The sequence below is a fragment of the Tetrao urogallus genome (assembly GCF_951394365.1).
Source record: "Tetrao urogallus genome assembly, chromosome: 19".
Lineage (NCBI taxonomy): Eukaryota > Metazoa > Chordata > Aves > Galliformes > Phasianidae > Tetrao > Tetrao urogallus.
This window is the reverse complement of record NC_136832.1, coordinates 10,393,750-10,537,928: the sequence shown is the minus strand read 5'-3', so window position 1 is coordinate 10,537,928 and position 144,179 is coordinate 10,393,750. Positions and strand designations below refer to the sequence as shown.

The 144,179-nt window shown below is 37.2% G+C and overlaps 7 protein-coding genes across 12 annotated transcripts in view; 3 read left to right on the top strand and 4 right to left on the bottom strand.

The window, feature by feature from the left end:
- The window catches only part of GARNL3 (GTPase activating Rap/RanGAP domain like 3), a gene marked incomplete at both ends in the record, with an annotated part of 40,109 nt that extends 39,764 nt beyond the window's left edge, over positions 1 to 345 (top strand). For both annotated transcript variants that reach the window (XM_079544842.1, XM_079544843.1), the window contains one exon: positions 189 to 345. In XM_079544842.1, the coding sequence (XP_079400968.1) occupies positions 189 to 345 (157 nt within the window). The remainder of the gene's footprint in view (positions 1 to 188) is intronic.
- Positions 346 to 7,046: 6,701 nt separating this feature from the next.
- Positions 7,047 to 14,606, bottom strand: SLC2A8 (solute carrier family 2 member 8; the record flags this gene model as incomplete). Its single annotated transcript, XM_079544854.1, has 10 exons — positions 7,047 to 7,184; positions 7,353 to 7,498; positions 8,059 to 8,232; positions 8,733 to 8,841; positions 9,418 to 9,561; positions 10,232 to 10,443; positions 10,617 to 10,716; positions 12,530 to 12,736; positions 14,166 to 14,325; positions 14,548 to 14,606. 10 exons carry the CDS (start codon positions 14,604 to 14,606, stop codon positions 7,047 to 7,049), a joined length of 1,449 nt encoding a protein of 482 aa, XP_079400980.1.
- Positions 14,607 to 15,999: 1,393 nt separating this feature from the next.
- On the top strand, positions 16,000 to 21,348 carry FBXW2 (F-box and WD repeat domain containing 2; the record flags this gene model as incomplete). Its single annotated transcript, XM_079544526.1, has 7 exons — positions 16,000 to 16,057; positions 16,519 to 17,028; positions 18,087 to 18,281; positions 19,022 to 19,155; positions 19,776 to 19,862; positions 20,374 to 20,543; positions 21,060 to 21,348. The coding sequence occupies 7 exons, from the start codon at positions 16,000 to 16,002 to the stop codon at positions 21,346 to 21,348; spliced, it is 1,443 nt and encodes a 480-aa protein (XP_079400652.1).
- Positions 21,349 to 26,692: 5,344 nt separating this feature from the next.
- Positions 26,693 to 27,925, bottom strand: LOC306953748 (beta-1,4-galactosyltransferase galt-1-like; the record flags this gene model as incomplete). Its single annotated transcript, XM_079544719.1, has 1 exon — positions 26,693 to 27,925. One exon carries the CDS (start codon positions 27,923 to 27,925, stop codon positions 26,693 to 26,695), a length of 1,233 nt encoding a protein of 410 aa, XP_079400845.1.
- Positions 27,926 to 36,407: 8,482 nt separating this feature from the next.
- Positions 36,408 to 37,727, bottom strand: LOC306953765 (uncharacterized protein; the record flags this gene model as incomplete). Its single annotated transcript, XM_079544738.1, has 1 exon — positions 36,408 to 37,727. The coding sequence occupies one exon, from the start codon at positions 37,725 to 37,727 to the stop codon at positions 36,408 to 36,410; it is 1,320 nt and encodes a 439-aa protein (XP_079400864.1).
- A 13,681-nt stretch (positions 37,728 to 51,408) lies between these two features.
- On the bottom strand, positions 51,409 to 127,226 carry RALGPS1 (Ral GEF with PH domain and SH3 binding motif 1; the record flags this gene model as incomplete). Of its 5 annotated transcripts, none has more annotated exons than XM_079544914.1 (19): positions 51,409 to 51,438; positions 52,466 to 52,557; positions 53,582 to 53,687; positions 53,866 to 53,958; positions 54,675 to 54,780; positions 56,722 to 56,814; positions 57,105 to 57,156; positions 57,810 to 57,961; positions 58,462 to 58,588; positions 70,257 to 70,324; positions 78,347 to 78,440; positions 80,009 to 80,146; positions 118,350 to 118,476; positions 119,450 to 119,542; positions 120,086 to 120,175; positions 120,612 to 120,695; positions 122,605 to 122,655; positions 125,157 to 125,264; positions 127,164 to 127,226. In XM_079544914.1, the coding sequence occupies 19 exons, from the start codon at positions 127,218 to 127,220 to the stop codon at positions 51,409 to 51,411; spliced, it is 1,761 nt and encodes a 586-aa protein (XP_079401040.1). The 5 variants fall into 5 exon arrangements, with proteins under 5 accessions (XP_079401040.1, XP_079401036.1, XP_079401037.1 ...); XM_079544910.1 differs by having other exon boundaries at positions 56,734 to 56,814; positions 127,164 to 127,220; XM_079544911.1 differs by having other exon boundaries at positions 53,582 to 53,663; positions 56,734 to 56,814; positions 127,164 to 127,220.
- Positions 105,845 to 114,555, top strand: ANGPTL2 (angiopoietin like 2; the record flags this gene model as incomplete). Its single annotated transcript, XM_079544598.1, has 4 exons — positions 105,845 to 106,652; positions 113,244 to 113,437; positions 113,626 to 113,896; positions 114,356 to 114,555. 4 exons carry the CDS (start codon positions 105,845 to 105,847, stop codon positions 114,553 to 114,555), a joined length of 1,473 nt encoding a protein of 490 aa, XP_079400724.1.
- Positions 127,227 to 144,179: the final 16,953 nt, after the last annotated feature.

Genomic DNA, 144,179 nt, shown 5'->3' with positions numbered 1-144,179 from the left:
TTTGATATTTGTAATCTTTGTTTTAATAAGAATTGTTATGGAAGCAGAGTTAAACAGAGAGAAACTCAGTTTTAATGATCTGTCTTTAGGATGACTTGATTGTATGTAGAAATAGCCACTGACCCTACCTGCCCCTTTTCTGTGTATTTTTTTTTTTTTTTTAGTGACTTTTGTCTTCATCTTTGCAGAATAATCTCAGCCTCTTTCGAAAGCTATTCTGAGGGTCGTCATCTTTCCACTAGTTCAGATCCTGATTCTGTAGCAAACAGGGAGGAGAGCTCACCATTTAGCTATCCATTTCATCTGACTTCTTTATCTGATGAAGACATCATTGACTTGAAGTGAAGACAGACAAGACTGTTCCTTACTTCACCTTTTCTTACAACTCTGTGAGCTCTGTAGGAATGTCACAAACAGTGCTTCTAGTGGTAAAATGTGGCTGGAAGTATTGGTGATTAATCTTTATAGGTCTCATGTTGTTCTGGCTTGCTTAGCCTGGTTTGGTGATGCTTGCATCTTTGATGTCTGTTTGTTTTCTTATTTTAGTTAATGAACTATTACTTTTCTGTGGTATTTTAAAGGTAGGTTATCAATGAGAGCTTCAGGCTGAAATTGAAGTAAATAAAAAGTATTTCTTATTCTGAGCTACCTGAAGTAGCATTCTGCGAAGTTAATTGCTCTTACTAATGTTGTGTGTTGTTTTACAGCAGTGTGTGCAATGTAGGAAGAATTTTGTAATGAAAATCACTCCTTTTGTTGTTTTTTTTTAATCTTAAAAAAGCTTAAAAAAAAAAAAAAAAAAAAAAAAAAGCTTCTAGGCAAGATCTTCTCAAACAGTGCAGTCTGTCCTGGAACTGATGCAGCTGTTTTTTGTTCAATGAAGAATCAAGAATATTCTAAAAAGATCAGGTGACATATGAACATGCTTTTTTCTCTGACCTGTCTGTGTACATATTTTTAGAGGAACTTGAAAACTGTTTTGGCATTAAGAATCTTTGAGTAGAGGGAGTTTTATTTAAAAACAAACAAACAAACAAAAAAAAACAAAAAAAAAAAACCACATAGATCTTCCTTAAAAATTTAAAATCAAAATTATACTATATTTCTCCATCTAGTGGAACAACATTTCTGTAATGCACCTTGAGATTTCCTCATTACAGGCAGAAGCCACCCCCTAATTCTGATTATGGAAGGATTCCTGTGCAGGCATCAAAATTTGTTGTTTGCTCTCGTATCAACAATAGAAGTCACTGCTTCAGATAAACATTTTTCTAAGTGGACCAGACTAAAATTTTACTGCTAGGAAGCTAGTTTGCTATGATGAAATAGCCATAGAAAATCTTTTGTCTTGTTAAAGGACAAAATTTCATCATTAAGCTTGATTATTTTTTTTTAACCCTTCTATCTATGCCAAAAAGTCAATTTTAAACAATATTTTGAAAGAGTTTGCTGTCTTTCATGAAAATGTGATGCTTCCAGGCTTTTTATATAGAAAGATGTGGGCTTTATTAGCAGGTATTTCTTGCTGCTTATGTAGACATAATTCTGTATCCTTGATTTTTTTTTTTTTTTTTTTTTTTTTTTTTTAATATGTAGTATATGTAAGCATGACCATGTGATGATTTCTGCCTTTTGCTTCTGCCTGTCTGAATGTGAAACTTTTTGGAAAATTTTTCATGCCCTGTTTATTGTATTATGATAGATTAATATCTCCACCTAAGAAAATATGCAAGGCCATAACTTAAAAGAATAACTTCTTTTTCTTGAGCAAGAAAAGAAGCAATAATTTAATCAGTACTTTGTTCAGGAGCAGAAGCAGTATTAACCAGTGACTGCTTCTTTTTTTTTATTATTTTTTTTATTCTTTGGGCAACCATGGATGTGTGGGGTGAGCCTTAATAAACTTCTGAAAGGAAGTGCCACCTTAAAGTCTTTGCAGGAGCTTGTAATTCTGTTCAGAATGTTTTCAGAGGCCATAGTCATTTATCCCAACCTATCTGTCTTGTCAGTTGAGGTTTGAGAAGAATTGGTCTGGAAGTATCATATGGTCCTTATCCTGCTGGAAGTTGTGAACACTTTCGTGGACTTAATGAATCCACTTTAGGAAGCACTGTTGGCACTTAGATATTTTTAGAAAGCAGAAGCATCGCCGTTTTCAGTACACAAATTTCAGAGCGTAGTACTTAATTTCTTTTGTGTGGGTGTTTTTGAAGTCTGTACCAGTTTGTTTTGCTGCAAAACTCAGGCTTGATTTAAAATAATATTTTAACTGGAAACTTTGCTTAGTGATTTTGGAATATCACATCGTAAATGTACTGCAGAAGTTCACTTCTGTTATTCTAGCATAATTTAACATAAGTGAAGAACCTGAACAAACGTGTTAAAAGGCATGGAAAGACCCTTATAGACGGAGCACTGTAGAAGAATAGAGAAAGTCTGACAGTACCTGATCCCTGCCTATGGTGGTAGGCAGAATGATAAAAGATTGGTATTTGTGTCAAACCAATATGTGACAATACATAGATGGGGTATAAGGCAAGAATTACTTTGTTTAAGCAGAACCACAACACTGCCAACAGAGAGAAGCTTTGTAGTTCTACCCGTAATAGCAACATTGATGACATCTAGCCAATACTAAAAGTGGCAAAAGGATTGTAAGGAATACGGCATTTACATTTTATGTGAGACAAAAAAATAAAGACTAGCTTCATGGTGTTTATCTGGAACAAAACATTGGCATAGTTTGAAGATGGAAACATAGTTGCTGTGTCAACTCACTTGTCTTAACCCTGCCTCTTCTGACCCACCAGCTGAATTTTATGATATAGCTTGACTTAATGGGTCAACTGTTATGTTAGTCACATTGGAAACTACCAGACCTAAAAGAATTAATACTCACGTAGGACAGGCAAGATCTGAACAGTGGAAAAATTACCTGTATCCATTCCTAATGTATGTAGTGCCTTAACAATAACATTTTTCCTTCTGTAATTAATCAGTATGCCATATAGGCATGCAACAATAATATTAGACCTAGTAAAAGGAGATGAAGAGGTCAGGCAATGCTGATTTTTAATATTACTCCTAGATGTGGTAACTAAGGCTTTATGGTCACATTCATGTCATTTATTATCTACTTACTGTCAGAGAATATCCTGGAGTGTGGGTAGAAGACAGGGAATGTGGTAGTTTTGCTTGGATTTTGTTTGATGCAAGCCACAAGAACCAAACTGTGAAATTCTTTATGACATTTGTCTTACCTAAAAGACAAAATAACACAAAATGTGAAGCTGCTAGGGCAACTGACAAATAGCCACTGTACAAGGATGTGGTTTCTGTTGGCTTAAAACTGTCATCAGACTCTCACATACTATGTGCATCTTTGTGTGATGAAATGTTGTCCTCAGAACTAGCAGTCTCAAAATAGGACAAAGTTTTAATACATCTGCGTAATCTCTTCTTCAGACCAATGTCAAGTGACCAGGGAAAATGAAATGGCTTCCTGGAAGGCTACTTGGATGGACTGCTATGCTGTTGTTCACTCCAGTCCCTCGAAGCCGTGTTATTTCCTCTCCTGTCTGCAATGTGCATGCTTCTATTCAATTAGCTTGGAAAGTAGCCTTGGGCACAAAAAGCATAGCCCTTTCTATCTCAAGTACAGCCGTTCTGATTTTCACATCTTGTGTTAAAACTGCCATTTACCGGTGTTCTTGGTGTTGGCTGACCAACATATATTTGAGAGAGAATATTTGGAACTGCAGCAAGGATGGGTAGTAGCTTCATCTAATGGAGAACACTGGAAAATAAGCTTGCTACCACCACATCCAGTAGAAGTGTGGAAAAGTCTTTCTGTGAAGGATGAGCTGTTACCAGCTTGAATGCTTGCTTTTAAACTAAAGCTTTTAAACTAAAAGTCAATTCTGGACTCTTAACACAGATAAGGTGCTGCTAGAAGTGTTTTGTGTCCTAGTTTGCTGGATTTGTTGGAGGAGGAGGGCTTTTAACTTCTCCTGGATAATGGAATTGTCATCACTTCTGCACAGTACCTTAGTCTGACTAAATTACAGGAATTTAGTTTACTCTGGTTCAAGAAGCAGGACTGAACAGACAGCTAATTTAGAATGGACTTGTGCCTTCTCAATAGCATCAGTGATACATATAGAATCACAGGATGGATAAAGTTGGAAGAGACCAGAGGAGATCATCTAGCCCAAAACTCACCCCCACATATCTCCATTCAAAACTACATAAACTAGAGCAGCTTGTTCAGTATCATGTTATTGAATTTTGATTCAGTTCAAGAATGAATAAGCAGCATTTTCAGCAACTCATCATCCTTTTATTACATTTACTTTGTAACATGCCTATGAACCATCACAACTTTGAATAGGACTCAAGAGCCCTGGGACACATTAGTTTATTCCTTCCCACATGCATAATATGTGGCTCTTAAGGCTGAAGCTTGATGAGTCCTTCCCAAGGTCTTTACAGCTTGGCATTTAGGAACTCCAGAACAGAGATTAAACCTACTTGGGATCCAGACTAACTGTCCTTTCTTTCTAGTCTCAGAAATGGAAAGTAATGAAATGTTTCCTTCTGAGGAGAGAGAGAGACTGAAGTGTACGATGAGGAAGGGCTAAGTGCTCCTAAGATGGTAAAGGATAGGTTCTAGATTGAATGAACAAATATGATTAATAACTTCAGTTGCTTGGTTTGCAAAGGACAGGTTGACCTGTCCTGGTTACAATTGTTTCCTAGTTTGGAGCTATTTTTTTTGATTTGTTCTGGCTTTTTTGTGTTGGTTGTTTGTTTGTTATGTTTGTTTTTGAAATGCATGACTGGATGTCAGCTGGCACCCAGAATGAGTCGCAATTCTGCTGTCTGCTTTCATGTGACTTTCTATACATATGCAAGTATGCAAGCATTTGTGATTGACTGATAGATTCAAATTTCAAAGTATTTCTTGATTCAAATTATTTTTGGATGGTCAACTGAATAAACGTTAAAACATTTCTTAGTAAGGCAAATAACAGGTTAGATTGCACCCACAAGAAGCATAGCACTGTTATGTACACCTAAGGTTGCTGTGCCTGCCCTTTCCTCTCTGTTGTTATAGGTGTCTTTAGATAAGCCACAAACTCCTGCAGGCCTTTCTGAAAATGTGCATTTATGACTTGCGTTTGCAGATGCAAGAGCTTCCCCAGAGCTTTTGGCTTAATCTGCATTTGAGACATAGTCTTTTCAGTTTGGATGTTTTAACATGTGTATATACATGTGTGTGTCATACTCAATAGTGTCATTATTAACAACTTTGATGTCATGTGCCCAGTGCTTGCTAATTCTGTAAAAGCACTTTTCTCAGAAATCCAAGCATAGCCTGATTTTGTGGGGAAACAGGTTATACTCTGAGAACTAAATACACTGCATTAACAATATGAGGAAGCTTCTGTGACAGTATGCAGCAAGCACACAGGATAAAAAGTACGGATACTGTTACTATAATTGATCACAGCCATTTCACCAGTCTGCTTAATGTCTAGATGCTTCACTTTGTTGTTGCACACCTGCAACTGACTGACTACTTCTTTGTTACTGAAAATTATATTAGATTAATGATCTGATGGAAAAAACTGAGATTATTTTTCTCTTATTTATAGCTCTATTACATATTTAACTGGTTGGATGGAAATGTTGTCTCTAAAGGTTTTTGCAAGAAAGTGTAATCAACGTGCAATGTCAGTTTTAACAGAGACTTTGAATGTTAGTGGGCTGTTTTGTAATTTAGTAACTGCCGTGTTAAGACAGATGCTGAGTCTGTGATCAAAACCTCTTTACTACCACTTGTCTTAAATGCCAGTGTATTACCATTGTGTTTAATGTCATGTGATAGTGCATATGCTTTGTGTTTTAGATGTAGCATCTAAATAGAAACATTCCTGTCGCAGCTGGAAATGTTTTAAGTGCGATTTATTGTTATTGTGGAGGAGGAAGAAGTGATTTACTACTTCATATGTAATAAATTTTACATCAGTTCTTTCTTTCAAACTTGCAGGGCTTTTCTAAATTTGGTTCAGGGATTACTATAGTTCTCTAGAAATGTTTTAAACCTGTTGTTCATTTAAGGACTCTTAGACTCATGAGATTGGCCATAAGCTCTATTCCTCTTTGCCAAGAACAGTCTAGGATTGGTTTGTTTCTGGGTGTTGTTAAGACTCAGACCTTCTCCAGTGGTTGATTTTTACCCCTCAAGTTAACACTATAAAAGAGAATTTCTTCTTTTTTTGTGGCAAAGGGTATAGTTTCTCAGTCTACGCAATCTGTTCTTTCCTTCTGAAAATGAAATGCTAAAATACATCCTGCTGAGAGCAATAACCTGTCCTGTGATTTAAATGCAGTCCTAGATACTGGACCTCTGTAGGAGAAATAATGCCATCTTAACACTAGCACCCAGCCTTTGTCTATTTACACTTTGGATCAAGACTTATTCTATTGGCAGGTTTCCCAGATGCAGAAGCAGTAACACACGTAAAGGAAAAGTTACAGCAATCCAAAATTAAAGTCCTGACTGTAGCATAAATTTCTTCATTGTAACATATGTAGGGAAATGCGAAGGGGGACAATAAATTTTTTCATTATTTTTAAAATTATATCTTAATTTACTTATTAGCAAAAAAGACAGTAGACAATACATTTAACATTTTTTCCTGGCCACTGCTGTCCGTCTGCACCAGGTCAGGAAAAACAAACAAACCCAATGAACAGTAATTTAAAAAAAACTTACATGTCCAAGACCTACACAACTAAGTTACAGTAAAACGAGTATACAGTGATAATCAAGTGTATGCAAATACCTATAGATTTCTGGATGGGGGGGGGGGGGGTAAAAAAAAAAAAAAAAAAAAGTAGATTTTTACAAAATTAGTTAAAACAATTGTAGAGGAAGTTGTGTGACTGTTGTGTGACTGTCTACCATGTGACACAGTTAGTTTTAGCAACAGCACCACAAATAATGATGTAAAGGTTTCACATCAGCAAAAGCCTGAGATTTAAGATTTTCTGAAGTAGGCCTCAATCTGTTCCAGGGTCCGTCCTTTTGTTTCAGGAACATAAAAGGCTGCAAATATCACACTGAGGCAGCAGAAGGCAGAGAAGAGCCAGAATGTCCCATAGGATGTTAAGAAACCCTAAGGCAGTGAGAAAACAACAAAAAAAGTGTAAGTCATTAACTATACAACCACAACCCATATATACTGCTGAAGAAGACTGGCCCAAGGCTTTAATGGGAGCATCTTTGATAGATTTTTTTATATTTAAAAAAAAAAAAAAGTTGAATTTTGATTTATGGTGCTTACTATAAAATCGTGAAATTCCTTGGTCACCAAAAAGGCCATAGCCCAGTTTGTTAACACACAGGCACCACTTGATATGCCCCTTGCTTTAAGGGGGAAGATTTCAGACATTACCAGCCATGGAACTGGACCCCAGCCAAGGGCAAAACCTGTAAATACAAAAAAAACCAAAAGATAAATGCAACTTAGGTATATTTCAAAGGGGAGAGTGTCAGGCAAATAATGCTATGAGAGTATGTTATTTTAGGGGAGCATGCTAAACACTAGCACACTCTAAATCAAATTAAGTACAAGGATTCTTAACAAGCAAAACATCTTAAAAAGTTTCAGAAGTGGTCAACATAGAAACAAAATTAATTTTTAACTTGCTGCTGTCTTGATCTATCACAGAATTCATTTTGGCTCAGATACTACCAGGGACCTTTTTCCCCCATTAATGGCTGCAAGTTATTGAGCCTGAGCAATTACTATTTAGTATCAGCACAAGGAGGTGCAAATTTATTTTGCAGAACACTGGCTTAACTGTTTAGCTTCTACCTTGATCACAGAGGTTGTGAATTAATCAGCATCACTTTGTCTAATACACTAAAAAACTGTGTCAAACACAGCTCCATTTTTCAACAATGTGAAGAAAATGGAAGAAGTCTGTCACATTCACCAGAAAGTTCAAATATCATGTAATATTTATTTAGAAGCCAGTTTTACTTACCAGCAACAAAGAGTCCTAAGCTTACTACTGCAAGCCAGGATAGTCTAGTTTCTGTTCCTGGAGATACTGAGTTGAAAGTGAACAACAGATCAGCATTTGATGAGTTGTTCCCATTTGGAAGGACCATTTTAAAGTAAAACCCAAACAATGCAGTACTGAGAGCCATGATTATCCCTGAAAAGTAAGCAATAACTAAGTTGGCAATGACAGTTGCTTAGGTACTCTTCTTTCTGAGAGCTAAATGCAAGATATGTTGGCTCTAGCTCTAGCAGAAGTGTTTCTGAAAAGATAACGCTATTGGAAATAAACATTAGCCTAAACAAGAATGAAAAAATGTCAATCATTGCACACACAAATTAAACCAGTCTTTACAGCAGTCATTACTATTGAGTGTGCAGTGTGACAACTATCAACAATTTGTCCAAAGTAAAAATAGGCCTGGTAAAGACAAAAAGATAGCTATAAGTAATTTCAAGGAGTTCAGCCAACAGAGTATATATATCATGACAATTTCCTCTTATGAAGCAGCGCTTATTACATCAGTTGTAATCCACTTATAAAACAAAGCACTTGAAATAAATAAATTGTAACACTCAATTCCCCCAGTAGTTCCAACACTTTCTGGTACTCTACATGTTTCTTCTCGGGGAACAAAAGTCAGTAAGTTAATTTACCAGACACATAAAGCAGCACTTTTCTTCCTGTTTTATCTATGATAAGTGCAGCCACAGCAGTGAAACATACTTGTATGGAACCCACAACAACAGAAGCCATTCTGCTGTCCTGAAATAAAATAGGAAACAGGGAGAAGAATTTGCTATTTCAGGCTGATAACAGGATCGCTTATCAGGCATTAGAGATGCATTTGTTTCTTAACTCTGGAACAAGGAAAACTGTACAAAGAAAATTAACTAGGAGAAGAAATACATAAAAATAAAATAAAGACATCCACATTAATTAACATAACATATTGATCTCTTAGTAAGTTGTTTAATAAGTCACAACTTCCCCCTAGCATCTGACTTTTTCTGAAGCACTAAATTTGTAATTGCATTTTTTTTAAAAGTTATGTTATGTGGATGAGATGACTATAATAAAGATTTCTATCCATATCAAAGTTTTAGACAAAACATGCTTCCCCACAAAAAAAAAAAAAACAAAAACCCAGTAACATCCAGTTATGCCAGAGTAACACAGTTAAGAGGGTATCTGTAATTTAAAATAAAAGGTGACCGTTAACACTCAAACTCTGTTACTTATGATGCAGATAAGATAAATATCAAGTCAGTTAGTTACATGTTCTGTACTTATTCAGCACCAAGCTGAAACTATAGACATTTGACAGCACACTCTGATTACCTGGAAGTTTGCATCTTCAAAGATTGTTTCTGCATAAAACATAACTGCATTAATGCCTGTTACTTGCTGGAGAAACATCAGACTCACACCAATAAGAAGTGGCCTGTAGATTGAAGGATTCTTAAATTCAAAGAGGCTTAGTCCCTGTTAAAAAAGATGATGCAACAGTTCCACGAAAAAACGGTATTTTAAATGAAGAGAAAATAAAAATCCTCAGAACATTTCACTATGTTCAAAGAGTAAGTTTTCCACCCCTCTTCAGCAAAATTAAATTTCTTAGTAGTAAAAGTGTTTACGTTTGAAGTACGAGAAATCCAGGAAAATATTTTTAGCATTTCCTCAGTTTCTAGAGACAAAAATCAACAGTACTTTGCAGAGAAAGTTAACATGAAAGAATCAATAGTTTGCAGAAATAAGACTTCAATTACTGGACATGTCTGTCTAAGCTAGTATCTCATTACAAGAGGTTAAAGATTGCTTTTGAAGTGGTGCAATAGCAAGTAAGTTTTTGAGGTGCTGAACAATCCTATAAAACTGCCAGTTACAATAAGAAAACATAGCTATCTATCGTCACAGTAAGATCATGAGCCCAACTGCTACTCATGCATACCAGTGGCATCCAACACTGCTGGCAGTTGCAGTTGGAAAGCAGAAGAAAAAAGATTATTTGAATGTCACTGCTTTTTAAGTTCATTTGTGATTGAACAGGTTCACACTGTAAAAAAGGCTATTAACTAAGCTATGATAAAAATCCTTAAACTACACTGTATACTTTCAGACTTTTTGTCTTTAGTGTAAATCAGATTCTCATCACCTCCTCCTCAACATTAGCTTCAATTTGCCTGCATTCCCATTCATGGTCCACAAATGGTCCTCGCAGAAACTGTAAAGCAGCTATCGCTTCTGTGTGTTTCTTCTGATCCAGCAGAAATCTTGGTGTTTCAGGCATGAACAACATAAACAAAAGCATTACGCATGGTGGAAAAGAACATAATACTGCCAGCCAGTGCCATTTTAGTATCATTCCTGCACAACAAAAAGGAAAAAAAAAAAAAAAAATCAGTTCCAGAAGAATTAACATTTGTACAACAAAATTAACGGTTGTAGAAATGAATTGACATTTGCTTTCAATTCCTTAGTGTAGTTCTTTCATTACGTGTACTAATTCTTTTTTATAGAGACCTAACCCCAATCAATACCTGCAGTGTAGGCTCCAAGTATGCCAGTCACCACCATCAACTGGACAAAAGAGCCAAGCATACCACGAACATTTGTATGAGATATTTCCGATATATATACCTAAAACAGGGAGAAAATGTCTAATAATTACCTCAATCCATCGTAGGATCAAGAAGTAGAGAAATAATTTGTTTCTGAAAACCGGATGTATTTCCTAGAAACCCTCCTCAAAAAAAGACACAGCAAAATGGAAAGGGTAGAACAGTATCATCTCATAAATACATATTAGCATTACAAAAAAAAAAAACAGAAAAAGGGAGACCCTAAGAAGAATGTTTATGCTGTCAGTTAAGGATCTGACAGATAAATAAACTTGTGTTAGTAAGGGCTTCCTTTGCTAGCCATATTCAACAACAAATGCATCACTGCAGAACACTCTGGTGCTTGGGATAGTCTGCAGGAATGCAAACTCCGAGCCACACGTAAAAGTCTTTGCAAATCTTAAGTTGTAACTTTTTAATTCACTGTAAAGACTGGGTTTTATTTCATTCTCCAGAAAATCCAAAATTAATGGTTTTTATCTTAACATGTATGAACAGCAGGCATCACATAGGTCAAATCACCTAATAGGTCAAATAATACCAGAAAAGAAAGACAAGCACAAATTATTTCGGTTATACTGCTGCAAGGATATTTCTGAATACATGAGAAAAGTTAATATTCTGAAGACAACAGTTCAATGGAAGCAGAAGTCACTACAGAGTAGACACCAGGGAGACCAGATAGCAACCTTTCACTATCGAAAGGAGGGCTGTAAGAAAGAATGGGACAGATTCTTCAGCAGGGTCTGCTGTGACAGGACAAGGAGAAATGGTTTCAAACTAAAAGAGGAGAGATTTAAACTAGATATAAGAAAAAAAAAATTTAAGGGCAGTGAAGCACAGACACTGCTCAGAGGTTGCTCATAAGAGTTAGTGGATGCTCTGTCCCTGGAGACATTCAAAGTCAGGTTAGAGCAGGCTCTGAGTACCCTGATCTAGCAGTAGGTGTCCTGGTTCACTGCAGGAGAACTGGGTTAGATGACCTTTAAAGATCCAATTCAAACGATTCTGTTCTATGATTCTACTTGGCATTGCACTAGGATTTATAAGTGATAATAGTTTAATTGCAAACCTTAAGCCTTTACCATTATTTATACAAAACGTAAAGAGATAAATATGATTTGACCATTGCAGAATATAAGCAGAAGTAATCACAGAATCACAGAAAGGTTTGGGTTGGAAGGGATCTTTAAGATCATCTAGTTCCAACCCCCCTGCTATAGGCAGGGACACCTCCCTCTAGACCAGGTTGCTCACAATCCCATCCAGCCTGGCCTTGAATACTTCCTGGGAAGGGGCATCCACAACCTCACTAGGCAACCTGTTCCAGTGTCTCACCACCACACATGAAGAGTTTCTTCCTGATATCTAGTCTAAATCTACCCTCTTCCAACTATTTCCCCTTGTCCTCTTGCTACTGGCTGTTACAGAAAAGTCCCTCCCGCAGCTTTCCTGTAGGCCCCCTTCAGGTACTGGAAGGCCACTGTAAGGTCTCCTTGGAGCCTTCTGTTCTCCAGGCTGAACAGCCCCAGATCTCTCAGCCTGGCTCCTTAGGGGAGGTTCTCCAGCCCTCTGATCATCTTTGTGGCCCTCCTCTATCAATGAATAGACAAAAGAAAAATTGGAACAAGCATATCACTGTAATAATGCATAGTACAGAAGCGCTACTAGAATAAGCAAAGCTTTTTTTTTACTTATATTTTCATCATTATTAAAAGCATGCAAAATATGAGTCTATAACAATCAGTTTATTCTAAATCTGCTTCCTTTGCTAGAATTACTGAGTTACTACACCCAAGCCACCTCGCGACCAGAAATGATGCTCTACTTACTGGAACAACAAGCGAAGTAATTCCACTGGCTAAGCCAGTTAGTATTCGTCCAAAATAAAGCATCCATATGTTCTGAGCGGAAATAATGACAATATATCCACAGACGTATGGTATTGAACACAGCATCAGACTCAGCTTTCTTCCAATTTTATCCACAAGGTAGCCTCCCAGTATTCCTCCAGCAGCAGCTCCTAATGTCACTAGAGACTTCAAAAAACAAGTTAAAAAATACATATCATAGAATCATAGAATGCTTAGATTTGGAAGGGACCTCTGAAGGCCATCCAGTCCAACTCCCCTACAATGAACAGAGACACCCAGCTAGATCAGGTTGCCCAGGGCTTTATCCAGCCTCGCCTTGAAATCTCTAGGGATAGGGCATCAACCACAACACTAGGCAACCTGTTCCGCTGCTCCACCACCCTCACTGCAAAATATCTTTTCCTTATATCTAACCTAAATTTCCCCTTGTTCTGTCACCACAGACCCTGTTAAAGAATCTGTCCCCTTCCCTCCTGTAGCTCCCTTTTGTATACTGACAGGCCACCATCAGGTCACCTCGCAGCCTTCTCTTCTCCAGGCTGAAGAGCATCAGCTCTCTCAGCCTGTTCTCACAGATAAAGGTGTTCCATTCCATGGATCAGTTTTGTGGCCCTTCTCTGCAGACGGTCCAACAGATCTACATCTCTCCTGTACTGAGGACTCCACATCTGGACACAGGAATCTGGATGCAGCATTCCATCTGGAATGGACGATGCCCCATCCCTGGAGACTAGCTGTGATGTCCCTGTTCACTTTAGAAGAGTTGGAATAGATGGCTTTCAGAGGTCCCTTCCAAATCCAAGGATTCCATGATTCTATGATTCCGTGGATATATATACATACACATCTATCTATATAGATATATAAATAACACACTAAAAATTCTTTTAAATAAATAGCTTCCAAAAAATATATGCATGCAGTTCTTTTGAAAAAACAAAATAAATATTAACTTCTTATCAAATCACAATCAAGAAGTACAGTCCACCACAATTGGACAGCTAGCAATTCTCAGGTCACATACAAAGCCCTTTCAGTGGAGAAAGAAATGCAACAGTATGTTTTTTTAATCTGTTCATTCACAAACTGGCTTTCCAATCTGTTTTAAAGCCCTGAAGACTGAAAGATTATCATGAATAAACTGAAGTCCAGCCTGTACCCCAAAAGTTGATATTCCCTATGTCAATGGATTGCACCCAATTTATTCACAAGTTGATTTTCTGTGGTCCCTTGACAGGTTCAATTAAGGAGATTAAAAGTTGACATAAAACATTATAGTATCAAAAAAGTTACAAAAATAACGGCATTTATTTATATGTGCGAAGTTAGCAGAGTATAACAGTAGTATTACTTAGGAAAAAACGGAATCAATTACTGAGGTCACAACAAAAAATCATTATCAAAATCCTCATTTATATTCATTCTTAAGAGGAGTTAGACTGCCTTAAGATGCAGCACTGAGGAACATGCATGAGGGTGACGGACTTGATGATCTCTGCAGTCTTTTCCAAACTTAATGATTTTATGTAAACAGCATCTTCTTCACACCACGACGGAAAATCACAAGAGAGTAATGTATCATACAGAAACTTACCCCAAACCATGATGCCTGATTGCTGTCCAACCGTAATTTCGGATTGCCAATTTTCCTCAGCTCTGGAATAGCAGGTGAGCTATAGCCTAGCACGAAGCCAAAGCTAAGCGGTCCCAGGACAGCAGCGAACGTGGCCAGGTACAGCTTCTTGTTTTGCACTCTGAGGCGGAAGATACCGACAAAGATCGTGCCGCCGCCCCCTCGCGGCTCCGGCCCCTCATGGGGCCGTTAACGCGCGGATGGACCCGACGAAGGCTCTGACCCAGACGTCACATTTTCCGCGTTCCCCTCCCGCGCCATCGAAATCCGCAGCAGCCGAGCTCCAGCGCAGCGGGGCGGCCCCTAAGCCCGCCAGAGGAAGAGACGCAGCACCAATCCTCACCTCAGGTAAGCGTCCGTAGTAGGATGAGCCAGCAGGTACTGAGACTCCTCTGCCGCCATGTCCCAGCCGCGGGAGGGCGCCTCGGCGCCAATAATCTCAGCAGCTTCTGCACGGCCGGCGGCAGCCACCCCAAAGGGCAGGCTCCAACCCGCGCACGGCGCCGAACGCAGAGAACTAACGCAGCGCTTTACGGCTCCAGTTCAGACGGAAACGGCTAAAGTGAGACAGCGGGGCGTAGTGACGTTTAGAGGATGCGCCGGAAGCTGCCTGAGTACGGAGCGCCGTGGGCTTTGGTGGAGTGCCTCACCTCGGGGTGACGGCTGGTTCACTCGGTGCAGGGGCCCCGCCCCTCCTCCGGGACTGGAGGTGACCGAGGCTTCCATCGCTGTCCGAGGGCGGCAGCCTTCCATGGGTGTCCACAGGCCGCGGCGCGGACCGCGGAAGTAGCGGGAGACTGTCCCGCTGTGGGAGCGATGGCCGCGGGGAAGCCTCAGCCCCTGCCGGGCCACGGAGGACCGTTCGAGGTGTGGCGGCTGCCTGCTGAGGGACGCTGCGCGCCCTGCCGCTACCTGAGGTGAGCGCCGCGGCCCACTGGAGCAGTGTGGGCGGTGCCGATGGTTCTACTGTGCGTGGGCGGAAGGCGCTGAAAGTGTCCGGGCTGCGCCGTGCTCTGTGTGAGCGGAGCAGGGCGGGAGTGGCCGTGAGTGGAGCGGTTGCGGATAACGCATAACGCGTAGAGCAGTGTGCACATGGCACTGGCTGCAGTTAGAGATTGCTGGTTCTTAAGAAAACACGTGCCTATTAGAGTGGCAAACACAGTTTGCCGAATGTGCTGAAGAAAGCCCTTAAGTTTTGTCAGTAGTAAAAGTTACTTATGAACTTCTAACTCGATAGGAGCAGCTGTTTCTGTGTAATTAAGAAGGCCTTAAGATTATTATCTTTAAGATATAATCCTTACAAAATTATCAAGAAGTAATATGTCTTTACGTTTGTGACCTTTCATAGTGAAGACTCTACTTTTCTATACTTTTCTGTGTCACATTTAGAGATGTACTTCAAGGTTTTATTCTACAAAGGTAAAAGCATATGTATTGTGAGCTGCCATTTACATTCCTCAATTCATTTGATTTGGGAGCTTCTATGAATTAAATTCAATTAGATATCTAATGCATTGAATGAGATCTCCCACAGAAAATAAATCTAGCTTTTTAGTTGTTTGCCCCATGCTCATCTTTTTAATCATTTGCTCAAATCTATTGTAGGAACTTGAAATGCCACAGCATACAAAAATAAATACAGGTCACATAGATTGAGAATTAGCATTTCGAGCTGTCAGTTTCACAGGCCTGTTTATTGGAAATAAACTGAGAAAACAAGGTGGGTGAGGAGGAGGGGAAGTTTGTTTTATAAGGAAAAAAAAAAAAGACATCAAGGAGGTACAAAAGAGGTTACATGTCCTTCAACACGATTCTCCAGACATCTCTTTGTATCTTCTTTAAGTGCAAACCAGGTAATTTTTTATGAAGTAGTTATGACAAGAGTCTGAGTTAATTCAGTCAGTAATTAGCCTCTTATTATTCTGTTTTGATGCTTTGTTTTCTTCCTTTTTTCAACTAAATGATAAGTAAACTGTAAAACTGCATTTATTCACTAAAGTAGATTTAAAACTTGATCAACTCTTACTAGATTCAGAATGTGAAAATGTTAACTCATTACATGAAATATGTAAACATTCATAGTGAATGCTAGCATGCATTGTCTTGTACAACTCACTTCTAAGTCTTAAGTAAGACAGTAGGTCGAAGTATGTGCAAATGCTTCATACTAACCTAATGAATATTTTGTGCTGTGATTGGTTACTTCAGTCTGTGCTTTAACATGCCATTTGAAGTACTGATGTACCAGTAATAATGATGTGATGCTTACCTTGTTTTCTGAACAGAACTAATACAGTGTTTTGATGTACCACAGGTAAATTTTTCCATAACCTTATGGAGAAAAAGGACTTTGAAGCATGGCTTGATAACATTTCTATTACATTTCTTTCTCTGACGGACTTGCAGAAAAATGAAACTCTGGATCACCTGATTAGCTTGAGTGGAGCAGTCCAGCTCAGGCACCTCTCCAATAATCTAGAGATTCTTCTCAAGAGGGACTTCCTCAAACTTCTTCCATTGGAACTTAGTTTTTATCTGTTAAAATGGCTTGATCCTCACACCTTACTCACATGTTGCCTCGTCTCTAAGCAGTGGAATAAGGTTATAAGTGCCTGTACAGAGGTGTGGCAAACCGCATGTAAGAATTTGGGTTGGCAAATAGATGACTCTGTTCAGGATCCTCTGCATTGGAAGAAGGTTTACCTAAAGGCTATTTTAAGGATGAAGCAACTGAAGGACCACGAAGCCTTTGAGACATCCTCTTTAATTGGACACAGTGCCAGAGTGTATGCACTTTACTATAAAGATGGTCTTCTGTGCACAGGTAGGAAATTCAGAAAACTTGGAGTCTTACTCTTCTTTGTTATCTGTACCGCCCAGCTCCCCCACTTGATTAATGATAAGTTGATTTTTCTTGAGGAGACAGATTATTTTCATAGGGCAAACTCAGTTTAGGGCAATTCACTTTTTTTTTTTTTTTTTCTCCAATTTCTGAAATATATGGTGTGCTATCAAGCTCGCTAAACATTTAATAGGAAAAACAAAACAAATAAAAAAAAACCAAAACCAGGAGACCAATTTATTTATTTGTTAAAAAAAGAAATGGTTACAGTACTGTTTTTTTTTTTCAGATTTTCAATTTCAGATTAGCAGTCTCACTGGAGAAGTACATTTGTGTTAGGTATCCTCTTAGGGGTTATCTGCGATCTCATTCAGGTTAAATGGAGTTTGCTCTCACAGTGTGGTCACTGTAGTCTCAAGGTGTGTCAGGAAAAGTCTGGCTTCCTGGCAATAAGATTATTTCTCTTTTACATCCTTAAGCACTTTCAGTTCTTAACATGACTAGTTTCTTGTATGAATACCTTTAACTAGACTTAACCTTGCTACTAATCCGATATGCATATTGCAGTGATGATTTCTCGTGAAGACTGCAGATTTCAAGATTTCAGTGTGAACTCAGAAATACACATCCCTCCACATCTTCAGGTACACTAGGGTGGTTACTAGAAACCTGTGACTAGACTGTAGACAGTCTTTTCACTTTACTAGTAACCAGGGAAGGAAAATACAAAGGAATAGGTCAGACCTTACTGGGAAGCTGCATACTTCTGTGCTGAAACCAAAAGGGAAAAAGGAGGTGGAAGTATCTAGGATTTTTGTCCAGTCTCCAAAACCAGCAAACTTGAGTACTGTTACAAGTTTTGGTGGAGAAAGCAAATGCAGGTGAAAGCATTAGGTGGAGCACTGGCATAGGTTGCTCAGAGAGGTTGTGAGTTTATCTCTTCAGAGATTTGGTGAAAATTCCATAACTAAGACATACATGGAAGACTAGTAATTTTATTTAGTATTTGTTTCCAATTATCCTATTGTTTTATATTCCAGGATCAGATGACTTGTCTGCAAAACTGTGGGATGTAAGCACAGGTCAATGCATCTATGGTATCCAGACACACACTTGTGCCACAGTGAAGTTTGATGAACAAAAACTTGTAACGGGCTCTTTTGATAACACAGTAGCCTGCTGGGAATGGAGCTCTGGGGCAAAAACACAGCATTTCAGAGGACACACTGGTGCAGGTATGTTGAACATCTCAGATTTTATTTTCGTCAGTCAAGTAACATATGTCATCACAGAACAGATTATAATTTAAGTTAGCTTTGTCCACAGTTTTTTAAGGCTCTGTCTCAAATCACACTGTGGGAGGGAAGTGGCCAGAATAGATCTAGATCTGTCTGCCCCTGAATAACACCAAAGCATAGTCATATATTGTTTTATAGGTGTAGAAACAGTACTAGCTGTCATGGTGATTTAGTGCTTTAGAGTCTAGAGTAAAAGATGCAAGCCTTGTTTATCACCTGTTAGCAGGGAGCACATGACAGTGGGAGTTCTTTAAATTCCCACACTGGAGATAGTCTTATAGGAAAGAGCACAATCAAGCCTGGGGATCTGTGTTTGCATTTCTGTCTTAATTCTGTCCTCTACCAGAGAATATCCTCCACTCAACTGTAGGTCTGTTCTCCACGAGAAATGAGATGTATCAATTTAATAATTCTGTTGGAGTTGATTTCTTAGAACTATTAGGATAGGAACCTCAACATAATCCAGCCTTAATGGAACCAATGATCTTCATGCTTTTAATTTGAACAAACAGCTGGAAATTTTGCAGTGTAAACTCAGGAATAGAGTAATAATTTACGTGTACAGTTCAAGAGCAACAGTTAAAGCTGTAGTAGTGAATTTTGACCTAGTTACAGTATCACAGGAAAAAGCATACATGGAGACTGTTGCTGCTTTTGAGAACCCTCTTTGCTTGTAGTTTTTAGTGTGGACTACAACGATGAACTTGATGTTCTTGTCAGTGGCTCTGCAGACTTCACTGTGAAAGTGTGGGCCTTATCAACAGGAATGTGCCTGAATACCCTTACTGGACATACAGAATGGGTCACTAAGGTGGGAATATTATTTTTGTATTAATCTTGGTGAATATTTGCATGAAGTTTGCAAGTTGTTCTAACTTTCTGTTTCTAATACCTGTCTTCCCCCTAGGTATAGAATATGAAGAAGATCAGGACATGTAGATATTGCAAAATAATGTTTAAACAGAAAGAAAAGATGTAACTAAACTTTTCAGGGGATTGAAGAGATTTCTGTTCTGAAGTAGCTGGAATAATGTTAGGAATCAGCATTTGAAAGATCAAATGAATGCAGTGGTTCAGAAAGAAAGCTACTTTTAAAATTATACAGAAAACTAATGAATGTGATAACCAAAATCTAAGCATAAAGTGTTCTGAGGTTTAGAAAAGGTATTTCACTTACAAGCATTTCAGAAATTGGAATGTGCATTGAGAGCAGAATTGTGGAGAAGTACATGTGTTAGCATATATATACAAAAAGTTCTTACTATTAGGAGCAAGCAAGTGTAAATGGTAGTTTCCCTTTACGTGCTATAAGCATCTGTATGTCTTTTGACCATGTGTGTGGTGTATTGTTTTGTAACAAAATGGACAATGCAAATGAATGCTTGGTTAGTTAACAGCATCAAAATAAGTCATTAAATCCTTCAATTACAGGTAGTTTTGCAGAAGTGCAAAGTCAAATCTCTTATGCATAGTCCTGGGGATTATATTCTTTTAAGTGCAGATAAGTATGAAATCAAGGTATGTACCATATATTGTACGTGTATCATTGCAATATCCAAGGAAGCAGAATACTTGAGTGCTTCTGTGATTCAAACATAATACGGGTTTTTTTTCTCTCATAGTCCTCGCTTTTGAAGACATGTACAAGACAAAAAACTCTTCGGAAGCTAACTATTCACTGATTTCCTTCATGCTTACAAACAAATAGTAGATCAATACATATAATAAAAGTCAAAATATAAGTGTTTTTTACTGTATGCCTAGTACGCTAACTTGTCAGTGAGACACTTACTGCAAATACTGCTATTGCTGCAAACTATTGGGTTGGAGGATGCTGTATGTAAATAGTTCATGGCTATGTGTTACAAGTCAGTTATAGAGCTGATGTTCCCATTAAAGAAGATAAATATTTTTGAAAAACAGGCACACATTTACCTCCTGCTTTACATGAGACTGTAAGCCTTGTTTAATTTGTGTAAAAGTTTATAATTTGAATGTTTTATGGTCTTAAACTGTTTTCTAACTCTAGATTTGGCCTATTGGAAGGGAAATAAACTGCAAGTGTTTAAAAACACTGTCTGTTTCTGAAGATCGCAGCATCTCTCTACAGCCCAGATTGCACTTTGATGGTAAATACATAGTGTGCAGTTCAGCACTAGGATTATACCAGTGGGATTTTGCCAGCTATGATATTGTCAGGTAAGTGTTTCAGCTTAAGATGTGCAGAATTTATTCTCAAGGCATGCTTTTAAAAAAAATAAGAACTGTAGCATGTTAGCTTTAATGCTTTAAATGTCATTCAAAAGGATCTCGATTAAAAAATCTTTAAACATCATTCTTCACAAATATTGCCAGGTTTCACTCTAATTTATCTCTAATTGTACCAACCATTTGATTGCTGTTTTGATTTCTGGTCACAAGCCAAACCTCTTTCATATTTTCAGTATGTGAGTTTTAGATTTTTTTAAATAGACTTAAATCAGGCTGCATTGCTATAGTTTTGAACACAAAGCTGTAGTGACAAGAAGCTAATGTTGCTATGGGAATCGATCTGCAGTGAAGCAGAAGATCTTTTCTGGGAGTCATTTGATGGGAAACGATATTTAAAAGACCATTTCCTTATAGCACTGCTGAACTGAGATCTGTCATTCTCAGTAACTGGGTGGAATGTTAGTGAAATCTATCAGTTTCTAACAATACTGCCTTATCTTCTAGGGTTATCAAGACTCCTGACTTCTCAAATGTGTCCTTGCTGGGCTTTGGAGAGATATTTGCTCTACTGTTTGATAATAGATACCTGTATATAATAGACTTGAGGACAGAAGAACTGATAAGCCGCTGGCCTCTACCAGAGTATAGAAAATCAAAGAGAGGCTCAAGTTTTTTGGCTGGTGAAATGTCTTGGTTAAATGGACTAAATGGTCAAAATGATACAGGCTTGGTTTTTGCCACCAGTATGCCAGACCACAGTATCCATTTGGTGTTATGGAAAGAACATGGATGAAAAGATTACATATGCAGAATCTTCAGGATTATATGGACTATCAGCAATGTGTCTATCAAATGAAACTTTGCATGAACCAAAGTTGCACATCTAATGGTATCATCATGCAATGCACAATCATTTGATTTTATTTGGGCATTTGGGAAAGGATTGTTTTTGACATAATACAACAGAGCATGCTAACAGTATTCACCATTAAATTTGTCTTTATTCATGTTTAAGTGTACCTGTTTGGGCTCTGAAGCATAGCTTGTGAAGTTAAAACTATTCAGATCCACCATTAAGTCTAAAATGAAGTAGTGCTTGACCACATTTCTGCCTTTTTCTTTTTTCTTTTTTTTTTTGTTGTTGTTGTTGTTGAAACAGAAGGTGGAGCTACTGTTTTAGAATAGGCTTTTGTGCTTTTGTACGTACAATACCAAATACCGGTTACAGTGCATGACTCCTTGCTCAACTTGAATGAGAACATAGTTGATCTTTTCTCTCCCCAGTGCTGATCTCCTAAAAAAGTTTTTTTCTTTATGATAGCTTTAAATACTTAACCTTTGAAACTGAGCAATCAACAGAGTTCTTTAACTAGAATTGGATGCTAACAAAAATGATTTGTTTAAGCTCAGGAATGTGCCAATACAGGCTCTCCTCAGTCAGTGAGCCAACTTTTCATCTATCTTACAGAGCTTGCCAAAGCAATTAACCTTAGAGGTCCTCTGACGGTATTCCGTCATATTTTCTGATGGTTACCCCACTCAGAATGGTTTGATCGATATTTTTATAGTCCACATTTCTGATTATGTGACTTCATTCACAGCTAGATAGAAATGAAATGAATTGGGTGATGTTCAATCCCTACAGCAAAAATAATTACGTTAAATGATGCCTGCCAGCCATACACTTCTTCAAAAAAGTTAAAATTACTTTAAGTGCATTATTATATTAATTGCTACAGCTACATTTGAAAAATGGGCAAATGTGAATGGCACATCTTTAAAAATAAAGAATAAGAAATAAAATCGAAAATTTGAAGAAAAGACAAGAATAGGAAAACATCTTTTATTTTGATCAGCTGTAGGAGATAAGACATATAGATGAATTAACTATTGAGTAGCAATACTCCACATACTTCTGTGGTTTTTGACATGTACTTAAAAGATGTATCTATAAAATTTCAACTTCTATGCTTTAGAAATATTTAGGAGCTTTGTTTTACTTTTTCTTTACAATAAAATCTCCCCTTCGTACACACCTTGAAAATTAGATTTTTCAGAAGGATTGGCTGTTGTCCTTGAAAAGATAAATGCTAGTGCTGCAGAATTTTATTTGTGATTTTTGTCATGGTTTTTGTGGCTCCCAACACTTGTGGAAACCTAGTTCCTCATGTAGTAATGAACAGAGGTCATGTTTTCCAAATGTAGGTAGTATGAATAACATACTACTGATAGAAGTTCTTATATCATTATATATCACCTTATATACATTATATATATATCACCTTATATTCTTACACATATCAGTGTAAGAAGTTATGGTATGCAAGAATCAATACTGGAGTAGTGTGGTAGGAATTATATGAGGTCACAGTGGAGCTGTTCTCTTGAAAACAAGGCCAAAGTGTTAAGTACCCAGTTTTCCACCTTTATTCACACCAACTTACTTTGAAAATATGTTTTAGTAAAGGAATTTTATCAAGTAGAAGCCACCAGTTGGGGCATGCATGGTAATCTCTTTTGCTATCTGACTCAGAAGTGAAGAAAAGCTATGTGAAACAGAAAACTTGAAGTTCTTAAGGTGAGTGTAATTATACTGTGTGTAGTAGGTGCAGTAACTCATCTTAAAAGAGTCACATGAAGACAGACCACCTATAAAACATGGAATTTGTCACCTCCTTCTCAGGAGCAGTTGAGACAGGAACATGCAAAAAAAAAAAAAATGTTATGCTCAAATTGATGAAATTAGAATCATAGAATCACATGGTTGGAAACAACCTACAAGATCATCTTGGAGCACTGGAGCACTGGAACAGGCTACCCAGGGAGGTGGTGGAGTCTCCTTCTCTGGAGATGTTCAAGACCTGCCTGGATGCCGACCTGTGCGACCTGCTGTAGGGAACTGCTTTGGCGGGGGTTGGACTGGATGATCTCTGGAGGTCCCTTCCAACCCCTACAATTCTGTGATTCTGTGATTCTGTGATCTAGTCCAACCATCTCCTCATCACCTTTGCCACCACTAGCACTGAACCATATCACGCAGCGCGTCATCCAGAGGCCTCTTGAACACTGCCAGGGACAGCGACTCCACCACCTCTCTGGGCAGGCCATTCCAGTGCCTGACCACTCTCTGAGAGAAAAAGTTCTTCCTTATGTCTAACCCTAAGCCCCCTCTGATACAGCTTGCGGCCATTATCCCGTGTCCTGCTAATAGTCAATTAGGATTGACTATTTGGACTGAGATTAATGGAAATTGGGCAGGACTTCCAATAATGGTCATTATTGATAAGAAATCTATCTGGAAACAAGTAGTGTTGTTCAGAGACCAGAACTGGTTAACTGTTTTGTTTGTAACCTTGATGATATAAAATGCACTCTCAGCTTGTTTACAACAATACTAAATTGGAGGTGCAGGAAGAACCCATAGGAAGGGAAAGAGTCATTACGCAAAGGAAGAGGGGATGCTGTTCTGAGGGACTTCAGAATACTGGAAAAATTAACTGGCAGTACTCTTACAAGTTTAAGCTGGAGCAAATGCACCATCCAGCACCTAAGACAATCATCCTACTCGGGCTGGTTATAGTCATCTAGATGGTTAGAACAAACAGGATGGAATACTATTGCACAGCAAATTGTATAGGATTCAGTACTATTCTCTTGTGACAAAGGCAGCCAACTGTTTACTGAGCTGTTCTTACAAATACATAGCTGGTGGTTCAAGGGAAGGATTCTTAACCTTTGTTCAGCACTCAAGGCCACACTTGCAACCACATCCAGCATTGAGTTACCCAGCACAAAGCAAACACTGAAACACTGAAGCAAGTCTAATGACAGGTTGCAGATGTGAACAGGCGGCTGAAGCACAGGATGTCTCAAAAGATGTGAAAGTTGAATTCAGTCTTCCACAGAGAATAACAGGAGTGGAAACAGTGATATACATTACTGAAGTCACCAGCTACCTATTAAGAATGTAAAGGGGAAACAAAGTCACTCAACCCAGCATACTACAGCATACAGTACAGGCTAACTAATGAAAGCAAGCTGTCCAGGGTGAGGGCAGTACAGTACTGCAGCAGGTTGCCCAAAGAGGTTGCGTGTTCAGCTAAGCTAGGCATAGAACTGATCAAGCCATGCTACCTTACACTGCTTTGAGCAGAAAGTTAGACTGGGGACTTCCAGCTATTTCTTCAAAGTTCATAAGCCTGTAATCTTAAATGGACCTCTGGCCAAGCTCTACATTCTCCTCTTTTGGCATTATGCCAAAGCATGATGTGAATCATCCAATACATACTGTACTGCTCTTCTACACTTTCATAAAAAATGAAGTTCAACACTTTCCATAACAGCTAATTATTATTTTAAATGCCAATAACAAGCAATTACAAAGTGCATTTGCTAACTAATTCGAAGCTACTCATAATAGAGCTGGAACATAGCAATGCCTTTCAAACACAAAACGGATGAAAGAATTAAAACATTACATTAACACAGAAGTTAAATAAATGAAAGCCTACTCCCACAAGCATCTCCATTCCACATCAGATTACTACTACTGCCCCAGCTATCACTTCATTGGAAGGTTACACTATATTGCTACATCAGCCCTGTCCCTCCCCATTGTGGGAGTGTAGAAGACATTAAAAATGACTGAAACTGTAAAACTACAGGGTTTTTTTGCTTTTTTAATTCCCACATAACTGTTCAAAAGAAAATCAATAAATACATTGCAGGAGGGTTGTTTCTCTCCTGTACTTTTACACCTACCTAAGGAAAGGAATACAATATAACGTACCATACAAAATAGTAAAAATGGCTTATTTTGATGAACAAAGAAACATTTTGTTATCAGGCCATATAGTTCTAGAAAAACAAGAATTTATTATGTTTATGTATCATAGAGTCATTCTTCAGCTTTTCCACCTCAAAATAATCTTCAGTTCAGTAATCTATATACTTCAACATCAGTCTGTAACCCATGCCTCTGGTTTAAAGCTTCCCACCAAAAGGCAGCATTTTCAATTATCTAATAAACAAGAGCTGTGAGTAGCAAAAATACACCACATTTCTTAAAGGTACAGGACTCAAAAACACAGTCAAAGAGTTCTTTATATTAGCATAAATACAGCAGCTGTTACAATATATTAACATTTTAAAAACTCTATTTCCAATAATACCTGGGATACTTTTTTTTTTTTTTTCAGTTGAAACCGGTACATTTTTCCTCAGATATTTTCAGAGTGCATTTGTTTGTTTATTGAAATAGTTACATGAAAAATTTGTACCCAAATCACGACATATGAACAGCAATCATTAATTTTACCACTATTCATTGTATGTTTTTTTAATAAATAGATTCAAAAAATGCAGATAGATCACAGCATTACATAAATCAGTTAAAATACAAAATTTAATTTAAAACTCACTGAAGAGGCAAAATCATCTACATTGAACTTTGCTATCATTAATTGGCTAATGGCTCTGCCATTAACTCCAGTTTCTCTTACAAAGCAGTATCTTCAGTAAGGGACAGTTCTAGTGATGTCTGGTCTGTTTTCTTATGTTGTCTCTGTGATTATAATGAATTGCCATGTTAATTCCAAAGTAGCTCTTCATCTGGCACATATTATCACAAGCCATCTGTCAATGACAACGCTAAACACAGCTGTATTTCCACATACACAAAAATAGATTCATTTCTTCTTCAGGCAGTTTACAGGTTTGTTACACAAAGTAAAGCAAATAAGAATGTAGGAAAATAAAAAGCAAGCTGTAAGTTCTAAGAAATTCTAATCAGTGCATGGTCACTACCTGCGTCTTTAATAATGCATTCTCTTAGCTAGAGAAAGGTAAAAGTTTGATCTCCACACTAGGCCTTAACTCTTCCACATAAAAAAAGTTACACAAGCGTTTATCAGAGGCACGCACCTCCATCACAGCCTCTATTTCAGTACAGATTGCTAAATGGTACCATAGTTCACAGACAGAATGCATGTACATTTGGTCTGTACATAAAGGGATTGTTCTCCCAAAACACACAAGCAAGAGATTTTAATGTGATCTTTGAATGATATCCTATGCCTCCCTGGGGCACAGGCAACTCCCCAACTTTGATTTTTGTGGACAAAGTTTCACTTTTGAGCTTACAGTACTGTTTGATAGAGAACTTTGTTAACATTCATGATTAATGATGAGTTATATATCCACAATGTCGTATCCCTAATGAGAGATTCTCTGGGAAGGTTACTTTGAAGGGGCATGCGACAGTGATAAACGAGGGCAACATCCATTGGAACATTCACACTCATCCCATAAGCACGTAGGACAGAGTGGACTGAAGTCTGAATCACCTTTCTTGGATCAACTATCATTTTCTTAGGATTGATTACCTTTTTCCTGTCAGGCTCTCTGTGAACATGCTGTAGTATGTTAATACCTGGCACAGTGTTCCAAGATGAAATGTTGAACATGGGAGTGGTAATTGTTTCTGGAAAGATATGGTTCTCAAAGAGAAAAACACCAGTTCCAGGATTTTGCTCCTGAAGACTGCTCATCATTGTTTTCCAGTCTGAGTGCTTAAGGGGAAGAATTATTTCATCAGCATCATTAAGAACCACAAACCTGCTCCTCCGCATGTTGCGGTATATACAGTCATTTAGAGCTGTGATTTGTCCATAGTAGCCAATGTGTGTTTCATCTTGCATGAAGCGCCATTTAGGAGAAACCTTGAGATATGAGTTTATTGGCCACGGAATTACCTCTACTGTTCCTTCTTCCAAATAAAACTTCAGGACTTTCTCCATCATCTGGCTGCAGTTGTTCTTGTAGATCACCACTTTCTGTGCCCCAAGAATCTTGTACATTTCCATACTCTGTATAAACTGTAAGACATTGTTGTAATTTCCAAACATGGCAGAGATGCATACTGTAAAGTCAGCAGAGAAGGGCTCTGCTTTGCGGTTTTTTATTTCAAACCTCGATAGCTGGTCAATATCTCCATGTGGAGACTGATGAATTGATACGTGTGTTGGATCACAGTTTCCGGGTTCCAAGCAAACTATATCTGCAGCACCATAGGGGAATCCAAATCTGTCCGAGTGAACATCTATTTCTGCCTTTGATACATATATCTTTCCAAGGGGCTGACAACAAAACCAGCAGTATAGTTCTTTGACATCTTCATGGTGAACAATCCCAATCACACGTGTGACTTTGCCTTCTCTATCATCAAAGTATGGGGAGATAATAAAAGTTCTGTTATCTTTTAATGGTGTTATTGTGCTATTTGCAGTTTCCCCTCTACACCTACTACCTTCTTGTACTATTTTTGGCAGGTGAATAAGTCTCTGTAATCTAAGATAAGAAAACGTGACCATTGATGTTAGTGTTATAATGCACACAGCACCAGCGAAGTAGGATTTTTTTCTGCCACACAACATTTTGAATGTATCTAAATATGGATGCAAATGTCTTTGTCCTCGCAGTTTGCGCTGCTGCATCTGTAGGAAAGAACATGTTGAATAAGAGATATTATAGACTTGAAAAAAAGCTATGGGAAACATCTCTGTCACTCTGAAGTGACTTAATCAAAGATCCAGCTACTGCGCTTTCATGAAAAAATAATAATGATGTACATAGTGTTTGTAATGGGATGGATGACACTGTCTGCGACACTGAATATGCCAGATGTGTGTAATAATTTCTGCAACTTGAGGGTTCTTTAAGTACTGTAAGAGAATATTACAGAGATTGATATCAAATAGAATAAGAATACATATATATATGTTTTATAACAAATATTTTAGGACATTCAATCAAATAATCAGGGAGCAATTTTTAAACCAAAATTAATAACGTTTTTTTCAAATAGAGTTTATGTAAATTATATACAAACAAAAGTGAACCAGACTTACTACAAACGTGGGGCAGACAAATAAATGGAATGCATGCAGAATTAGTTCATCAGCTCTTGGACTTCCACTGCTATGGGAACAGAGGCATTTCTGAGCACCTGTAAGGCCAAAGTTCTTGGCAGCGCTCATTTGTTAACAGCTGTTAACATCTGACAGGTAGCCCATAGCACTATCAACTAGTAATTTCTGCCAAAGAAGCTGAAACAAAAGTTTCCTTTACAAATTCATCATTAGTAATTCAGATGTGATCCATAAAAGTTAAGGTGGCAGCAGTCTCTTTAAAGACCTGCATGTACCACAATGATTCTTGGAAGAATCATGCCCCATATTAATTCAAATTGAAGTTAGATCAGAAAACAGGTGGAAGAAAGTTATCCCTGACTTCCAGCAGGAAGATTAGGGTAAATTACGAAGATGGAATAAATTGATTCTGTTGCGCAAGATGAAGAGAATGTTTCTAACGGGCATGAAAAAGAAACAGCTGCTGAGAAAAACAAACAACAAAATGCACCATTAAAAGACCCAGATTTCCATGGGGAAAAAAAGTAGCATTGCCACCGGTATAGTAGATTTTGGAAGATTCTCTTATTTTTTTTTAATCCCTCCTCCATTCTTTTCCAAGGCATCATAATAAAAACCACTTACATTTTTTGCACTCCTGTATTTTCTGACTGTATGTACGTTAGATCTCTAACAGTACTTTTTTTCCAAAGCACATTGCTCAGGCAATTGTAAAATAATAATTAAACCTAATAATTCATATCTTTTTTTCCCCCCCCCCACATTCCACACATCGCCTAATGCTGTTTTGAGAGCATCTATCTCAATACTGCTTTGTAATGGAACAGAATACTAACACATTTAAAGAAAAGTAAGAAAAAGAACAATAAAGTACCTAAACACCTTAATCCATAGTTTTGATTAAGTTATCATACTCAGCAGCTTCACACCTTTGGAAGTGCCTGCAATCACTGGCAACTTAACTGTTTGGCTTGAAAAAAAATCTCATAGAGTCTGGTTTCCTGCTTCAGTAGTTTTCAACCAGAAAAAAAAAAAAATAATAATCTCACTTCTAAATATTGCAATCTAGATTCTGAATTTCCTAAATAGGAAAACAATATTTGACCAAGTCTTTAGAATGATGTGAAATATTTCCCCAGTTGTTCTTTCCTCAAAAATCAAAGCAAAGAGAACTATGCTTACAATGTAACACTTAAAAAGCCTCATTTGCCAAGGATGATATTATTTCTAGCATCCTTTAATATATGCAGAGAAAGTTCAGATAAGAACTGTCAGAAGCATCAGAAATCATACTTAACATTTAACATTTTTCTTGACTATGTCATTACTTAACATACTGATCAGTCTTACATGCTAATTAGTTTTTACTAAATAAATATCACAACATATCTCCAATAAAAATACGTAACTAATTTATTACCTGTTATTTCTCTTGCATTTGGTGGCTATAAATAATGAACAACAGAAAGGCATCTTTTCAACTGTGCTTCAAAAAGTGAACATGTGAAAGAGAAAGCATCTTTTAAAGCAGACAGACAAGTTTTTTGTTTTTTTTTTTCCTCTAAGATAAAGAGCAAGAATTGTTCAAAATAGTACAATATTGAGGGAAAAACAATCCTAGTACAATACCTAAGACACTTGCCAGTACCTTCTATTTCAAATGGTTGGTGTTCTGTAATGTGCGTAATAGTAACCACACCTACCTGAGAAACAAGTTTTACTTCTCTTACGCAAAGAACACAGCTGCCTCCCAAGAATTTCATTTACATTACAAACTTGAATATGGAGTTGTTCAAGCAAATCAAACTAGGCACTTGGGGGGGGTATTTTAGTGCTACTTTGGTAAGTTTTCTTCTGGAAATTTAATCCTGCAGTTCACATGCATATTTGAAAATAACTTTTAAATATATGCTTGTGCTTTTTTGTTTGTTTGTTTTCAGTAATGCATGTTTCTCTTTCTGTAACATTCTATCAGCTCAATTAAGGTAGGTAATTACATGTTCTGATGAGGAAGTGTGAGAGACATCTCAAAACAACAACAGATTCCAAAAGCAAAGACAAAGAACTGAACAAAGAACTCAAGACACCCCAGAAAACTGAATGCTGAAGAAAATAAATACCTAACTATTTTGTAAATGACATTAATAGTCCTCCTGACACGCGATTCATGAATTTGCGTCTCCTGAGATTAACAGCAGAGAAATCTAGTCAGGAAATATATAATGTCAGATTAACAAGGAACAGTACATTTATACTTCCTCAGTATAGAGAGTACTTGGTACCTCAAAACCTCAAAAATATGCTGCCAGCATATTTGAAAGAGTTTATTTTGTTTTAATAATTCATTCAGGCTTAGTGCTTTAATTCCAGTTACAATTCAAATAGAATATGATTCAGATTTGCTTTAATACTAAATCAATCTAATGATATCATTATAACTGCTTTGCACCAGTTAGTTCTTTTTCAGTATTGCTACTAAGAGTAAAATGCCTTTCTTCCTCCCTCCTGCATTAATGGACTGCAGTCATATCTCCTTTCAGTCTTCATTTTTATTACTTTTTCATCAAGCAATACAGGATGTTCCAATATCTTACAAGAAACACTCCTGACCAATTGCTTTTGTGCAAATGGCCAAGTTTCAGTTAGTCTCTAGCACAGGTGATCAGAAATATTTGCAAATGACAGTGAAAAAACTTTACAGTTACTGGAAATGTTCTTTTTAAATATATGCTAAGATTTATACTTTTTGCATATGCATAACATTGGTCAGATGCATTTGAGCTTGTCCTTTGTTGCAAGCTCATAATAAAGATTTCTTGTCAATTGAGTTAATGTTTTTTTGTTGTTGTTGTTTGTTTGTTTTTTGTTTGTTTTTTGTAGTCCTTCTAAAAATTTCTAAAGCCCTGTATGTGGCTTTAGAATTCCCATACATCTCAATCTTTTTTTTTTTTTTTCCTTTCATAAACAAATGAATTACTCATATGCTTTCTATCACACGCTGTACCACTACTATCACAACACACTTATTAAACATCTGTCATTGGTCCTTCGCTATCTCATCTTAAAATTTTGGGATGGGAATTATTCAGCATTGGCCTTCAAATGGAGTGCTGTTTTTACCTTTGCAGTACAACTTCTACTTTCAGATCTACTCTTCCATCATCTTTCCTATATATCCCACAATTAACAAGCAAAGCGCTAATTTAGTTCAAGAGCCATTCATTCACAGGTCATTATTCATTTCTCTCCACATCTCCTTGGCATTGTATCTTTCCATTGTAGTTTGTTCAATACAGTGTTGAGACAGCTGAAGACAGTTTATGCTGCTCATCTCAGTATTTTCACAACGTCTACATTGTTTGTTTATATATACACTAATTGTTTATATATACACTAATATATACATGCTATATACATGTTTATATATATATTCTAATAAATTTCACCTTATTCCTCTACCTTCCAGCCTTAGGGTGGGTCAGGGCAAAACAAATGCATTCCAAAGGGTCAGTTGATAGAGGTGATTACAAAACTTCAGACTCCAAAAAGTAGCAGTAGAATTAACAGAACAGCAACACTACACATGCTAACATTTGGTTTATCTGGGATCTACCTAAAACAAGTCCACCATTAGTGAAAAGCCTTATTAATTTATTATTCGTCATAAATAGCATTCTCTCTTCTCTGCTTTATAGCTTTGCCAAAAGCAATGGCACAAAACATTGGTGTTTAAATTGAAATAAGTTTCAAAGATTGACAAACATTTCATCATCTTGAACAAGTTTTTGTTTTTTTTTTAAACTATCTGATGATAGTTTAAATTCTTCTCTTTGAAATGCCAGTGTTCTCCCTCTTTTACATGAATCAAAGGCAGAAGCATAATTTTTGAAGGTTTAAATTATTTAATTACTGGTGTTTAATTGCTGGTAAAATATTGTTCTATAACAATTAAACTGGTTATTTCTTTTCTAAATACAAAGAAGCCAATATCATCTACTTAGTTTGCAACATGACCTTTCCCTAGCCACACCTTTCTTGGAACACACATAAACACTCTGCTGTAAAACAAAAAAAACACCAATTTCTCGTTTTGTAAACAAATAGGCTTTGCAATCTTGGACAGAAACAGACCAGCAAAAGTTTCACAACAACATTTAATATTGTCACTTCAAATTATAATCTGTATCAGTATTGGCTGGGAGAGATTTAATTTTCTTCATTGTAGCAAATAAGATTTGTGACTGGAACAGTGTTAGTAACAAAATGTTTTAGTTACTCATGAACAGCACTGACACAGAGCTGAGGCCTTTCCTGATTCTCACCTTGGGCATCTGTGAGCAGTCAGTTGGAGGTGTACAAGAAATGTGGAGTAAAGGCAGCTGGGATGGCTGCCCCAAAGCAGACCAGAGGGGAGAACACAGTTATAGCGTTTGTTTTCCCAAGTAACTGTTACTCATGATGAAGCCCTGCTTTCCTGCAAATGGCTAAACAGTAGCTTTATGATGGGAAGTAGCAAATGAATTCCTTATTGGTTATTCAGGAAGTTTTGCTTTATCCGTAACACTGCCTTTAACATGGCTAAGCCCATGTTTTCTCATTTTTACCTTTCCACTTCTGCATCCTCTGCCGAGGGAGGGTGGAGATGTGGTAACAGTGCATCTGCGGGGGGCTTTGCTGCCTATCAGGGTTAACCACAACACACTGAAACTGTTCTCTCAATAAGTTATGCATTCTCTAAATGTAAAATTACACTCCCACACTTGGAGTTTCTTCGAACAGAGATATATATATTAGAAATTTGTCTTTTATGATTATCAAATATTTAAAACATACCGTTCAGATGTTAGCAACAGTATCCCCAAAACAGGACTATCATCTTTCTTATTTGCTGTTTCTTTAACTAAAACAATAGCCTTGCTCCTGGTGAACGAGTCCCTTTTCCAAGTGGTGCACATTATAGAATCCCGTACAGGAACCTAAAGACAGAAGCCCTTACCGCGCGGCAGAACCAACTGACGAACGTCTCGGCAGCAGCGCACCCTTCTCCGCGCCCCACGTTCACCGCTCCGCGACTTCGCCTTTCCCACTGCAGCGGCGCTGCTGCCGTCGGAGCCTCGTGCGGATACGAGAGCAGAAGGGGAGCCCTCGCGCCCCTCCCGAGCTAACTCTGCATCACCAACAGCAGCAGCTACACCGAGTACCTCTGTGCCGGCTCCGCCACGGCCTCCGCTGCCGCAGAGGGAGGAAAGTCGGGGCCGCCCACTCCTGCCACCTGCCGCTGGGGAAGGCGGTGGCGGCCGTAGTTGGGATTCGAGTGCCTTGGGCAGCGCTACGGCCGCGGGACGCCCTGCGAGCGGCTGCGGAACCACGTGCTCCGCCCTGCGGGGCCCAGAAGGACCCGCGCTGCTCTCGCTCCTGCGCGCTCACCCCCGCCGGTCCGGGTGGAGCCGTTCTCCCGTACTCATGCACCCCTCGCCCGGGGCTGAGTCATAGCGTGACGGCGCGGCCTGGCGTAGCCCCCCGCGAGAGCCAGCCGGGCCGCGGCGAGGAACTCGCTCGCGCCTCTGGGACGCCGCAAAGCGAAGCGTCTTCGCTGCAGCCGCCCGCGCAGGTTCCCGATGCAGCCGTCGGGGAGATCCTAGGCAGGAGCGCGAGGCGGAGTGACGTCTCTCGTGTCTCGGCCCAAAACCGATCCGGAAGCAGAACGGGACCACCGAACTGCCGTACGGCAGAGCCCTTCGTGCAATGCACGAGCCCGCTCACATCGATCCAGCAGCCGTGCAAGGGGACATGCTCACTCATCAGCACACAGAGATGACGAGCAAATAGCACACGAAGTACTGTAGAGATCACAGTGGAGCCAAGTTGTGTCGGAGAAAACTGTGGACTTCACCCCAGAGACAGTCAGATATGTAATTATCTTGTGTAAAATAGAGAAATATAAAAAACAACAACAAACAAACAAAAAAAAACCAAACTGCCAAAACAAACACTAATAAATTTTAAGTGAAGGGAAATTTGATCATTACATAATGATGAAGTCTAGTAATTTGCACCAGTAAATTACACAGCAGTTGCTAGCTGAATCATTCCTGTAGTAAAATTGTGCTGGTATCTTACATTCATGCTGGATCTGCAACACTAACTTGTAATGTTGAGTTCCATACATTTTAGTTTTCTTCTTCTGGTAGACAGATTACCTTCATGATTGCATGTTACAGAGAACATAGCATTAAATGTCTCTTGCAAGAACTCTAAATTTCATTGCTGCACTTAAAACTCTTAACTTACTTAGTAAGTTTCACTTTCACAGCCAAAGATGTATATTACATCACCAAAATGATACATCCCTGTTGAGAATTATATTATGAATTTGATTTGTAAGCTTTTCTGCAATGTTATGTAACAATATCATTGGGCTCTTCCCAGCCACATGCAAACATCTCTAGAATACAGTGGATGGAGCCTTCAATCACCCTTCTTGGATCAATTATAATTTTTTTTTCAATTTTGAAAATTGCTCCCTTGGGCATCAAGCCAAGTGCTGTGGTTGACACAGATGGAAGGGACACCATCCAGGACCTCAACAAACTTCAAAGGTGAGCCTGCATGAACTTAATGAGGTTCAACGTAGCAAAGTGCAAAGTTTCACACTTGGGTTGGAGTAGTCCCAGATACATATACAGACTGGGAGAAGAACTCCTTGAGGGTAGCCCTGCAGAGAAGGACTTCGGGATCCTGGTGGATGAAAAACTGATCATGAACCAGAGGTGTGCTCTTGCAGCACAGAAGGCCAATAGTATCCTGAGATCCTTCAGAAGAGGGGTGGCAGGCAGGGATGGGGAGGTGACTGTCCCTCTGTACTCTGCCCTCATGATGCTCCATCTGGAATACTGCAACCAAGTGTGGGGCCCTGTATAATCAATCAATATACTGACATTATAATTAAGAAACATACAAAAAAGTTAGGCTAAACAGGTGACCATCCTAAAGAAGAATGGATGGAAAGCTTACCCTTATCCTAGGCTTGCTGAGAAGACTCCAAAAGAAACAATCTCCAAAAGAGATCCTTCCCCAGTGATAGTCAGCATTTAAATGGGATCTAGAAGAGGTGGAGCAAGGCTCCCCTTCCCATAGCACAGGTGAATTGCCTTCACCTGTGCTCCCAGGGATGACTCATTGCTCGCCTCAGGTGGTCAATCAGAGGTTCAGGCCATGATTCAGTAGTTCCCATATAGGCCTCCAGTACAGGGAAGATGTGGAGCTGTTGGAGAGGGTCCAGAGGAGGGCTGTGAAGATGACTGGAGGAATGGAGCACTTCCCATATGAAGACATACTGAGAGAGCTGGGCTCATTCAGCCTGGAGAAGGCTGCAAGGAGACAATTGTTGCAGACTTCCAGTATTTAAAAGAGGATTATAAAAAATGAGGGGGATCAAGTTTTTACTTGGGTAGATAGTGATAGGACAAGGGGGAATGCTTTTAAGCTCAAAGAGGAAAGTTATAGATTGGATGTAGGGGTAAGTTCTTTACCAAGAGAGTGGTGAGGTACTGGAACAGGCTGCCAAAAGAGGCTTTGGATGCTCAGTCCCTGGAAGTGTTCAAGACCAGGTTGGATGGAGCTCCAGGCAACCTGGTCTACTACCAGATATAGAAGTTGTTAGCACAGCCTGCGGCAGGAGGGTTGGAACTTGACCCTTGGAATCCCTTACAGCTGAAGCCACTCTATGATTCTATGATCCTGATACCTTCCTACAATTCACAGACAGAATGCATGTACATTTGGTCTGTACATAAAGGGATTGTTCTCCCAAAACACACAAGCAAGAGATTTTAATGTGATCTTTGAATGATATCCTATGCCTCCCTGGGGCACAGGCAACTCCCCAACTTTGATTTTTGTGGACAAAGTTTCACTTTTGAGCTTACAGTACTGTTTGATAGAGAACTTTGTTAACATTCATGATTAATGATGAGTTATATATCCACAATGTCGTATCCCTGATGAGAGATTCTCTGGGAAGGTTACTTTGAAGGGGCACGCGACAGTGATAAACGAGGGCAACATCCATTGGAACATTCACACTCATCCCATAAGCACGTAGGACAGAGTGGACTGAAGTCTGAATCACCTTTCTTGGATCAACTATCATTTTCTTAGGATTGAAAACCTCTTTCCTGTCAGGCTCTCTGTGAACATGCTGTAGTATGTTAATACCTGGCACAGTGTTCCAAGATGAAATGTTGAACATGGGAGTGGTAATTGTTTCTGGAAAGATATGGTTCTCAAAGAGAAAAACACCAGTTCCAGGATTTTGCTCCTGAAGACTGCTCATCATTGTTTTCCAGTCTGAGTGCTTAAGGGGAAGAATTATTTCATCAGCATCATTAAGAACCACAAACCTGCTCCTCCGCATGTTGCGGTATATACAGTCATTTAGAGCTGTGATTTGTCCATAGTAGCCAATGTCTTTTGCATCCATAGAAAAGTGCCATTTAGGAGAAACCTTGAGATATGAGTTTATTGGCCACGGAATTACCTCTACTGTTCCTTCTTCCAAATAAAACTTCAGGACTTTCTCCATCATCTGGCTGCAGTTGTTCTTGTAGATCACCACTTTCTGTGCCCCAAGAATCTTGTACATTTCCATACTCTGTATAAACTGTAAGACATTGTTGTAATTTCCAAACATGGCAGAGATGCATACTGTAAAGTCAGCAGAGAAGGGCTCTGCTTTGCGGTTTTTTATTTCAAACCTCGATAGCTGGTCAATATCTCCATGTGGAGACTGATGAATTGATACGTGTGTTGGATCACAGTTTCCGGGTTCCAAGCAAACTATATCTGCAGCACCATAGGGGAATCCAAATCTGTCCGAGTGAACATCTATTTCTGCCTTTGATACATATATCTTTCCAAGGGGCTGACAACAAAACCAGCAGTATAGTTCTTTGACATCTTCATGGTGAACAATCCCAATCACACGTGTGACTTTGCCTTCTCTATCATCAAAGTATGGGGAGATAATAAAAGTTCTGTTATCTTTTAATGGTGTTATTACATTTTTTGAAGCTTTTCCCCTGCAGAATTGACCAACTGGAATGACATTTTTTCCCTGGGGGAAGATTTTTCTTTTTATATTGTCTTGTAGCTGAGGACCTTTCCAGGAGCAGATTAAAATACTTCCAAAAATTACAATACACGCAACAATAGCATACACGTGCCTTTTTCCACAGTGTATCATTGCTGAATTTCACAATTTGGGACTCAGACCTTAACAACTCAATCTTCTATTCACATTCTCTAAAACAAAACAAAATCAGACTTTCATTAACTGTATTCTCCTAAACACAATAGTTATGTTTTTCATACCTCAATATGAAGACCTGACTTTTCATGCTGGCTTTGCATTTTGAAAAAATGAATCAATCTACATTCTGTTTTAGTCAGAATTGGTCCCACGGACAGTTTTGGCTGTTTTGCTATACAAGATAATGAATTGACTGTAATTTGCATTATTTTGAGGAAAAAGTTTTGCATTAGTGAAGACTAATATCCTCTATCTTTTGGTATTTAGAGATGTAAAACCATTTTTTCCCCTTTCCTTAAAAGCAATGCTGTGAAACACAAAATCCAACTGAATTCTTTTGAATTGATTAAGGATAATCTTGCTCTGTTTGGGTCCTGATTCCCAAATCAAAAATAAAATATTTTTAGAGCCCTGTGTTCAAAATCTTGTGGAATGGTATTTAACAATATCTAGGAAAAGAGCTTCAAAAAGAATGACCTTTACCGTTATTCCAGAGGCCATGATTACATTAAAGGTAAATTCCTTTCATCACTAAAGACGAAAACTCAGATTGCAATTCTAAATTGGTAGCTGATTTCAAAAGGACTTTGACTGGATTTTGTGACCTTTGCTGGGACTACATACTGTACAGAACTTTTTAACCTTGCCGTTGAAACATAAGTTCTCTACAGTATTCCAAAGTCACACTACAGAGTAAAGATTTTCCAGTATATGTTCACAGCTTGGCATTCATACCTGCTTATACCATCATGCAGATGGAAAGCAAACTGAAAGAAAACAAAACCCTGACTTATTCTATGAGTGGCCGTGAGAGAGTGATAATGTGACACATCACAAGAACACATCAGTACAGTTATCAGAGGCCCGTAATTTGTATGTATTCTGTCCTCTTGTACAGATTCAATTTCAAATGAATATATAAATGACTACTTTCCAATGAACTCACAGTATTGCCACTTTACTTGCAACTCTATTCTAACTTCAGAATTCTTTGAAGAATATGATGAAAGCATTGCTGTCTGGTGGAATTTGCAAATCCAAGATGCTGTTCACCTGCTATTTTTCATTTGTTTGCTTTAATTTTCCTCCCCAAAAGTAAGAATTATTTTAAAATACATACAATAAACCTATTCTCTAAAGTTACAATTAATCTCTGTTTCTCCTTTCATGCAATGGTATTTATCAATTTTAAGATTACATTACAAATACAGAATACATTTTTCTAATATACTAAGTTAAAATTACTTGGTTATGCGCAATTTTTTCTTAGTCTGCTGTAATTTGCATTAAGAAGATGACAACATATAGGAAAGTAGGGCTGCATCAATTGCTAATGAATTTGTGTCAAAGTTCTTCAAATACTGCTACTGTTTTACTGTAAACCATATATAATTACTAACATGCTGTCTATTAAAAAACAATGAGAATATTTGGATCAAAGCTTTTTTCCATAAATGTGAAGTGAGACTGAAAAAAAATGGTCACAGAAAATTTCAAAAAAATAAGAAAACTCTAAAGAAAAATACGCCAACAGTGACATGGAAAAAAAGATTTTTCAATCAAGAGCTTTTTGCAGAGAATGGAGTTAGTCTGAAGGCTGAGATGCATGTAGCAACAATAAAGGACAGGAACTTCAATTAAACTCTAAAAGTAGAGCAGGTTATGATTCCAAACTTTTCTTTCCATCCAAGAGAATGATAAAGTGATAAAGTGATTAAGGAAAGTAAAAATCAGAGAACACTGATCTGGATTTCATTACTCTTCTGGGGAGACAATTTACTTACTATGAGATGAGATGAAACAAAACCCTGATAACATTCCTCACCTTTAATGTCTGTCATGTTTATTTATAGAAATAGTGTCAAGATTTATTTATATATATATTTTTTTGGCTACAGATGTTCAGTACAAAAATCATACGTTGTTCTGGTGACATGTTTTCAACTGTTATTCTCACATCAGGCAGATCCATGCCTTAAAAATTTCCTGTTAAGTAAGTCTTGGGAAATTTACGCAGAAATTTCATTACTAAATAAATAAATAAATTACTAGTATCTTCCTGCAATACCCAAATGTTAAAATCTACTACAGGCAAGCACTCTCATTTACTCTCTCTTACATTTGGAATGCTGCTACTTTCTAGTGGTTAGTAGTCTAATCATCATTCTATTAAAAATACATAATTCTAGTAAAAATAGAATAATTCCTGTACATCTCCTGTACGACTCTGCACAAAAGTTGCCATTTTAGTTTTTACATGCAAGTTACACAAAACAGGAAATTACAGAATACATACATTCCCCTGCACCTCATGTCTTCTTGGCAAGGTGATCTTTTGTGCATTTTCAACTCCACACAATCAAAATTTTGATATGCTTTCTCTTTACATAATTTGTATGCATGTATCACTAATTTGAGCAAGTTAAAATTCATCCCAACAGCCTATTTTTAGAACAAGGAGCCTACAAGAAACAGCAGAAGTCAGTCTCCACTTCGAATTAGTAGTTCTAGCATATCAAAAGTATTACCATCCACTTATTTCAGAAAACAAAACTAAACAATTCAAAACTAGTCCTCCTACTAGAAACCACAGGACTACTAGGGCATGAATAGTGACTGAATAAAACGTAACAGATAGGGAATATAAAGAAACAAATAAGTTCCTTCTCTTACATGAAGGGATCAGATATATTAAAGAACTGTATAAACAACCTATTGCAACCTGCTCAAATAATTCTTTTGTGTCTGGAAATTGCCAGTGATTGCCAATACTGTTTATATTTGTCTTTAATTTTGTTCTGTTCTCAGAAAGATTAACTACTACACAAATTCTCCAAGAAGTGGAAAGTATCAATTCTTTGAGTACGAAATATGGGTTTGGGTTCAAACATTTGCCAGCTTTTTTGGAATCCACAGGTTTTCTAACTAATGATAATTAATTTTACTTTTTTTTCTCAGCTGTTGCCAGAGCAATCATTTCTGAACAGGAACAGCCTCTGTCATTCTGAAAAAAGACTCAGCACACAAAGCATTTAAGATATACTTGCTGTTGCGCTTTGTACTATCTTTTCTTTCGAATGAGTATGTGTTGCTAAAGTCTCAGTTCATGAGAGTTCATATAAGATTACACTCCCGTGTTGAAAAAATGGTCACTATTTCTTTGCATCTGATTTCACTGCAGTCTCCTTTAGTTACCGAAAAAAATATTGTTTGTTCGGAAGCTGAAGAATATCCCACCTGCTTAAAAGATGAGTTTTAAATACATTATCAACTCCGAATCCTCTCTGCCTGTTTTGATTAATACCAGCTGTGGTGCTAAAACGAAACTGAAGGGCAACATTTCATTACAACATTTCACAGAATTGCAGGGTTTCGAAAGGACCTCAAGAGATCATCAAGTCAACTTTAAACAAAACAGTATGATCCTTGATTTTATAGCTGTTTTACTTAAGCTTCCTAAAACACAAACACTTATTTGTCCTGAAATAATTAGAATAAGCCTCAGCATTTTTTAGTTGTTACGTAAGTAGGAGAATTGTTAATGGAGTCTATGGTTGTCAGGTGCAGTCTTGGTGGTATTTCGCCAGCACAAAATTGCCCTCCTGAACATATGAGAAATCAGACAATAATAGGGTACTTACAATTTCATGCCTCTTTGTCTGGCATCTCACACTTTCCAGCGCTCCAGCCTAATTTTTGCCTCATGATCCCTTTGAAATGAGAGACCTTACAACTTGCTTGTCACTTAACATCTGCTTCCTCTGCAATTATGCTTCTGATAGTCTGTGGGAAGTCCCATGACTTGGTAACTTCCTGTGCTGCAAAATAGTTTGCTTTCTGCTCTGTTATTTTCTCAGTTTAACAGCTTTGACTTTGATGTGTTCTTCAGCTAATGCTTATAGCTCTTAGCCTCCCAAACAGTCATATTAACTGGAAAAATGAAAGATGATAGTTTTTTTCGATTTCCAATATTTATGTATATATTCTTGTACATTTATCTAGATCAGGATTTAAATGGTTTCCATGACATCAAACATAATCTAGAGCGTTTCAGCAGTTAATCTTAAATAATCTATTGCACTTCACAGAGAACTTCCAGGTAAACTTAGTTTTCTGTTAATAATGATCTTCAACACTTAATAATGACATAAAATCAAGCACAGAAATTGTGTGCATAGTTGCTAGACCAGGAAATAAAACTTAGTATTTAATCATACCATACTTCAAACTATTATAGGTGTCTGAAAGAGAGGGTGGATGTAACTTTGAATGAACACTTGATTGCCTAATGGAGCTAACATAAATACTTATTTCAGTGGGAGGAGTAGTCTAGGTGGGATAATGTGAGTTTAGAACAAAATGGATTAGCCTACTTGACTAACTATTGTGAGATAAAATATCTCATTTTCACTTTTTAGGAATGTATTTCTTGCAATTTTTATTTTAAATACATTTATTTCTATGAAAATACATGCCTTCTCATTTTATTGGAAAAACCTGCAGGAGTGGTTTGATTGCATTTGAAATATTTTTACTATTATTTATACTTGTACCCTCACATGCCTGACAAAGTAAGATCAACAGAAAATCTACACAGCTTTCATCTACCTGATAATTTCTTCAGCACTGTCCAGAAGTAAAACAACCAGAAACACCCACTGCTATTTCTGTTCTAAGCAAATCTTGTGTTATACAGTTGTACCTATTTTGTAATTAGTCTCTGTCAAACAGTAATGCTAACAAAATCTTTTTACACACTTGCCCTCCCCCCGCCCAAAGTAAAACAAGGTAAATCAGGAAGAACTAAGCTAACCCAGAACTCCATCAGTCATCAGTATCAATTAGTATCAACTGATACTAAGCCAAACTGACTAGCTAATATCCATTTCCATTTGTCACTTAGCTCAGTTCAATATTAGAAACTTTGTTACCCTTGATCAGCACATTTTGTCAGCTAAACTGCTAGATCAAATTTTTGAAAATGTATGTTGTTAAAGTTCCTTGACTCCTTATCAATCTTATTTATTAATTTGTTATTGGAGATATTTCCAAAAGGAGTCCCTGAATTTGCAATTACCTTCCACTTCAAAAGAAGTCACTGAACGGAGGGGAGTAACAAACAGGTGTTTCTGACTTGCTTCTTTCTCCTTACCAATGCTCTTTATAATGATATGAGCTAAAAAAAATGAAAAGTGATTGCCAGCTGACACTTCTCAGAAGGCAATTTTAAAAATATCCTAGATCACACCATTTAGGTTAAGAGTGACTCATACTACAGCTATCTGTAATATTCAGTAGATTAATTCAGAAGGGACTTCACCCTAGAAGTGCTGTAGCCTTGTTTTTTTCCTTTTGGAGTAGATTCAGTTTCCAAAGCAGCTGGGCACCAAGGGTTGTAGTGTATATTCACTCATTTCTGGAGAACATTTAGGCAAACACTCTAGCCACTTCACTGGAAGTCTTAAAATCTCAACAGTTCCCTTTGTTTTCACTTGAGAACTGGAAAAAATCTGGACTAAACTAATTTTAACTAGATGTCTGCAAATTTCCTGTGCACAGGACTTGTATTTAAAAGAACTATCAGTTAAATTTAGCTGCAAATTCTGTTCTACTGATAATTAAGTTTTAGTAATTTTCCCTACTCCAATTTGCATTTCCATAATTCAAAGGGAAATAGAACACTCTGTGTTATCTTATCCATTCTGTTTTGGTTTAGATCATCCTACACTTCTTGTGTATTTTATTTAACTGTACTAAGTTCTTCAAGTAAAAAGTACTTATGTCAATGAAACATCTTTCAAGAATGATATTAGAATGTGTAACAATAGCAACACATTCTCCTTTAGTGACCACAACCAGTACATGTGAACTGGAGAGAAAGCAGAGCACGTACATGCTACAGCAGAGCTCTGGCAGAGACTGAAGGTGCAGAACTGTAATTAAATGTTCTCTGGTGCCTTGGACAAGAGTTTAGGATTGTCCTCAGGTGGGACTGATCAAGGCCATGAAGGCCTATTAGAGCTTTCAGGGCCTTGACAGAATGCTTTAAATAACTATTTCCTTTTTAACTGAGCTGCAAGACCTCATTATATAGGCCAGATACTTAAAAATCAGCAACAATGCCAAACAAACAAACAAACAAACCCCCACCAACACACACACACACACACAAAAAAAAAAAAATTGCAGAAATCTATATTTTGCCTTTAAGATATCACACTTTCATAAAACTGAACTACAACATCAGCCCTGCATGAATTTGCCCAGGTCACCATGGATTTTCCTGATAGCTTGTACTCAAGCCTAAAGTCCTTTTCTCCTTCTCTAAAGGAACTATGTCACCTAATACAAGTGACTCCAAACTCCCACACCTACCTTTCACTTCTGGTTTCTTCAGTAAATTCTCCATTCTAGGAGGTCTTTTTTCCTGGCCCCTATCCTGTTGCCAGGTTATTAATAACATGAAGGAAGAACAGGAGCCAGCAAGAGGAATGTTTCATTTTGATCAGCTGAGGCTTTGTGTAAATGGCAGAAGGAATGAGCTCATTGTGAACTAGACTTTGGTACAAATGTGTTCCTCTTCCCTGGCACAGCTTTCCTTGGTGGCTACATTTTCTAAATAGGCTGGCTGTCCTTTCTCTTGCTTTCCATTTTTAGTCTTCCTTTGCCCTGTGAAAGACTATGAAGTTGTGGCTGATGGCATTACATGTCACTCCTAAAAGAGAAGCAGCAATATATTTATTGATATAAAATAGTGATTTAACAACACTTAATTAAATAAGATAGTAACTTAACAAGACTTGAGATGACTGGATACAGTCGATCATTTACTGTATAGAGGATAAGGCTGAATACACTTATTGAGACCCTCCTGCTGATTCATGAGGTACAGAGTGGGCCCTCTTCTTTTCTAAACTCCTTAAACCATGGAGGTAAGGAGCCTAGGTGTGACTGGATCCATTCCTAGTCTCAGATGCTGGTCAATGGTTTATGTCTAAGTGACCATAAGTGTACAGTCAACCTAAGATAGAATCCTAGTGAAGCTCACAAAGCTTAACAAAGAGTCACTGAGGATGTGTATCAGTAAGGTGTCTCGATGTCAATATGTGAGGGATCTCTGTGCAAGCATAACCTTGGAGAGACATCCTTTCTCCAGGGGAGATCCTATTGTGCTAGCTGATGTGCAGGAGAGCTTAAGAAGCTCCTGAGCTGCTTGCTATTCATAGGGTAAGATAATTGACCTGTAGTCATGATTTCCGGCACATACTCCATTGTACCTCAGCTGTTGAACAAGATGCCCGTCCATCAGTTCCTCCAGCAACCACTTTTTTATCCAGTACTGCAGTCACCATCTGCCTGAGCAAGGCCTGAGGTGAACCAATACTACCATCATTATGCTCCAGAGCAAGGCCTTGGGTGCATTGTTCAGCCTGAGTAAAGCAATGGAAAGGTGGCAAAGGTGGCAGGTAGCACGATCACAGACATCACAAAGCATCCATTCATTGTATTAATTTGTGTCAGACAAGTTTACATAAGTATTTTGTATTATTTCAGGAAAATTCATCTCACTACAGCTAGATGCTAGTGTTTCCAGAGCTCTAGTGTGTTCCCATGTGTCAAGAATTAAGGTGATCATTTTATTGAAGTAATGTTGATTAATAAAACATGGGTAAAATAACATCTCTAGCCATTGTCTGCTTTCTTCTTCTTCTGCAAAATTGCACAGACTTTTATCTATATAAACACTAGAATTCATTTGTTTGTTTCCTGACCTTGTTTGCTTCATGTTCAGCTATAGTATACTTTCAAACCTGAGGCATGAATCACTGGAAGTAAGTAACCACTCAGAACAATGTCTACTCTTCCTTGAAGCTGAAAAACTGATTTCTGGCAGTAAGAGCAAGGCTACTTCCTCCAATTCATTACTATATGCACTTTCCTCTTGCACAATTATGTTTTGGTTGATGTAAAATAATTTTCATCCTTCCTAATATGCTTATCTGGCTTTCTTTCACATCTGAGGTCTGCTGAGACATGAAACTTTAACTAACTTTCATTTTTCTTTGCATTCTAAGGAAATGTCCAACATACTTTCAGAATTTGATGAACAGATGTTATTAATAGATCACAGCTATAGAAATACCATGTTACTGACTTCAAAAAAACAAAAAACACAATTTAACACTTACGCACCACCTTTTGATACCAGACATTTGCAGTAGGAACAAATTTACTAATGACCATTTTGCTTTTTCTCTCAGTCTACAAAATAAGAGGCTTGGAAATGATGAGCATTTTATGAGCACATCAGTACTCATCTTTGTTTTTTTCTAGGGCAGAAGTACGTAGCATTACAGTGAAATACTCCAACACAGAATGTAGTCCTCACCCCTGAAATTTGCCTCTGTAACAATAATAATGACACTCTGGAATGTAATGAGGGTTGCTCTTTCTTCCCAATGTGATCATTCATTCTCCATCCTGTTGTCTATTAGGAGGAGAATTCCAACCAATTTCCTTTCACCATTTTAACCAATGCAATCAGTGAAATTGACCATTTGGTAGATGTAAAAAGAGTAATCCGTGCTTACTTTATAAAACATTTATAATATGGATAATGGCCTGGAGGAAAATTGCACAGATCCAAGTGATTTTGAGAACTGCAATGTAGTGAAGTTTTGAAAAAGTCTTCCTGTTTCTGGGAGAGAACAGGAAAATTAGTCAGCCTCAGGAAAGGGATGTGTGCTTTCTTTTTCAGCTCTGAAAGCAGCTATCTTTTTTGCATTTTGCATTTTGTTTTGCTCTCACCTTCATTTGGTAATGTCATTTATCTCTCAATTTCTCAGGCAATAAAACCATTATTCTGCAGAAGATAAAGCCCCCCTACTTGTCAGTTTTAATGTGAAGCTTATTAACCTCAAATGGGTAAAAATGGTGCTTGTAATAAGATACATTATTGAAAAAGAATGGGTATTGACAACCATTTCCATTTTAATCTTTTCTTCCAAGAGAAAGTTCTGTTGAATATTTTATTGCTTGGCTTTCCTTATTAGAGCTCTGTGTGTAAAGGTTCTGAGAGGGCATTGCTTTCATCACTGAGAAAGGAACAAACAGATTTAAGATCAGAAGATATTATTATGTTTATTAGTATATCTAAGCTGATACAGTGTAATGTAGAGCAGATAGTTTTATCAGTGAATGAAATGTATTTCCCCATTGGCAGGCAGGAGAAAAGAAACCAAGAGTCCAAATAACATTTAAATTTAGATGCAAAGGAATTTATTTTGCTATCCAAATCAATATGCATATTTGGTTGTGATTAAATGCTTTTCTTTGAAAAAAAAAAACCAACACAGTAGGTTGGCCTCTACTTTGGACTTTCCAAATCTTACTTACTTAAAACAGAAGTAAACTTGGAGGAATTTTCAATTTTCTGTCAGAATTATCCGAATTTATATATATTGAATGGCTACATACTGCGCACTATAGTCTGTTTGACTGTATTACTGTATTATAAAATGTGCTTGCTGCCTTTGAGCTGAAAAGTTCCTTCTGTACCTCCACTGTTCTTTTTCAAAATATTTTATTGGTAATGGCATACATACTTTGCACATCTTAAAATTTACAACCAATTGCAATTGCTTTCAAAGTAAACAATTTTTTTTTTTTTTTTTTTACATTATTTAATTAATGAAACAAACATTATCAATGTAACAAGCTGAAAAATACAGCATATTGATACTAGACTGAGGTAACAAAATACTTTGCCAAAAACCTAGATTCCAATGCTAGATTTTAGTGGTTATTGCAGGTGAGACATTTCACAAGAATTATAGAAATAATTCTTACACAAACAGCATGCAGTGGACTGCTGGAAAATATGGCCAAAAATAGTGCAACAGTTTTCACACAAAACAAACTAAAATGTTGAAATTTGTTTAGACTATAATATGACAAGTAAGTTGCAATTTGAAAACTACTGCCTTTGCCTCATTTTAGTGCTATTTGGACAAACGTATTTTGGCACTTACTAACATTGAAATTGTAGATAAGTAAGGGAATAATATTGCCTAAACACATTTTATATCTTCACAAGTTTGGGAACAGTCAATCTGAGATAATATGTATTTCTCTACAACTGTTGCAGCTTTTCTTTGGATGGAAACTTGCACGGTTTGTGATATTTCTGAGAAAATGCTGTATTAATCAGTACTTATTTGCAATACACTGTGTGCCAACAGCAGCTTTCAATTAACATTAAAAGTGGCCGATGAGATGAAATGGTATCAAATGACAACAGAGTACCCTTATCCAGTAGCTACAAGCTATTTAATACTCATAAACTCATCTAATATTGGATCAAGATATTTTAACAATACTATTATACTGCTTCATTACTCTCATTTATTTATATTGTAGGGCCATTTCATAACTGTGCTATACTGAAAAGGTGACTATCATGTATTATCTATCTATTATGTTCACCTCCCTTCTATAAGCTTTTATACTTTCAAATGATAATAACGTGAAGGAGTTCACACTCTTCTGACACACTTCCAAATTCCGAAGTTTTGAGTAGTATTATTTGAAGGGTTATGTTTCTCCACATATATTTCTCTGATAAATAAATGGGTGTAATAATAATTCATAAGTGTTTCCATCCATTCATGGCACACTATTTTTGAACCTTTCTGTCAAAGGCACGATGTTTTTATTTAGGAATCTGCTTTAAAAGAAATGAAAATTGATCCTTTTCTAAATTGTCCAAAAAGCTCTATGGCACATAATTTTGAGTAAAAGCATATTTTTGAGGAATTTTACAGTAACATATACAACACTTTTGAGACACTTAAAACCTAAAACACTATTAAGTTCTGAATATGTACAGGCAATCATTCCTCTTTCCAAGGGAAGGCGTGTCAGATGTAATTGCAAGTTGTTGTGACGTTTAGTAGTTTATCTCACTCCAGTACACTGTACAATTTGTCAGTGGTGTTGTCTTCCACAACATCACATCAGAAATGAGTGGCTGTTGACATGCTTCTAATGCATATTCATTATGCCAGTAAGTGTTCCATTTGGAATTTAACATACATTTAAGACAGATCAGGTTATTCCCTTTTAAGGAGAAAGGTTTACCAATAAAGTAACTTAATAAAACTTAACACGCACAGTTGTTTTTTGGTCACCGTTCTCGAAGTTTGCAGCTAAGATTTCATTTGGGTAGACAATACCTTCTTTACTAGGTATTTATTTGTTAGACCACCAGAAAGTATAATGGGCAGTATTTTAACTGTTCTTTCAGTAAACTTTCTGTGACTTTTTTGACATGATCTCAGACAAGTTCTTCTTTGCTCATGATGGCCAAATGCATACTGATGCAGAACAGAAACATTTGTTTATTTTGCTATTTTACAAGAATTTTAGAGTTTTCCATAGTTAGAGAAATAAATAAGTCTTACTTTGCAACAAGAAGAGATAATTCATTTAAAAATGATTTAAAAGAAAGAACCAATTTCCTCTGGGGTAGTTTTTGGTAGCTCACATTTAAAGCAGTAATGCAGGGATGTTTCTGCTATGGCAGTCTTCCAGTAGCCCTTTTAACACAAACTATGTTTCTACAGAAGGATTTAGAAGTTTTCCCTAGCCTTAAGGGTTTAAGTGTAATCTAAAGTAGTGACAAAACTGCATATGGTTCAAACCATATTGATGCCAAAAACACAGAATACACATGGCTATAGGTGGCATACTCAGTAAAATGGCGATCCATGTAACCTGTGTCCTTACGAATAATCTTGCTGATAACTAATCACTGAAGTAACAAGTGCAGAATAATTCCAATGATGTATTCTAACAGTTTTAATTGACTTACTGATTCACTACATTCAAAAGCTTTATATTTTACATTAATAGTCCTGGATGTTCTGCCTTTGCAAGGAGAAAAAAAGTATAAATATATTTCACTTTTTTTTTTTTTTTTTCCCCACACAACTTGTGTCATCAAAGAATACCTGTCAACTCCACATAAACTTTCATGTCTCAGGACCTACACACAGGAGCTGTCAGGACCACTCAAAATAACACAAAAATTACAGTCAATCTACATACAACAGTACAGATTGTTGTTAGAGAAGTTTCAAAATCAAAATTCAGAAAATTACAAAAGGCCACAGAACAAATACCACTAATATGAGCAAAACTGATCTAATATAGGCTCTGTTTATTGAAATTGACTTTCAGTTTTTCATGGTCTGTAATCTAGATCTTGGCTTGCAAATCTCTCCTCCATGCAGTCTTAGGAAACACAGACGAGATTTTCCTCTTCCTACAATTAACAAGGTTTAATTAGTAATGCCTTACAGCAGAAGAGTTTTTAACCAAAAAAGCACTGAACTTATCGTGGGAATAGAAAAGAGCTGTGACTACACTGGTGCTACGGCACAGCAAGGATACAGCTATGGGTGTAGGAAGAGTTCCTTTACAGGAACATGCTCAGATAATGAGAAGGCTGGTTGTTGCTGTTTTTACCTTTTAAATTCTGTGGGCGTAAATGTAGAGGCTTCTGCATAACTGCAGCACTAACACACAGTCTTGCCTAGCTTTCATTGCCATCATGATTTTAGAAATGCAGTACCATGACTGTATGCCACAAAAGTTCATCACGTACTGGAATTAAGTGAGGCTGAGTCACCAACAGAAAGACAGAACAGCAAATAATGTTATGGAGTCATTCTGAGGAGTCAGCACAATGTGTATCATACAACCTGATTATCTGCTACCCTGTATCAAGGAATAGCAGTTCCCTTTACGATGAACAATATTCAGATTTAAAAAACAAACAGACAAACAAACAAAAAACAAACTGTAACAGTTATATGGCTAGTAAGAAAACAAAAAAAGACATTTAACACAACATTAAATTTAAAACTATACACCTTAAATTCATTGTCAAGGTATTCCAGAATAATGTAACCAAATAAAAATGACTGCTCTGTGCCAAAATACATTTTTACCACATAGCTCAAATTTGAACAAAAGAATTGTCCAGAGATTTTATATAAAATCTGAGGCAGCCACATTGCAAAGCAACTCAGTGCACTTACGTTATAAAAAAGTTGTCCCACAATTTTCTATCCTAACTGACACTTTGCAGCAAGTTAACACTGTCAATTATTTTGTGCATTAGAAAGAACTGAAACCCAACATGGGCCAAATGTTCTTCAGTCACATAAAGCAGCTTAACAATAAAAACAGCAATTTAAAAAAGGATAGGCAGAAGATATGATGCTCACTTTGTGGTCAAACATCAGTTCAGAGGCAGTCTGCGACCATAGAAAGTTGAAAACTCTAGAATCCTGCAGGAGTCAGGATTAATCTTCTGTCCATCTAACTGGTCTACTTCCACTCAGTGCATGAGACTATATCTGGTTCTAAGGACAACATTCACTTTCTGCTTTTAAAAGCTGTGTCAGAATCACTTTCAAGTAGCACACGAAAGTGCTGAAGTAGTTGTGGCTGGCTTACATCAGGAAAACTATTATTTTCTCCTCTTCCTCAGAGAACAATAGCTTGTTTCTTCAGTTTGGCACTTGAAGTCACATCAGGTAAGAGCAAATTATTCAAATGACATTAGATTAGCAGGTGCCTGGAAGAGAATGTACATTATTCAGCAGCATATTGCTCCTCAGCATATTACAGCATTGGGAAGCTGCAAAGTTACAAAATCATAGAATAATAGAATGGCTTGGATTGCAAGGGACCTCAAAGATTATCTAGTTCCAACACTCCTGCCGTGGGGAGAGAGTTGCCAACCACTAAATCAGGCACCAGGTCATGTTGTCCAGGGCTACATACAACCTGGCCTTGAACACTCCAGGGATGGGGCATCCACAACCTCTCTGGGCAGCCTGTTCCTGTGCGTCACCACCCTCTGAGTGAAAATTTTCCCTGCTATATAATATAAATCCAGTGGGCCAACAACACGTTATTCAATGAGAAAGTGTCATCAGTCTCAAAAAGGTACAAAAGACAGCTAACACCGTAAATGAAAGAAAACATAAAAACTTCAAATGATTTTTATCCTTGTGGACCAAATCCAGTCCAAGAAGTTACTAGTATGCATGGGATGTGCAGGTATGTGTAAATAAGATTCTTGAGCTGTGCCCTGTTACGTGTCCTGAGTAATTGAGCATCCTATTAATATAAGCCCCTGGAAACTTTTCAAGAATTAACTTTTTTTTTTTTTTTTTCCCCTGAAAAATGAAGCTGCTATATAAAGGACATTATGAAGCATTTTATAGGACACTCTCTTCAATGGTAGTTATGAACCCAGTCATCAGTTTAATTGCTAGTATGTTGGCTACTTTCTTCATTCATGACTAAGTCCCTTACGAAGTAAAGACAGGGTTATATTACTACTTGAAGATGCAATTACAGAGGTTGTATGCTGTTAATGTCACCAAACTTATAGGTAGACTGGTACTAATCTTGATTTCTGGTGGGTACTCTGCAGTTTTAAACACTTTTTATTCCTCCTATTGAAAAACTGGATCAGCGTGCAATGACTTGTCCACACAGGACTGTATTTGCATGCAGATTTAAAAGAAGTGTCTCCTATTCAGGGTTTTCTGCAAAATATGTAAAAGCAGGTAGAGGCGGTTTCCCAGTCTTACCTGAGGCTTGTTGCTTTTGCACGCATCATCCAAATGCTTATGCCATAATATTGCATGAAACCTTGAACCAGTCTGGAACTTGTAAACATTACCTATAAAAATAAGAGAATCAAGGGCTCTCAATTTGCAAACAGACATACTGCTTCAGTGGGTTCTGATTCCTATACAGAAGCAGAAGTCCTGAAGCAAATTGTTGAATTCACATTTGAGGAGTATGGTGCTCATATAAAAAAGCCCATGTGAGCCATGTCATTTAATAATCCCTGGGTGAAGGCAGCATGAGAACATACGTGTTCTGCAAAGCTAAGAGCAGTGTATAGGAAAAGAGGAAAAACTGCAGCTACAGAAAAGACCAGTTAGGACCAGTGAGTGGATCTGATTTATTTCTGTGCCTATTCTCATTAAGACTGTCGTAGTAACTGCCCAACTTCTTATTTTGATATTTGTGATCAAAGTTTTCTTCAGTGTCCTACTGTGTGCCTCCTCCATGCTTTGACATCCTGTAAATTGCTTCTTGCTATCAAATAAACCATGCATTTCGTTCAACAACCAAGAGATGCACTTGTCCAGTACTGAAGCTGATCACATGAGAAGTGAAAGAAGGCTCAAAAATCTTTATATAACTTTTCAAAAAACAAAATATTTTGCATCTTTCTGATCTTTTTTTTTAAAGTTTGGTCAAGTTGGAAGAATTATGGCACTTCAAAATTAATTTTTAAAAAGTAATGAAGAATAAAAGGCTTTTTAGGTAAACGGCTTGATGTTTGAAGAATTTTCATAATATTGTAATTTTCCCCACTGTAAGTCAAGATTTGGTATTGTCCAATTCAAAGAAAGCTATTCAGAAACTCAGAGATTAGGGTCTCATTAGTCAGGCAATATCCACAAATCTTACAGTAACTGTCAAGATGCAGCAATACGTGTGTGGGCACCAGAGAGGTAGGCAGTGCAGAATATCGCAGATGTTCAACTTAATTTGTATCCTCCCTTGAAAATATCTCTTCATGCTTTCAAATGAGTATCACTGTAAGTCCTATAACTGACAAACTCATCAAATAGCTATAGCTCTACTTTCTATCACAGAAATTCAGGGAATGTCCATCCTGCAATATTTACCTTTGTCAGGGTTATTTAGCTGAAAAATATCAGGATGTTCAGGGTCATCAGGCAGTGCCACCATCCAGCCCACAATGGATATCTTTTTACTAGGTGTAGATTTATACTGCAAGAGACAGAAAAGTACGTCATACCTAAGAACATTTTGGAGATTAGTTTTTTGTTGTAGAAGTTGTGCAGACATATTGCTTACCCTAGAAGAATAGCAAGTACACTAAAAATACACTTTTCAGATCTGTCTACGAATATGCAGATTGTGCTTTTAGAACAAATTTAAATCTTACATGTTTTCTTTCATTGCCTCTTAAAGATTTTGCTCCAAAGTACAGAAGATTTGATCCTGAAAGCATAATCCAGTATCTAGTCCATGAAGAAAGCTAAATCAGAAGGGAAAAAGATAATGGAAATTTAATATTTTGGACATTAAAAAAAAACAACTATTCACTAGCAAGTCCCAGTGCTAAAAAAGTTAAGTTCAGATGCAAAGAATGAGGATCTGAATAGAGTGTTTTCTAGTATAAATCATACCAGATATCTAAACTTGGGTGGCTGGCTGTGAATGCAAGCCATCTTACTTTGTATCCCACAAAAACATCAGGACTGATTTGTACAGTGTGCTGCCTTCTACTTAGACTTCTGCCTCTGATCAACAACATTTATTGAGATGACACTCCTGTGTTCTTCAAATCTTCTAGGATTGAACAGTAGGGATCTACATAAAAGCTATCAAGTGAACTCAGAAGAAAACAAAAAAAATACCAATTCACTGGAAACCTGCGAATATAGGGTAATTATGAATATCCATGGCTTTGGTGCTAAAGGTGGATGCCCTGCAGCCTTCTCAGTTCACCATGATACTAAATTTCTGCCCTGACATAAAGGCATGTCAAGTGAGAGAGATGCTTGTGTCTTGCTTTGCTGCCACGACCTAGAGAAATTAGTTTCAAGTGAAGGGAGAAGCAAAGCTGCTGCAGATCAAATGATATGCAAGGATTACAAACTTGTTATAAAACAGTTAAAACTGAATCTAATCCTGAAAATTTAAAACAATTGCTATTGAATTAGAATCCCAAGGAGAATTAGAATCACTTACAGTGGGTCTCTTGCCTTCTTTGAGCAATGTTTTCCTTCTTAAGGGGCCTTCCATGGTAACTACTCCCATGGAACTACCTAATGTGCAGCTGCAGGCTCCTGTTGGGCTACAGAATCATAACATTATCATATGCTTTGAAAAAAATACAAGCAAGAAATAAATAATATAATTTAAATCTATTTTTCCTGCATTGCTTTGAATATAGTGTAGCATTAGATACAACTCTGCAAATATCTATTTTTCAGACCTATACACCAAAAAAGAATCAGGGCTTTTTAAACACAGTACATTAAGAAAAGATTCTATTCTCAGAACTCAGACATTAAAAACAAAACAAAAGAAATACAGAGACCTGAAGTCAAAGGAAAAATCAGCAATTTTCTATTTTATTTGGGTAAATTCAAGACATTATCTAAATGTATGAAAGTAGCTTAAAATTTTAGCAATTGGAGCCTGTAATTTAGCTATCAAAAAAGGAATGCTACCTTGGCTATTTGGAAAAAAGTTGGGATAACTAAATAACAATGCCAAGTTACTTACTGTACAGTGATTAAGATATTTTTTTCCTTGCCCAATACAACCACAGAACTTCCCATATATTACAGTGAAAAAGTGCTACAACTGAAAGAACTTATGTACAGTTAGAAATGTACGCTGTCACTAAGAACATGACAACCAAAGATCGATTCATAAGTGATATCTTCTAGAATTACCTGCTGCTAACCTCTTCTAATTGTGATCACAGCTCTGATAGTTCTATAAAGATAAGGGATACTACAGTTCACCTGATACAATTAAATCATGTCTGATAACAAATACAAGAAAAAGGACATGCATATGACCTACCCGTCATCTGCGAAAGGAGAATGAGTCTGTTTAAGAACAATTATGATGGTACTACAAAGAACAGGCTGGTGAACGTGATATACAAAGCAACGACACCTATACAAGACCTTCACTTCAAAGTGGCAACTGTGACTTCTATAATCAAATAGATTGCCCTATCTATGCTAATGTATGTTCTTTCCAGTCCTAATTTTCTAATATAATAAATAGAAGACTCCAGAAAACGAAGAATGAATACAAGCAATAGAAATACTTGATCGTGGATAAATGTAAGAAATGTATTTTAGGGAACAGTTCTTTGTGGATTTAATATGTATATCTCATTTTTATCTTCTTACATTTTACATTTATTGTGTACATAAAATTTTGAAACAAATCTGCCATAGGCATGTATAAGAGAATATTTTCCAGAAGCAGGTTTAGTTGAAATATTGTTAAAATATGTATTCTTTTACTTATTTTTAATGTATACATCTACATTCCTGCATAACTTCTAACTTGGGCTGCTGTCAAATGTCACTAGCTCAGCCAAAATGACTATTCTTACATTTACAACATTTTGACAAAGCAAACTAATTTAGACAAAACAAAACTGACTGGATTTAAACTCCAATTAAATGTCAGTATTTGCAGAATACCATGTTTGGGGCCTGTTGTTTATATATACTTCTTATATATACTTACTACTTACACATACCTCACTTGCAACTATCACAGAATTTATCTGGAAGTTTAGTCAGGCATGGATACAGTGAATGTTTTTTATCACTTTAACTATACACAGTTTTCCACATCACCTCTCTTTGGGCTGTAAACTAATTATCCGTTAATAAAAAGTGCACGTTTTAGCAGCAAGCACATTGGAAGTACCTGCTACATAAGCAGTGCAGATGTTCCCTCTTCTACTCAGGGTCCAATGCCACACCTCTATGCTGTACAAAAATAACATATCCTATATGCTTTCTGACACAAGCAGATGCTATGGGTAGCTATCCTATAACTCAGGAAATAAATTCTGAGAAAGAGTTAAAAAGGCATCTTTCTAATAACATTACTTGTCACAGATAGTTTTATTAAAAACAAGTTTATCAAAAATGCTAATGTATAGTAGTGCAAGGATACCCTTGGACACAAACACCTTAGGCTAGGAAAATGTAGATGCCCAAGTGAAAGTTTATCACTGTAAACTGAGCAAGAGACGCCTGAACTGTACCTGTAGATACAGCTTCGACTCCTGGGAGAATTCCGGATTGGCACCCTCCAATTCGGCCCCAGTGTGGCATATAAACGGCCCCTGTTTGCACATGTAGATATTCAGTGAATGAAAATCTAGTCTGAGATTTCAACAATTATGGTCTGGTAAACATGAAAGAGATCTTTTCATGTCCATGAAAAGAAAACACAATATTACAGTGTTTTATTCTAGAGTTCTCCATTTTTAAAATTTAAGTGATAATAACAAAAACATAAAAATAACCACTGTTTTAGGACTTATCTATGGTACAGATCATTCAGGAATTTCTCTAAATCTGTTAGTATTAAATCAGGTTAATGCTCAGTGAGAGGAAATGAAAATTAACTCACCTTTCAAGCCCTGACGGCAGCTCCTCACTAAATTCTGAGCTTTCACTGCTATCTAGAAAAAATGGTGAACAGAGAAGGAGTAAGAAAACCATCTAAAATCAGAGGAGGCTTATATCAGCCCCTCTCTTTTGTAATGTATCACTGATGAATGAAGTCACTGTTGCTGTTGTATTTAAATACCAGAAATCTGCAGACTGCTTTTATTTTCATTACGCTGTCTTTCAGTTAAAAGCTGAATACTTCAGAAACACAAAATCAAATTACTCTGTAAGACAATATTTCTAGCATAACATCTGCAAGTCAATTAAAATTATTAGACATGATATGACTGTTTGTTTGTTACAAGCACACACACCTGCAACAGATGGCATGCCAGCTGTTGCTAGGAGTCATAGCAAATCAGTGAAATGGAATTCACACTGGTAGCCCCTATTTCTCATCCAAGCCCTTGACCCATCTGTCTGTCCTTCCCTGGCATAGCTATTTAACTACATTTTCATTTGCCCAAGAGTGATAAAAGAAAGTTGAAATACAGTCAATTAAGTAAGTGAGAAGTAACACCGATCTCCTTTCTTCTATACAGTAGCACAGTCTTTGCCCAGGAGCTACTAAGCTTCCTAATTCCTTGATTTTGTATTGTTCTATGACTTCACAAGAGAACTGTGAGGGAAAACCAGGTAAGTCAGTCCCCCACTCAGTCTCTACCTATGGAAATGCCATTGGTGAAAAGCGAGTTCAGTATGTGGCTGCGGGTCGGGCTCTGTGACTCCAGGACGCTGTCATCCAGAAGGTGGCGTGGCCTCTCTGTCGGGAAAGTGGCGCTTTTGCTCTCCACCACACTGAACTGACACATCATGCTGGAAATTTGGAAAGAGAAAAATGCAAGAACCCTCTTATGTCATCTGATAACAACCATTTCCATCTGATATTTCTACTCAGGCTCTACATTATCATACCATGAACACAAAATATAGTCTGTAGGTTATTAGGTAGCAAGCAGATAACTGGGCACTAAGTTGAACAAACACATCAATCATGAACTATGATGGGTTTCCTTAACCCATTAAATGTGAAATTCGGTATATGCTCGCCTTAACTGGAGAGCAGGTGCTCGTACTTAGCTAGCAAAGTGTCTCATTTGTAGAACAGTGCAAAAGGTCACAGCTTTCAAGAATGACAAGCAAATACTGCCAGCAAAAACACAAATGTCAAAAGAAAACTTAGAGAATACATAGCAAAGCCTGAAGCACTCTGGCAGTACAGGAAAGGGAAGAAGCAAATACCGAGGTGTTCTGCTGCCAGATTAAACCTCGGTGATGCATGAAACTGCCTGAGTGAGGGAACCTGCAGTACCCACTTGTTTCCCAGGCTGTGGCTCTTCCTATGCCTTGGTATAGGAGGTGTAGACAGACTTGCTGCTACTGAGGTATCGGGACATGTTGGTCTCCTGCTGAATTTCATAACTGCTGACACTTCAGCTGGACCTGAAAGACAGAGATTATTTAACACTGAACTGTGGTAAAGCCCAGAAATTAATGGGTTTGTGTGTTTAGCAGCTGATTAAAATTAATTCTTGGAGATATCCTGAAGACATGATTTCTGATGAGTATAGCATCCATAGCATTCATTTCTGCTATGAATTAGTCTCTATATACTTGAAGTGCCTGGAAGTAATCTTTAAAACATCTTTGTACATACTTTCAACAGTGAACTCCTACAAAAAGTCTTGGCACCCTTACAATAGTTGTATGTGCCAAAGTGCAACATGCAGAGCCATAAAGTCAGTCTGTATCTCGGGTGTGAGTAGGAATGTTCACACATGTTTAGAGTTTCACTTACAACTCCATGTTGCGAATAAACTGTAAACAGTCTGCTCATACTGACTCACAATTTGAGCATGTAAGAGAAAGCAAGGGTTTTTCATTTGTCTTACAGCCAGACAGATGTACTGCTTCTCACTATGAGGCTTAGGGATGTCTCACTACAATTATTCTTCCTCTCATTTTACAGATTTTACGAGGCCCCATAGAAAACACGGACAAGCTGTTCTAGCTTCAGTTCCTTGATGCAGTCTACAAAAGACTGGCAGTGAATTCTGCAATACAGTGGAGAACAAGGCCTATTATCTTCAGTGAATATATGGCTACTCTTGGCTTCACAATAAACAGTTAAGATTTCACTGTTAAACATTTAGTTGTGATGTTAGTACTCTTGACAGAAATTGAAATGGTGGTCATGAATGTGGCTGTCTGTCCCACACCTACTTATCTCCAGACTTGGTACAGCTTAAGTAATAGCAAGAGAGACCTCCTGCATTTACAGAAATTACTTCTTGTACACTCCAGTGACTGCAGCTTATTCAGTTCTTATTCTAACCTCTAATCACCTGTTAAGAGTTCAGTAGAGACACGAACTTTTTGATGTGAAAAACACAGACAGCTATCATTAGAACCCTTACAAAAGTGTCTGAACTCAAATTACAGATAAAGAGAAATAGGAAATAACCACCATTCTAGGGCACAGACTAAAAATGAGACGTGAAGACATGCTAGTAACAGAAATGATTCTGCATTTGCCCTATAGCCTACTTCAACACCTCCCAAGCATAGAAGTAGTTCATCAGTTTCTTCAAGGGAGAAGTGAAAATGCATGGGATGGAAAAAGGAACAGGACAACAAGTAATGAGTTTGTCCTAATAATGGGCAAAAAAATAATATGAACAGATGCAAAGATCTTTTACTGTCTTTATCCACTCTGCAGTATAGATTTGAATGCAGATGCATGAAATAAAGGAATTAATTCCAAATTACTTGTATTTTTATTTCCACATAGCTTAAGCTCTGGAATTTCACTTTGAACTGGGTTATCATTATGAAGAATTACAAAGAGTCTTCAAGAGCAGAAAAGGGGAAATCTTCATCCAAACAGTGTTCTGCAACATTTGAGCAAAATGCTTGTTATGCAGTTTAAATAACAATTAACGGATCCTCAAAAAAAGGAGAAAGAGGAGACAGTTTCCAGCATCTGACAGAGGGGAAACAAGTTCATTGCAAGAATCTTCATTAATACTATTCATCAGATCATAATTTAGTAGGAGAAGAAAAGGAAAACACTTTGTAATGCTGTTTTCTGCTTTCTTTCTGCATACCATCATACATGCAAACAGACTTCTGCCCACTTGGCTTTGCTATCATTTGTTTATTGCAATTGAGAATTTGTGAAGCATGACACTATTGTAGCATGAGTCATTAGCATATGTGGCTTCAGAGAAGGTCTTATGCTTAAAGGTCACACGTAATTCTAAAAAAATGCATTTTAAATCATTTCTTGATCCAGAAATTCAACAAGAACCATATGCCTGGGAGGTGGGAAGAAAAAGACTTAGTACAATGTTCTGCTGTATTTTCAATTAAAATGTTGTGTCTGGGTTGTAAGAAGACAGTGGAGGCTTTTTCCCCAGGGTGAATAGGATTAACCCTCCTCTTCTGGAGGCTGAGCAAAAATTTGAATATAAAAATAATTAATCTGAGCATGATTAGTTGGTGACTAATAGATTGTAAAAACTCTTTGAATTAATATTTCACCAACAGGCAGGAATTTCAGACCCAGAGTCTTACTAGCAAGAATGTACATTTCTCTGTTGTCCTTAACGACATTTCATCATGAATTCTTAACATATGAATGAAGACCACTTAAATGCATGCAGAAGATTCAGCAAAACTTTTTTTGTCTGAAACTTTTTGTCTGAAAATGTCCAGCTCTTCTGACAAACTGAGTTCAGAAGAAACAGAGCTCAGCAAGCTCAGTTTATAATGTCTTTCCATCAGGTATTTTCAACTTGTGAAACATTATCATACTTAGAAATACTATCGTGTTTACTACCTGGTTAGAAGCTCAAAATATTTGAGAGCTGAGATCTAGCATGAAGATTGTGACAGAGGAAAATTTTCCTGAAAATTAGGAGGATATATATTAAGCAAGAGTGCAGTACAAAATTCAGCTAAAACTTCAGTGTTAATGTAGCCACTCAGGGGTTACTGTTGCTGTTAATACCTTGTAAGATATTAATTGTGCCACTCCTTAATCTGGCTACATAATTAGTTCTGCCTCGCCTTCTGTTGTGTTGTTCAGATCTTTCTGGTGCTACTGTCAGTTCTAAATCACAATTTACAGTACATCCTTGCAAATGGATGACACAGTTCAGTGACACACCGTTCAATAATTTGAAACACACCATTCAATAATTTGTTGCAAATTCAGTCTGTGAAAGAGTTGCAGATATAAGGGCAAACCCTTAAGTGTGTTTCAGCATGATTTCCACAGACACTGCACCATCAAAAAAATTAATAAAGTTGCTTAGACATAATACATGACAGTCTAACAGATTAAGTATCTCACTGTGAAGAGCCACTGAGTTCAAAGCAGTAAGACTACTTGATTAATTTGGTTGTAAGACAGTGGTCATTGGCACAAAGTATCAAAAATTTTGTCCAGAGAAAGAACAGCAAAGTATCAGGTATTGTGCTAACACAGTCAAGCCATAACAAAATCAAAGTCAGATGGATTTGTCTCCTAGTATTTTAAGTATTTATATATCTAAATATTATCTCTACCCAGGCCTCCAAAAAAATAAAGAGATGATGTCTACCAACAAAAACAGCTCTTTCTGAATTTTCACTTTACAAGTCTACTTTAATTTAAAAAAAAAATCCCCCTTTAGAAAACCTGGGGTGAAATTTACATTAATGTGAATTTAATAAAAAGAAAAATATTTGAGTGATCATTATAACTTAATTATAACAAGAGCTTTTATTACTTGGACAATTTCAGAACAGAAAAAAAGTTTATTAAAATGAACCGAAACAAATCACGTAATATGATTAGGGATTGTTTATTTCAGATTGAAGACTGACAAAAACTATTCTATCTGTTTTCAGGTTAAAATACTGCCTAACTATGGTGAGATGCCCCAATGGTGACAGAATTTGTCAGAACAGGTGTAGGAACCTTACAATTTAAGCCAACAGTTCCAGTCTGGCTTCCTTGCTATTCAATAAGGTAATCACAATCTCTTTGACCAGTCCTGAGAAAAGAGATAAAGGACTTGAATTCCTGGTTAGATGTCTTTAGGGAAGATCTTGATAATAGAGAAAAGAATGATTTGTGGGGAAAAAGTGCAGACAGAAGTATCGGCTGTGCTGATATAGCACTGTCTGAAGAAGTTATTTTCTGTGTATTTCTGCTTCTTCCTCATCCCCAAGTCAAGAGAAAGAAACAAACATCATCTGGATCTACTGAGTTTGTGTTAAGGCAAAAAGAATCTTTTACAGAATCTTACATCTGCTCTTCTGTCAAATGTCTACGAAGAAGAACTGCAAAGTTTGGAGCTCTCATTAGGCTGGAATTCTGTTGCAGGGTACACTCAGTTCAGTAAGAAGTCAGTGGTGTAAAGAGTGTCGTACGAGTTATAAAGCACAAGAGAGATGACCTCATTTCTGTTAAGGAGTAAAAGACAAGTGAGATTGTGCCAAGAAGGATGCCAAAGAGGGTAAATGGTGAGATATTGATGAATGCTGCACAGCCAAGGGATGTTTATGGACATACCAGACTGCTGAGGAATTATCTCGGCAACCTATGCCTGATAGTGCTTATAACAAAATTCCAAAACTTCAATTCATTTGAGATTACGTTGCCCATTTTTTTCCTCCAGTAACTGAAGTCATCTGCTACTGCTAACTCTCCTTACTCTCCTGGCTCCACTCCTAGTGCATACTGTTACCATGATTGCTATTCTGTTATTTTGCCTTTCATGGAGACAAAGCACTCTTAGTAGGATTTTCCAGTCAGCTGGCATAAACAGGGGTTAGTTTGGTTCTCATTATTTCTCAGAATCATTTTCAAGGTTATGCTGACATGCACAAAAAATACTGCATAAAAATATTAAAACATTATTAAAAATTGTTTGCATTAGAGAACATAAGACAACTTCATCAGAATGAGCTGAGTGCTGTTTAGTGGTCTGTGGCAAGAACATTTGGAAAAGTTTACACATATCCCAGAGGATCTCACTGTTTTTTTCCTTTGCATAATTTTTCCATGAATAATCCTTCAAATGTTATAAATGAATGTTACTTTCGCAATCTTTCAGTAGAACATGTGAACATTTACAGTCTCCAGAACTCTTAAAAAAGTAACAGGGTGAAGAAGTTATAGTTCACAATTTTTCCCTGCTAAACATCTATCAATAAACCAATACCAGACAACTAAACAGAAAACTGAAAATGAGTTCTGTATTATACACTGAAAAATAGTGATAGGATTCTTCTACAATGTAAAATATCTTCAATTACTAAGTATTTTTTTGTTGAGAAGCTAGAAAATAAAATTGATCAGCCCTGTTTCCAAAATTTAATAGACACTCCAAGACGCAGACTCCCTAGTTCAATCTTTGAGGCGAATTTTTACGCTTTTGCTGCCACTGTTAACTGAAGTCAGTGGATGACAATTAAAACTTTCAAATATCAAGGGCTACTTACAAAACACACAATAAGGAACTTAAGAACAATGTCATGCACAGAATCAAGATGTAAAAATAAATAAATCTAGAATGATAGCTATTGTCAAAGCATAGTTTACACTTTCAAAACATTGCTTCAAAATCCAGCAAGACTCAGTGCATACAGCACATAGAAACATATATGTTACACCCGCTTCTCAGACAAGAACAAGGTAAGGACAAGATTCTGGCAGCACTTCTTTGTGCTTTCTCAACTTCCCCCCTCAATTTCAACTGCTACTTCTATAGATTCACTAATTTCATAGAATCATAGAAAGGCCTGAGTTGAAAAGGACCACAATGATCATCTAGTTTCAACCACCCTGCTGTGTGCAGGGTTGCCAACCAGCAGACAAGCATTTGTGTTATTTACAGTGCACCAATAGAAGGTACAAAACCCCGACCTACTGAATATCTTGCAGCTGCATCAGTAAGGTAGTACACGTGCCTAGCTGACATCTGTAGTGAAAACATATCCACTGTGAGGGCATAGATACAGAGAAACTCTGAAATCCGAGTTCCAAAAAATACAGTAAACAGTTCATCAAAAAAACTTTTTGTAGAAATTAATTCCTGTGGTTGTGAAAAAAGATACAAAAAACAGTAGAAAAATCCCTTTTCTTCTTTCTATTTTATGTGTTCCTAAGATTCCTATGAACTAACAGCATGACAGTTAAAATAAATATCATTTTATAAAAAATGGTAATAAATAAATAAATAATAAATATTATTTCATATGAATATAAAATAAACTAGGATAGCAAAGAGACTTGTTTGGTAAGGAAGACACAGAGAAGTAATAAGTCATATAATTAAAACCTGAGTGTGATCATATTCTCTTGATGACTCTGACATATTATTCTACAATTTTTGGAATTACTTGGTCTGTTAAGAAAAAATATGCACTACTTCTGTCTCAATTTGGTGGATAATTTTAGATAATTACATGTGAATCACACGATTTGTTTGGTATTAATTTCTTTCACAAATACCCAAATGACTTTTAAAAATGTGTAGGGAAAGTATCACAGAGGAAGAGTTGGAAATGAGCATAGGTTTAAAACTAAGGAGAAAAGCTTTCTGGATGGCCTGTAAACTTTTGTAAAGAAAGTAATGTTTGCCATTTCTAGTTTAAAAAAAGCAGATGTTATGCATATGAAGCAGTAATCAAGCAGTTGTGTGAGGATTAGACAAATCTAATTTCCACAGAATGACTGGCTGCTAAAGCACTTAGCACAAACTATTTATTAGTTACCAAAGCAACTAGTAAAACAAATGGCAAAACTAAACGTCAGACTCAGTGTTTACATGGAAAATCTTGGGTTTTTTTCAGTGTTTTTTTTTTTTTTTTTTTTTTTTTTTTAATAATTCTAAATGCCTGGAGTGCTGTAGAGACATCACTAGTGTAGTACACCTACATCCAGACGATTACAAATGTGCAAACATTCCAGTCTCTCTTTCTTCTTTGTTCTACACTTAACTCCTGCATATCATAAAGTTTACATTTGATGAATTTGCTGCTTCTAATTAATTATTAGATATATATAAGAAGTTCTTCAACAACTCTCAAAGACGAATGAACTCAATGCAATGGGCTGAATTCCACCCCAAAAACAAAAAATTAAAATACAGTGGTTTCAGATTAATTGCTCCATATTCTGCTAGGGCAGTAAGGTAAAACTCTGGTCTGCTTAATCTCCTCTAAAGAATTATACTGTGGTATCCTTAGGAAAAAATAACAACAACAAAAAAAAAAAGAAATCAAACTAAAACACACACACACACACACGCAAAGAAGGAAAAAAAAAAAAAAAAAAAAAAAAGGAAGGGGTGAGAAGCTGGACCTGACTAAGACATAACAAAAAAAATAAAGATGCCCACTGCTGAGGCCTAGCTGTTGCCTTCTATATGCTAACATTAATGAAGCGGTTAGTTAAAGCACACGGAAATATCAAGTCACTCACTTAAAATTTGAGAGATAATTTCCTGGACATGGTAATTAACATTATTTTATCTTTCCATAGTTGTATTCCAGGACAGGATAATGTGGTTTATTTCAGACAGCAAGTAACCACTTTCTATATTCTGATTACTACGTGAGCTCTGAGCTTTTCAAAATAACATTAATCATAGAAATCATAGAATGGCTTGGGTTGGAACCAAGAATCATCAAGTTCCAATCCAGGGTTGCCAACAGCTAGATTAAGTACTAGATCAGATTGTCCAGGGCCCCATCCAATCTGGCCTTAAACATCTACAGGGATGGGGCATCCACGGCCTCTCTGAGCAACCTGTTCCAGTCCTTCACCACTCTCACAGTAAAAAACTACCACCTGATGTCTAATACAAATCTTCCCTCCTTTGTTTAAAACCACTCCCCCTTGTCCTATCACTATCTACCCTCACGTTTATAAACTCCCTTTAAATATTGGAAAGGGGTGCTCCAGCTCTTTGACCATCTTTGTGGCCATCTGCTGGACCCTCTCCAAAAGTTCCACATCTTTCCTGTGTTGGGGGACCCAGACTTGGACACCATACTCCAGCTGTGTCTCATGAGGGCAGAGCAGAGTGGGACAATCACCTCCCTTGCCCTGCTGGTCACCCCTCTTCTGATAGAACCCAGAATACTATTGGCTTCCAGGCTGCAACCACACACTGCTGGCTCATATTAAGTTTTCCATCAACCAGGACCCCTAAGTCCTTCTCAGTCCTTCAATTAAGTTGATAAAGAACATAAATAAAGCTTTCTATACTCATCTACTCTTCAATATACACATTCTAAGAAACATCAGTTGCTTAGAAAGATAGCTTATTTGTATTTCATTAGATCCTTTCTTCAGTTCTAGGAAAATATATTGAGTTATACTGTCTAAAATAATCTGTTTAATAGTTGTACCATAAATGCTTAGCAAGTCCTAGCCAACACTGCAGGAACACAGATGTCTTTTACAGCTAATTCAACTGGAAACTTTGAACAGTTTGCATGCTGTAGCCCTCCTCCTTCCCCCCTTCCTCCCCACCTTCTCTCCCCCTGTTCCCTCCTGCGTCCCTCTCTCCCTCCTTCTCCCCACTGCCTCTCTCCACAGCAAGGCAGAACGAACAGACTTAAGTCACTGCCAAGGAAGTTGTGTGAATCACACTGTTCCTCAAAATATACAATTGAACTGTTTAAAGCTCCTTTTAAAATGCTACTTGCAAATAACAAGAATCTCTACAGTGTTATGGTAGGCATGAAATCATTCTGTGAAAGCGCTATTCACAGTTACACATACATTTGGCAATTAAGTGAGACCATCGTAGCCACTAATACACAAAACATAGCCTGTTGTGAGACATTCATTTTAATCAGATGTTTGCCTCCTGTTCAAAATTTACTGGAAAACCAGTTGGCAACCAACATGGAAAAGGAACACATGGTTTTCTCCAGTACTTTGCAAACAGAAATACAGATGGATATAACTGCTTTTACTGAGCTTCACACTCCTTTAGATACTTCAACAGGAAGAAAGAAACCCACAATGTTTCTGGATAGAATAAACTCCTTATCTTCTTTTGAAAGAGAGGTTAGGTAAAAGATTAAGACACAGTGCTGAGAAGGAAAACATTTCTATAATCAATACAAGTTATGCTTCAGGACATGAAGAAGATACTACTTCCTGCCACTTAATTCATTATAAACTTAGTACTCGTTACTACAGTACTTAGCTTTTCTCCTTCCTTGGAAATATACGGCAGCCTGTATGAAGTATTTCACACATAGAACTCAACCACAGAATTGGAGTATTAATAGTGGGTTAACTTTTTCCACTATCAGAAAGACTGAACTAATGACTGAACTTCAAAGGTCATGAATCTTTATTTTACCTCAAAATGACTACATTCAGAGTCCTATGCTTTTGATTAGCACATTGGACTACTGCATGAACTTTTTTCAGATCATCTCCCACAGTTATAACTTGTTGATTGGAAAGAGTTTACTGTTCATGTACAATAGTTGAAGTGGAAATAATCTTAAACTATAACTTGAACAAAATTCATATCCAAATAATGTTGATTTGAATATCTTAGAATGTGCTATTTCTAATTCTATGTTGTCAAATAACTCATTACAAACATTTCCATATTTTATATGATTAACAAGATTAACATTTAGCTATCTAATTATTAATGTTGTGAAGTAAAAAATACACCACTGTCTTAACGCTTAATTACATTTCAATTTGAATTCATCTTATTTCACTGAGGTAATCTTCCTTGGAAATCAGCTTGATTTCTTCTTTTCAAGTGCATTGGATTTTAGCATCTTTGCTCGCAGGTGAAAAAAAAACATTTAAGTATTACAAAATATTGGTGGCACTCAATGTCTAAATGACAGTAAATGAGAACTCTCTAGCTAAGCAAGAAACAGAAGTGCATAAGCCCGTCAAGCTTTTGAAGGAAACACTAACAGAAGAACTAACCAACAGGAATGATTCAAGATTTGGTTTCTAGTCACTACTCTGAACAGAGCAACAGGGCATGAAGGGGCAATGTAGATTGAGAAGAAAAAGTTAACTCTCTCCTAATACTCCTAGACAGATATGATTACCTATTCAATCCAATTCTCTCCCTCATACAAACTCTTCCTCAGCCAAACTCTCTCTTCCCTGCCCCTCTGCTCTTCTCTCCCCTCTTATCTGCTATGAAAAATGACGTTTGGAATGCAAAATTAAATTGCTTGTCAGATGTAGTATAGTCTTCTCTCTCTCTCTCTCTTTTTTTTTTTTTTTTTTTTTTTTTTTTTTAAATACATTCACACATGGTTTAGCACAGTGAGGCAGAAAACAGGCCTCTCGGGTTAAGGGATTAAAACTGAACAGCTTTTGTGATACTGGTTCCCATAGTAATAACTATATTTTACATATTTTCATGTTTGTTTAACTCTTAGAAATTTATGCTCCTCTTCATCTGTACATTAATTTTTCGAACAGTTTACAGAAAACTCAGAAGATGATGACCCACTAGAACAGGTTGCTCAAGGAGGCTGTGGATGCCCCATCCCTGGAGGCATTCAAGGCAAGGCTAGATGTGGATCTGGGCAGGCTGGTCTACTGGTTGGTGACCCTGCCCATGGCAAGGGGATTGAAACTCGATGATCTTTGAGGTCCTTTTCAACCCAGGCCATTCTACGATTCTATGAGAACTAGTCCCAGCATTATTTATTCAATGTTCCATCCAATTGGAAATTCTAAGAATTGTATGTGCGTGGATGCACACAGCAGTAATAAGTATGAAAAGGAGCCTTGCATAAATGTTTAGGAGCAAGAGTTCAGATTATGGAAATACCTAATTTTATACTTCTACTTCCCTATATTCTGATTAGAGAGGATGTCCACAGCCAAAGCATTATTGACTACTGTCTAAAATTTTCAAAAAGACACCAGAGTTGTACACACAGCCACTAGAAGAAATCTTTCTTAGAGATGCATTTCTCATCATGATTTACTTTTTCAGTTAAGAGCTAAAGTAACCTATTCAACAGATCATATTATTCATATAAATCTTTCAACTGTGTGTCTTCCCCATTTACACAATGTAATTGTTTCAGATTGATGTGTCATTTTATACAGAAACCAGAAAGAATTTCCTATGTTATTCACTACACTTGTCTCTACTGAAAGAGACTTCTTCCTTCTTCACTTATTAAATACTAATGAAAATGCAAACATTTTAAAAAACAAACAAAAGAAAACCAGCCAATAAACAACCAATCAAACCTCTGTTCTAGTGCTAACAAGCACTCTGAGTTCCCCTCAGATGCCAGTTGTTAATATACAAGTCAAGAATCCCTATCTCAGAGTACTATTACTGGGAATGATTGTCCTGCAGTAGACTCCTCTATGGTAATAAGGTTAGTGGGAAACCTCAGTATGAATATGGGCCACCTTGGTCACTTGCACAGGTCAGCTCTAGGGATTAATTCTATGTGTGCTGTGATGTAATAGGGCTTTTATCAAAGTAAAAAAAAATCTGTAAGATTTTATGTTTCCTATTAAAAAATGTGATGCTTATTTAAAAATAATCTCAAAAATGCTGCTTCTCTGCCATTTCTATTTGCAGAAATGCAAATAACCCTTAAGAATGCTCCTCATTTGCTGTTATATCTTACTTCTGAAATCAAACATTTTTCACTCATTCAAGATCAACGAATTTGTTTTGTCTAGTCATATGAAAGTTGATATGCGCAAAATCAATCCCAACATGTGGGGTAACATTTGTCACTGTTAAGAACATCCAAGAGCAAATATAACAAACGAAGGACAATTATTTAAGACAAAGGACAATGCTAACTCAAGTACAGGCTGGCAGTGTAAAAACTTGCAGTGAAAATCAGATCCTTAACTATTATAAGAGGAATGGTGTTCTGGTCTGATGACATTCTGAAACTTGTCAAATGCATGGAACGAGATCAATTTTCTAGCAGTCCCTACAAGATAATTCTGTATTTGCAACAAAAATCCGTATTTGAAGCTGATCAGTGGTCTTTCCCATATACTTCATTACAGGGCTTCTGTAATTAAAATTATTTCCTTACATTTAGAGATAAACTTCTATACCTGTCAGATCTTCTTTGGAGGAAACCAGTCGAGGAGAGCTGTTACCTGGCTCAATTCTTAATGATAATCTGGAAAAACAAATTTTTTAGACAAATTAACAATACTATTTGTAATAAAAGCTGAAATAAACTTATCGAAGCAATTATTTTGGCACTAGTAAGCAACAATTTTACCTTGCTGGAAATGTAATTTATTTGGAAACCATGGAAACATTTATTTAATAAACCCACCACAAAATGGTCTGACTGGTCATGCCCACGTAAGCATTCAGCATTTCCTTGATATAATGATGCAATTTTCCATGCATTCCTTGTGAAACTTAGGCATGGACATTCTCATATTTCTTTCAGTGACCACAATATTTGACAAAACCAAAAAAGATCTACTTCCACCCAATTACCTGTTTTTCTTGAGGAGAAAAAAAGGAGGAAGACAAAGCAGAAAGGAAGACCTAAGTTTTTAACAAGGTTCTAGAAAGAGGTATGTATCTTTATATAATCTAGAAAGCATCAGTGGAGTGTACTTAGCTTAAAAGTTCCCTGAAATAGCAACGGTTTTCAGTGCTACCAAATGAGATTACATGACTCCCTACTTGTTACATCCTCAGAAAACATAAAAATTGATGATTTTGTTTATCTGTTTAGTTAAGTTAAAGTACACTCTGAAATCTTTAGACCTTGAGAAGTTTGACTGTTTGGTCATTAACTTCATTAATGACAGAGTTCTGCAATTTTTTTCAGAATAACAAAGAATGGAATTTAGCTATTCATAATATGAAAAACGAGTATGTGTTAGAATAGCAATAATAAAAACCTAAATTTGAGCTTTGGTAAATACAAAATACTAATATTTAGATGTTTAACATAAATTATTTTTAAAAAGAGGATACATTCTGACAATAAGTTATCACTCCTGGTCTTCTCCCCTGTTCCCTCTCTCCCCTACAAGGATGAAAACAACCTAAGATTTTTATTTCATAGGAGAGATACTGACAGTCAGGACAACTTCCAACAGCCTTGACTTACTTGTCACCATCCAAATTAATTTCTGGTTTTCCTCTGACACTGCATTTTCCAGAGAGGCACTGGTTATCTATATACACGTATGTGTTCAACTGCTCTCATCTGGATATGTATGTATACAGTTATGCCAGCAGTGTAAGCAATCTCTTCCAAATAGTACTCACAGAGACAGAAACTTTAGCACCTCACATGCTTAGTGTTATACTACCAATAGGTCGATAGAGACTTTGCAACTGATGTATTTACCAACAAACAACACTCATATCCATCACAGACTAAATTATATTCTTCCAGTTTACTGCTCCTAGTCACAGATTGATAGAACTGCCCAGGTTGGAAAAGACCTCAGAAGATCATCTGGTCTAACATTTCATGGAAAAGGGTGACTAGAAGAGATTATCTAGCACTCTGTTCCATCTCATCTTAAAAACCTCCAGGAAGGGGGAATCCTCTTGGATACTTTTTATAGATGCTGCCTATCTGAACTAAAGCTTGAACTGCTTTTTATGGAAACTGTCTTACTTAGTATATTGGAATATCAATGTCTTGTAAATATGCTCTCAATAATTATTTTTACAGAGAACATCCTACAGTATGTTTCAATCCTGTCTGTCATGTCCTGGTGACACTGCAATACAAACAAGTCTTCACTCTGTTTAATCAATAGTGTATATTAACAAAAACACATTCAGAAAGACATATACTAACAAACATATGTCTAGCCCCAATACACATGCTGCCAGCTCTGCCACTTAAATTTGCCACTTTAAAAATTCATATATTAAAGCTGATGCCGTAAATGCACTGCTTTACTACTGAGAGAAATGGCAGAAGCTTTAATGTCTCATTTCAGCTAGAAGGGACAAATCCTGAAATGCTTATACATGCAAACTCTTTAGGAATTAAAACATGTCCTGAATAGCACTTGAATTCTGGGCCCGGATTTCTTTATGGCTGTCAATAAGGCAGAGACTTAGTTATGACTCCTTTTTCTAGACATCCTTGATTACAGTAAAGTAAGTCTGAGGGAAGAACAGGGCTGGAAGATTAAGTAATGAGGTGAAAGGAGAAAACTTGCCTATTTATCCAATCAAGGACCAAGGATAACCACAAAGAATACCAGGCCTGCCATAATGAAAGTTCAGCAAAAAGAATTGTTCTGGAATCACTGCAAGCTTGTTTGAATACTGCTGTCTAGCTCAGGGAAAAAGTGCATACCTGAGGACAAGCAGTCTCCTCACATAACTTCTAATGCTCTTACAGGAGGAAGAAGATTCTGCAGCAGTTGCATCACAGTGTTTTTCAAGCCTGCTGATTTTTTGTGATTTCCTGAGAAAGCTATGATTATCAATATATAACTGACATATATGAATATAACTGAAAGGAATCCTGCTGCTTTGGTTCCTATTTTTGCCCCCTCAGTCATGCAACCAGCAAATACTGTCGATTTCTTATCTTCTGTGGAGAACTGTACATGAGCTAAGCAAAAAAAAATAAATCTCTTATTTATAGAATATGACATCACTGTTAGGGGTTTTCTGGAGTAATTTTACTTGCTGACAAGCACAAACCTAAAGCAAGCAATTGGACTGGCACAAAAATCGTAGAGAAAAGCTTTGTTTATATAAAGTGGCTGCCAAATTCTTCTCAGTGTAACTGAAGTTCTCATTTGGTGAAACGTGTGTTGGGATCCTGCCAATACATTTTAGGGCAACTATCTAAGCTTCTCTCCAGGACAGCCTAGTTGTGAGACAGTTATGTTCTTCCTGCCAAAAATCAAGCACAGATCTCTTTAGAGTACACAAATGCTGTCTCTAGCTCAAAATGAGATCTCACAAAAAAAAGAGGAGGTAGAAAATTCTTTTCCATTATAAAAACTTTGTCTCAGCCTTTTTAAGGCCTTCAGTTTCTTCTGGCATGAGACCAGAAAATGCTATGAAGAGAGAAAATGTTTCTAGGGACAATTGAGAGGAAATATGAAATCAAATACTCAAGAAAATCCAGAAAATTCTTACCAAAATACACAGGCAGAAGAGGAATAGGAGATCCCTTTAAGGACAGATGTGATGACTTTTGACAAATGCAGACACTAATTTAAAACTTTATTTAGATGAAACAACATGGCAGAATAAGGTAAAGGTTCCTCCAATACAAAGAAACGCATACCAACTGCAACAGCATTTATACTAAGTATCAAATCTTTCCTTCTTTTTAATACCTCGTGAAATCAATCCAGTTTTTCCTAGTCAAGCCTAGAAAGAAAACTACTAAATAGGACTGAAATATTTTCTTGAACTTAAAAACGTACAAACAAAAGTACTTAGTAACCTGAAAGATACGTCAGTTATGTCAGACATATTCCGGCATTATCAGCAAGACTGCTACTAATATTACAATTATTTTCAAATTTAAACTGGAATTCTCATGACTTGTAGTGTCCACAAATATTATGTTATGGAACAATCAGCACATAGAAACCACTTGATTAATCAATTTTTACCAAGATGTTAAAGTTAATGAAAGTCATTGTATACACAGTGTTAACTCTGATACACCATGAAGAAAGACCATTTAAAAAAAATCAAGTAAGCAACGTAACCAGTTTCTTGCATACAGTCCAGAAGATTTAGATCATAGCCTACAGTTAATACACATCTTGGACTGCCTGAACTTTACACAAAGCTGTGCACAGTGCAAATGTTCAGTATGCCTCTGCTGTATAATGCATTTTTATTCATTACACATACACTGTATCATGAGAGTGAAGAAAGGGGAGAACGTTTGCTTTCTAACATCAGTACTCTGATAGGATTCTAACTCCGCGAAGCCAATAATGTTTACTTTGAAAACATCATACTACTTTTGTTTCAAGTCATTTTGCTACAGAAACGTCTTTATTCTTTGTAACTGTGATTAATTGAACATAAAAGCACACACCCACGAAACCTACACTGAAAACTACAGCCAAGCATGTATTTTGCAGTGAACTACCCAATGCTAGTACGAATTCTTTTACTGAAATTTGCTGGAGTTTACCCCCTAAGCAAGGGGACAAATTTTGGAACATTTTCACTCCATTTAATTTATGTCCTGATAATACTCAGAGAAGCTTTGTACCACTTCAAAAAAATTGCATTATCTAAACGGTTTCACTTTTAGAATTATTCTCTCAGGAAAAGCAAAGTCCTGCAAACATTTATCCCAGGAATCTACAGAATTGTCTGAGGAATAGTACTGTATTTGCAATGGTCTGAACCAGAGCTAAGTAGAAGAGCTCTGACAACTCGACTTATCAACAAACATAATATTGTTCAAGAACAAACAGGAAGGGAAATAACTTGTCTCTTGCTATACACAAGTATTATGAACTTTTTTTGGTCTCTATTATGGCAACAACACTTTCAACCTGAACTACCTCAGTAGGATGTTGTATTTGTAAGACAGCAATGTTAGCTATGACTGCACAGAAGCAGAATGGCTACAGTAGGTCATTCTTTATGCTGGTATATGCCTGACACTGAGAACTGCGTAAAAACATACAAGAACTTCAAAAAAGTGAGCAGGACTACGGTAGTCATCCTGCCTCTGTACTCGGCACTGGTGAGGCTCCCCCTTGAATACTGTGCTCAGTTTCACAGAATCACAGAATCACAGAATTGTAGGGGTTGGAAGGGATCTCCAGAGATCATTGAGTCCAACCCCCTGCCAAAGCAGGTTCCCTACAGCAGGTCGCACAGGTAGGCATCCAGGCAGGTCTTGAACATCTCCGGAGAAGGAGACTCCACCACCTCCCTGGGCAGCCTGTTCCAGTTCTCCGTCACCCTCACTGTAAAGAAGTTCTTGCGCATGTTTGTGCGGAACTTCCTATGCTGCAGTTTCCAGCCGTTTCCCCTTGTCCTGTCTCCACTCACCACTGAAAAGAGACTGGCCTCGCCATTCTGCCCCCCACACCTTAGATATTTATAGACCTGGATCAGGTCCCCTCTCAGTCTTCTCTTCTCAAGGCTGAACAGACCCAGTTCACTCAGCCTTTCCTCATAGGAGAGATGCTCCAGGCCCTTCACCATCTTTGCGGCCCTCCGCTGGACTCTTTCCAAGAGATCCTTGTCTTTTTTGTACTGGGGAGCCCAGAACTGGACGCAGTACTCCAGGTGAGGCCTCACCAGGGCAGAGTAGAGGGGGAGGATCACCTCCCTCGACCTGCTGGACACGCTCTTTTTAATGCACCAGTAAGCCATTGGCCTTTTTGGCTACAAGGGCACACTGCGGGCTCATGGCCAACCTGTCATCCACCAGGACACCCAGGTCCCTTTCCGCAGAGCTCCCCTCCAGCAGCTCATCCCCCAACCTGTACTGGTGTATGCAATTATTCCTCCCCAGATGCAAGACTCTACACTTGCTTTTGTTAAACCTCATCCGGTTTTTTTCTGCCCAGCTCTCCAGCCTATCCAGGTCTTGCTGAATGGCAACACAGCCTTCAGGCGTGTCAGCCAATCCTCCCAACTTCATATCATCAGCAAACCTGCTGAGGGTGGCCATTATCCCCTCATCAAGGTCATTGATGAAGATGTTGAACAAGACCGGAACCAGCACAGACCCCTGAGGAACACCGCTAGTTACAGGCCTCCAACCAGACTCTGCACCACCAACAACGACCCTCTGTGCTCTGCCAGTCAGCCAGTTCTCAACCCACCTCACTGTCCACTCATCTATCCCACACTTCCTCAGCTTTGTTATAAGGATGTCGTGGGGGACAATATCAAATGCCTTGCTGAAATCAAGGTAGACTACATCCACTGCTCTCCCCCTGTCCACCCAGCCAGAGACAACATCGTAGAAGGCTACCAGGTTGGTCAAGCACGACCTCCCCCTTGTGAACCCGTGCTGACTATTCCTGATAACCTCCTCTTCTTCCAGTTGTCTGGAGATGACATCCAGTACAAGCTGTTCCATCACCTTTCCAGGGACAGAGGTGAGGCTGACTGGCCTATAATTGCCTGGGTCTTCCTTCTTGCCTTTTTTGAAGACCGGGGTGACGTTGGCTATCTTCCAGTCTTCAGGCACCTCCCCCGTCCTCCAAGACTTCACAAAGATGACAGAAAGCGGTTCAGCAACCACCTCTGCCAGCTCCCTCAGCACCCGTGGATGAATCCCATCGGGTCCCATGGATTTGTGAACATATTTTCACGTTTCGGGCACCTCAGTACAGAAAGGACATTGAGGTGCTGTAGCAGGTCCAAAGAAGGGCAACAAGGCTGGGGAAGGGCTTGGAGAATATGACCTATGAGGAGCGACTGAAGGAACTGGGGCTGTTTAGTCTGTGGAAAAGGAGGCTAAGGGGAGACCTTATTGCTCTGTTCAAGTACCTGAAAGGTGATTGCAGTGACAGTGGGGTTGGTCTCTTCTCACTGGTGACAGGATAATTAGTCTGCTCTTCTGCCTTCACAGATGCCAACTGGCCATATTCACTGCATTAACTGATCAGGTTTCAACTTAAACTTATTTAGTTATTTGTCTCTTTCCTCCACATAAGAAGCCATTCCAGAATTCCATTACTCTGATAGTGACACCACACTTCAACATTTACAATTTTTTTTATTAATTCATCCTTGTGATACCTTTCACCCTACTGTATTTATATACTGTGATTCTATTAACTAAAGTTCTGTTTTTCCAGGCTTTCCTTAAATCTGTTGTTCTTTATTCTCCTCAACATGATGGTATTTTTATTACAATCGATTCTGCGCAGATGTCCAGAAATTCATAGAGAACATCATGTAATGTATCACTAGCTTCCTTGTGAAACCGTATTAACAATTTAATTTTTCCTAGAAATAGTCTATTTGATAGAGAGTAAAGATCATTTGTATTTTCACAGCAGTATTACAGGATTTTTGTGTCACTGCTGTTACAGTCATCAGACTAAATTATTCTTCCTTAGTGATGTTCCAGTCAACTTCTACCTCAATGAACCCTTCCAATATTTTTATTACCATATGGTCTAAGTACACACACATTTTGAGTCAAGGTATCAGCTGCAGTACTTAATAACTTTGGTAACAAGACTATTTCAAAAAACATAACCTTCTCTCTAAAACATATTTTACAATCTTCCATACCAACTGTATGAGAACCATTAGGTCACAGCCTGAACCTGTGAATGAGAACCTGGTGAAGGGATGTACCCAGCCCTGGGAACACAGGTGAAGCAATTAACCCGTGTAGCAGGCCCTGGATCCATCCCTCCCTAAACCACATTAAAGAGCAGCATCTCTACTCAGAGATCATCTCCTTTGGATTATTTGGTGAGCCCTGATCCTCAGGTGGAGGACGGGTAAGCGTTTCCTTCTTTATTACCAGATTGTGACCTCTACCTTTCTTGGGTGATCTGAAACTGGTTTAAAGTTGCCATATCTGCTACTGCTTATCCATACAACACTGTTATATTACCAAACATCCGGTCACTTCAAACACTTAATTCTCAACTAAACAGAGGTACTCTATTTATCAATAGGTAATCATATAGCATTGTAGCTGTCTTGATTGAGTTACTTAAAACCTTAGCTGTAAGGTTTCAAAACCAACACCCTTTATATTGTCTACTTTTAATCACTGCATTAGTTGTCTTTCTCACAAACGTCATAAACTTCCAGGTTAATATCTGAAGTACTAGCTTAATAAAAAGAGTAATTTGAATTTGGGAGATGTCTTTTATGTAATACTTACAACAGCATAAAGTAAATCCTGGACATCTTAAGAGATGGCTTCGGTGTTCCTGAACAAAATTCCCAGAATATAATCATTATGTAGTGGAATGAGGACTAAACCTTCACCTGCTTTTAAAAAGCTATTTCATTTTGGAAAACTAGCTACATTAAGGGCAAAAATCATTCTGAATATTAATTAGGCATCTTGGTATTATCAACTCTAATAGCACAATATGAACTACTGCAGACGAACCCCACAGCATCTTCCGTCAACAGCTTCTTGTTCAAACACAAATCAAACTAACATCTGTATGCTGTTTCCTTTAAATTTTCCAAAACTAAATGAAAGAATAGTACTCACTTGTAATTGTCATCTTCCACAAATTTCTGAAGTTCCTCGATGTAACGGACAGACTTCAAATACTTCTGTACATGGGGTAGTGTTGTAAGATGTTCTATAAAGTGTTAAAACAAGATGAATATTCACATAATCCACAATAAATGATTCCCTTTTTTTTTTTTTTTTCCTGATTCTCATGATTATCTTAACGGAAAGAGAGGATCTGAACTTCTGTATAGAATAAATAAGGCAGAATTATTACTTTGACTCTACGAGGATTTTAAAGATTTGATTGAGCAGAAGTGATGCTCAGTTGTTAAAGAAAACAGAACAGATGCATGCCATCATCATAGCATTTAGAGGATTTTATCATATGCTATCTCATAAGTGGAAAAGGAGTTCCTTTTACGTAAGCCCTGCTTAGATTTTGTACTGATTGTTTTGGGAGAAATTGAAGCCTGCAGCAATGGCTATTATTCTCATATGCATGAGGTAAGAAAACTTCAAAAATTATGATGCTGCATATCAAGATAAAAATATGCTAAATTCAGAAAGACAGAAAAATCCTTTGAGTGTATGGTGCATGAACAGGAACACATCTTGTAGTATCTGAATGAACTCTAACACTCTCATAAATACAAGTGTCATAAAGGTATCTATTATTCCATAAGATTGGTTCTTCAAGGCCATGTTTTAATTTTCATTCTGATTTTAACAAAACCAGTTAAAATTAATGCAATGTAGGAAGTTGCCCCACTGCCAAAAGGAAGGGGTCAGTGAGGTAAGATTTCTTTTATCAAAGTATTCGGTGACAAATTGGAAGTCACAATAAGAATATGAAAGGTAAATACCCTACCTCTTCAGAATCATACACTATTATGCCTAATCCATAGCTTAAAATATCTTCTATCAAAATCTACAACAAAGAACAAGGGCTGGGTACTTAAACATACACAATATCTCACCTAACTTTCTCATAATCTAAGATTTAACCTTTTTTTTTTTTTAATTAAAAACATTCCCAAACTGGAGCATTTAAAATTTATTTAGTTGTACAGCTACTTCAAGGTTTTTAGCTTGTTCCATGTTTAAGCAATGAAAGTCCATGCTAAATCATCAGCAGTATGCTCTGTATTGTCAAGATCCCCAAAGCAGCACGTTTCTTGACATGAGGCTTTGCGTAACAGGCTAGAATTGCAGAAATGAATTTCAGAGCACAATTCTGTTAACAAACAGAAGTAACATCATCATCCTCACTAAGTGAGGTATAACAAAAGCTTAATAGATAATTTCACAGCTGTTGTATTGAAATATTTGTATTTAATTCTGTAAACTTTTCATCATGACACGAACAAGAAAATGATAACAAAATCGACATATTGCACACTCCAAAAACAACATATCTACTAGAAAGGAAAGATGAAGATGTATTTCCCACTTACTGCTTGTACTGTCAGCTGTATTTGGAAATACGTCATTTGTAGCCCATACACAGCAGTAAATGCCACACAATTCTGTTACAGTTCTTACAGTTTAGAATATATGCTCATTTGCCTGTGTCCAATGTTCAACTCTACCATTCTTATCCTCTTGTGTTGCCTTTACATAGGTTAGAAACTTCTTATGTTATTAAAGACACTTCAGTTAAGACTTATTAGGAGTAAAAAATAAAATATTACCAACCATAGTTACAGGAGACTTGCAGATCAGCTATTATTCGGAGAATATTGTTCATTTGATTGGATCTTTGTTCATTTTCCATAATGCTGCCTGAAGCAGGATATGCAGAATCAATGTAGATTAAGTCGAAGAGATAAATTCCTGAAACAAACAAATAAATCAATCTGGTGTTTCACACTGAAAAAGTTGCACAATTGTAAATGAGCAAAATGGCCAGCAACTATTGACCACCACCATCTTCTAGGTTCATTAAAAAAAGGATTCATCTGTTCAAACGTCACCGCTTGTGTTATAATTCTATAGTATGTCTTTAGAAAAGGGACAGAACAGGTTTTGCTTTTGTGCGCTTCTGCAGACTGATGTCTACTACGAAAAATTTGCAGAGCCGTAACCAATGAATATGAGAACTTAACTTGGCATTTTTCGCTTTTCAGAAGATCCCTTATCACGTGAAAACAATCTACTGCCAACATTCTCTGGTGTAAGTAAGAGCACTACTAGTATCTTCTTGTTTGTTTACAGTTAGTTTCCATTCCATCTTTCAAATTCAGCTAAGAACTTCCTCTGGAATGCATGATAAAATCATAGCTCCGTGGGAGAACTGTGTTGCAATCTGTAAGAACAGCACTGAAATGTGCTGCAACTCACACATACAGGGCTGTCTCAGACACAGAACCTGCAGCCTTGCAGGGTGAGTAGGACAAGCATCTTATCCCTTCCACAACAAAGTTCTTCAGAAATCACCACATGCACTTTATTCAGTGATCACTGCAGCTATCACTGCAGTATCAAAAACATTACCTCAGTCTGACTTTTCTTTAAAGGATTGTTCTGACATTTAGGGTCAGCTAAAAGTAAAAACTTTAATATATTCCTAAACTATTGTATAAGATGAATAGAGAAGTTCATGCCTCTTTTTTGTGTAACAAAGAAAGCAATATTCTTCTCAACAGGAAAATAATTTGTGCAGCATAAAAATCTGCCATATTTCCATATCACATTTTCCATATCAGATTTTCCACACTCTTTTTTGAGCATGTATATAATTAATGACTTCTTTTTCCCTCTCATGTTTTCTTGCCCTGCTTCAAAAAAAGCACTCTTAGTGTTTCAGGAAAAGAGCTAGCTGGCTCAGTTACTCTTCCAGCTTCAGCACATTACATTCTCTCAATAAATTCCAACTATTAAAGCAACAGGAAATGCAATTGTGCTAGTCAAGCAGAATTTTTTCAAAATGAGGGAAAGCCACTACAATAAATTGAATGGAGCACCTCTAAGCAACACACACTCCACTATGAAACAACTTTAGTATGCTTGCATTAATTACTAATAATCTTTGGAAGCGTATTAAGTTCATGTAGTGAAAACAAATTATTTTTCATGTTATCTCCTGGTAATAAGTACGCCTCAAACTTACTCATTCAAAAAAAAAAAAAAAAAAAAAAAAAGTAAGATTTCCATTTGGGAAACTGTAAATTCTTACCTGAAATCGAAACATAATTATATGTGTTCTCTAGCGTTCAGTTAGATACTACTATCATCTACAGCAAGAAGTTACAAATCAGCAACAAGAGTCAATGGAATTCAAGAAAAGCCACGTGGCTTACTGAAGTTTGCTCCTTCACAGTTTATGAAAAACAGCTCAGGCAATTTTGTCAGATTTACACAAATAGTAAGTATCTGCACAAGCGCAATCTCCTTCACATGTTGAGTTCACCTGACACTTCATTAATATGTAGTCTTATAGTTCAGACTCAGACTTGCTGTGCAATTCTACAAATCTCAAGAACTATCTGCTGGATCTGCACTAACTTTTCTCTGTCAATTAGGAACAGAATCACAGAGTGGTTTGAGTTGGAAGAGATCTTTAAGATCATCTAGTTCCAGCCTCCCTGCTATAGGAAGGGACACCTCCCTCTAGACCAGGCTGCCTTCGGCCTCATCAAGCCTGGCCTTGAACGCTTCCAGGGAGAAGGCATCTACAGCCTCCCTAGGCAATCTGTTCCAGTGTCTTTATGGAGGTCTCTTGCAAGAATTTTTCTCACTAGCTTGCTCTTTATCTGATTTTGCAGATATCTGACAAGCTGATAAGTAAAAAGTTAATTGGGGCACACATCGGATTACGTCCAGCATCAGCCAGGTTGTAAGCACCTACCTTACTTCCTTCATTTAAGCCTATCTGTGCATGCATTCTGGAAAATCCTTCAATTGCTTAGGGAGTAGTAGATAAACAAATTATACAAACTATCATAGAAAAATGAAGAAACAGACACAGAAGCAGTGAAAAGCAATAACAAATTCAATTCTTTCTGAACTGTTAATGTTCTGCTGAGAAAACATAAGGTTATAACTAAGCTGTCTCCCGATCTTACACAGACCATCCAGCATGGGCTACAGAAGACTGCATCTTCATCTATTCTGTCCGTGAATCAGTAAAGAGTGCTCCAATGGACACTTAATTTCAGAATCTCACCAGAAAAAAATATATATATATTTAATCCTTATAAATGAGTGGAATATAGTCGGATTAACAACACATAAACCAACTGGCTTTACCTCTCTGGAATAGAAAAAAAAAAAAAGATGCTTAGAAATCAGGTCAAGTTTTACAGTCTAGTTTAGCCTCCCTCCTTCACTGGCTCAGAAAAATCTAAAAATATTTCTTCCCATGTTAAAACTGCTCTCTCCTGAGGAGATAATAATTCTTACAGATACACTTGCAGTTTATAAAGTGGAGACTCATATGACTCGGACTACCTTAACACTTTAAGCTTATAAGAAATCTGGGGAATTTACTGCTTGCTAAAAAACATTCTTAATTTGTTGTCAGTTTTCATTTCTATGTACTTCTACCTCTAGAATGACAGAACTCAGTACCATTGTTGAAAATGTATCTGACTATTAAATGACACTCAGTGGAAGAGGGAGTGACTGAGTTTGGTCTTTACACCTGAAGTATTGTCCTATTAATTAACTTACAGCAGCATATTTCATCTGTGTCTACACACCTGCAAACTGAAAAATAAAATTTTCACTTAAGAAAATTAGGTGAGTAGGCCAACATAGTTACTTTTGTATTTTCACTGTGGGTAATAATTTATACCTATAAGATCACAGTTAATTCCCCAGTATACTATCTACTGGTAACTATAAAGGTGTTATTGCTGCTGGCAAGTGGTGCTTGCTGCCATCTTAACACGACATTAGAAACAAATAGTATTGCTCTTTCCATTTAGCATTCCTGAAGCATTACCTAATTTCCACATCTCTCTATCTCTCCAGCTTTGCAGGAAAACTAGCAGTCTCTGCTAAATCTGTCAGTGAACTGAATATCCTATTAAATATCCTATTAAATGACTTGAACTTGACTGTTTAAAAAAAAAAACAACCTAGAATAAATCACCTCTCCACCAGGCAGAGTGTGTGTTCTCTCTAGTGTGGTCTGACTACAGCCTGTCCCACTTCTGTATGCCTTCATTGTGAACTTCCTATATACATCATGTGATGATAGGGATAGATAAGAATCAATTTATTTTGCTCAGAGAAAATACAAAATCATTCCTTTCAGCAAAAGACTTCAAGACCTGCCTCTGAAAAGAAAGACTCAGATTTGCACTATGCCAAAGAAAACACAAACCACTAGCTTTTCAAACGTTGGCTTACATTTGTGCTACTGTGCACAGAAAAGGCTTTCAAAGATGTGAAACCATCGGGATATTTTCCAGAGGGTGAGCTCATGGGCAGCTGCTTCTGCAGGCAAAACATTTTCCAGTGATATTGACATTTTTCCATTGTCATTAAAATCAATTTTGCAGCTGGTTATTGCATGTGGAGAATACTGTATTCATTAGTTTATGGCATCATGGAAATAACAACACAGGAAAAGCATAGCTGAATAATCTATGGTTAAATTCATCAATGGAAATTACAGCATGTAAAGAAGAGAGATTATTTTTAAATGACAAAAAAAGAACTATAATACCTAGCTCTTAAATTTTTACTCTAGAGCTCAATCAAAGCAGTAATATTACCAACAGTTTAAAGACAGGGAAATTGAAATATAACACAAAACAGAAAACTGAACTTCAAATGTAGGAGTCAGTACAGCCAGATCATGCATTTTGAGCATTCCATCTACTAGAGAGCAACAAATTCAGTTTTTTTGAAAAGCCTTTTCCCACATATAGTATTGAAGTTCTACCATACTAAGTAAAGCAGGGGACAGAGAGAAAGCTACTTATCAATTGAGTAACTAGTTGAAAGTCAAAGTCACTATAGTCAGCAGTCTGTAAAACCAAAGACGCCATTCTTAGCAGATTAGCTCATAGTCAGAGAAAAGACTACAGTTTTGTGGTATCATTGGTTTCACAAAATTTGGACATTTTCCATTGACTATGGGCTGGAATATTTTTCTATATAACCAAAGTTATATACTGGTTAGTCTTGTTAGGACTTGGAATACTCTAAGAAATTGAACATGCATCTTTTCCAAGGCAACAACATGCACTTTGTAATAGATACTGCCAGCCTAGTGGCCAAATGAATGCAGTCGCTTAGAGGAAAGTAAGGGCAGGATTAAGACCAGTTTTATTTATTTCTATCTGATGCCAGTTAGCCAGAACACTCACATATACCAATGCATACTACAACGTTGTCAAAAGGACAAAAAGCTTTATCAGAGAAAATATTTATGTTATTTTTACCTCTAACAGTTCCAAATTCTGAAACATTCCCAAGAAATACTGACTTGTGGTACTTCTTACAGTGTATCACATGCTTTTACTACAAGTACTGACCCCTGCCCAACTGGTTTTCCTTCTTCGATCTCTTGTTGACAAATCTCTACAACCCAAATGGGGTTCAGATCCACATGAAGCAGCACTGCACACTTGACTCACCTATGACACATTCCACTTTTGACTCCACGTACATGTTTGCCACTATGTTTGCATTCTTACTCAACCTTCTCATTTTACCTCTACATTGTAACTGTAGCTTTTTTTTTTAATTAGCCTCAGAATGTTTGATTTTTTTTCCTCTTTGTAGAGTATCCCTGTTATTGTGACCTAATACTCAATTAGAGAAGCACCTTAAAAGAAGCATCTCAAAACTTCAACTTATTAATATACCCCTTTTCTGCTCAAGCTTCAGGATAACTAGCAAGTAGAATTAAACAAGGAAAACCATAGTTGTTGTTTTGTTGTGTTTTGTTTTTAATATCATTGATGCTAAATAGAATTCACAGTAATATTTAACTAAAGTTAACAGAGTACCAGAATATCTAAAAAAAAAATCTCACACTCAGTATAGACAATGGTTTAAGTGACATACAGAAACAAAACAAACAATAAGACAAGAGAGATGCAGACTCAAAATGAGCTGTAAATATCTCTTACAATTTGTGGGTCACTGAGTAGTTATGCAAGTAAGATTAACAAAAAGTTTGTAAGTGTTAGTGACATTCTCCTGGATAAACCAGTACAGAACAAGTCTGAACAAGCATATCTAGAACACCTGCAAACTCTCTATCATCAATTTTACTTATCCACTAATGCAATGCTCAATCTGAAGAATGGGGAACATTTTATAATCTTTTATAAACTATGCTAGAAATCAACAACAACAACAAAGTATTAAATATATGCAGATTAAATTTATTCTCATTGTGATTTTTCCAACATACTGCACACCGTAAGTATACAAATACCTTCCATTCTTGGTATATTAACACAGCAAGCCAGTGTTTGGAACAGAACAAACTACACCCTGGGTTGTGGAGAAAATTCAGAAGATATTTTAATATTTTAGGCAATGTACTGATACAGATTTTCTGAAACTCTAATAATTAGCAGAAGAATGGGGAGTCTTAAATCTCTTCCATTTTGACAAATACCTTTGAAGGAATAAACATAAATAAGACAAGAGGAACTGCAACATATACTGTTGCAGTTAAGTACAACCCAGGGACATATCTTGAAGATATTCTCAGTAGAAAACAATACCATGTCCTGTTTCAGAAAAAAAACTATGTAAACAAAAGGAAAAGGAAAAATATCTACTTGCAAAATTCACACTAATACTACAAACGCTAAAACAAGGATTGAACTAAATCCAGGTAATTTCTCAAGTAAATACCTTATTCTTTTTTGTTACAAGAAAAGAAATATATTCATGATAATATTTCAAGTCAGACTTGAAAAAAAATCAGAGGTGGTCCCAATAGATGACCATCAAAATGGCTACAAGGTTAGAAAACTTGTTCAAGGAAGAAAGGTTAAAGGAACTGGGTTTGTTCAGCCTAGAGAAGTGAAGGTGCAGAGGCAAATACTAACCAGCCTTCTAAATTCAAAAGGAGGTTATAAGACACATGGAAATACTCTATTCAGATACACAGAATCAGAATATGAGCTGATGGGAGAAATTCAGTTTAGCAGCAGAATCTGCCTGTGTGATATAGTTTGATAACAGGACTCAGTAGGTCAGGTTGAAGGACTTGAAGGACATTTTGAACACAGATAATATTGTGAAATTCTGTCTGCATATTAATTCTTCACTGTGAGAACAAATATTAGAATCAGTTCCCCAGTGTTGCGGTTTGAAGAGTTAATCATGTGACACTCCTCCCTTTCCGCAGGAGAAAAAGGCAGGGGAATTAGGAAGAGGGGAAAAACTAGACTGAGATAGGAGAAACTAATTTATTAAAAGGAATGTCAGACAATACAGAATAATTAAGAATAATAAAATGAACCAAAAAATAAAACTGAAAAGTTGGTCTGAATCTTTACTGGCAGACCCTTCACTACTCATCTCCCAGAAGACAAGAGAGCTCTTGACTCATCCCCCAGTATCAGAAGTCATGTGGAGGCTCCTGGGAAATGTAGTACATCCCAATTCATCTCCCTCTTGGAGAGTCAGAGCTCACACAGTACTGCTAGAGAGAGAAGCAGGAAATGCAGCTCCACAGCGCAGCACCTCTGCACCCAGCAGCCTGTTGCATGTTGTTATGATATGCAATACTGATAAAACCAGGACACTCAGAGAAAGAGGGCAATTTTCCTTGCTGAAAATATTCAAGATTCTGCTTGATAAGGCCCTGGATAATCTAATCCATGGCCCCTGCTACCAGCAGAAAGGTGGACCAGATGAACTCCAGGGGCCTTCCAGCCACAGTTTCTCTAACATTCTTCAATAAATATGCTAGCCTAGCCTCCATCTCTGTTATTATAGGAGAGGGTAGAGTACAGAAATTACACTAATTTGTTGTTACAAGGTTATGTGTCTATTCAGACAATTGTCAATGATTTTAACTGAAAAAAGAGACTGCTTGTAGCAGTTGCTTTAATCATGAGAAGTAAGAAAATCTGACATCGAGAGAATACATAACTAAAGAGAACATCTTATTTTGGCTTAACTAAGATTTCATGTTGGTAAGATACACATTTAAATATACTATAAGGCTGGTCTAGCGAATAAACAAGAACATGTTAGTAAGTACTCTGAAGTAATCGACATCATCATTGTATCTGAAACAGTGTTACATATTCCAAGCAAAAAAGCACAGTGCATGGCTGTAAGTCTGCCAATTTATTATTATTATTTTTTACTTGAAAGAGAAATATATAATAAAAAACAAAGATGTTCTCTATCGGACTGTTTTCTTGATCATATGACATTTCTTGACTGAATCAAACTAACTTCTCATGCATATGCTTATTATGCAAAACATCAAATTCTCTCTTTTTTGGTTTCAGAAACCAGAAAGCATTGCAGGAGGGCCACGTTCCCACCCTGGGCTTTTTTATACCTGGAAAGCATAGAAAAACTGCTTCGGAATATTTACTCTGGAACAGATAATATATTACAGGCCCAGCATTCCTCAAAAATGATGACATCCAAATTGAAAGTTTCACTGGAAACTTGTTTCACAAGTTCAGTAAGTTTACAGTGGAGAAATAATTTATCAGAATAGAACTTAGGGATCATTTGGCAAATGCACTTCATAGGTTAAAAACCAGTGTCAACATATCACCCATACAAAGCATTGCTCTGATGTAGAACCCTACCTCCATTAAATAAACACAAAATCACAAATAAATCACTTCACAAACAAATAACTTCAGTGAATATTCTGAAAACTATTTTACGTCATGAAAAACAAGAAGCTAATGTTACAAGGTACAAGTGGTAGTACGTACACTTAGGAGAAACAAAAAGCATGAATATTTGTTGCCATTGCTACCTCTATCAGAACACAAAATAAAACCAGTTTATATTTTAAAAATGCAGTGTTTCCAGAAAGTACTGAGAGATCTGACTCAACTGGTACTCACAGTATTTCCAAATACTACATTTTTAAGAACTGGATAACAAAAGTAATAGAATCCACACTTGCTACTACAGCATGTGCACAAGTACTAAAAACAGTTCCACTCAAAAGCAATAGTTTCAACAACTGGATAAAAAAAGCAACTACATCATTCTTAGTCCTTTGAAAGGCTGAGCAACTTTAACATCAAGCATTCATTCAATAAAATTCAAAACTAAATTCCAGGACTGGTACAACTTTTAATTCCCTCATCTGCTAAGAGCATCTGTGTTATCCAGTTTCTTCTGGCTCCCTCTATAAATGGAAAAATAAAGCTAAGAAAAAGAGAGAAGCTTTTGATCATACCATCTTCTCAGAAGCTGTAACATCTCTTTAAGATGACTTAAAGACTTGAATACATCAACTACTTAGATATTCCTGATATGGCACACATAAGTCATGCTCTAGTTATCTGGAGATTTTAAGAAAGCAATATTACAAATCACTTTATATATAACATAGATTATAAAACAAACATGCAGTTTGCAGGCTTCGGAGAGTGCCTTGTTATAAAATGCTGCTTCTGTTTGCACAGAAGTGGCAACCAAAGAGAATACAATACAGTTTTACAAATGTTTTAGATATAAGCTTTTTGTATCTGCTTGGCACTGGTGAGGCCACATCTGGAATACTGCAGTACAACACAGACATCAAATTGGACAAAGGCCAATCTAAGACTACTGGGATGTCCTGACAAGCAGAAACAGATGACACATGAGGGAAGGCCTAAGGAACTGGGCTTGTTTAGCCTGGATAGAAGGGGCTAGAAGTACAGAACATAACTGTGGTCATTTCTCTAACAAAGAAAAGACTGCGTGGGAGTTGTACAGATCAGAGCCAGATTCTTCTCAGAGATGCACTAAGCAACTGACATAACTTGTAGCAATAGAAAACCCACTTAGCATAGCGGTTAAGAAAAATCAATTGCTGTTAGAGGGGTCAAGCACTGTAACATCTCCCAGAAAGCTGGTGAACTTCCATTTCTGGATATTTTGAAAACTCAGATGGACAAGTTCCTGAGTACCCTAACTTAATTTTTAAGTAAGCCCTGTTTTGAGCAGGAGGTTGAACAGTTAACCTCTAGAGACCCTTTTTTCTGTGCGGGTCTTTCCTTTCCTGTGGTAACTTACTGATATGGCTATGGCACTGGCCTGAGTATTTGCACCTATATGCATTCTGACATAAATCTGCCTAGAGAATAACAATTGTGACGGATATTCTAGCAAATAATGTTCTTCCTAAAATATCTATGTTTATTATTTTAAATTCATTACCACATTTTGAGATCACTGCTCATCAAGCAATGCTCACATATGCTCACAACTGTGCAACCTCGCTGGAGAGCAGTAATGAGTGACGTAGCCAATGTCTGAGTACTGAACCCAACCTTATTTAACGCTGCCATTAATTATATGGGCAATAGTGACCCTCAGAAAGTTTGTTGATGATACAGAACTGAGGAGATGGCAAGTACACAAGAGGGTCATGCTGCCACCCAGAATGACACTGACAGGCCAGAGAAATGGGCTGACAAACTTTTCACGCAGTACAACAAGGAACAGCGTTCCTCTACCTATGGAGAAATAACACTAGGCACCAGGGCTTGCTAGGGGAAAGCAGCTTGACAAAATAAGACCTGCGGGTCTTATTGGTTGAACGTGGGCTAAGACAGCTACAGATTTTTGGCTGCATCGAGCAAAAATACTGCCAGAAAGTTAAGAGGGGCGATCCTTTCTCTCCAAGTCAGCACTGGTGAGACAGCACCTGAAACACTGCCCAATTCTGGGCTCTCCAGTACCAGAGATGTGGACATAATGGATAGAGTCAAAGGGCCATAAAACTGATAAAGGAACTGGAGTATCTGTCCTATAAGGAGAGGCTGAAAGAACTGGGAGAGCTTAGCCTAGCAAAGACAAGGCTCTGGGGTATCTTACCAATGCCTGAAGAAATACCTGAAGGGAGAGTGCACTAAGGACAGTTCATTTCAGAGGTGCCTGCTAACAGGACAAGAAGCATTGGGCACACACTGGTATACAAGAGGTTTCATCTAAACATGAGGATGCACTTCTGTGCTACGTGGGTAATGGAGCACTGGCACAGGTTGCTAAGTGTGGAGTCTTCTTCCTGAAGATCTTCAAAAGCGATGTGGACATCGTTCTCGGCACCCTGCTCCAGGTGTTGCTGCCTGAGCAGGGGTTGGACTAGATGGCCTCCAGAGATCCATTCCCACCTCAAGCCATCAGTGATTCTGTGATATAATATATCTTGCTGAAAGAGATGCATCTATCTGGTCTTCAATATTTGTCTTTACTTACATGACAACTCTGATTATAGCTAGGAGGACTTTATGCCTCTTTCTGAATCAAACTCTACTAACAGATTCACTGAAAGTATAAAAAAATGACTTTTTTTCCACTGGACTTTTCCCAGAAAAAGTTGATGAATTGGAAGTTGAAAGCTTTTTAGCTCTTGAATGAATTTATAAACAATCAGTCTTTGCTCTGGTCCAAGAATGTGTCAATGGCTTCTTCCTTATTTTGCTCTATCCATAAATGTGATTTTATAATGCTTACAGTTTTTTCTCAGTCATGTCTCTTTTGTGTCCTCTAAGTCATAAGAACAGGATCAAGAGCAAACCCAAAGCACAACAGAAGTATGTGTGCCTTAAGTTGCTCGATGTAATTCTTCAATTCTTTTAAAACATTAAGTATTAAATAACAAAGAATAAACTTGAATGGAAATATTATTTTTTCACTAAATAATTAATTATTTTAAAAATTGCAGTTTTACTCTTCTAAGGCTGTTTGTGAATTGAGTGTAATTCCCTGAATAATTTTGGGTGAAATTTTCTCCTGCTAAGCTTGATTTCCTAATCAAAAGAATAGTTGTCATTTGTTTCTTTGTTTTTTTTTTTGTTGTTGTTGTTGTTGTTTTTTTGGTTGGGTTTTTTTTTTTTTTTTTTTTTTCCCCCCAAAAGCTCAATTCTGAAACGTTTTATTCAGACAGAGCAACTGCTAAGTTAAACCATTACAGTGAAATTCATTTTTTATGTTTAAAATTGTGAAATGCTGCTTTGGAAGAAAAAGGAATAGTCTTTCTGTGGAAGAAGATACATGCCTAACAAAACTGCCAACGGTTTTAATTGTTGTGTTGCTACTTCCCTTGGTGTTACAGATTGAGACTGACCTTTTCAAACTTCATTAACTTTCCCACTACAATGGCTGCTCAGATCTGTCATGGAAGCATTTATTTGTATTCAGTTCTTTTTTTGCAGAGACATTAAACAAATAGACAACATCTATCCTTTTAGGAATTCAAAGAAAAAAACAGTGACTCAATATCATAAGCATTTTCTGTTAATGCCTGGCAGGGGCGGCTGGAAATATTAGTGCTCTTAAAGAGACACAACATTTCAGCACAGTTACAAATGCTTATAGGCTTTAAAGGAAATGAAAGTAATAAAATTTTGGTGGATCGTCTTTTCAGTTTGACAGCTGATTTAAAGTGCATTAGAGAAAACTGAATGTTCCTGAAAGACATTCACTCTTTCATGCATTGCATCCTCAACTGAGCAGTCTAATGACACAGTGAATATCATGCAAACACAAATTGCTTCTGACCTACATAAAGTCTTACTCTTCTTTAATATATTGACAACTTCATAGGGAAAAAAAAATATCTGAAGCAGGGCTGCTACTCCAAAGGCCACTGAAAAGTGCCTGTAAATATCTAATACTGACTTTCTGAGAAGTCTCACCTGGAATACTAAAAGAACCTCAATGAACTTATTTTCTGTATTTAATAAAAGGAATATTATTATTACATCATGCTTAGCAATTCCAAAACTAAAAAAAGGATATGAGTTCACACTGCTCCTCAATAACCTCAACCTAATAGATCACTGGAGTTAAACATTCCACATTTGTTACGGTAGCAACAGAGCCTAACATAGCAAAACAGAAAAATAAGCATATCAGAAATCAAACAACTTTCAAGATACCAGTGTATGAAAGAAAATGTTACCAGAAGTTAGAGTGGAATTATGTTTAGGAATTTATGTCCAAAAAAGCCTCTGTCTGATGCAAATCATTCCTGCACCCACTGAAGCAGGAAAAAATTCCAAAATTGATCGAAACTTCCCAGCACAGTTTTCCACCAGAGCACAATCACAGAGTACTACCAAATTTTATCATTTTCCCCCCTAGAACCCAACCATTTCCTTTTGCTCTTTCCATGAACCAGGAAAATACATTATTAAAAAAAATAATATTGTAATAGTGATTATTTCATCATTCTGATGTTACCCAGCAGCAGAAAGAAGAGAATGCTACAAAAAGAGATGTAGGAAAAGGCAAATACAATAGCTGTTTGTGAGACTCAGCTTCCTTTCACCAGAAAGCTGTGGTTTAGAAACTTCCTGATATAGATCTTGTATAAATATTTGTGTGTTTAAGTCTGGGTGGCATTTCTTCTTTACAGCATTTCTTCTCTGAATCTGTCAGTTGAATTTCTATTCCTCTCTATGCACTTTTTGCTGTTCTGCTTTTGGATTCAATAGATCTTGTGTCAAATAAATTCAGCAATTCAGCTACACACACTTCACAAAGTAATTTGTTTGTCTGATTTCCCAAAGTTCGTCTGTTTAAGATTGCCACATTCTCAACTATTTTGCTTAACTAGAGCTTCTAATCACTGACTCAAAATTAATTTACGCAACCAAATGTTTTACAGTATTTCTATTAAGTTCTCAAGGCCAAGTTTAGCACTATGCCACTCCCTTGCTGACTGAATTACTCTGGTGAAGAAAACTGTCAGCTTTCAAAGACAAAACGAGCTGTGATCTTTCACTATTCCTAAAATCTGCTATTCTCCAACCTGGGATTTGAATGGAAGTTGATTTCTGAAGATTCTCAGGACAGAAAAGAAATGCAACAGCTATGAAATGCTTTGAAAAACGTCACTAAGCATACAGAGTTCAATAAAAGCAACAAACTTCACTCTATTATAAATCTGAGAAAAAGGCATTCCCATTTGGTCCAAACAGAATGCCTGCGCAAAGCTAATTCTGTTCTTCACTTTTACAAATATCCAGTTTATCCAGTTCCATACCAGTCAGCTCAGATAATCTATAAACACCTGTCACAAATAAAAACTCCCTACCACCTAGTGAAGAGGCACATCTTTATTCTTTGCAACAGACAAACTGTAACTGAAACTGCTTTGTCACAACAATTTTGAATGATTCACACAGAAAAATTTCTGGAAACAGGCTATTCAGACCTTAAACTAAGAAAAAGCACTCAGCACCACTTAATCAAAAAGGTGATCTAGGTAATATTGCACTTGAGATTACTCAGAAATGAGAATGATCAAATAAACAAGGTCTGACTAATTCATTTATTATGGATCCTTTTACTTATAATTTTTTCTATAAGAGAACACCATCAATTTAAAAACATGCAACAGAAATCTTTAGCCTTCTTCATGGGGTTAAATTCCCAGGCATTTAATTGCACTTATGTAATTGTACTAAAATCAATGGAACTTAAGTGCATGCTAATAAACTTAAAAGTTGCCCAGTAGTGAAATATAAATTTGGTCCTAAATAAAGTTCTTCAGAAATTCTGAACCCTCTTCTTAGAAATCTCTTACTTATGAGAACCTTACTACTTTGAGGTGTAACATCAAATTAGAAACATGTATTTTTCTATGAAAGCAAAGAACTGGAAACACTCATTTTTAGATGAAAATGAAATATTCGACTCAAATGTAAGTGCAGCAGGCGCTTACTTTCCCAGCTCTATAAAGAGCCAGGATTCAGAGAGACTGATCTGCACAGCAGTTCATTACTTTCTTATCTTGGCAAATACCCACGGAAGCCACCTCTCCTCACTTTTCCCACTCCCTACTTCCCTCTCTCAAGAAGTGCTACACATCTGTAGGTTGAAATGGCACCCTGGAGATGAGGGAGGGGGAATCACAGATAAAGCTGAAGAAAACTCATTGGATCTTTTGGTAAATCTGTCAAATGAAGAGAATTACCACAATGCAGTTCAAATAAGCTTTTTTCTTTTTTTCTTACAGTACAAAATTAGTGCATCTGGAAAGCTCTGAAATTCTTTAATCTTAAGTGTCCAAATGCCCCTAACTAAAAGTACTACCATGGCCACTCCAGTGCCTTCTTTGTGTTCTCTTTGTCTAGAGAAAGAAGTAAGCTTTCAACTTAAATTACAGAATAACGACACTATAATGTAAGTAGCAAGTGAGAGGTGCTAATGTCCCCCACCACACATTGAAGACCTTCAGCATCCAAGGCCAACAACAACCAAGGTCTCACATTGAACATACACGGAATTCATATTACTAAAGCATAAAGAATTAGTAGCATAATGGATCTAAATCTCCTTGCTCATTGTTTGACTAATCTAAACGTGCTCATACTGCCTTCCTCAGTTTCTTCAAATTACAAAGATCTTCAAAATTGTCTGAAAAACTATGAACAAAGAAATAATTTGGATACAGCTTTTAAAAGATGACCATGACACAGAATTGCAGCAAGGTAAGTTTGGTTTGCTAAGTTGTTGATAAAAGGTGTTTAAAAATGAACTTCTTTACACTGTTAAGTGTAAATTTTAATTCCAATAATTTCCTTGCAAGATTCCCAGGAAGTTTTCAATACATGATAAATATCACATTAACTCAAAAGATCATTCCAAAAAGCTGAAAAGAGCACAAGTGTTCTACACTGAGTTCTGTAATAGTATATTCTTCCATAGTAGCCAAATGAAAATCATCTTTCAGACTACTAATATGACTAGAAGGTAAACATTACATAACATACACTGGAGATCACGTAAAATCATGGATTATCAGTCTGCACTAGATTGTAAGAGCTTGCTTTAAGTTGGACAATTTTATTTTCCTTCATAGGAACATGCTATTTCCTGACCTAGGAAGAGACAGAAACAAGAACACCAGTGCTATTCCAAATAACACAGCACTGCTGCTCACTCTTTTGCCAATGTTCAGAAGGACCAGTTTATAAAAAGTAATAATAATAAAAAAAAATCAGCAGGGACTACATCACAGTCCAGATGGAATATGAGGACTGCTCCAAAAGTAACACATACTGTTTCATTATGTTGGCCCATGACGTCAGAGGTGGATGTTGGTGGGATGGCAGAAGAGCTAATATTTTGTTAAATTTTGTTGCTGTCTGATAGAATTGAATCTGAAATGGAAGTGTGGATGGAGCAAAGGTGTGCCACTGAATTTCTCCATGAGGAAAATAACTGCACCCATTGACATCCATTGGCACTTGCTGAACATTTATGGAGATCAAACAGTGGATGTAAGCACAGTAAGAGGTGGGTGGTGGTATCAGCAGTAGTGACAGTGACAGGTGGATCACATCTTGTGGTGCAGGGTTTTTTTTTGTTTGTTTGTTTGCTTTTTACGAGCACACCATGCGTGCTCTTGTTCACTGCAAGTGAAAATGCAAGGCTAATGGCAGTGACTGTTGAAAAGGACCATTTTGTAGCTGAGAATTTGCTCTATCAAGTAATGCTATCATGCTCTTTGTATCTGTTGAAGTTTTCAAGAAAATAAACTGGAAGCATTACTTTTGAAACTACCTATATACGTTCCTTCTCTCTACTCATAACGTTTTGCAAAAAGCAGGAAGCATTCCGCCACACTCCAACATTTTGGAGACAAATCCTTTGCAGTTACACATTTTAACATCTTATTTCACCTAAAAGCCCAACCCAGACTCACACTTTCCATGAGATTATCACTGATTATTTAATCAACAGCAACAACATAAGGGGCAATTTGCCTGGCTCAAATTTTCTCACGTTTTTAATGCTATGGAACAAATGCTCATGACTTGTGGTTAAGACGTCTCAGCTACAAAAAAAGAGTGTAGAAAAATGCACACAAATGCAACAGGTTACGCAGCATCAGGAGTAAAGCAAAACACTCGTCTGCCCGAGCAGGACGCCGGCACAGCCCTGCCATCTTGCAGCCGGCCCGCAGCGCCTGGCCCGGCCCCGGGGCAGCCCCGCGCAGCGCGCTGGGCGGGCGCTGGGGTCAGAGCGCCGCCGGGCCCGGCCCGCCGCTGCTGCGCCGCTGGCGGGAGGGGAGGCCCCGCGCGCGCCTTTCGCCTGTGGATCCCCAGCGCCAGGGGGAGGAGGAAAGGCTCATCCATCCAACCAGAGCCTGTCGGCCTGCTGCGTGCTTCCCCCTCCCCAGATGTAAGTCTCCCACAAAGGAACTGAAGTTCAAATAAGGCTGCTTCAGCCTTGCAAGAAATGAACTCACGATTTTAAAACCAGAATGCTGAGTTCTCTCCTACCAAAAGGAAGCCTGTGTCTCAACAGTAATACTGTACAGACACATGGCCAAGCTGTGAAAAATCTTTAAAAAAAAAAAAACAAAAAGAAAGGGAATATTTTTGTAGAACATCTAGATATTTGCTTATTCAACTTCAGAGCAGCATATAAAGCTTTTTGGCTATAGACTTCAGGCTACCGTCACAGAAGAGTTGTGTATATGATACCAACAGCCAAGTGAGATGTCACGGCTCCTGTGGACCAACGGTACTGACCAGCTTTGATGAAAGCTCGCTAAGGACAGAAGAAAGAAGACTAAGGAGGCAGGGTAAGAATGCATAGTACCAATGGATTAAATCTAAAATATGCAGATTTTTTGTATGCTGAGTGTCCAAAGACTGATTTGTTTGCATGTGAGCAAATGAAGGCTTTTCAAAGACATTACACTACTGCTTTCTAGTACTAGCAACAGACCTCTTTTCTTCCATTTTCACAAAATAAGAATGAGCACATACAGATTTTGTTGTGGAAATAATTGAGAGATTTTATGAAACTAAGCACTGAAAAGCAACATTGCCATTATTTTCTCGAATATGACATTTATCTTACCTTATTTAATTCTGCATGTAACTTTGGGCTTAGTGCTTCAAACTGGCTGCAAAAGCTTTTGAATGCTGCACGTTTCTCAGGAAACTTTTTAGGACATTCTGATTTCTAATAGTAACTTTTGTAATGGACTGCTAGTATTAAAAATAATGAAATCTGCATTCTTTCACACACTTATGCCTGATCAAAGGGACACAACAGTTCCTGGAACTTTGAAGAGTCTACAAAGTAAAGTTTAATTACAAAACAAAACAAAACAAAACAAAAAAACCAAAAAAAACCCAACATAGCATCTGTATTTTTATGTAAAAATTTACTGTGTGATCCAACTACTTTTCATGAGCAAAAAGGTTCACATTTACAAAAATATGAATCTGTTTAAGGGCTATTATGTACTAAGTGTACATCTAAGTGCACACACTATGAATACTTTTTGCTGGTGATCGGATCAAGTGAAAATAAGGTGAGGCCGCTGCTAAAGGAAGTAATAACAAAAGCAGTGCTCTCAGAATGGAGTTACTGAGTCTAGAACAGAACTCTAGTAAAGCACAAAGAACAATCCACTAACAATGACTAAAATTCCTTTTGGTAATCTTGTAACTAAAAAAAGCCTTATTCTTTTGCAAAAAACTTAAAAAAGTTACATGGCAGCAAAGGATACATAATTTTATGAAGTTTGCTGCAGCAGTTGGTACTATTTCAAAACAAAAGTTCTGCAGGAAGGAAGGCACTGTCATTCTAAAGCATTTCGTTACTAATCCATTCCCCTCAGTGACAAAAATCCTTCTTTTAAGAATAATGAACTAGTTTTTTCAACCAAGATTTTAACACAAATTTAAATGGACAAAAAAAGCGAAGTATAGAAAGTACAGAATGCATTACAGTCAAAGCTTCCAAAGCAATTAATAGGTTTCCGTCAGAAGCCTGGCATGGCTTAGAATGGAAGCAAGTAACTAGTGACAAAAAGAACAAAAATCACTCCGCCCAATAAACTTGGAGTTAAAGTTCCTTTTACATCACCCTTCTGTAACTGAAACTGTATGCCATTACGTGTCAGCCCTTTCCTATCCCTATTATACTTCCATCAAAACCTTAAAACTTTTCCTAATACACGTGGCATGCACATACTGCTGTGCTTTTACCAAACTGAAAAATGTGGTGTTCTGGTTTTTGTACAGCAGTAATTTTCATTGAAAAAAATCAACTGCAGGAGTTAATTCTGAACTAAAAGCAGTATTGATGGAAGTTCCTTCCCCTTCAAATACAATACAAGCAAAAATGAAGTAATCACACCGAAATGAAGACTACCTGAAAAATTAATAGATTAATATAATTCAATCCTTCACACCCTTTCACCATAGAACACAAAAGCATTAAAGAAACAGTGAAGAAAACAGTTTCTTCTCTACAATAAACATCCCAAATTATGTGTCAACACACAATCAAGTCAGATAGCTTATGTTTTCAAGCAAAACTGCTGTAAGATCTAATACTACATCTTTTGTAACTATGCATTCATTCATGCATCTAAATTCTTGAGGAAACCACACACAATATCCCACAGCATGGAGTGCATGTAGGGAAAGCCAGCCCTCCAAATGACTGCTAACCCCAGCACACTAAATATGACTGATATCAAACAAAATACTGATTAGCCAACAGAACTGAATTTTGTCACAGTGTGTACTAATGCAGCAAATCAAATTCATCTGTATGCAACTTTTCTTTTTCCTCTAAGTCAAAACAATCATACAGGGAAATCTCAGAAAATACTAGCAGTGTATATAGCAAATAGCAAGCATGTCATCTTTCACACACACAGACATATATATATATATATTTTTTTTCCATCTATCTGGGTATTTCTAAAAAGCTTGGAGGTATCAGTACTTTCAGCTCTGACATGTTAGACCTGCACGTAAACTCAGCAGTTCAGTCTGCACTGTAAGTCCTGTGAATTGTTCATCCTGCTCTGACTCACAAGGGCAGGAATAAATTTACAGTGTCGAATCTCATCTGTCTCTAATTCTTTAAGGAAACTAAAGCCATGTTGAACCCTGCCAGCCCCCCAAAAAGAAAAGGTGACAAGAAATAATAAAAGTAATAAAAATAACAATGAAACTAATTTTTTAGGAATGACGTATGTACTCTGGGTGCCTTTTTAAGGAAATTGAATAGCAATGAGGGAAGATGGTAGCAACTAGTTTTTAAGAACAGTTGTTATTATAAGTCATAAGTTAAATAGGGAATTTTATTTTGCTTTGACAGTTACAAACACTCCTGCTTAAGTGTAAAAAGTCAGATAGAAAACTACTTTCTTTATAATGACTATGATAACTGAAGCCTGATAGACAAAAACGGTATCCTTGGGTCCTTGCAATATACAAACCTTTAAAAATATTTTTAAAAAAATTGCTATCTTCATCATATGACAAAATCTTAAGTATTAGCTCCTCAAACCAAATTGGTTAAGTATTTCGATCAGATTATCTTTGCAGTAAGGTTAACTACACAGTATTGAATAACCATATAACAATGGTTAATGAAGTCCCTAGAAATCCCTTTGTGTAAAGCAGTCTCCAAGAGTAGATACAGTGCCATTTATCATTTGGACAGAAGCTACGTTTATATATCTCAGCGCCTGATATTTGCATACCTACAGTCCTCTAGCTTAATGACAGTTTACTATATATAGAAAAACAAGAACAGCAGCAAGAAGCACGTGAAGTGCTTTTAGCCTACTGCTTCCTCTAAGTACTCTCTCTGTAGAAGGAATTCATACTGATTAAATCTGTATTTTGATATGAAATTCAGTCAAGTCTTTTCCATATTTGTCTAAGGGAAGGTCTTTAACACAGGATTTACAGAGCTCATTATTTTGCTATAGCATTTCTTTAAAATGCTATATTACAGGTGATGTCTTCCTTAAATGTCAAAACATTTCCTCCTTGAACTGACTCATAATCCAAAATAAAGGAAAACTGATTTCACTGCTTAGTCACCATTCACTGGTTTCCCTGTTTTCTCCACTTTTTTGTGGATCACAGCGTGTAGGTATTAAAAAAACACTACAGACTCTCTGATATAAGAGGTGAATCTCTCAATAGCTGAAATAACATTACAAAACTACTTGAGATCTATGTGCAGAAGTACTGATCATACATACAGAGGCTTTCATAAAACCTTTTCTTTCTAGAGTTATATTGCAAATGTCCATTTTATTTAAAAAAATACATCAAGAGAGAACAGCTATAGCACTGATGGGTTACTGATGGAATTTTAAAAAATGGTTATACCTTATGTTATTCCAAGTTATACTTTTCATCTCATACATATATACACTCACTCTCATTTTCACACAAAACTCAAATACATAGGTAAAATACTTCAGAAAAACTTAAAGAAATTATTGAATAAAATACGTGTGTGTCTACTTCGGAAAAATGAAATCAGAATAAACAAATAGCGGAAAAAAAGGTACACATGCTGGAATGTCTACAATTAAGTGCACATTCTGCACTAGCTTAAAAACTCACACTGTTGACATTACTACCTTTCACACTTTCTTTTAAGGTAAGCCAATTTAAAAAAGAAAAACAACTCTGAACATTTGTCAAACAGTAATACTTTGCAAACAGAAATATTTTTAACTTCACCATTTCAGGACTGCGGCAGTAATGAAGTCCAAGATGAGAAGCAGCTGTTAATTTCAGATGGTAAAATACTTAACTCTCATTGAAATATCATCTGTAAGCTTCAATATATTCATAGCAATCAGAAAGTAATATATACTTTGACTAACCAAAATTTCTTCAAGTATGATAGAGTACAGAATAGGCGATCATTTCCAAGCAAAGCCAAATAATGATTTTATTTGCTTTTTCCATTTAAAAGACAGGAAAAAAAACAATCAAAAGCTGTAGCATTCAATAACCATTTCAGAAAATTTGTTTCCTTTTTTCAGCAGGTCATGAAACATCCTCAGTTGAGCGAACAATGAATGAGATCAGAAAACAAACCAACTCACTGTTACCTTCTTTCAGCTGTATACATAAATAGACCAACATTTGGTCTACAACTTGAAATATCACCAAAACACTTAGCTCTAAGTTAACATAAAACACAGTGGTGCTGCCAGATGTTTTTGTACAGATGCAGTTATTCAGGTAAAAACAAACAAAGTTTTCATCTGAGTAATAAATACTACCAAGTGTGGTAAGCATCAACAGAACTAACTTTAGTTGCATCTGCACTAGTATGAGCTTGGCAGTGTACCAACTCAACTCTTCTAAAACAATGTTTTGAGGAGGACACAACTATTGAACTGCCGGAATCTAAATGTAAAACTGCTTACAATTCTCTTACCTTTTCTAATCAGAAGTTCTATTGTATTATTAATTAGAATTGCACATCTCTTTCTTAAGATTCTTTCACTTCTGTTTTCATTTGCATGGTTGTTTGCTGGAGAAGTTCTGACAGGAGAAAGACATTTCCAGCAAAGAAAATTCGCACCAAACCTCTAAACATGCCTTTATATGATGTCCTCTTGTGCAAATAGCGAAGTTGAAAATCTGCAAATAACTAAGAGGGATTTTGCAATGGTGATGAACTTGATTCCAATACAGTTTCCTCCTAGTCCAGTGCAGACGAGTTGATAGGAAGGGGAGAGAGAAAGAGCGGGGCTTAGCCAGAAAAACAGGAAGAAATGAATTATCAGCAAGAAGCAGCACTAGTTAAGGACAAAAGAGTACAGGCAATTACTTCGCACAATACAACAGAAGAAAATAGAAAGCTAGCGTGCTAATCTAATATGTAATAGGTAAGACCATTGTCTCTCGTGAGAAGGAAATCCTGATGTCCTATGAATTTCATAGTCTCAAAAAAGAGGAAGCAACTCAAAAACATTAAAACATTTCTCAGAAGTGCTTATCTCACTACCCTCCCCACTAACCCTAGCAAGCTTTTTTCCTCCCTAAAAGACTCATCATTCAGAATTTTGCAAACAAGCACATTAATTATGAAGTTTGTTTGAATCTAACTATGAAGAAACGCTATTTATCTGATATAGCCTATCATAATATGGAACAAATAGTCTTCATTCTGAACTTTTTTTTTCCCCTCAAATCAACAAGTAGAAAGAATGAAAGACACAGCACTGTTTCATAAACAGTCTGCTGGCAGGAAGACGTGAAACCAGAACATTTCTGATTGTTATGTTTGTAAAGCATTCTTTTACAAATGTACTTTTATTTCCAACATTTCCTTTTATAGGAAGAGCACCTTAGAAAAAGATGACATACAGACAAGATCATGAGCAAGCTTGCCGATGATACAAAGTTGAGAGGATTGGCTGACACGCCTGAAGGCTGTGCTGCCATTAAGCAAGACCTGGACAGGCTGGAGAGCTGAGCAGTAAGAAACCGGATGAGGTTCAACAAAAGCAAGTGTAGAGTCTTACACGTAGGGAGGAATAATTGCATGCACCAATACAGGTTGGGGGATGAGCTGCTGGAGAGGAGCTCTGTGGAGAGGGACCTGGGCATCCTGGTGGACGACAGATCAGCCATGAGCCAGCAGTGTGCCCTTGTGGCCAAAAAGGCCAATGGCATCCTGGGGTGCATTAAAAAGAGCGTGTCCAGCAGGTCGAGGGAGGTGATCCTCCCCCTCTACTCTGCCCTGGTAAGGACTCATCTGGAGCACTGTGTCCAGTTCTGGGCTCCCCAGTACAAAAAAGACAGGGATCTCTTGGAAAGAGTCCAGCGGAGGGCCACAAAAATGGTGAAGGGCCTGGAGCATCTCTCTTATGAAGAAAGGCTGAGTGAACTGGGTCTATTTAGCCTTGAGAAAAGACAACTGAGAGGTGGTCTAATCCAGGTTTATAAATATCTGAGGTGTGGGGGCCATAGTGGTGAGGCCAGTCTCTTTTCAGTGGTACATGGAGACAGGTCAAGAATAAACAGACATAAGCTGCAGCATAGGAAGTTTTGCAAGAACTTCTTTACGGTGAGGGTGACGGAGAACTGGAACAGGCTGCCCAGGGAGGTTGTGGAGTCTCCTTCTCTGGAGATATTCAAGTCTCATGTGGACGGCTACCTGAGCGACCTGGTTTAGGGAACCTGCTTTGGCAGGGGGGTTGGTCTCGATGATCTCTAGAGGTCCCTTCCAACCCCTACAATTCTGTGATGAGAGAGAGCAGCATTTTAGCTTGCTATGATCATGCTGATGTCATTTACTGATGGTTATCTTCATTTTGAATGACTTTGAAATGTTAAGATGAGGCAAATTAACTCTATTCCATTTTTTTCTTAAACCATTCTTAAAAAAAAAAAAAAAAAAAAAAAAAAAAAAAATCCTTTCAGCAGGTCAGAATAGTTGCATTTTTTGAGGGAAAGAAAGGTATTTCAATTCAAACACTGAAACAAAGCCCATTTTACATTCACTATGCCAGAGACATTTGCAGTAACAGCCCATCTGTATAGAAATACAAGAAATATTCCAGGCAATGCTGCAGGCTTAGAGCCTGCTGGAAGACTGTGGAAGAAATGGATGTGGGAATGTTGGTCAACACTCAGCTAAACATGAGACAGCAGCATGCCCAGATGGCCAAGAAGGCCGATGGCATCCTAGCTTGTATCAGAAATAGTGCTGCCACCAAGAGCAGATAGGTAGGTGATCATCCCTCTGTACTGAGTTCTGGTGAGGCTGCATCTCAAGGACTGTATTCAGTCTTGGGCCCCTCACTATAAGATGTCAAGGCTCTGAAGCATATCCAGAGAAGGGAAACAAAGCTGTGCTCCAGACTCCTCACAGGTCTTATGAGGAGTGGCTGAGGGAGCTGGGATTGTTTAGCTGGAGAAGGGAGGGCTCAGGGGAGACCTTATTGCCCTCTACAGCTCCTTGAGAGGAGGTTGCAGCAAGGTGTGGGGCTGACCTCTTATCCCAGATAACACCAAAAGGATCAGAGGGAATGGTCTCAAATTGCACAAAGAGAAGTTCAAGTTGGATATTAGGAAAAACATCTCCAGAAGTGTGATCAGGCACTGAAATGAGATACCAATGAAGGTGAGGTTCTCTGGAGTCACTGTCTCTGGAGGTGCTGAAGAAACATCTAAATGTGGTACTGAAGAACATGGTTTAGTGGAGAAATATTGGTGAGAGACGGACAGTTGGAGTAGATAATTTTGGAAGTCTTTTACCACCTTGGGGTTCCTATTATATATATTTTATATATATATATATATATATATATATAAAAATAGGAATAATATATATATATATGTATAAAATATATATATATATAAATATATATATGTATAAAATAGAATATGTGTATATATACACACATACAAATGTTAAAATTAACCACGCTATTAGAAATATATGATATCAAAGAAGTATATGATACCTATTCATGCAGCTGATAAGAGAATGTTCTCACTCGTGGCAGTAGCACTAGTGCCAACTTCACACTTCCTGGAAGACTGGTGCCTATGAACCTGCAGTATTTAGTTATATTTTTGAAAGACTGTGATGGCCTCAGATTTTTACCTCAAGTATTAAGTTCCTCATAGAAAAGAAGTTAGTGTAATTTCATCGTAATAGACCTATAGCAGCATGTCCGTAAACACTAGCAGCTGATTTAATTAGCTGTGGGTCATCTTTGTCCCCCATGTGCATCTAAATGCATTTCTCCCCTTCCAAAGGAGAGATCATTAAAATCAGGCTGAGTGCAAAGACTGTGATTCCAGTGAGCCAGAATAAATGTAAATTTACGCAAAACACAAACACAAATTTTAGTTATCAATCACACTAGTTTGGAAAAACAAGAAATTCTATTGCCCATGATATTTGGGCAGTAGAGGTTTTAATTAAGGACAAGTGCAATTTTCTCCACTTTTTTCCCCCCTAATTTTTATTATAAGGTTCAATACAGCAGACCAAACTAAAATTGTATTATTTCACCTAAGCAATACTCTCTGCAGCCATAAAATATTTCAAATGAGCTAATTAATATTTTTACAACTTCAAACAGCACAGATTTATCGACCTTTTGTTTACATTTAAGGATTATATTTATAGGTCTAGGAAATTAAAATGTATTTTATTATATATTTAATATATGTATATATTTAAAATGAAAATGCCAATCTTGGAAACTTTTGAGGTACTTGCTTGGAAGTAAGGACTCTTCAAAGACTGGTATTTCAAACTTAATTTTTTGTGATTCTTCACAGGCTCTAGATAAACTGGCAACTATTAACTGCTGTAGTCGTGATAATAGCAAAATATCTCATTTCTGATGACATCCCCACTAGCTGACATGAACTTGTACTTGTACAAGAAAATTACCTCATCTGTTCATAGTCAAACTAATTATGATGCAATATTATACTGTATGTTAAGTTATAGAACAAATTATTTTTTCTTTTTTTAAGCATGGACTGAACTTCCAATTTGTTACTTACATTAAATTTATTTTAAAACAGATTTTATGAAGTTCTTTGCAGAAGAATATTTGACCAGAAATAGAGGATCATGATGACAACAAAATTCATCTGTTTCATGCTTATAGCTGCTGTAGGAACTGCTGCTAGCAAAACACAAGAATTTGAAGACAATGATGAGGAAAGAGAACAAGAATTCATTTATATGAACAGATACAAGCGTTCCAGTGATCCACAGGACAAATGTACCTATACCTTTATTGTACCTCAACAGAGAGTGACAGGTGCCATTTGTGTGAATTCTAAGGAACCTGAGGTTCTCCTTGAAAACAGGGTAAATAAACAAGAATTACAGTTACTTAACAACGAACTCCTTAAACAAAAGAGACAAATAGAAACTCTCCAGCAACTGGTAGAGGTAGATGGTGGGATTGTTAATGAGGTCAAGCTCTTAAGAAAAGAGAGCAGAAATATGAACTCTCGTGTCACACAACTCTATATGCAGTTATTACATGAAATTATCCGAAAACGGGACAATGCCTTGGAACTTTCCCAACTTGAGAATAAGATTTTGAATCAAACTGCAGACATGCTGCAGCTTGCAAACAAATACAAAGACTTAGAGTACAAGTATCAACATTTGATGTCAATTGCAAATAATCAGTCAATAATAATTAACCAGCTAGAAGAACACTGTCAAAGAATGCCATCCATAAAGCCACTGCCACAAACTCCACAGCCGCCAAGCAAAGTGTACCAGCCTCCTACTTACAATCGTATGATTAATCAGATATCTACTAATGAGATTCAGAGTGATCAGAACTTAAAGGTTCTGCCACCTACCTTACCAACCATGCCTGCAGTTACTAGTATTCCCACTTCAACTGATAAACCATCTGGTAAGTAATGTTACTGATATGTCTTTATTAATTTATAAGAATAAGGAGTAGGAAACATTTAGCAAAATAAATGATTTTGAATTGATCGAGATTCTACTGACACTGTCTGCATAAATTGAGCTGACTGTACCAGCTGCACAAATGACAAAAGCTCTTTGGGAGAGCTTACAGCCTGAGATGTAGCAGTATGACTGGACTTTCAATTTCTTGGACCACCAGACCTGTGGCTGCTACTACATAATGAAAATACTTTAACACATTTTGCCACAAAGTTCTAATCTGCTCCTTTTAAGCATAAAAAAAGTTCAGTACAATCACTCAGAACTTCTTTAGTCAATATGTTAGTACTATATTACGTCAGTTAAGATTATAGAAATATGTAAGGCCATCTCTTGTGAGAAATAAAAAAGTTAAACCACTTTCAAATTTGTTACTGGTACAAATTATTAAACATGATATTAAAAAAATCTGCAGTATGAGACAGGATACCTCAGAAACTGACAATATATGAAAAAGTAAATGTAACTGATAAACTGATAATCATCTGGAATATCTAAAATACTGTTTACTGTTTCTTTTAGCATGAGATTCTTTGGGCAGAGTTCTATCTGCATGATACAACAGCTTTCATGTTTCAGATTGCTAAAGCCTGACTTTTCTAAACTTATGTTAACAGTATCAGTTTGATTTATTTCTAAAGCTTTTATTAGGGAACAGAAAGTGGAAAATATGAGTAGGTAGATGAGACAATGGAACAGACTAAGAGATTACAGTAAATTTGGGGAGTTAAACAAAAGTTTTAGACTTCAGTCTGAATTCAAGTAACATTTGGTATTCAGATTCCTTTGAATAGTTGCCCTTAGATCTAGATACAGTATTCCATTTGAGTTAATAAAAAGCTAATTAAAATCGATGAAGACACTCCCAGTGAAGCAAATGAGACTTCGGAATGAACAACTTAAGAACCTATTTAATTGATGTTCTAATAGAGTTTTTATTTTTCTACCTCATTGTGCTTTTTTCCTCAAGAACACAAAATGGTAACAGGTGGCTTCATTTTAAACAGCGATTTTATGCTTCCTTCAGTCTTCATTGTTAAGTCTTTATTTGCAGAGTTTACAACTATCTTATAAACCTCAGCTCCAGCTAAAACATTTTTTAGCGTAGGAATTAATAAAACTGACAAGAGTAGAATTTAAAAATATTTTTAAAAGAATTTAAAAAGTATTTTATTTATTCCTAATGCAGATAAATTCACTGTCCTGAAACTTCAATTTTTAATTCTTTCTTAAAAAAGGAAGAAGTTATGTTTGCTTTTGCTCTCAAGTTTTTAAGTCCTTAACTTTTTAAGTCACAACTATTTTGAGATTCTGTGATTTTACAAATACATTTTTGTTGATGCTGGTTATGGAGCCAGTTTACTTTAGACTAATAGCAAATAAAAAGGAAAACAGTTAAAGTCCTAGAGATTCTATTTTTCTATTACTATTGTTTTTAATGTAAAGAAATCTCAATGCCTTTCTAAAGGCCAGGAAAAAAAGTCAACTAAGATTACTTAACCAAAGGATGTTATGGTAATAACCAACCGCCTTCCACAAAAAACTATCCACATCAACACCTATGTTCTAACAGTCTGAATGAAGAATCACATTCAGGAGAACATCAACAAACTTGAGGCTGTACTATCACACAGCAGAACAGAACAGATTTCACATGCATAGTACCTTTGCTGATCTATCTTCATACAGCATCTTCATTTTTTGCAAACAGAAACATTTTGAGTCATGGGTCACTTTGCAGTATGGTAGAAATCCATGATACTTGCCTGAGAAATGCTGACTATCACGTTGATCTCCAGAAGTCAAATCCCAAGTTGATTTGATATCTGTTATTTTTCTCTTCACTGACATAATTACTAGAGAAAGAAGTTTCATACTTGCTCTGTACAAATCCACTCTGCTATTAATCTCTCTATTTTCTAGTTTGTAGCTAGAATCTAGTTTGATTTGTTCAAGGAAATGCCAAGAAGTGAAGCTAAGTTATCTAGCCTTTCATTTCCCAATTCCCCTTTTCCCAACCTTTTTGGTGGGCAAGGAACATTTTAAAACTTGCTCAACATCCAGAATGTTCTCTACTTTCCAAACATATCTCAAAGCCCCTACCCACTATTAATGCCCAGAAGGATGCTTCATCCAGTTCACTATAGGCAACTGGAATGAACAAGGAAAAACAAATGGGAAAGAAAGCAGCACCAAGCCATGAACACCACCACGCAAGCAAAAAACCCACCACAACTGTCCAGTCACTCAAAAAAAAAAAAAAAAAAACAGACCATATACATTTTTGTCCAGTCCTTTTTGTACTTCTCAAGTTCTCAACTGTTGCTAAAGCTCCTTAGTTCCATGAAACATCTAAAGCCACATGACCTTCTCAACAAAAACTAAAGCAAAATTGAAGAAAGGTATTAGGTGCCACTTAATTTTAATCCATTAACAGTCTTCTCCATCAAAAATAAGCACATCAATATTTTCCCTTGATCTTAAACTTATTACTGTGCATCAGCAATCATCCTAGCATCTGCTCTGTTTAAGCTTTCTTCACGTTTTCAGTGCTACTAGAAAGTTAATGATCTAGCCACATCAGTTTTCCTTAGCCTTCTACAACAGAAAAAAATCCACTGCAGTGTCCTCAACAGATACTTCTTAATGAACTTCTAAACTCTTTGCATTGTCTAGATAATTTTCTTTACACACTCTTCTGAATTTGCTGAAGTTTGATGTATTTGAACTCATTTTCTTTAGTTTCCTACTATTCCTTATTAAGAATTACAGACTTACTTATTTCATGATCAAAGATTGCTTTCACTGTTTTCCATTTCAAATTTTCAATCAGTCCATCCCTGCTTGCTGGGTTCAAACTTAGTAGAACATTAGTAGAACAAACTTAAGTGGAACATAAGATTTGAGAATTCCTATACACAGCTATGTACTGTAATATCTCTGTTAATCATTCCCATAATAAATCCACTGACATTCATTATTTTGTCTCTCTGAACTGCTTTTAGCACTATGACTACTTAACAGAAAAAAAAAGGCAAAGGGTTAATTTGAAAGAAAAAAAAAAGTACAGTATTTGACAAAAAAACATATCGAGTATGCAGAAAACATAGAAAATGATAGATGCAACAAAATTAGAAGCCATAACAGTAATTTTACAATTTCAGTATGCATAAGTGTAGTCTATACAGCACAGATAGAAGAATGAAGAAATGGATAGTAGCATATGTTAAATTTCTTCTGAATTCAGTTGGGATTATGTAACAAATTGGGGAAAAAAAAAAAAACAGGCTGAAGATGTTCTTCTATCAAGACAAGAAATACAGTTTCAAATACTGTAGATGTCTCATTCTTGTAAGTGATTTCACTTTGTAGAGTATTTTAAGTATTCAGTACATTTTAGATAACAAGCATTTAAACATGTATCCATGTCAAATGTTCCTAAAAATATAATGAAAAAAATGTAATATCCTGGAACCCCTTGGAAGAGATGGGCAATAAATATCGAGCAATAAGCAACATTTAAGTTAATTATGTATGTAACCTGCATAGAAAGTCAGATTTGTAATCCTGAGTTAATTCTCTGTTTTTAAACACCTCACATTCTTTCATTTCTATTAATGATTTTAAATTAACTAAAAGCTACATAAATCCAAGCTTCCAGTTACCTATTAAAAATGACATATGACTACTGTGTTCTAACAAAGGCAGATATTTGTAAAAGCTTGAAACCTAACTCACTTTAGTAAAATATTTTGCAGACTGAAGATGGTGCAAAGCAGAATTATATGAATCTGAAGAACACTTTCAGTTCATGAATACTGGGCCAAAAATAGAAAAATTTAAAGGACAAAATACAATTAAGTCATACAACTCTGCTTTTTATTTTTAAAACAAATATTAGAAAAGCATATGAAAAAATACTGTTTGGCACCGTTTAATTATTCCAGTTAAAAATCAAGGAATAGAATATGATTAGAGAAACTTTTCTGTCCACTTTAATATAAAATTCTTTTAAGAACACAAGTTTTGTCTTCAGAAACCACTTTTCATTGTTGGGTTGGAATTATCTGGGAGTTAATGCTTACATATAGCAAGATTTATCCTCTTTCACATTAATAATTAAATTGTATGGGTCTCAAATAATTAAATAATACAAAATAACAAGCAGTTTAACTGCCAAAAGTGCATTCATCCAAATGAATACAATCCAAACAATTAATGACTACAGAAGAGAGAAATTAAGCAGATGCAAAACAAAACAACATGGCTGGAAAAAGTAATTATGCTGAGTTAGCAAAGTTACTTACAAACATATGTTGAATATACTTCATGTTCCTCAACTTATCTTAGGACAGATTTTATTTCTGTGGGCACAGATGGATGCAAGTCCAAAGCCATACTGAAGATGTCAGACTATTAGTTATCAAAAACTACTACAGTCTTCATGTAATATAAATGCACAGTCGCATTACGCATCTCCATCCTACAAAACCACTCAAAAATATTTCTGATGTTAAATGTGTGTTCTCTGTTGAAAGACATTGATTACAAAGGTACTACATCTCAAAGGCCTGCTTTACTCCCTTGAAGTGACTTTTCCAAAACTACTGATCTGAAAAACCAGGATTCTCTCAGTAGTTCAAGTGAGGACCATTCTTGCTTTTCAGGAAAAGCAAGTGTATAGCATGTATTTAGTGTGAAGAAGTTTACACAATTCCTTTTATTTGTCTTCCATATAACGGCAATATCTGTTACTGCTGGCTCAGCACCTTCCACAAGAAAATAATTGATAAAGTACATAGATAAGTACACAGCTCCAGCACTCAAAATACAACTGAAATTTACTCAACTCCATGGATAAGCATAACATAAAAAAAAAAATCTACAAATACATAAAAACATAAAAACTTTAAATAAATTACACTATTTATTAAACTAAAAAAAAAAAATTTAAAAAAACTTGGTTTTGATTCTGTGTAAAAGAATTTCAGCTTCTAAACACAAACACCCATTATTAGTTCACGTTCTTATTTGCGTTCCTGCTTCCCACTCATGCCAAAAAAGGCAATCTGGGTTAATCACTTCTGCAAAATACTCAGTAAGTACACAATACTAAGAAATTATGTAGAAGAATCAGTAAATAACCAGTAAGTAACCTAAGGCCAGCATTAGAAATTGTTCAAAATAACTATAATTGTATTTTACTAAATATTCTACTAAGCAAAATATGAATTCCAAGTAAAATTTCAATATCCTGTTTGGGGAAATTGCTCCTTAGACTTGCTTGGTACAGCTAAAAGCTTACAAAACACGTTAGGATGAGATCACATAATGACGTGAGTTGGATGGCACCTTAAAGATGACCCAGTTCCAACACCCCCTCCTTGGGTTGCCCAGCACCAGATCAGGCTGCCCAAAGCCTCAACCAGACTGGCCACAGACACTTCAAGGGATGAGGCATCCACAGCTTCACTAGACAGCCTGTGCCAGAGTCACCAAATTTGAAAAGAACATACTCTGCTAGGTTAAATATAAAGACACAGATTAAAAATGCATAATAAATCTGATTTCTAACACTTTAATAGCAGGAAGACTGATTAAAAGTGATAAACAAGAGCAATATAAATTGTAAATTAAATTGGGGGTTGGACTCGATGATCTGGGCTTGGACTCAATGATCTCTGGAGGTCCCTTCCAACCCCTACAATTCTGTGATTCTGTGATGCCAGCACTCATTACACCTATCTCTATTCTACCCCTGTGTCCCAGAATACTGCATCTACATAAGCGTTTCCAGAAATCTGAACAGTTAGCCACGACAAAAATAGAGAAGTAGCCTAGCAGGAATACAAAATTGCAATCTGTGAGCATGACAGAGGAAACAAGAACACACTACTGCCACAGATAAAAAAAAATTGGATTGTCTCCTGGTACACTAACTTCTGATATTGTTAAAAAGACAAAACAACAACAGAAAACACTGACCATTCCATGAAACTAATTTATTACTACTTCATTTACTAAGTGCAACAGCTGCACTTCCACTTCCATGTGTTAGACAATGAATTATGAAAAAAAAAAAAAAAAAAAAAGAGTAGATCAACTGAAATAATTTTAAAAGGAAGATACTTTAAGCAGCAACATATGCTTCACAGTGACTGCTCAGAAGAGAAATCTGACAATTCTTCCTTCTTATCATTCTCTTTCCTAAAATAGTAGCATTTATCTACAGAGTAATTCCTATTTGGTTTCTTGGAAAATATAACCAATGTTATTAGAATTCAGCTGCCTTAAGAATCTACCTGTATCAGTAATTCATTGTGAAACGTTCCAGCAATAACATTACAATGCAGTAATCTGCCTCAAAAGACTTAGTGGACACCATAGCTTCAATAAGACAAAAAAAGCCACAAACAACAAATGTGGAAATACACTCTAAAAAGCACAGAAAAACGCTAACAATTCAAATACTGCTCTGTATTTGAGTTATGCTCAATTACATTTTGACTGCACTCTTACTGTTTTGATACAGGACCCTGGAGAGACTGTCTACAAGCATTAGAAGATGGCCATGACACAAGCTCCATCTACCTTGTAAAACCAGAAAACACAAACCGACTCATGCAGGTCTGGTGTGATCAACGGCATGACCCCGGTGGCTGGACAGTCATTCAAAGACGGCTGGATGGTTCTGTCAACTTTTTCAGAAACTGGGAGACATACAAGGTTAGGACAAGTGAGAAGTTTAATGTCTTCTACCCTCTAAAAGTTACTGGTAAAGTAACTTAACAGATGGGTTTAAAGTCTGGCTGACAGCTTACTTAAAAAGGAGCTTGCTATCTACTTAAGAATACATTCAGATTTACCAATAAAGCAGACACAGTACTAACATGCTTCTCTTGCTTCCTTTGTAGCAAGGATTTGGTAATATAGATGGAGAATATTGGCTTGGCCTAGAAAATATTTATTGGTTAACAAATCAAGGCAACTACAAACTGCTCATAACAATGGAAGACTGGTCAGGTCGAAAAGTATTTGCTGAGTATGCTAGCTTCAGACTGGAGCCAGAAAGTGAGTATTACAAGCTGAGACTGGGACGCTACAATGGCAATGCAGGAGACTCTTTCACTTGGCACAATGGTAAACAGTTCACCACATTGGACCGGGACCATGATGTATACACAGGTAACAAGGCCTCTTTTGGTCTCTTGTATAATAAATTGTGGCTGTACACAAAAGATAAAACTTAACTGGCAACTTTTAAAATGAGAATTTAACTTACGAAGCAGAAACTGACAAACTGATGTGTTAACCAACTCCTATACATACTGATTTAATTAAAAATTCTCACAGAAACATCATTGTATATGTATTAAATTACATTAAACAAGGGTCTGTAAAAAATACTATGAGGATTATTTGAGACAATAATGCAACAGATTTTCCAGTGAAGGAGAGCAACACTAGTGACTCTGTCTGCAGAACATGGACCCTTCTTGATGAAGGCTCAGTTCACCTTGCACACACCGCACAGTTTACACATTAATAAATACACAGTTTAAAAAAAAATGCAATTTTCGTTGAGCTTTTTTGCTTGCTATAAGATTTTTGTTTCTGAGACTGAAATTGAGCTCTCTTTTACAGGTAATTGTGCTCATTACCAAAAGGGAGGATGGTGGTACAACGCATGTGCTCATTCAAATCTCAATGGAGTTTGGTATCGCGGCGGACACTACCGCAGTCGTTATCAGGATGGCGTTTACTGGGCTGAATTCCGGGGGGGATCGTACTCACTGAAGAAAGTTGTTATGATGATAAGACCTAACCCCAACACATTCCACTGAAATAATTTTTCCCTTGGCTAGCTTTCTCATTCTGTTCTAAAAGACACGTAAAGCTATACTTTTATTACCTGGAATTATCTTTTCAGAAATAATAAGGAATGTAAGATATTGTACATTTATTGCTAAAATGTGAGGGCTTGTATATTGTGTTTCTAAGAATCATTCCAGGAAAATAAAAGCTGAAGAAAAAGGAAAGTGACATAAAATTCAGAACCCCTCTTTATACTAAAAGCTGTTATATTTTGCCTGTTAGAATTGACGTGTGAGATAGACTGTAGAGAGATTTTCTGGTTTTTATGCCCTGTAAATTAAATTTGGATGCTAAAAATACTGCCACAACACTTAAATATTTTTAAATGTTATATTATGTATAAATATTCTCAATTTACAAACTGTACAGCAAGAGTTTTATTATTATTATGAGCAATTACTTGACGCAGGAAATCATATCCTTTGAACTAGGTAGCTGGTATATGTACAGTAGTGTGATTATTCTAATTTAATCTTTGTTAATTTACATTAATAAAATTAGTATGTATAACTTGAATTTACTGTTGTGATAAGTCCAGTCTTTCCTCTTCACTCTGAGCATTTTAACAATCCATTCCTATAAATCAGAATTCATATCTGATTCAAGCATTTTAGATGTTTTTTGTTGTTGTTTTTTTAACCAAAATGAAGTAGCTGCACAAGTAAACTAATCTAGATTTTCTATGGATATAACATGCTGTATAGCCAATGTGTTATACTGCTCTCTATAACTGTGACAATATTTTGCACCAGACGCAGTCATTACCTGCTGTATAGGCTCTGTGATCAGAAACAGCTGGATATAAACTGACTACCCAACTTTGCAGGCAAATGAGGGATACCAATATATAAGCTATTTAATATTCTTAACCATTAGATAAAAGTTACATAAAGAAGTTATCCGTAGCCACAAACAGTTATTTGCCATATTTCACAATAATATTGATATCAAATCATTATACAGATTTATTAATCTATATTTAGAGTTTCGTAACAACTATGATACATGGACTGGTATAATTCTAATATTCTTCTGTGATAAATTTCTAAAAGATTGTTACAACACGGCCTTCAAAACAGAGACAATCATGAAAAATGTAGGCTAACGAATGCATGTACAAGGGAAAGCAAAAACTCCTGGAAACTCAGTACATCCTTTAGTAAGTCTGCAAGACACTAGGTATTTTTGCTCACACATCTTTTCTCTCTTTACCTCATCACTTCTTTACAAAGTTATGATGTGCATTAAACTGATGTGTGAAGTAACATATGCTGTATATAACTGAAAGCAGGGTTTTTAATAAATAAGATTACAACTATAATTTTGTAATCCTTTAAAAAAGCAAAAAAATGTTTTTTTGACATGCTCAGATTTCATCTTGTTCTAGTTCAGGTTACTCACAGAAAAGACAAATTCCACACAATTCTGCCTCATGATTCACATAAACGCTGCTATGCAACTATTCATGCATGAAATGCCTAAATATGGCAAAAAATAAAGTGATTTCTAGCTGAGAAAAAAATGCCGAATTTCCATACATCCCAGAGAATAGAAGCTTTTGGTAGGCCACAAATTACAAGCTTCAAATACCACTTAAGCTTTATCTTCCACTGGTACTCTGGAAAACAATTAACCTTCTGAAAAGAAACACTATACACACCTACGGGCTCTACAGCTTGACCACAGTGAAATTCCTACTGATGTCTGCAATAACCAGTATTTTTGTCAGAACAAATGCATGAAATAGGTTGACACCGACCTTTGAAGAGCTACTTTAAACTTCTTTAATATGCATGGTTTGTATGTATGTTAAATTCTTCATATGTCTATGACTAAACAATCAGTTTCCTGAAAATATTTTAGCTTTGCGATATCCTGAGATCACATTCACATTCCATGCTTCTCTTGTCCTCCTCTGGTAACATGCTACCACAACACATACACAGTAGGAGCACAACACACCTCTTATACATATAACGGGTATACTAGCCATGTATCTGTTAGTCTGGAAGAACTACTTCTTGCTGGTAAATGACTACTCTACAGTGCTTGTCAACTTTTAAAACATGAGTTTACTATTACAGGCGCTTTTCTGTAGAAGTAAATACTGCTACAGATGCATCTCCATAGTATACACTCAAGACAAGCTTTAAACCTATGTCTAGGCTGACAGTCTTCTGTTAAAATGATCATATTCCCTAACCACGTTACTTAAAATCTGAGTAATTAAGCCTAGAGTTTTGTCTAGATAAAACACAGAAGTCAGTGTGGGAAGGTGTGATTTAACTTTGGAGATACAAAGTCTGAGAAAAAAAAATAAACTTTGGCAAGCTAAGTTCTAAAATGGCACTTAGCTATGCTACACTTTTCCTCCCTGGAAAAGAATATGAGGAAGAAAAAGTCTTTTAAAGAATTGTCTAGCTAAAGAAGCTTCACTCTCCCCCCAGCACTTTCAGCTGTTATAACAGCACTCTCAGATGAATTCATAAGAATAATAATAATGCAAACTGGACACATTTTTCCAAATTTGCAAGTTATGCAAATGATAGAACATCTCGGTTTGTTGAAGGTGTTATTTTAAAATATTATTTGCACACTTTCTTGATCAAAGAGATCATGTACACTTCTTGATAGTAGAGGTGAAAAAATAGAAGTGTGATTTGGATCTAATACCAAAATAATAAATTTTAAAAAAACATCTGATTCTTTTAGCACCCCACTCCTGCTGTGGGGTGGGTGCCACCCATCAGATCAGGCTGCCAAGGGTCTCATCCAGCCTGGTGTTGGGCACCTCCACGAACAGGGCATCCACAACTCCAGGCAGCTTGTTCCATCGTCCCAGTAAAAGATTTTCACTTACTATGTAATTAAATCTTCCCTCTCTTAAAGTCCCACCACTATCTGACCATGTAGATGTTGGTCTCCCTCCTGTTTATAATTTCCCTTTAAGTACTGGAAGGCTGCAATATTCAGCTTTTTATATGCACACTTCTGCAAAAAAAGCATTGTATTTGTCTTTTCTTGGGCTAGAAAATAATTACAGTAAATAATCTTACTGTTTCAGTTACAATACATAATTGCTTTCAAAATACAAGATTAAGTATTTCAGAGATTGATTTCTTTCTTCAGAAACAAACAAAATAAAGCACAACAGCAGTTTGAAGACATTCCAGCACAAAGAATGGCTTTGTTTAACAGGAATCCATACTTTTGGAGTGCTCTACAAGAATGCTGGCACACTTCAGTACTATGCAAGAACTGCAAGTCAAAAGAGCAGTAAGGGAAGTAATGTCTACATGAAGACAAAAAGGGAGTTACTGAAAAAACAAGTCAATCATGTAAACTTGCACTGCAGTTTGCTCCCCATTTCAACATATTTACAAGAAACAGACACAAAGCAACTACAACTTAGAGGTACCAAATTGCAGTGTATCTAAAAGAAAATAGCCCAGCAAAAAATAAAAAGCTACATGAATGAGGTATTAGATCATGTTGTACTCAGAAGGCATTTCTGAAACAGTGCTCTTGTATATTCTGATGACCTCAAATGCACATTTAAACAAAGACATATTTAGAGTTCCAGACGTTGGTAATGCACACAGTAAGTCAGAATATAGTTTAAAAACTCCATCAGGTCTCACAAAATCTCATGAAATGAAGGAAGGGGTACCAACTATATGCAGTATCCTTCAGGTAAATAGCGCTGTACATTGATTTTTTAGAAAAATAGCTACAAATAAGCAACCTAAATTTTCACACTCACCTAAATATGGAATACTTGGAACCATTTTTAAGCTTCTGATGTACTCTCGTGTTCTTTTATAATTGTCCTCTTTAGAAAGTAAGTAGTCTAACTTCTCAAAAGTGGCCTTATCTTTGCGATTCAAAAGCTACATAGAAAAATATGAAGATCATGCAGATTTAAAACAAAGAATCTGTACAAAGACAAATACTGAATAACCCACAATACAGTCATATTAAAATTCAATTATCACCCACAGTAGCATGTTTGAAAAAGTGTTGCTGCTTATTAAAAAAACTAATCTTAAATTTTAAACTATGAAAAATACCATTATTATTTCTCATTATTATCAATAATATATACATCACTACTATGGAGTTTTGAATCATCTCAGCAGTAGTAAAATTTTAGAGGAAAAATGTACATTATTTACAGTCTTCAAAATTTTCTTAGCTTATTAGAATTGCTAAAAATCTTTTGAATTTTAGCATAAAAACAGCAACGAGTAGTGCCATTTCAGAGTCATATTAGAAGTACAATAACATTTTCTGGAGAAAAAAAAACGGTAAGAAAAGTAAATTACCATGATGCTTACACTTCTGTTTTATATTACTGGACTTACTACAGCCAATTTGAAAACTATGCAGTAATGCAAAGTATACTAATGCAACAAAAGATTAAACCATAAACATAACATATACAATTGTAGCTATAAAAACACATTCTCAATTTCATTTGTTTTTATATTTGCCAGCAGTATTTTTAAGATACTTTAAAAGTCAACTGTGTTAGAATGAATGGAGAATTGTCACACTACAGTGTACATGCACTTGCTGCTGTACAACACTATTGGCAGAAGCCCTGAGGACTTCTGCAATTTTGGAACAACACAGGCCACACAGTTAAGTAACTAACACAGTTAACAAACCAACACAGAGGTACAGAACAGAAATCCACATAAGGCAGCGCTGCTTTCAAACAAACTAAAAACAAACTTGCCACAAACCCAGAAGACTAAGAACATTGAATGTCTTCTCCCAGAGCACAAAATAATTCATAGAATTCAGAAAAATTCAGCATTCAAACAAGAAAGAGAAGACAACCGTCAAGGGATAACTCACAGCCCAGGTTTTGGTCAGTCTGAAGATGGGTGCACTTTGCAGTGCTGACACCACAGACATAAGAGAATGGAGATTATTCAGCTCTAGAAGCTTCTGTTATAGAAAAAGAAAGAATGGAAAGTAATAAATTTTAGTATGTACAAAAGCAAAGCAGGATTAATTTAATCTCAAAGTTGCCTTTATAAAATAGAGTTTTCATCAATGTCTTTGAACAAACAAAAAAGTCATGCAATGTTATCAATGTATGGAAATCTAAAGACTTCTTTAAAAGTTGCATTTTTTCAAATATATCTCCCAAAACAATAACTTCATCTAATTTGTATGTATGATTCTCATGATGCTTCATGAAGAAAACATGGTAGGAAAATTTAAAAGTTCCTGTCAGTATATTACCAAAAGCCAGTGGACATAAGAAGAAGGCAGAGAGATGAAGCGACACCAAGTTACAGGAAAATATGAAATACAAAATAATTACTTGGTTTATTGTTCTTGAAAGTGAACATTAATGTATCAGTATACTTCTGGAAATTAAATACTTAAGCAGGCCAAAAACGTCAACCAAAGATTTTGATCATATTAATTATGACAGGGTCACAAATAAAATTTCAGATTATAGTACAATAAACATGCACTTACTTTAGCAGTTTTCACAAAATGGCTCAGTATTTCTGCCCTTATTTTTAATGTCTGTGCTGTTAATATTTCTCGTACAACCCAGAAACTGACCTATAAACACATACAACTGAATTTATTTACAGTACAGGACTTTACTGCCTAAGACATTTGTAAACTACCTTGAGGCTCTATGAAGAAAACATTGTAGGATAAAAACAGCTCTCATCTATGTATTACCCAAAAGCATGACCATTGGACATAATAAGTAGGTAGATAAGTGAAGTGACGCTAAAGGAATTGGTAAGCTACAGAAAAAGAAGGAAAAGAATTGCTAATATTTTACAACACATGGACAAAAATAATTAGGAACCAAGTCTACAGGAACAACAGAAATATGGACAGTGTAACTGAGAACTGTCATTCAAAAATCTTAATCTTCATTTATAAAAATATTCTTACATTTTAATTCATAGAAGTAGATCTATTTCTCTTTGTACTTAAAGACAGGTGGCAAACAGTACTTCATCACATTCACCAAATTATTTACCTGGTTAAACCTCCTAGTGAAGGCAACAATATTTGGAGCAAGGATATGCTTTTCTTTCTTATTCCACCCACAGCTGGCTAGTTCCTAGGAAACAAAAAGCGCTCAAAGTAAGTAATGTTTGAAAATGTTAAGAAGTATAGAAAACTGACACGAGATCCATCATGTACTGCTGAAACCAATCCAAGGCATCACTCATGAAAACTAGCCTAACCAAACACTTCTGTCTTTTCCTGATATACATACTTGAAACGATTCATATGTACTCCTGCTACCGAGAAAAAACATAATTATTAATATACATATAAAGGGACACTAAGCAGGTAGTCACAACTGTTGTTTCTGAAATTTAATTATGCACTTGATTTAACCCAGGGTTACCCCATAGAAGATAATCAGGGGACAAAGGAGTAAAAGACATCATTAATTTCTAATTTTAATTACTTCAAACTGGAAGTTAAGGCTAAACATATCAGTAAGCAATATTATTATTGAAGAATTACGTTGTTGTTTTGGTTTTGGTTTTTTTTTTTTTAAGAGACACAGTAGAATTGTGCAACATGAGATGGTTAACAGCTACTATTCCCGATTGTCATCCTCATTACTACAGTTAGTAAAACTTTCATGAATATATCACAGTTTAGCATGCTCACTCTCTAATTTGTTTTATTAAAATATGACAATCTAAACCATTTAAAGAACACAAAATCTGCAACTGTAATAGTAATGTTTACAACTGTTACAAAATAAAAGATGAATAATGAAATCTCTGTAAGTGATATTCAGACCCAAAGAATCCATAATTTGAATGCTGCACAAGTAACAGTCTTTAAAGGTTTGGATTATAGGTGTTTTGATTTGTTTTGGGGTTTTTTTTTGTCTTTTTTTTTTTTTTTTTTTTGTCTAAGACAAAAGAGTTTAGCCAGACTCGACTGAAGTGTGGTAAGCACTTAAAAATAGTACTTTGGTGCTAATAAAGCAAGAGATTGCCAGCATGGCACATAGTTTAATCGCAGTCAAAGAAGCATTTTTAAATGCTCATTTATCACAGAGATTAATTCAAAGTCAACCCAAGTTCAAAATAGAAAGAAAAATCAATTGCTGTACAGCAAAATATACCCTGAAATAGCTAAACAGATTGCCGAAATTCTTCTTAGAAGTATAAAGTTAACAGAAGATCTAAAAAACAATACAAGGAATGATTTTCTCAATAAACTATTATGCATCGGAAGAAACTTGTAGTGATAACTATATATTAGATTTTGCCAGAAAGTGTTAATTTTCCTGTAGTTACTTCTGGCAATTTCAGATATACTTAGAGAGTCTGCCTCTTTTTAACTATGGACTCAAGTTACCACATATCTATCTATACAGTCTTAACACAGATCTGACAAGCATCTATATGTACATACTGTAAGATGAGTTCTGCCTAACACCGGATCTAAATGATTTCTTTTGTTTTTGGAGTCACAAATTTCAGTTTAAATCACAGTTACTCAACTTTCCAAACATGCGCTATTAATTTAGAGGCCTCCACACCAAAAGGCAGAGAGTCAACAAACACTCCATCTCCAAAAACTACTTCGTATGCACTGAGTGACCTGTCCAGATACAGATGGTTACACGTTACTGCACGAGCACCAGAAAAAGCATTTCAAGTTCTAACATTTCCAATCTCTATCTTTCACCATTTAAGCCTTCAGGTTTAAGCCACAGGTGAAACATGAACTGACAAATTCAAAAAGGAGAGTAGTCCATTTTGACTTTTTTTTTTTTTCTTTTAAATAAACATCCACATATAGTAGGGCTTGTAAAAAAGCATAGCTGTCTCCTTTGAAGACAGATGACATATCAAAGTAAACCAGGCTGGATTATTAGATATTAGATACAGTGCTAGCAGAGTGCAAGAAGTTGAGTGTTTCAAAATGAAATAGATTTACATAAATAGTTACATTTCCACAGCACCCAAAGATGTAAACAGATAAAAAAAACCTACCTCAGGCTGTATAGCTTTAAATACTGGTATATCCATTAATGTAATTTGGCTCTGCAATAAAGATAGAATTTTAATTTATCCTATATGAAGAGTTAACAATTACATGTTTACATATGCTTGATATGGCCCTTCAAACATACAGTAGTATTTTCTCCACAGACCAGAAATGATCAGCCCAGAATTAGGCCACCCCACAGAGACTGTCATACCACAAGAATGCCACCTGAGTGGAAACAAGTCGTTTCGCACTTTTACATTTAATTGCTGCAACTAGGTGATGGCTTTCAGTACATGTAGCGAGAGCTAAATCTAGGTTTCTCAGAGTCTAAAGGGTTTGTGCACTTACTGACATAACAGAAATAGCAGGAAAAATTATTTGCCCGTCACACAGAAAGCAGACTATCACTGTCTTGAAATGCAATAATGCACTGTGATATTAACTAGGTATAACTGGAACATGCTTTAAAGAGCTCACACATTTTAATTACTGATGAGTGCCTCCTGATAAGACATCATAATGCCGTTACGAAGCCAACAATTTTTTTTAAAAGTACTTGCAGACCGCTCAGCATGCTGGCTATCAGAAACTTCTGTTGTTCCCTAATTACACTGCATACATTGAAATCCTGTAAAATATATTTGAACAATAGGTTTGTCAATTGTACTGTAAGTATCTAAACTTACTGTGCTTTTAACTTTGTAATTCCCATGATTCAATATTTAGAAGAGTGTCTCCAATGAATGCTTCTTTGGATCTTTCCCCAGGAAAGCTTCTTTGTCAGCTGCTCTGTTTCTCTAAAACAATGCAATAACTTCCAAACCAACTCTCAGAATGCTCAACTGATTACACCAATTAAGAATGGTAACTTTCCATTTAATTCAGATATTAAAAGTTTCTACTATTAGTATAAATCCTTAGACATGAGCCTAATGAGAAAAAACTTCCATAAATTGTTATTTATTTTTAACAAAGATGTTGCTACAAATTCCTAGCTGACCACTCTTAGCTGTCACTAAAAGAAAAGATCAGGTAAATCATGAAAAGTTTTTAACCTGGGACAAGAACAACAACTTCTCAGGCTAAGGAAATTTTCATGTTAAAAGACTGCAAGATCATACTGAAATCAACACTAACAACTACAAAGAAACAAACAGCTTTATCAGCAGGCTTCTTGGTCATGGCTGATAACCATAATAATCATAATGTAAAGGGAAAGTTACCATGGCTTTTGATTACCATTAGAACTAGAGAAAGAAAAAAGGATTAGAAATGTTTGGACTTGGGAGCTAAAAGATGTCTCAAATGACATAACATACGTGTGTGTTCTGAAAGTGTACCATTAAATAAAGACCTTCGCCAACAAGCTTCTGTCTCAAACCAACAGCAGTAAAAATTTTGAAAATAACAAAAACTGCACAGTTGTGAATTACATGCAACCTTAAATGAATCAGATAATTTTATAAATACATTTTAGAAATCACTACAAATGCATTTTGCTTGTGTTGAGTACATACAGTGTTCTGAGCTATCTTCAGACTTCATATTGTCTCCTCTGATAAGATTAGTCAACTTATTTTTAGTGAACGTTATTTTTCTGATTTTACACAAAATTGTAAAACTTTGCCAAAAAGGAGCCAAAATGGCAGGCCATTTCTTTTTCAAGCTGAGTTGATGCAGATTTGCCATCCAAGTATTTTTACATTTCTACCTGACAACAGTTTTCACCTGCATATTCTGGATTAGTGTTTGAAAAAAGATTCAACACAATTTTTTTCCAAACTGACAAAAGTACAGGAGTTAATGTAGCCATATCATCATAGAATACTAGAATAGCTTGGATCGGAAGGAACCTCAGGCATCATCAAGCTCCACCCCCACTGCCAGGCAGGGTCATCAACCTCCACATGTAATTCTAGACCAGGCTGCCCAGGGCCTCATCCAACCTGGCTTTAACAGCTCCACATCTTTTTTGTGAAGGTGGCATTACAGGTATGATTTTAAGACAAGTGAATGGAACACAGTTTTGATGATCAGAATATTCACAGAAACACTGAACTAGGTTCAATTACTGTCATCCTCAACTTGCTGGGGAGCCAGAAAGGGTAACATGTAAATTACACAGTAAGAGACAAACCATGGAAACTACATAGACTCACACCAAATCAGCAGCTCTGCTTTCTGTTTAGTACTGAAAACTTAGCATTAATGACTACAAAGTTTCATTACTGTTTTTAAGAAGCAGATTTTTCTGAGAAACTGATGTTTCACTGGAAAATATGAGTATTTGTGGTTTCAATTAAAACAAACAAACAAGCAAACAAAAACCAACAGAACTACACATACCTAGCACTATCATTATCAAGTGTACTGTTTTCTGAAACACTGGGAAAAAAAATCAAATAGCTTTAAGTATAAAGCAAATATACTATGTCAATTCAGCACTGAAATATTAGACTCTGAAACATAGTTCATATAATAGATTTGTTTATTATATGCTGCAAGCCGCAAAAAGTATACATGCATAAATGCAAGAATAAATATTTCTACTTACAGCAAACTCCTCAGGAGTTACTTTTAATACATCAAATACAACAGCATCATAACTCTTATTGGCATAATCTGAACTTCGGCCTTCCAGAGAATCTGAGCTGCTACTACCCTACAAAGAAAAAAGAAAAAAAAAAGTACACTTATCTGCAGACTGTTTAAAAAAATAAATCAAGAAATTATTCAAAAAAGCATGGACTTCTAAATTACTTAGAAGTATGAATCTTTAAATTCATGTGGTTTGTGAATGCTGCCAGTTCATTTCAGAAATCTTCCTTCTGTAAGAACCTAAGCAACATATAATTCTACCTGTATCGATTTTCCAGCTTTTGAAAGCTGCGTCTGAAATACAGACAAAAGTGCTGTCACATAAAGGCAAACTTGGGATATTGAAAATTCATATTCAGAGGAAATGTTTCAATTAAATATGCCAAGCAAAGATTAGGAATAATAGGCAGATTTGAATCACGCACACAAAGAAGGGAAGGAAAAAAGAAAAAAAGGAAAACTGACATGTTCTGAAATGTAACTGAAGTTCAGACTCCACAAAACATACAGTGAAGCTGACGAACACCCTGTTATGGGATTTTGTGCAAGTCAAAAGATTACTCTGATTCAAAGACAGGACAAGATTGATTTCTGGTAGTACTAACCAGAACATTCTCCTCAGGAAACCCTTAGGGTGCAAACATATGGCAGTGGGGGGATGTTTCCTATGTGCTTGTTCTGCCCCTATGCCCCTCTTCATGCATTTGCAGTTGGTCACTTTCAAAAGCAGAATAATGGATTAGAAGAATCTTTGGTTTGACCATGGAGACTACTTATGCTCTGAGCTATCACAGATATTTCTGTCCTGAGAAATGGCTTCTTCGCACCATTTTAAACAGGAATTTAAGTGGAAACCAGAATTGTGTTTACACATCCATTTTGAAACTATTCCCGTCTTGAGAGAAGAAGGCATTTATATCGTATTTGAGAAAAATCTGCAGGCCACAGCTGTGTCATGTATTTTTGATTTGTTAAATAGCTTTTGAAGTTCACTACTGAAACAACTGATTCACATCATGAAAATCAGGAGAACCACTTTGACAGGATCAAATTTTGTGCACAGAAGGTGCTACTATGGAAAAAGTTGCTTCACACAGTTTTTAGGTTTCTTAAGGGAACAAGAAGTAGAATTTCTCAAGTAGAGAAGAATGTCATCAAAACATTACCTGATTCAAAAAGCAAATGTAATCCCAATCATACATTTAAAATGTGCTTTACTGGGTAAAAAAAGAAAAATTCAGTGGGATAGTTAATTTCTAAGCAGTCTTCAGTTGGCTGTCTTGGACTAACAAACACAGCCTAACATCTGTACACAGATCAAATAGATCACTTTGTTTGTTGCCTGGTTTTCAAAGGATACAGAGGATTAAAATGAACACCATCTTACAGACTACTACTAGACTAGTAAATTTCCCCCAAAAAAGAAAACCAACTAGATGGAATATATCTGACTGGCTCTATCTGGGTGGTCTACATTGTTCTTATCTTGTTAACAAATACTGGCATTTTCAGAAATGTACATTATGCAGTAACTGGTCAAAAATACTATTTAAAACTAATCTAAATCAGTTATTGTCATTATCAACAACAACAACAGAAGAATAGGCTCAGAACCATGGAGCTTAAATTACCATCTTGTCAAATATTTATCACAGAATCAACAAATCACAGAATCACATGGTTGGAAAGCACCTACATAATCATCTAGGCCAACCATCCTCCTATACCACCATTACTACCCACTAAGCTACTAACGCTACTATCTTGCAGCAGCTCATCCAGATGCCTCTTGAACACCACCAGGGATTTTACACCATTCATAAGAAACACAACTGACATGACCTACAGTGTAAAAGGGCTACTCTGAGTTTTGAAACAAACCAAACCTTTTGTTTTGATAATAGAGATGAAACAATACAATTAAAACAAAAATCAAAACAAAAAAAATAACAGTGAACTGTACCTCTGGAGTGGCAGAGGCGACCATCACATTGGCCATGAAGTCATTCCTTTTATACATGCTCGCACCAAGAAGCAACAATTTTCAGCTCCACCAGCACTGGAAATACATGACAAAAACAGAATTCCTGTAAAGCAAATGCATTCATGAAAATAAACACAAGAAATTTCACTGTTCTTTTCTCTGTGAAGACAATTTTAGAAATAATATAATTGTAAAGGCTAGATCCTTTTTTGCCTTTCAGGTACCAGCTCTAAAAGACTGTAAGCAAGTATCATTAGTGCTCTGCCAAGTCTTTATCTCCACTTTCAATTAACTCAGTAAGTGTTCTGTTTGTTTGCTTTAAAAAAATAAAAGGGTTGGCATTTAAGTTGAATTAGATTTTATGTGAAAACTACATTCATTCATCCAGAAACTGCAGGATAACAGAACACGTTTACAGACAAGAAACTGAAACAACTGACTGAAGAAATGGTGTTTTTCCTCACGATTCCCTGCTCATCACTTCCGAGTGCATTAATTACTCTTATAAATGGTAATTGAAATCTGACTGTATCTTTGTAAGACAGAAGTTAAATTAGTTAGATTAGCTGTTCACACAAGTGTGTCTGAAAGGATTTTATGTCAAGTCACAAAGAATAGATATTTTCCAGAGCAGAGAACGAGCCAACATCACTCTCCGCTGTAGGAAGGGAGAATCTCAGGGATTCTGGATAATCCAGCACGGTCTCAAGGAAAAATTTTCAGATGGTCTTCAAGCAGAGATGCAATTCCAGATTGGCCTGGGACTTCACACACATAATATACCACATTAAGCTTCCTCCAGAATCCAGAGACAGAATGGCCAAAAAAAACTCAAGTAAGTGATACAACAAAGACACTACCTCTGTCTAGTTGGTTGAAATACTTCATTCCAGCTATACTGCTGCAGAAACACAAAAAGTCAAATGAAAAATGAAAAAAAAAAAAAAAAAAAAAAAAACAAACCAAAAACCAAGCAACAAGAAAACCCACTAACGTATTGCAGCACTGGCTTTACAGATGTTGAGCACAACAGTAATACTCTTATACAAAAGAACCACCAAATCTTTAAGTACAAATACAAGACACTGTATTCCTAAGAATTCAGCCAAGAATCGTCTTCCTTATATCATAAAATCTGATTGCATTTCCTTGCATGTATTTTAGTAATCACGCTTTAAAGGACAAGTATCACATGGACAGAGGTAGATGCAAATCATCAGTAATCAAACTCTCTCAACCAGAAGAAACAAGTTCTATACAAACAGGCACAACTGACACAACAGCTGATTCAACTACAGGAATTCAAGGATACAAGGACTGTCATAATAACCCCACAAAAATTTTCAAAATAAAATCAATTATACAAGTACAACAACTTGTGCTTCCACATACAAAAGCATTCATTTTGTTCAAAATTTTATGGAAGTAAAATGGGTAAAATTAAGGTAATAAAAAAGGAAATAAAAGAAATCCTGAGCAACTTTATTTTCAAATCTACATTGAAAAAAAAAAAAAAAAAACAACAAGAAAACAAACAAACAACCATAGAACCTGACTACAGCATTTCTAATTCAAAATAAAAAACACCTTCTATTTTAGCTTATTTAGGAAAGGTGATATTTTCACTTCACTTAACACCCCACAAAGTCTTACAGGACAAACAGCAGCAACCCTTCACATAATCTCACAGACATGTGAAATTAATCAGTATCTCTATTGAAAATGATGCTAGAATCATCTCAAACTGGTCAAGAAACAGTTTCCTTCATCTCACATACAAACAAATTTGTGCTCTGAGCAGTAAGAGACTGCAAATTATTTTGGGGTTCTGGAATTGTTCCTGTTAAAAACCCTTAGAAATACTCAAGTGGAAAGCAATTTTTTAATCATGGAATTTCTTTCAAACGTGGCACCTACAGCATGGCCATAAAAACTCTCATATCTTCTTTCTCCAGATTCTTGAATAGGCTTTCCAGTGTGCAGGGACTAAAAAATGCTATCACTGAGGAAGAGAAAATCCTGCATGTGATCTTGTAAGCTGCCCAAGGTCAGTTTTACTGATAATTTTAATATTCATTACAGAAGAGACAAAAGTGCTTTAATACCTGAGACCAAAAGCACTGACATTTTTGCCGGTAGCAAACAAAATGGATGAATCAGGATGCAAATACACACACCAAACAGAGGTTGCTGGTTCTCTGTTGCCAACTTAACAAATACATTTAACATAAGCATTTATTCCCCATGTAGTAATCAAGTAAAATTGAAAAAATAAAATCAAAACAAAAACCCCTACAAGAGTAATCCCTAAAGCAAGTATGCCACTATTCTACCCACATTTGTCAAATTTTGTCTCTGTGGCACCAAAGTGGGACTCTATGGAGTTAATTTTACATTTTTAGTGATATGTATTTATTTGACAAGGACCACAAATTCATTATGCAAAAAAAGTTGTGAAGAACTCTGAAGCACAGATATCAGCTCTGTCCAAGAAAGTTCCCATGTCATAAATTCTGAATGCTAGCAGAGCATTCAGGAAAACATCTTAAAAAATATGAGAGTTTAATAATCTAACCAAGCACTAGTGATCATTCCTCATTAGTTTTCTTGACAGAGGAAAGAATACCAGGATATACAGACATCTGATCAGACCTAGTAGAGCCATTCTGTGCTCTGAACTACAAATGTCTTTGCCAATTTCAAACCTTACTTACTACCTTTTTTAATTCATTATGGTTTTCCTAGTATCTCTGAATCATGAAATAAGTATACCATGCCTTTAAAAAAAAAACAAACATACTTTAGTATATTACCAAGAGCTAACAGTTTTTTCCTATGGTCAAATTAGCTGCTTACCTGTTCAGTGAAGACAATTGAAAAACGCTAGGGCCCTGTATGAACACTGATAAACTTGGCTGAAATAACGGGAATTTAACATATTGGTTTATTAAAAAAATAAAATGGTACCAAACATCAGAACGATTAGCTTTCATTGACCAAGGCAAGTGAATGAGTAACACTGAAAGGATGTTGTTTCCAAGATTTATCTCCAGCAAGATTTAAAAAAAAAAACAAAAAACGTTATTCCACTTTCACCATTTTTTTAGGCAGCTGTCACAACCTAAGGATGCCTTTACAATAAGCTGTGCTGAGCTCTATGTTCAGCTTTGGTTTATGATCACTGCACTCATTTTCCTGTTTCTTCATTCCACAACTATTCCTGCAGATGTTCAACATTAGAATGTTTCTTTACTTCATGAACCATGAACAAAATCATATTCAGATGCTGTAGGCGTAGAGTGCAAATGAAAATATGTTAGTACAGTTAGTGTATTTGAAGAGGAAAGTGGGACGGTATTAAGAAAACAGGATGAAACAAGAATGTGGTTATAATTGCACCCCCGTGCTTGCATTCAGCCACTGATGTGAAACATATATCGCCACTTACACCACATACAGCTGCAGCCTAGAGGCTCGGAAGAGGTAAAAGAACCCCACTGTTTTGCATTTTTAATAAATACAAATTGAAAGGGAAGTAATACCAAGGTAATCTAGAACCATGTTTTGCTGCTTCTCCACTTCTAAGTAGTTGTGCAGCTTTGTCTGTCTTGAAATTTCTTTTGCTTACTGTCATTGTCTTAAAAATAAAAAAGAATTCTCAAGATTATTCTGAGTCTGAACAATTTACAGCTGCTTTGTCATTGTAGTGACAGAGAACACCAACTCAGAAGCACTTTCAAAGGAGAATTTCCTCAATTTTTTTCAAAAAGCAACTACTGAATGCTGTAACAGGATACCCTCTAACCTGGAAAAAAGTAATGCGCAAATTTCAGGAGCACTGAGCAACAGCACTGTAAAATCACTTTACTCCTGACTGACAGAATTGCCTCTGAAGAGTTTAGTACTTTCAGACACCAGATCCTATCTTTATTTTCCCAAGTGCCTCCATCCAGTCACATACCAATTCTCAAACTCCACTTCTCATTCCTTCCCACGTGTTTTTTACAAAGTGGAAAGGAAAAGGATCGTGTTTCCAATTATAAAGGCAGAAGTGGTCAACTTCTTCCTTTGGAAAAGAGCATCATTTTATACACTATTCTTTCATGACATACAATGTATACATAAACATACCGAAGAGCATCTAGACAGTTGAATTGTCTAGTCACAATGTTTTATATGAACAAGCTCTTGTCCTGAAATAATTCAGCACTGAATATTTTTGGCCATTTTGTACAAGTCAAAAACTCTGATGTATTCAAAACAAATAGAAAGAATAACTGCCTACTAACAGTTAAGAAAAAAAAGTAATTAGGCCATACAAGATTTAAATAGCCTTTACACTTACGTGACTAAAATCCTTTTAAGGAACGATTGTCTTGTGTGAGTATTTCATACCCATTTCACCAAGAAGTTCCTAAAATAAGTTCCACGGTACTTTAGGCAACAGTACCACCTATAGATAAAACAGGTCACGAACAAGCTAGTAGTTTCATGCACATTCTTTTCTGAGGATTCTATTATAGTTAATGATAAACAATGAAAACCTAGTGGAAATTAAACATATGAAATCCCATGCTGGTCTGCGAAGCTATGTCCCTAGAAGAAAAACAGTATTCCAAAGTTCAGTACAGGAATTTAAAGCATTCACTGTTATACTTCCAGCACAAATACAAAGAGTGAGCAGGATTAACAAAAAAATTGCATCTCATTAGCCTTGTCAATCTACAACAAATTGAAATAGGAAACAAAACAAACAAAAACATATAAACATTTTTAATGTTCTCTGGATTAACTGTGTGTTAATCCTGTCACTGAGGAAACTGCAAACTGAAAGGTAAATGAACAGTTTTCAATAACATGCACTTTCCCTAAGCAAGCAAACTGAAAAGCATCAATTGAGGAAAGTTGCCAAAGAATCAAGTCTAACTCATGAAGAGACAGATTTCTCCTACTAAAATTATTTGATTTCTCCTATTTCCACTTCTCTGGTGCATGCATACTTTCAGTTCTATCATGAAGAAAGAAGGACAAATACTCCAAATGTCAGTAGCTGCTGTAGTGAGTTTTAAGAAACAACCTCAAAATCCAGGTCCCAAACTACTTGGGTTTTATGAATGTACACAATTGATTTAAATTATATCTAACAGTAGGGTAGAAACAATATTCAAAGCTCAGTTTGTTTTTATGACATGCTCTGTAAAACCCTTTTCATTGTCACTGAAAAACTCTCAAGCAGTAATTTCTAGTTAAACATAGCATTATGCTTAAATTTCCTAACAAAACTAGTTAACATCTAGCCTGCCACACTAACCAGCATTAACATACTGTGAAGCAGTAAACACTATATTAGAGCAAGGACTAGTAGTTGCAGTATTTGCCACAAAAGCAGAACAGCCTTTGCAGTTTCCAAGTGCTCTATAAATAATAAGATGGTTTTGTGTTGAAATGTTAGAAGACAGCAGGAGTATCTCACATGTTCTGCTCCCATTGGAAACAAGAAGTTGCATTTCTTAAATTAAGAAAACAACTCCAAGCTACTCCCACACCCCGTACCCCCTCTTCCCACCCCCCCCGCAAAAAGAGAAAACAGCATCCTTTGTGACTACTTACAATGTCTCATTCTGTGTCAACCATAAAACAGACTTATCCTCTCCAAAACTGATTTGTTTTAGAATACTTCAGTGCTTGCAATGTTCCATTAGGCAGCAGTGATTCTTAACTTACTAAAAGGCCTACTTTCAAAATGTTGTCTTTTTTTTTTTGTTTTAGTGTAGAATCACAACTCAGAAAATCTACTAAAGACAAATGCATATTCTTAAGAAATTAAAATGGAAATGAGTACTTTTAGGTTCTTCTCTTATGCACAATTACTCAGAAAATCTATTTTTTAGAGTTCTTTGGAAAAATGGAGAAAAAGTGTCATAACTTGATCGATGCAAAATCAGTAAAAGGACAATGCTAGGAAGCGCTTAACCATGCTTTGTCCCAGTTAACGTACCCAGGACTGGACAACACTTTAATTGCTCACATTTTCCAACATTTGAAACTAACATCATAAGAGTTAATATTGCAGTATTGTTTTGACTGAAAGAGCAATCATTTTGAAAGAGATTTGTAAAGCATAGAAACTACTGACTTAATCAGGCAAAGCAGTAATGGTAATCTATACTCCAGTAATCAAGACATCCACAAAGAAATGGATAAATATTCCCTAGTTAGCATTAAGAGTTATTTACCACAACTGTTGTCATGTTTGTTCACTGCTTCACCAGCAGAAAGTTAATTCAGAAATCCTACTGCCTCTCAGAGACTCTGTAACATCCATAACTTTAACACCCATCTTTTCACAGAATCAGAGGCTGAAACTGTTCAATCCATCTGCTCAAGAAAGTTCAGATGAGTTTTGATTGCCACCATCCTGCAGTATTTCTGGGCAATCTCTTCCAGTGCTTGACTGTTCTCAAAGTAAATTTCATGCTTAGATGAAATTTCCTGGTTTTGTTCTGTGGTCATTGCCTCTCTTTTCCATTCACTGAGTAGTACTGAAAAGCTTGCCTCTATCCTCTTCGCATCTTCTCATCAGGTGCCTCTATACATTGGTAGCATTTCCCATGAGCCTGCTCTCTTCCACGATAGGCAGCTTTCAGTCTCTCATTACATGAATGATGTTTCAGTACCCTTAACCATCCTCGTGGCCCCTTGTTGGACTCATTCCAGTATGTCCATAACTTTCTTGAACTAGGAAGCCCAGTACTGAACTCAGCACTCCAGATATTATATAACCAGGTGCTGAATAGAACAGATGGATCATATCCTACAGTATGCTGGCCTTGTTCTTCTTAGTGCAGCCCAGCACTTTCACAGTAACAGAGCAGTCAACAAAAAACTGTAATGACCAGAAAAATGACCACAACACCAAGCTGAGTGGTGCGGTTGATACGGTGGAAAGAAGGGATGCCATTCAGAGGGACCTCAACAGGCTGGAAAGCTGGGCTCGGGTGAACCTAATGAAGTTCAACACGGCAAAGTGCAAGGTTTTGCATTTGGGCCCGAAGAACCCCAGGCACCTGTACAGGCTGGGAGGAGTGGTCCTTGAGAGCAGCTCGGCAGAGAAGGACCTGGGGGTCCTGATGGACGAGAGACTTAACATGAGCCAGCAGTGCGCTCTGGCAGCTCGAAAGGCAAATGGGATCCTGGGCTCCATCAGGAGAGGGGTGGTCAGCAGGGACAGGGAGGTGATTGTCCCTCTCTACTCGGCTCTTGTGAGGCCCCATCTGGAGTACTGTGTCCAGGTGTGGAGCCCTCAGTACAAGAAAGACAGAGATTCTGGAAAGGGTCCAGAGGAGGGCGACTAAGATGATCAGGGGGCTGGAGCACCTCCCCTATGAGGACAGGCTGAGGGAGTTGGGCTTGTTCAGCCTGGAAAAGTCTGCGGGGTGACCTCATTGCAGCCTATCAATACCTGAAGGGAACCTACACCCAGGAGGGGAGTAAACTCTTCAAAAGGGCAGACAATAGCAGGACTAGGGGAAATGGATCCAAGTTGAAGGAGGGAAGATTTAGGTTGGACGTTAGGGGGAAGTTCTTTACAAGGAGAGTGGTTAGGCCCTGGAACGGGCTGCCCAGGGAGGTTGTGGATGCCCCGTTCTTGGACGTGTTCAAGGCCAGGTTGGACGGGGTCCTGGGCAACCTGATCTAAATATGTATGTTTGGTGGCCCTGCTAGGCAGGGGGAACTACATGATCCTTGAGGTCCCTTCCAACCCGGGTGATTCTGTGAGTGATTCTGTGAAAAAGAAAAAGAAAAAAAAAAAAAAACCACCAACAACAAACGGATGAAACAAATTCCCTTTTCTATCCCACCCATTTTTTCTAGTGAACTAATGATGAATGCTTATAACTTTGGTAAAACAACTTCTGCTACTGAAGAGCCTTCAACACTGACAAAGTAACAAGTGTGCTTGTGTGAAAGCACAGTACAACAACAAACAAAACCCATAACCATCAGGGAATAGCTAACTGTACAAATCAATAAACTGACTGACAGAAAGACTACACGGAAATCACAGAATTCATGAGGATTACAGTGTGGCACAAGCACTTCCAACTCCTGAAAAATACCACAACTTCATTTCTCAAGAAAAACAGGGAGAAGGAAATTGAGGGAAATGAAGCAAATGCTTTGATGATTCTTCACTCAATGGAAAAGACAATGATCGCTATATGGAATTAACCAGAATTTTAGATTTGAATCCTTTAGGGTGATAACTAGAAACTGCTGAGCAATTAACTTTTGACTGCTCAGTGATGCCTGTTGTGAATATATGGACAAAGGTGACTACAGTTTAATTAGAGAAACTTTCACTCTCTCAGTGGGGAAAAGAAGCAAGAAGTGAACAGAATCAGCAAACTCACTGCACAAGAAATAAATTAGATGCCTGTATAATCAAAGAATAGTAGGATATTATAATCACAAAATAAACAAGAGTTAGGCAAAGTAGACTATGATAACAAAAGAGAATAAATGGAAGGCTTACCCCTATCCTGGGCTCACCCACAAAACACCAGCAGAGGTGATCTCCAGATGAGATCCTTCCCCGCTGGCAGCCAGCTCTTCAATAGGTCTAGGAGGGGTGCAGCCAGGCTCCACCCCTTCCAGCAGCACAGGTGAATTGCCTTCACTGTGCTCCTCTGGCTGACTCATGGCTCGCCTCAGGTGATCAATCAGAGGTTCAGGCCGCGACTCAGCAGTACCCATACAGATGCCTTAGAGACAATTTATTTGTTAGAAATACCAATGTAAATCTAGAGAAGACTTCTGTGCCTCAGTCAAAACTGAGGGATAGAGATGTTCATTATTTTGGGACCATTCAAGTATTAAAAAAAGACCTTAGACAGTGTAAATGTCTACTTATTTCAGCTAATGCGATCCAGAAGGCAATCGTAACTATGATGCTCCTGAAACAAAGAACTCAAGAAAAGATATACACACAGGAGGAATTCAGAGATTACTACTGGTCACAGTGCATAGGGTCACAGTGAGTGTGGGTTCTGCTTCCAACAAGGTGTAACAGACAAAATCTGTACCAAAAAAAGCTGACAGATTCACTGAGGGCGATATTTCAATCAGCCGAGACAATGCTCAAGAACATTACTCACTCCAGTTGTCTTAGGCTTCCTCTAGACATAGATGCTAACACCAGCAGAGAAAGCTACCTTATGCCTCTCAAATGACTGGCTTAAAACTGATGAGTCTGAAAGCAATACTCATTCCCACAGATGACTGTGTGAAGGCAACTTGACTGTAATACATACATCAGGCCAAGAGGCCATCAAATCAGAATCTCCAGTTCAGCCTCCTATCGACACTCAATAAGGAATGACTGTGAACTGCTGGTCCCACTTTCCCAGAACAGTGAAAGAACACTACACTCCTACATATATTCTGGCTACTTCCAGAAATGCAGCTGGCACATTACTATGTGGAATTAAATTGCTTTATCTTAATACAAACAACATGCAGTTGATATTCTGCAGGAGTCACCCTTACAAACGCAGCCCACGGAGGTTGTCTATTGACATCTGAAAAAAATAAAATAAACATTTATAACATAGAATAACTGTTTGTTGTGGTTAACTGATAATTACTTGAGTTAAAAAAAAAAAAAAAAAAAAAAAAAAAAAGACCACCAGTCTTAGCAAATGGTAAGCAAATGAAAATTATCAGATAGAAAGAAGGGGGAAAAAAAAAAAAAAAAAAAAAAAAGAGAATAAGCACTGCTGTGTAACACTGAAGGTAAAAAAAGTGGAAAAATATTTAACAGCTTAACAATGCTTGCTACAAAAATAATACACATCCTCAACAAAGAATGAATAATAAATGTCAGTCCTGGGAATCTGATACCATAATGATCCACATCAAAATAAAGCTGCAGTTTCCTCTGTGGGAAAAGTAAGTCTTCTCACAAAAGCCAGTCCTACTCAAACAAGTCTGCTGACTTACAACAAGTTATATGTTTGAGAGAGCTACAAATTCAAGTAAATCTCAAAAAAGCAGTCACAGAAAAATAAACATCTGCAATATTACTTAATAATTACCGTCACAACTCTAAGTTCCTTCAGCAGAAGAGCACTGAAAGATAATTCAAACAAATAAAAACAGTAAAATACACACTCCAATCACAGATGAATACTTACAGAATAAAGTAGTTCTGCACTCATTCAACCCATTTTGCCGCACATCTTCAGTAGGCCATTGTTCAGACTCAACACCTCTGACCATAGAGTAGTTTTTATCTTGTTTACAAGCATGACATTCCTGCAAATTACCTGAAAACAGAATTATGGCAAATATTTATTATATAACTCACTTTTCAAAATGTACGTTTCCATTCTGAAACGTGTTCAAGGTATTTTCATTGGATTTTACAGGAAACATCCTCCCAGCTTCAAATTGCTTTGGTGGCTAATTCCACAGTCTAGTTTGACTAATGCGTGACAAATTCCGAAACTCAAAAATGAAGGTGACATCACTGATGAGAAGCAACATTAAGGATTTCATAACTAATTATTCTCCAAATAAATACCTGCATCTCTCGCTCACACAGTCAGTAAAACTCCCAGTCAGATATGGCTGTGGTTATCGGTAAAAACCATCTCGTTTTGGTTTCTTCAAGACTTAACTAAACATAGCAGAATGGACAAAGAACAAAATACAATCAATCATTCTTATTTTTTATATTGGTAAATTAAGAACAGTCCTTTTAGCAAACAAGACCAGCAGCAAACCTGATCAAACACTGTTCCGGTAACTCGCCTTGATGACACTGAACACATGCAGTTCGTACCAGCATCACAGAAAACAATTCTTTGCTTGAAAGTACTTTTCTGATCACTCACACAGAACTTATCTGAGCTTCTAATAAACAAGAGAAAGAACTCTGTGCCTAAGCTAAATACCCTGAATCACAGAAGAATCGAAGTGCCAAGTTACAAATGAGTCAGTATCCACTGAAGTATTTCAACCAAAAAGAAACGGAACGCACACTCTCATTCCATCTCAACTTTGCCAACCAAGTTAGACCCCTGGCAGTTTTGTTTACTTGCTTTTTGGGGACACAGTCTATTCAATTTGTTTCTTTCACTCTGAATGTCTCCAAATACTAACTTTCCAAATAAAATTTTGATACATCTGAAAAAACTGTTTTTGCAAACACCGTGCTCTCCACAAATGCTAGCATGATAGAACACTTCAGTTGGGCAGAAATAATTGTTTCTCCACCTTCACACTGTTAATAGTCAAAAGTCATTTGCTATTGAAGGTACAGACACCAGTTAGGCAGACAGAGTTTATCACGAACAGATATACGTGACACACAGGTCAGCAAACAAATGCAGGGAAGAAAATAATTTATTGTTGAAAATTATCATCGATATTCAGAATACTAAAGGAGACCTCCATGTAATCTTTTCATCTTGACACCAATATTTGTTCACAATGAAGCACATTTCACACAAAAAAAACCAACAAAAATCATTTAAAAAAATAATCCAGGTATTTATTAGACTTGATGAAAAGCTTGTTGACAAAAGAAACATTCAGCACTACACACATGAAAGAGTGACAAAAAACAGCCACCACCACCAAAACTATAAAAATTAACTCACCTCAAATCATGCCATAAACAACTGTAGAATATATCAAAATCCTTACATTTTGTACCATCTGCTAAAGGAACTAGGAAAGCTTCCACAAAGTTTCCATCTTCTCAATTTCTTTGGTTTAACATGTTTCTTCAGAAAGTATCTAAATATTTATTTTGGAGAAATTTCTGCAAGATATGAAAAAGCTCACTTATCCAAACATGAGAAAAATACAGATTTTTAGTACTTAAAGGAGTTTATTTTCTCAGCTAAATATACTTATTCTTACTTAAGAGATGGGATACTGAATTTCTGACTGCCTATTGAATAAAAAGATGTTAGTCATAAAAGAAAATAATTGGAAACAGCATATTTGAACTGTGCTGTCTTTGTTGCTTTGATGAAGGATCAACTATGCTTTGCTAAGCGCAAGAATGAAGTCTACATTCACATATCAGTTGCAGGGTTTTCTAATTCAACATTTAAATATCTGGAAGCATACAAAACACCTAAACCTGTTACTCATTTTCCACCACTTGAAGATGACATTTTATAAGATAAGCCTAAAGATAATACAGTAATGTTAAACCAAACCTTAGTTTATTGAAATAACTTTCTGAAAAGCCATTCTCACTTGGATAGAAGAGCACATCTAGTGTATCGCTCAGCAAACTGAATATTTATGATGAATAAACATGACCTAAAGACCAAATTAAAATTAGGCCTTCAGTGATGACAGAAAATAAGACAGTTCAGATGCAAGAGGACAAGATGAGAGAACTAGGTTTGTTAGACATAATAATAGTGGAATTAAGTGCACCATCAGCAAGTTTGCTGACAGCAGAAAAGCAAGCGGTGCAGCTGATAGAAGAGAAGGAAGAGATGCCATCCAGGCCCAGGGACATGGGCAAGGTTCGCAGTAGGCCCATGTGAACTCAGACAACCCCTGCTTAAACAAGAGATAAGATCTGTTCAATGAGAGTTTTACACAGACAAATGTTGTTGAAAACTGAAGTTTTAATTGAAAGAAAAGTGAAATACGTTTTGTAGTCGTTGAAAAAGAAGAGCTTTAGCTCCAGTGCTCTGCCCTCTTGTTTGGCATTGGACACTTCAGAAAACAATGACAGAACAAAAAAATATAACTGACGTGGTCACTAATGGACTTAAAAAAAAAAAAAAAAAAAAAAAAAAAAAAAACCTTTCTAAAAACTTCAGAAATATATTTTTTAAAATTAGTTTCTTAGACTATTAGATTGACAAAAGCTGTGCTTCCTACGCAAGCTCGTTTTAAACTTGTTTATATTCGTATGCATGGCAACTGAAACTCTCTTCCACTTTCTAAAGCTCTCCTCCATTAATGCTTTTAAATACACTTTTGTAGACACATACAGCATTGATTACAAAGAGCACTGAGGACCTAGAAACGAAGTTCATACGGACAGAAGCAAAGTACATACAGAAGACTATCTAAGTGAGTAGTAGATTGTCCCCCTTCATTTTTTCTGTTTCTTTACCTTGGTTTAGTGAACAATTTCATAAAAATACAGTTTTCTAATATTTCTCTTCTAAACTGATGCTATCACGCAGGATAGAAAACAAAGAAAACTGACAAAGAAGTACAAATTATACAATAAATCATTATGAGGAGTAACATGAGAATCCCAACAGAAAAACAAATCTGAATTTAAAGGCACCTGTTAGGTACAGATTGCTACAACCAACTCTAGAAGTCCTTAAAGGAGGGAATATCTTTCCAGATGCCAACACAGACAAATCCAGATTTAATGCTTTCTCAAAAAAAAAGATGAGAGAGTAACTAGGCTCCATTTTCACATACACAGAACTACCGACAGGGATATGCTGCAGTTCTGTAGGCAAGCATCTCAGCAACTCTTCCTCCACCAAATGCCAACGCCTCGACACCCTGCAGCCTGTTGCGGCATGGCTCAATTTTGAACAAAAAATAACTTTAAGTGATCTGACAACAGACAGATCTCAGGCAACCAAGGCTCCTTAGAAGTACTTGAACAATATAACCCATACTACGTGAAAACAGTTTTTCAAATTTAGCCCCGAAACTCAGCGGAGGGCGTAATCAAATCCAAAAGGTTTACGTCTGCACTTTGCATTACCAAGCTAACAGATACTGAGTCCCGAAAAGCACAGCACCTCCCGAACCCCCGGTCCCAAAGCAACAACCTCATTCCATCGCACCTTTCACGCCCTGGAAACCCAACCGGTCAGTAAACCGTCTGCGCAGCGGCCGCTCCCGAGGTAGATACGGCTCGCAACAGGCCGGCTGCGCCCGGTGCTTGGAAGGGAAGGGCCGAAAAGGGGCGGCAACGTAAAGCGGCAATGACGGGACGCGCCATGGAGGTGCGCGGCCCGGCGCCGAGGTGCTGCTCCGGCGGGAACGCAGAGGACAGCGGCGGCTCCTCCGAACCGGAGCGCGACTCCAGTGGAGCCCGGGGACGCTCCTAGAGGAGAGGTCCCCCGGCGACGGAGGCGGGCAGCTCCGGGACCCCGCGTCTCACACCTGCTCGGGGACCGCGCCGCGCCCCTACAGAACGCCGGAGAGCCGCGCGCTTCCCCCCGGCGCTCGGGCTCCGGCCGGGCCCGCGGCCGCAGAGCTCCGCCCGCTACATGCGCCCGCGGCGGGGACGGGAACGACGGCGGCAGGGACGGGCCCAAAGGTGCGCTCCGACGGAGGGGGCGCAGCCCGGCCGCGCAACACCCGTCCCGTACAGGACGCGGGGCCCGGCCGCGCAACACCCGTCCCGTACAGGACGCGGGGCCCGGCCGCGCAACACCCGTCCCGTACAGGACGCGGGGCCCGGCCGCGTCTCACCTGTCCCAGAGCCCGCGGCCCCGGGCAAAGCCCGCGAACCTTCTCGATGTCGGCGGCCCGGCAGCAGAAGAGAGCCGCAGCCTGCCTGCTTACAGCCACTGACAACGAGGCCCGCGCCAGCGAGGGGGGATCCAAGGGAGGGGACGGGGCGCGCCGGACTGACGGGCGCGCCAACCAACCGCCGGTCCTCACGGCAGCGCTCACCAACCCGTGTGCCGCGGGGCGGGGCCGCGCCAGCGAGCGATCGAGTGCGCAGGAGCTGCCGCTGCCCGCAGGTGCGCGGTGCTGCGGTGCCCGCAGGAGCGCGCGGCTGCTGCGCGGTGCTCGGCCCGGTTTGTTCTGGCTGGCGAGAGCGGCGTCGGGTTGGGCGGATCCCTGGGACGAGTCGAGCCTCAGGGCTGCGGCGAGGGGGAGTCCGGGCTACTCGGTCGGACAGGCCTTGTGTGCCGCTGCGGGGGTTCCTGGGAAGGCCCGCCCCGCCGAGCAGCCGAAGGACGCCTGGAAGCGGAGCTTCTGCCTCGAAGAGAGCCGCTCTTCGCCTGTCGTCCGCTGCACTGCGGCCTTTAGAAGCCACAAGTCAAACTTTGTTTTCATGTTTAAGAAATGGCTCTGGAGACATCTGATAAAATACAGCGGATAATACTTCTTCTAAGGGAGCCAACTAGGGCTTATTATGCTTATTGGAATATTGTCATATTTGAAGGAGAACCTGCAGTGCTGAATGCTTCCTTTAAAAATGGTACAGAAACCTTCAGTCATTCAGGCTATGAGTCAGAAAAATAAAAATGCATCTTTCTCTAATTCGGTTTCTCCAAAAGCAATATCCAGCAGGTGATCAATCTGCAGACATCACTGTAAGGAAAGCACCTGCTTTTTTGATTGGTAGCTACATACCCACGTATGAGCTCTCAACTGACTGAATGTGGTAGAGATTTGGTGCTCCAAATGGATGCAGCTAAGTCCGTAGGGGGCTGATGGGATCCATCCCAGGGTACTTGAAGAGCTGGCTGTTACCACTGAGAGACTGGTTTCAATTATTTTGCAATGGCCTCAGGAATCTGGAAGGGTCCCAGTTGACTGGAAGATGGCAAATGTCCCAGTTTCCATGAAGGGCGAGAAAGAAGATCCTGGTAGTCACATGTCTTTTGTAATAAGGTTATCCATCTTGATAGAAGATGGGATAGGAAGGCCAGTAGATGTGGTGGGTTGTTTTTTGTTGTTTTTTTGTTGTTTTTGTTTTTGTTTTTTTTTGTTGTTGTTGTTGCTTTTTTAATTTTAACAAAGCAATCAATATTGTTTCTCACATTGTCCTTCTGGACAAAATGTCCAGCACAGGTAGACAAGTACACAGTATGATGGGTGAGCAATTAATAATTAATTGACTGATAGGTTGAGTTCAAAGGGATTTAGTAGGTGGGATCTCATCAGGCTGGCAGATAGATACTTATTGTGGAGTTCTGCTAGGCTCTATTTTAGGGCCACTTCTTTTTACATTTTTATAAATAATTTGGACACAAGTGAATGCACAGTAAGTAAACTTGCAGTGCCCTGGAACCCACACGGCCCCCATCCCCTGGGGAGATCCAGACACAGTACTGTCACTGGGTGAGAACATGTACTGTCCCACTGTGCTCTGCATGGTGTGGCCTCACCTTGAGCATTGAGTGCAAGAGTGGGTGCCACAATCTGAGAAGCACATAAAACTACTAGCAAGTGTCCAAAGGAGGGCTATGGAGATACGGCAGGGTCTGACATCAAGCTGAGGTCTTTGGGTTTGCTCTGCCTCATGGTGGCCTACAGCTCCTCACTGATAGCTCTGCTCTCTGGTGACAGCAACAGGGCCTGAGGAACAGCATGGAGCTGTGTCAGGGAGGGTCATGCTGGGGGCTAGAAAAGGTTCTGCAATACAAGGCGGTGGGCATGGCACAGGCTCCCCATGGCAGTGAGTGCAGCCCAGAGCTGCCAGAGCTCAGTTGCATTTGGACACTGCTGTCATCCATAGGATTTGGGTTTGAGGTGGTGCTGCATGGAAGCAGCAGTTGGGCTCATTGATTCTTATGGGTCCTTTCCAACTCGGGATATTCTGTTCTGCTCTCTGTACATACAGAATTGCTGTCTAGTGCATCAGACAAGTTTTGTATAGAGCATGAGAGAACACAAACTAAATGAGATTACTTAGGTGGAAGTTTTGAGAGACTGCATTATGTCTCCAACAATTGTTTATCATAGGGTGAACAACTAATGTACAACTATTAAATCCAGAGCAGTTTGAAGATCTTCAGACATCCCGGTTAAATACGAATTAACTTTCTTTCCAAAGTAAATCAAACTAAATTAAAACAAATTATGAAGCTAAATTAAAACAACCAAATCCAAACCACAGATTTAGGATCTGCCTGGGAATGCTGATGCTTGCAACTCCAAAATACAGATCAAAGCCAAATGCACAAAGGGATTTCCCTATACTTTTTTTTTTTTTTTTTTTTTTTTTCTTTCTTAAGAGCT